Source organism: Dermacentor silvarum, chromosome 9 (genome assembly GCF_013339745.2).
Source record: "Dermacentor silvarum isolate Dsil-2018 chromosome 9, BIME_Dsil_1.4, whole genome shotgun sequence".
NCBI lineage: Eukaryota > Metazoa > Arthropoda > Arachnida > Ixodida > Ixodidae > Dermacentor > Dermacentor silvarum.
Window position 1 is genome coordinate 65,350,057 of NC_051162.1, and position 144,179 is coordinate 65,494,235.

The following is a 144,179-nucleotide window of genomic DNA, read 5'->3' on the forward strand; positions in this document are numbered from 1 at the left end:
TTTTTGGCCAGTAAAAAGCAATTTGCGATGAACCTATTGCATTGACTGACGTATTCCTGGGGATTTATCAACTTCAATGATTTATCAACTTCAATGAATCAGCTTTCAGCTAGTTGCAGCAGCAGCTCTTGAAATTGCAAAGAAGTCGTTCCAAAATCGCAGTTTTCATAACAAGGTCGCGGAATTTATTGTGGTACATATATAAACCTAATTTTCGCCAACAGCAGCCCTTCGAAGCGGTAGCCGAGTGTGTTGAGCGACCACAGATCAAGATCACTGATAACCACGGTCGTGAGTTCGCAGGTTCAAAGCCAGCTGTGTCGCGCTTCTTCTTATCACTTTGTCACTGCCTAGTTTGGCAGTTTTCCACCCGATGGCATATTACGAAGTGCAGGACATTTGGTTACGGTTCTTGTTCGGTTTCTTTCTACTGTACCACCGTCTTCCTAAAAAATAGCTGGCTGGTTTCGAGAACATGCGAACGTGCTTCCAAACATCTTTTGCACTTTAGGTATATTGTATTTTGGAGAAAAAACCCAGGTAACGTGTTTTGAAAGTACATTTCTTTCTTAAGGTGAATATTTATGAAGACATTACTAAGAAATATCTTGCCTTTTCAGCTACGTCTTGAGAAAGGCGTGTTTGTGCAACTCTTGTGCGGCTTGAAACGTACCACAAAAATAAATAGCGTCCAGTGTGTGCAATTAAAAGACACAGAAGTAGAAAAGTTGGCTGCAGCCCCAGACGTAGTATTTTTACAAAGGAATACAGTTGAAGCAATTTGACTGAGTATATTTGCATTACTTGAAAGCAGAATTTTTGCGTATACCTGACCTTCAGTGCAAATGAAGGCTATCCGAATTAATGCACAAGCTTGTTTGCTTAGTACAAACCAGTACCTAGAAACATAAACATTCTACCCTCAGTATGCAGCGCACGTGTCCTGTGATTTGAACCATTCCCATATACCTTCACAAAATTCCAGAAATACTAAAGGTCTTCATATCCTTTTACCCTTTTGCCACAACTTAAGCAGAGGAGTATTGGAAATTATGCGAAAAGACACTGGGACGTGTTAATGTAGCCTGTCGTGTAAAAATAGAGAACGACTCCAATCACAGACCACACTCTTTTTGAATTATGCCCACAAAGTTGTGCAAGAAGACACTGTTTTCGGCTACAATTACCGAAGTTGCCATATAGCATTCTGCTGTTCTGTTCTTGACTAACTCTATTCCTGAATCAGGTCACAGCACCATGATATAATTACTGGTGCAATTCTTTAGTAATTCTGTGCGAATATTCTCCTACCCTAAATTTAACATGTTTCAATAATTGAAGAAACATAGAAAGGACCGTGACGGTTTGCAGAAATGTTCCTTTATTAGAATCGTTTATGACCCATATCGGTACGGTCGTTTTGTCATGATCACGCCAGCGTGCACTGAGCATCATTAATCATTTTGTCTACTGCCTATAAATAAAATACAAAAGTGTCGTTCGTTGTGTGTGAGTAGCACAATGGCAGCTGGACCTTTCACATGGTCCTACTAAGCCAAACCTTGCCTTTTCTGCCATGGTGCCACAGGACATGTCAATTTCACACTTGATTTTTGCCCTTTCAGTTTCCTAGAAAGCATAGGGAGGTAAAAAAGACGAACAGGCGAAATTTTGAAGTAATCCTGAGATTTCAGTAAAATTTCATAGGCAATGTTATGATCCTTTATTTGTTTACAAATTTATTACACCTCATTGGTGATAATAATGACGTACTACATAGTAGTTCAGTTCTTACACTTAATACATCATGTCTGAGATGGCTGTCCTGAAAATTAACCAGGTGTAAGCATTGCATGACGTTGGCTGGAAGGCCATTCATTAAAAATGTGTGCAGAATAAAGAAAATACAGGTGTTCAATGGCACAGTCACCTTCAAAAGTTTACGCGGCCGAGATTCTGCGAATAAGTTCATTTTCAACGCAGCTACGCCAACAGCCAGTAAAAGTATGCAAAACTTTTATTTACTCTAGACCAGTATACGCTGTAAATCCGAATGCCACGATGCGTGCCTCAGGCGTAGAAATATAATATTTTTTCAGCTTGAGGCGTGTGAAAGCTTTGGACGCTGACTATACGTTCTGAAGGCCAGGCTGCTTCTTAGCTTATACGTGATGACAAGCGCCGAGCTTTTGATGATGAAATATTCGAGCGTAGAATTGTAGAACTTGTGCAAGGTCAGGTGACTTCACGACGCAAACCTAGCGATAGAAGCTCAGCATGCTTTTGGTTTATTAACACTGATGATAAATCAATAGTCAGAGTAAATTAATGTTACTTCCCGTTTCTGGACAGACTCGAGGGTAATGCATACGCTCTATATAACTGAAGGTTCCATGCTAATTCCATACAGGGCATTCATATTCGAATTTTGGCCTGTCTTACGCCTACCGAATCTTTAGCAATGAGCAGAGGTAGGCAATTGCTCCTTGGGATGTAGCCGAGGCCATGGTAGATGTGATTAGTAATGCGGTATTTGTGAGTAGGCTGACTGGGATTATTACATGAAGTACGGCAACGTACCTAGGTTAAGTCACGGTGGAAATTACAGAGCCCTTTATTGTATATATGTTGAAGTCCTGTGAGAGTGTCTATGCTAAAAAGTTATAAGTTTAATAATATCACGACTGAGTAGCCTTCTGTTAAGCTGTTGGTAAAAATACTGTGTACGAAGTTCTATTGTGGTTTAAACTGCAACGTTATCAGCGTTTCCAAAAGAAAGCGACTACAAGTCCATCTTTCTCGGGCGTTCATTTAACCTAGGTACCACTGCCTGACTCGTGACCTTTATATTTTTAAATCTGCCCCGATGACGTTTGTTACGTTGCGGAAAAAATAAATACCCTTTCTAAAGAATGAACCATCACAGCTTCCCGACAAAGCGCGGTACGTTGGCGCAAGTCGTCATGTGTGATCACGATAAGAACGACCACCCGTCGTTAAAAATGACTTGTCAGTCCCCGGTTTTTCTTTTTTTGTCAAGGACGCGACTAAACCGTAGAAGGGTAATCCCGACCTTTTCATGATGCTTGCGACTTTTTTGGTTCCGGACGAGCGCGTTCTGTGTGTTTAATTCAGGCGCCTGGCATCGAAAGGCTTAAGCCTTTAAACAGCGAAAGGTTTTCACTGTCACTTCGGTAGCTCCACGGAAAGCGCAGAAAATCAGTCCACTTTCAGCATAAGCGCTCTGACCCAAGACACATATTTGCGAGAAAGGAGCTTCTATATTACCCATAGCGAGAAATGTATCCACAAATTACACCTCATTATACCGATGTGTTTATGAGCCGTACTCTGGTGCCTGTATTCCGTATTATGACAAAAAACATAGTTTGTGCAGTGCCAGTAGCCTAAACGTAAAACAGGAAATTGAAGTCATCACAAAGACTGTCATATATCATAAATTTCAAGAAAAAAAAAAACTAAAAATGTACTTCATTATACTCGCAATGCAAACTTTGATGCATGTGATTCATTTCAATTTCCTATCTGTTCCGACCGGCCGTGGTTTCTGAGTGGCTATGGTGTTGGGTTGCTGAGCACGAGGTAGCGGGATCGAATCCCGGCCACGGCGGCCGCATTTCGATGGAGTCGAAATGTGAAAACACCCGTGTACTTAGACTTAGGTGCACGGTAAAGAACCCCAGGTGGTCCAAATTATTCCGGAGTCCATAAGTACGGCGTGCCTCATAATCAGATCGTGGTTTTGGCACGTAAAAGCCGATAATTCAATTAAATTTTTAAAACCTAGATGTTGCTAATCGTAGTGTTTATGGGGAAATAAACATGCACTCTTAGCGCGCGCAGAAATTACGCCGGTTTCTAGCGAGGGGAGCTTCGCGCCGTGACGCAGCAGACGCCTTCAAGCATTGACAGTGCAGCATGCTGCCGGTCGAAATATACGGGCGGTGGGGTGAAACTCGGATGCGGCAGGGGCTGCCGTTGCAACGCGAGGATAATTGGATGTGACGGACGTTCGCGCCGAAGATTAAAAAGATTGTTGATATTAAAGCGACAGCTGTACACTATGACGTAGCCAAACATGGTGGGTTTTATTGGTGGATCATGAATGCTATCACAGAGAAGGTTTACTGCAAAGCGTTATATGGCGGGCAGAGGCGCGGTGGGGTTTAAAGCGATAGCCCTGTGGCGGCCCATATGCGCAAAAAAATTGTACCTTAAGTATCCTTACGTGATTTGAATGCGAAAGCATTATGACTTCTCTTAGTCATTACCAATAAACACTTCTTAAGTATTACAACCTGTTTGCGATCCTTCCTTCGCTTTCTTTTCTCTGCGTTCATTAGTCACCCGACCACAACCATTCAGAACTCATCGCCAAGTAGCTACGAGTTCATATGGTGATCCAGTTTAATCCACCTAAACCAAATTTAATTCATTGTAATTTAGTTTACTTCACTTTAATTCACTTGACTTCACCTTAAGTCACCCTACTGTAACTTGTTGTAACTTTAATTCACTTCACTGTAATTCACCTTAATTCACAATAACTACCCATAATTACTACTAATTAACGTTGTCATACCATTTACTATCTTCTCTATTACTACTGATTTCATTCAAGACGCTGATGAAGTTACATTGACTTTTCATACCACTCGTTGTGGATGATGCCGGATTTTCTGCCTCATGGCTCATGTAATGCTTTCGCATTAAGGACTACTGTACACCCGCCGGGGTGGCTCAGTCAGCTAAGGCGTTGCGCTGCTGAGCACGAGATCGCGGGATCGAATCCCGGCCGCGGCGGCCGCGTTTCGATGGAGGCGAAATGCAAAAACGCCCGTGTACTTGCGTTGTAGTGCACGTTAAAGAACCCCAGGTGGTCAAAATTAATCCGGAGCCCTCCACTACGGCGTGCCTCATAATCAGAACTGGTTTTGGCACGTAAAACCCCAGAAAGAAGAAGGACTACTGTAGACGACAACGTTCCGTCTGTACGGCGCAGAGTAAACAGCTTTGCCACTTTCATTGCGATTTGTGCAGCCCCGGTGCGCAGCGCCCCGTCATGCTCAGAGTTGCTGCAGATAGTTCTTGCGCGGCGACGAGGGGGAGCGTGTATACTGCTCGAGTGCCCGCGATAGGAGTGAGACCGCTGCTCCGGCCTAAGCGGCCAGATGTGCTTCCTGACACCGTGGTGGGAACGCGCCTTTGCCGATACGCATGGCACAAGAGCTGAAGCAAGTGGTATACCGGCGTTGTTTCCGCCATGTTCTCTGCTCTGTGCCGAGTAGAACGACTGATATCACTTGTCACGGCGTGACGACGCTCGGCCAACGGCGGTGCTGGTGGCGCGAGGAAAAGAGAGGCCCTGCGTATACAGGGGCACTATCCATCACCAGTACACGGGAGCCCAAGCCCAGTGTCCACTAAAGTTTGCTTAAGAGATTTAATAGTGGAGAAGTGGTTTATGGTAAATGAAAAAACAATAATCACGATAAGTAAGCCAGATAATGTTGATTCCACTGTCAATCTGCATCAAATCGGCAAATTTAACACATGAAAACTTTTCTATAATCGCAATGGAATATTCGCATCAATTATGCTAAAACACTGCGTTGGATCTCACGTAAACCTTTCATTGTTGTTGTACTTCCTCTATAATAATGATTTAATGATAAGGGAATAGTAGTAGCAGTAGGAGTAGTTACTAGTAGCAGTAGTAGGACTGATGGGACTTCAGACCCCCCCCCCCCCCCCCCCCCCCGACATTATTTCGTGCTGGCATGCACCACCGACCAAAACAACCACCGGCGCCGGGAATAATTCTGGATTTTGTCCGCAATGTCTTTTTCACACTCCAAAACACATTTCGGCACGCATATTGCGAACTCGGGCTCGATTTCGTCGCAACGCCCTTGGCACCTGGACTCGCATAACGCAAGGAGCCCCATCCGAGCACTAACTTTCAAGGGTTTTTCGATAGCGAGCGGGCGCGTTGCGTCATCTCGCAGCGGCCGCGGAATCTACGGAGCGCATGGAATTAAATTCCGAAACTTTATGGGTAAAAAGTTCTCATAAACTTATGACGCGAAAGGTGCACTGACATTTACAAAGGCGTGCTTTAGATTTTCAATTCTGGAACTTTATGGGTTTAATGTTCTTATAAACTTGAGCTAACATGCGCGAACTTGAGCCCTCGTGTCCAAGCCGTTTCAGAAATGGAAGGCCGTGCTCGCAATCTTCCACACACACGAAAATACTAAATATGACCGTGACTGCCAGATGGCAGCTGATAAGTTTCTCCAAACATTTTCAGGAAACACGCCCAATGTGATCCATCAGCTGGACCAGGGCAGGCGAAGTAAAATAAGAGAAAACAGAAGAAAGTTAACGGCCTAATTTTGAGGCGGTTCTTTTTTGCGGACGACAAGGTCTGGCTCTCCGTGACCATAGGGACAGTGGTCCTATGGATTTAAGCAAATCCCCTCTGAAAATATTGGTATTTTCAGAGCGCTTCTTCATTTGCGAGCTGATTGTGGAGATACATATGTGAAGAACCATTTGGATGTTGCCCTAGTAATACCTCGCATTTGAGCCCAGATGTACAAAACCAAATTATAGAAATTTGTGGTGAAATTATCAAAGAAAGACTAGATGCAAAAGTAAATGGTGCAGGCCGCTTCTCCATAATTGCTGACGAAACGACGGATATTTCCGGTATCCAACAGTTTACTGTTTGTGCAAGGTACCTAAACAAGGATGCCAACGACATCGAAGGAGTACTTTTAGGTTTTAGCACCGGAATAGATGCCCTGTCTCATTGCGACTGCAGGTTCTATGTAAATGTGTAGAAACGGCTTCAGATTCTAGCCACCGTTCCAGTGACCACTTCAAGCGCAGATAGTATATTTCTAACATGGGATTAGAAAAATTACTTGCGCTCTACAATGTCCGAGGAACACATGGTTAGGCAGGCCAAGTAAAATAAGAGAAAACAGAAGAAAGTTAACGGCCTATTTTTGAGACGGTTCTTTTTTGCGGACAACAAGGTCTGGCTCGACAAGGATGCCGACGTCCACAGAGACGTTGGCATCAACGTGTCCAAAGTCATTGACCGCTTCACTAAACTTCCCCGCCGAGTGAAATTTGTCCTTTAGATAGGGAAGCGGCAAAATTCAATGCAAGTAAAAGTTCTGTTCCTTCAGGTCCATAAACGCGTAATTATGAAAACGTATGAGTGTTCATTAGTTTCTAAAGCCGCAGAAATTATCGCCGTTTATTGAAACAGGTAGCATCATGATCAAAGCTATCGTGTGAAAACCAAAATTACGAGGACATCAATAATCAATTTTTACCGACCTTGTTTATTGAAAGCCCGGCCCTCGCGGCGTTTCCCAACAAACACACTCGGATATTGGGTAGTTTAACTTCCGCATCATCTGTGGCTTTTGTTTGGTCTTTTCTTTCCTTTTTAGCTACCCGCTTTTACTTTTTTTTGAACCGAAGCAATACCCTTCCTTTATTTTGGATGCAGAAAGTTTGTCAGCGCTCAGCAGGCAGTTAAATTACACATTTTCTTACTGATTTCTGTGTTATTCCTCTATTATCTACCCATATGGTGCTGTCGCGACCGCCGCATGGCCCAAGTACATATCACGAGTTACTTTCAGACATAGCGCAAAAAAGTACACACAACACACACGAAGACACGACAGACGTGGACGAGCGCTACTACCAACCGTTTACTTCGGTCAACAAACCGTCCGATTTATAAGGTGAACCATGCACACCAGTGTCATGCGCCCGTTTCCTATTCGAGGTGATAAAAAGAAATCTAAAAAAGTTAACAGTACTATGTCCCTCAGGCAACAGAGTTCAAATAGTTCAGTTCGGCGCTGTGCAAAGGAATTGACGCTTCGCTTATACAAATATCTGAGTTCTTGTGGATGTAGAATGCTTCTAGAGCCACTCTAGCCGTGTAGTTTGTTGATTTGCCTAAGATAGTTGTCTCATAAAATCGTGCCTCGCAACCACACGTAATGATGTGGGCAACCAAATGTGCATACTTGTCCTCTTTTTCTTAATTTTTAGCGCATGCTCCCTGGGCCGGTCGTTTATGCACCGTTCGGTTTGGCCGATGTACACCTTCCCGCACAACAAGGGGACGGAGTATACCACTCCTGTCGCACACCCCACGAAGCGGCTATCGTGGCTGGTTTGGCAACCTCCTTTCCTGTCACCGCAAATTCGAGGGCAGAGCCTGGATAGCTTATTAGGAGCCGTGAAGACCACAGGAATACGATGGCTGTTCGCGACCTTCTTCAGGTTGTGCGAGACCTGATGCATATAAGGCATGGCTACGGGTCTCGCCATCCATCGCTGGGTCGCAGCCCTTTCCGCTCCAGCTCTCTTCTTTACCCTCTGCAGGATAGACTCGGCCACCGCAACAACAAGCAATTCAGGGAATCCCGCTGCTAAAAGGCGACCAATCTGATTGTGAAAGCTATGCTGCATTGAATGCGGGTATTACTTACGGAGCGCAGCATCCAGACATTGTAATGCGATGCCCCTTTTTACTGTTTTAGAGTGGGCAGACTCAAAAGGCAGGGGATACTTCTTAACCCGTGGGAGGTACTCTCAGCAAACATGGCCTATACTAATTTTAGCCTGAGATCCAGGAATTGTAACCCCTCAGTTCCAAGCAATTCATGAGTGAAACTCAAACCCTGCCCAGCTTGAATAAAAACATCTAAAACACTCCCAAGGGCAGTGAAACCGTCCTCTTTCTTTAAAAGAATTAAAAAGTCATTGACGTACCGAAGCACTTTGATTACCTTCCCCCCATTAAAAGCCAAATCAAGCGCACTGTCAATATCAGCTAAAAATATGTCGCATAGAATCAGAGCCACGCAAGACCTAATACACATTCCTCTACGTTGCAGAAAAGGCTGCTCGTTAAAAACAATAAATGTTACACTAAGATAAAATTCTAAAAGCGTTAAATTATGAACCGACAAGCAAGCGGAGTTTTGGAAATCGCATTCGCCACTCTGTTCAATGCACTTCCCAAATGTAACTAAAAGCTTATCTTGAGGTACTGAATAAAACAAGTCCTCAACGTTGACAGACAAGCCATAATCTATACTCTCGTTGGGCTTCACATATTCAGTGACTTCTTCAGATTTCCTCACGCGGAAAGGATCAACAACTGTGAGTCACTTAAGGCTCTTCAGTAAAAACTGACTAACATTCTTTTGCCAAGCCCCCCCTTCGCGCACAATGGTTCTGAAAGGGACATCTACCTGATGTGTTTTTGCAGAAAAGGAAACCTTCAGACTGTTCCCCTTACTATTTCTAATAGCACTAGCAAGATCATTCAATTCCAAGTCCTTAAAAAATTTGATGAACTTAGTCTTAACCCTCACTGCACTTTTCTAAACAGCCACAAAGTTCTTGTCCACTGCCGCTTGGGCTTTTTAATTGAACATGCCTTTCGGCATCACAACAAATCCACCTTCCTTGTCAGCTTCTAGGAGAACCAAACTGTTCTGCCAAACTGACAGTAACTATGTTAGACCAACTAGCCCAACAGGCGGTCCTTCTGGAATATATCACGATTTCTGCGATCATAGTTTGGTTCTTGCCTGGATTGTCTGTCTTTCTATGCTTAAAGCTACTACTATGTGTGACTGCGCAACATGTCTATTTGTCTTGTTTGACGCATTACATACAGTGACGTTTGCTTAAATACGTGGATTTATTGGATAGATATACATATATTTAAACATCTTGTAGCGAGGCTTTGTGCATACAAACAGTGCATTTTGTTACCAGTGACACTTTTGTGCCCTTTATCAACTTGTATCTTCGCACTTGTAGATTCATTCTATTTTCGCATTTCTAATCTACATCTTGCAGAACTCCTGCTTCTTATATGTACTCACTGCTGCGACTATATTATCGGTGTAATTACAATACACGACCGGTAACAACTGCTCAGGCGCAATCTACTGCAGCGAAGGACAACGTCATTGAGGTTTTTCCCTGGCCGTTGCATATGTACAGTCACGAGCAAATGTTTGTGGACCAAAGGTAGGGTATGATGGTATGATAAAGCTTTATTACGGTCCCTCGGAACGCGCGTCAGCACGTAGCGGGTCACTCCCACGTCGGTACAGAAAGGTCGAGCCTCTCTGCTGCCAAGTTTTTATTTTTTTTCCTTCGCAGCCTGGGCATTGCGGTTGAAATCAAGAGCGCAAGCCTACGTGCGCGTGATGGAGCAATACAACGTATTAAGCCAATTCGGGGCCGTGCAGCTGCGCTTGAATATATTAAAATTTTTTCGCTGATGCCATGGTCTCCAAACTTCTGCTCGCGACTGTGCAAAAAAGTAAACAAAGTTCTTTAATGACAAAGATTTATCAATATATTTGTGGTCAACTTGTTCTTTTCATGGCCTTTACGTTTTTCGCACCAGCTGTATGCACTGCTTTGCTGGTTTGGAACTGATATTCTATGATATTCTGATGTTCTAAAGTTCGCGTGATATTTTCTTTACTAATTAAATAGACCAAAAAAACGCGGAAGCATTGATATCAGTTATTTCTGCCACAATTTTTGGGACATACGAATATATTCTTTTATGAAAAAATACATATTTTTGTTGACAGTGGGTAGCACTCTGTAGTTTATTTGCAGCCTCTAATATACAATGACATTAGCAATGGAAATGCAGTTATTATTGATGTATTTGATCCCTCGACCAATTCTATAAGGAGGAGGCCGCGCTGCAACGTGAGCTCCCCCTCTCCGAACAAAATTTCTGGCTATGCCACTGTGCAGTGAAGCAGGTCTTCGAACATTGACCAGTTACAGATGATTTTCTGCATTTACACCCGTCGCTTACCAAGAGCTTAGAAAAGGTGTTCGGCTGAAATGTAGCAAATTTTCTTTACAAAGTTACTAATTTACTTTGTTCACAGGAACCTGCCTGAGAAAAGTGACGTCAATCCGAGCTTTTGTTGACGTGATTTTAATCATTGCGGTGTCGGCCATTTTCGTTATGGCGCGGTTTCGCCAAGGTCACTGCCAATAGCACCGAAAATATAGCCATGCACCTAAGGCTTTCGCCTTCGAAAAACAGAAATTCCGTGGCAGTGAACATAACTCGATCAGGCACCTGCACGCAAATGCGGAAATGGACTCGTAAACTGAGGCCAACCGAGATTAAGGGTGTCAATCATGCGACTGCATATCCTGAAACATGCGCCCATCGCGACCATTTAGCAAGCTTACATTATTATTTTAGAATCAGCATTCGAGAAATGAAGCGACAAAAGGGCATTTTTGCTTTTTTGATTCGATCGGACAAAAAGTTGGACGAGGAAAAGATGGACGAAAGGGGGGGGGGGGGGGGGGCGGAGGCCGCTCTTTCAAGGTTCTGCACCCGCTTTCTCGAAGCGGGGCTGAGCCTCTAAACGACTATCAATAGCAGCAAAACTGCTGATTCACAGTAGACTACCTGGCTGCTCGTCTTATACGCGCGGCCGTTATCAGATCAATGATTCCTGATTCGCGCTCGTCCATGCTCGACAGTGAAAGCTGTTAGCGTGGTCCGTTTTTTTCTTTTTCTTTTATTGTTAAAACGTGTATTCTGTTATCGTCCAGTACACTTCATGCGTCATCGCGCGAATTTCGAACCTTAAAGGTCCGTACGCCACGTGGTGTAAAAGCTGTGAACTAAAGGCGATGTCCGGAATTGCTGGGGTTGGTGACATGGTTTGATCAGAACTCGAAATCTTCAGATTTATTTCACATTGACCCTGCACTTCAGTTCAAAATCCCGTCCACATTAAATACAACCAGAGCCAACCAGAGTTTTGTGTACGCGGTACCGCGTACACAAAACATTTTCTACAAAAATTTCAAGAGCTGATAGTCCGGTATGTACTTGTGGCCACGCGGATGAGGATGTGCAGCATCTTCTGTGAGAATGTCCGCGACACAATACACACAGACAACGTTTATCACGTTATTTGGAGACATTAGACCGCAGGCCCTTAAGCCTCAGGAAGATATTAGGTCCTTGGCCAACATATTCGTTGCAAAGACGAGCGTTAATGGCCCTCCAGAGATTTCTAGAAGCGAGCAATATACTCGGAAACTATTGAAAAGAGTGTTTATCGGTGATAAACTCACTCTATGCTCAATTCGACACCTGGGTTCATGTAGTTTCCTTTGAATCGAACCCATGCTATCTTATGTGCCGTGATTTTAGTATAATTACGTGACCGGACTTTGTGTTTACTTTAGTGCAGCTATGTGACTGAACTTTGTGTTCCCTTTTTCTGAGTGGACTTTCAGTTTTAGTGTGACATTGGTGTACTTATGTGACTGGATTTTTGTGTTTAACTTAATGCGCCTTGGTGACTTAACTTTGTGTTGCTGTGTTTCTGAGTTGACTTTCAGTATTAGTGTGGTATTAGTGCACTTATGTGACTGAACTTTGTGTCATTGTGATTTGGAATTGACATTTAATTTTAATGCGTGTAGGTTCATTCTTTTTTTCATACCTCTATGTGAAAAGGAGTAGCCGGCGCCAAATAAAGGCGTCAACATCTCCTAAATACCATATAATAATAAATAAAGATGGATAAAGATTTTAATTTGGGGGCAAGATAAGCTACCAAAAATAATAACCTACCTTGCTTGTCTTTTCTTTACGCTCTAGGAAATGTTTGCATCATTTGAGGCCTATATTTTCTCTGAAGAATAATTATCTATGCTCCGTGGCTTTCTGTAACGCTGCGCACCCCGTACTTATAGGCCGCGAACAGAATCGTCTTCCAGCTATTGTGAATTCGTGTGTGATAATCATTGTGATGCCATCATGATGATTCCATCCTCGTCATCTGACTTTGTTATGCCGTCTTCGTCATCCCTACTAGGCCGATCATGTCGCCTAAGTTGTCTAACAACTTGGGCCACGAGGAATGAGCTCCTGGTCGTGATGCCGTCGTAGTCATTAGATTGTAGTCATTGCAATTACGTCATTTGACTAACGTCATGCCGTCGTCATCGCGCAATAGCCGTCATGTAGTCGTCGTGTAATTGTCATGCCGTCGTCGGGATACCGCGTGTTCAATCTATCGTTCTCATTCTAGCTACGTCATTCGACTCTCATCATGCAGCCATCGGCACGCTATCGTCGTCACAGAGCAGTCTTCATACCGCTGTCGAGACACTCGTGGTCGGTATGCCGTTGTAATCATTCCATTTACAACGTTCCAGCTGTCATCCGACCCGCGTGATGCCTTCGTTGTCATGCTGGTAGGTGCATATGTTGTTGCACCGTCTTCGCGATACCATCGTGCTCATTCCATCGCCGTCTGTCTAACGTTGCCATCCGACTCTTGTCATAATATCGTCGTCACGAAGTCGTCGTTATACCACTGTCATCATACTCAGGCTCAGGATGCTGTCTCGTTCATGCCATGATCCTCATGCGAGCTTCGTCGTTTGGCTCTCGTTATATCGGCGTCGTCATGCTATTTCTTCAGTCACAGTGACCTCAGTTGTCCAATCGCTTAGGCATCTAGATATGTGGTCATGGTTGTGATGTCATCGTAGGCATTGCATCATCTTAATTCCAGCTTGGCCATTCGTGTCTCCTCGGGCTGTCCTCGTCATGCCGTCATCGCCATACAGCCGTCATGTGTTCCTTGTCATAACATCATCGTGAGGTGGTCCATCATCGTCACCATCATCAGCCTATTTATGTCCACTTCGGACGAAGGCCGAAGGCCCCAGGAGGAAGGCCCTGTGATCTCCAATTATGCCTGTCTTACGCTAGCTGATTCCAACTTGGACCTGTAAATTTCCTAACTTCATCCCCCCCCCCCCTAGTTTTCTTCCGTCCTCGACTGCGCTTCCCTTCTCTTGGTATCCATTCCGTAACTCTAATGGTCCACCGGATATCCATCCTACGCGTTACATGGCCTGCCCAGCTCCATTTCTTCCGCTTAATGTCAACTAGAATACCGGCTATCCCCGTTTGTTCTCTGGTCCACACCGTTCTCTTCCCGTCTCTTAACGTTAGGCCTAACATTATTCGTTCTATCGCTCTTTGTGCGGTCCTTTACTTGAGGCAGTTGGCGGTTAGCGTCGTGAGGTAGTCGTGGTCACTCAATTGTCGTCACTCGAGCTACGCGATGCAATCTTCGTCACGCCGTCATCGTCCCGTCATTGTTGTAAACTCGCCGTCCTCATGTAGTCGTTATCACGCATTCATTGTCCCGCCGTTGTGGTGATGTTGTCATGGTCTTTCTGTCGTCCTCAATCTAATTTCTTCGGCCGACTCTTGTAGTGCTGGTGTCGCCAGTCCATCGCCATCACACGTTCGATGTCATCTGACGATCCTCATCAACTAAGACACGTCCACCCATTGTCGTCATGCCGTCGGTTTTACAAAGTCTGCGTTGTTTCATGATTCCATACCGTCTTCGTCTTTATATCGTAATCATGATGTCATTAATTCGTGATTACGCAACCGTTTTTACGCCATCGTCGTCATTGTGTCGTTGTCAGAGAGTGAGTCTCACGGACCCGTTGTCGTTCTATGGTCATTATTCGTCACCTGGTCGTCATCTTGTCACCTAGAGCGCTCTCAGTGCTACTCAACTTGAAAACTAAGACTTCTTCTGGACCCGATAACATACGATATGTTCTTCTTCGCCGATATTCCGAACCTCTCGTAAAGTACCTTGTCATCATACTTCATGCTTCCTTGTCGTGTTCGAGTTTGCCGATGGACTGGAGCACAGCCTGTGTGGTGGCCATTTTTAAAAAAAGGCGACCGACTACTTTTAGGAAACTACCGCCCGATCTCACGTCAAGTTGCTGTAAAGTAGGGGAGCATACTATTGCAAAAGCCCTCCATGAGTTTCTTGAATAGAACAAAATTCTAAAAACTGTCAACATGGTTTCAGAAAGGGATATTCTACAGTAACACAGCTAGTGACGATCATTCACACTTTTGTTTCCTCCAGTGAAAATAACAACCAAATTGATTGAATTTTTCAGGATTGTAGTAAAGCCTTCGATAAGGTACCTCATTCCAAACTAATATTTAAGCTAAAAAACTATGGCACACTAGAACTACTTGTTTCTTGGATCGCTGGATATTTAAGCAATCTCGAACAGTTCGTGGATGTAGGTGGGCATCACACGGCCTGTCTTCCAGTGACATCTTGGGTAACACAGGGAAGTGTATTGGGCCCTTTGTTGTTCCTCCTGTACGCGACTGACATTGTTGATGTTGTAAAGCCGAATGTTCAAATAAGACCATTTGCAGATGATTGTGTCTTGTTTAAAGAAATTACCCACACTAGTGACCGAGGTGATCTGAATGATAGCCTCAGTAAAATTTTATATTGGTGCACACAATGAGGGATGACCTTGAATGTTAAAAAAAGTATTTTTCTTCCCAATTGCCGCAAGAAAACATACATCTCTTATAGTTACTAATTATAAATATTTAGGTGTCACGCTTTGCAGCAACCTTTCCTGGAACCTTCTCGTGCAAAATATAGCTTTCTCTGCTTTCATTCAACTGGGCTTTCTCAAATACAAGCTTAAACACGCCCCATCCTCTGTTAAACTACTCGCCTATTACTACTTATTACGACCGAAGCTCGTGTACGCCTGTATTATCTGGGATCCCTACACTCAATGTAAGATAAAGAAACTTGAACGAATCAAAAGACTGGTTCGTCTACAGCATATTTTCGACATTTGATTCGCCAACTGAGCTAATGAGGTCTAATATTATTCCTACACTTCATTCGCGTCGAAGAAAATTACGGCTTAACTTTCTTTCTCAGTTACTTAATACCAAATTGGCACTCGACCCGGCATTGTATGCAAGTCCACTAGTAACGAGACCTACTCGCCAACATCGCCAAAATGCTATTTTGCCTAACCAACCTATTTAAATAGCCTCTATTTCCACGCACCATTAATGACTGGAATTACTTCCCTTTATATAAGTTCTACCACCATTGTTTACTTTTAAGCGAAGCTTTACAGGCTCACAAGTTCGGCGGCGGTGGTGGTGTAGGCGTCACGGTGGAAAGTGGGCCCATACTGACGATACTGCAGAAAGGGCACATATCAGGGACAAAAAGCTCAAAAAGCTCATTGGCACATACCAGGGACAAAAAGAAAGAGAGAAAAAGAGCGAGAAAAAGAGATACAGAGAGAGAAAGAAAGACGGAGAGAAAGAATGAAAGAGAGAGAGAAGAGAGAAGCAAAGAGACAGAGAGACAGGAAATCAGCCCTTCCCCTGTCGATAAAATGGGGGTGAGCGAAGCATGTCGTGTGTGTACTTGACCTACTACTTTCCCTTCCCTTTCCTACTACTTTCGTTCCCTTTCGTGGTACTTTTCGTTCCCCTTCTTTCGCTGAGCCGTGCTCCCTCAAGGGCTGCAGAAGATAGCGTCAACCTTTCCCCTTTCCCAACGAACCACTTAGTAGTAGTTCCCCTTCCTTCTACTAGTGTATCTCTTTCGTGCAACTTTTCCTTCCGTTGCGTTGTACATTTCCTTCCCTGGAGGTATACATTTAATAAACGTTTACGTGTGAACGCGCGCAAAACGCCGCCGCTGTCGACAACAGTTCTGCGCGTTGCTTGCGTGACCGCACACAACCGCTTTCAAAGCGGTGGCGTGAGCAAGCGTGCCAGCAGCAGCGAGCGAAGGTTCAAATCACTGCGAAGGTCAGATACACAAACGACAAGCTTCGTTTACACTCATTTTTCTCGACAAGGGAAGGGCTGGTGATTTTTTTTTCTATCAGCATTATTGCTGCATTGTTGCAGCATTTTCTTGTATTGACATTTTTTTTACATCCTGAGGCCTAATATTGTATTTTATCTACCGTGCATGGAGTTCGTGTCCGCAGTATGTATGAAATTAAAAATTTCCGTTATTATTGTTCAATTGTCATCGTACACGAGTCATCATTCTGTTGCATTCATGCCGGTGTCGTCACGCTGCTCTTATAAAGCCGTCATCATTTCAAAATCGTCATCTTGTCATGCCGTCGTCATCGTTACCCCCTTTTACTATTCTACTGGCCTCTTGCCGCCATTGTCTTCCATCATCGGTATTGCGTCCTCACACATTCGCCGTCTCACCGTCATGCCTAATTTGCTACTTTGGCAAGCGAGTGCCATAGCAAGACGAAAATAAATTCATCATCATCATCATCATCAGCCTATATTTTATGTCCACTGCAGGACGAAGGCCTCTCCCTGCGATCTCCAATTACCCCTTTCTTGCGCTAGCGTATTCCAACTTGCGCCTGCAAATTTCCTAACTTCATCATCCCATCTGGTTTTCTGCCGACCTCGACTGCGCTTCCCTTCTCTTGGTATCCATTCTGTAACCCTAATGGTCCACCGGTTATCCATCCTACGCATTACATGGCCTGCCCAGCTCCATTTCTTCCGCTTAATATCAACTAGAATATCGGCTATCCCCGTTTGTTCTCTGATCCACACCGCTCTCTTCCTGTCAACGTTAGTCCTAAGATTTTTCGTTCCATCGCTCTTTGTGCGGTCCTTAACTTGTTCTCGAGCCTCTTTGTTAACCTCCAAGTTTCTGCCCCATATGTTAGCACGGGTAGAATGCAATGATTGTACACTTTTCTTTTCAACGACAGTGGTAAGCTCCCTGTCAGGATTTGGTAAAGCCTGCCGTATGCACTCCAACCCAATTTTATTCTCCTGTAAATTTGTTTCACGTGATCAGGGTCCCTGTGAGTAATTGACCTAGATAAACGTACTCCTTTACAGACTCTAGAGGCTGACTGGCGATCCTGAATTCTTGTTCCCTTGCCAAGCTATTGAACATTATCTTTGTCTTCTGCATATTCATCTTCAACCCAATTCTTACACTTTCTCGATTAAGGTCCTCAATCATTTGTTGTAATTCGTCTCCATTGTTGCGGAATAGGACAATGTCATCTGCAAACCGAAGGTTGCTGACATATTCGCCGTTGATCCTCACTCTTAAGCCTTCCCAGTCTAAGAGCTTGAATACTTCTAAGCATGCAGTGAATAGCATTGGAGAGATTGTGTTTCCTTTCCTGACCCCTTTCTTGATAGGTAACTTTCTACTTTTCTTGTGGAGAACCAAGGTACCTGTGGAATCCTTGTAGATGTTTGCTAAGATATTCACGTATGCCTCCTGTACTCCTTGATTACGCAATGCCTCTATGACTGCTGCTATCTCTACTGAATGAAATGCATTTTCATAATCTATGAAAGCCATGTAGAGAGGTTGATTGTACTTCGCAGATTTTTCGATTACCTGATTTATGACATGGATATGATCCATCGTAGAATATCCCTTCCTGAAGCCAGCCTGTTCTCTTGGTTGGCTGAAGTCAATGGTTGCCCTGATTCTATTGGAAATTATATTGGTGAATATTTCGTACAATACTGAAAGCAAGCTAATGGGTCTATAATTCTTCAGTTCTTTAACGTCTCCCTTCTTATGGATTAGTGTAATGTTGGCATTCTTCCAGCTCTCTGGTACACATGAAGTTGTGAGGCATTGCGTATAAAGGGCCGCAAGCTTTTCAAGCATGATATCTCCTCCATCTTTGATTAAATCTACTGTTATTCATCTTCTCCAGCAGTTTTTCCCCTGGTCATGTCTTTCAAGGCCCTTCTAACTTCAGTGCTAGTTGTAGAAGGAGCCTCTGTATCCGGTTGATCACTATTTTGAATGAAAGTACCTTGGCTGTTTTGGGCACTGTACAGGTCAGTATAGAATTCTTCCGCTACTTTTACTGTCATCGAAATTGCTGATGATATTACCATGCTTATCTTTCAGTGCATACATCTTGCCTTGTCCTATGCCAAGCTTTCTTACTGATTTAATGCTGCGTCCATATTTTACGGCTTCCTCAATCTTTCCCACGTTATAATTTCGAATACCCCTTACTTTTTTCTTGTTGATTAGTTTTGACAGTTCAGCGAATTCTATCTGATCTCTTGAGTTGGACATTTTCATGTTCTGTCGTTTCTTTATTAGGTCCTTTGTTTCTTGGGAGAGCTTACTTACTGGTTGCCTTGGTGCCCTACCTCCCACTTCAATTGCTGCTTCTGAGATCAATCTAGTTACGGTTTCATTCATTACCTCTATGTTTTCTTTATCTTCCTTTTCTAAAGCTGCATATTTGTTTGCAAGCACCAGCCTGAATTGGTCTGCTTTTACCCTTACTGCCTCTAAGTTGGCCTGTTTCAACTTGACTAATTTCACTCTCTCTCTCTTCAAATTGAGAGAAATCCTAGACCTCACTAACCTATGGTCACTGCACTTAACCTTACCTAACACTTCTACATCCTGCACTATGCTTGGATCGGCAGAGAGTATGAAATCTATTTCATTCCTTGTTTCTCCATTAGGGCTTTTCCAGGTCCACTTCCTGTTGCTGCGCTTCCTGAAGAAGGTATTCATTATTCGGCGCCTATTCCTTTCCGCGAATTCTACTAACATCTCTCCTCTTGCATTCCTAGAATCGATGCCGTAGTTGTCAATTGCTTGCTCACCAACCTGCTTTTTCCCCACTTTTGCATTGAAGTCGCCCATGACTAAAGTATACTGAGTTTGCACCTTTCTCATTGCGAGTTCAACATCTTCATAAAACTGTTCTATTTCTTCATCATCGTGACTAGAGGTAGGGGCACAGGCTTGTACTACCTTCATTTTGTACCTCCCATTCAGCTTTATTACGACGACTGCTACCCTCTCATCAATGCTGTAGAATTCATCAATGTTGCCGGCTATGTTGTTATGCAACAAAAATAAATTATTAGGCTTTAAGTGCGAGAACCAAGATATTGAATGTTATCGGGTCCAGAAGAAGTGTTAGTTTTCAAGTTGAGTAGCACTGAGAGCGCTCTAGGTGACAAGATGACGACAAGATGACGAATAATGACCATAGAACGACAACGGGTATATCAGAGCCACTCTCGGACAACGACATATTACATACATTGTGCCCCATAAAAGCTTTTATAAAGGTTTTGTATAAAGCTTGTGTATATAGTGTTGCATTTTTTTACTGTTGTTAAGTTTCTATTTATTTTTTTTGTGATGTATTTTGCAAGTACTAGCTGTACTTCTAAAAAAATTACTCAATATGTATGTCATATGATTTACTTTATGTGCTTTATTTCCTTATGCTAATCCTGATAATGGCTTCACAGTTATTAGTGTGGACATTCTCCTTTTCTATTTTCTTGTGTTAGACTGCGTTTATCCTTTGTTGTTTTGTTGGTGCCTTTAAAACGGGGCCATGGACCACGTCAAGCCTTGCTGGCTTTTTGTCCATGGTCCTCAACATCTGTTGTATGTTGGAATAAATCTTGATTTGATTTGATATGATTTTAAAGCTGGCCGTAGCGGGTGACTCCGGATTAATTTTGACCACATGGGTTTCCTTACCCTTCTGCCAGTGCGGGGTTTTGGCATTTTCGCTCCCTTTCAAATGTGGCTGCTGCGGCCGGGCTTTGTTCCCGTGACTTCGTGTTTAAAGCACCACACCAAATCCACTAAACAAACATGCCGGGTGCCACCGCAATATCGAGTGATACCAAGGATAGTATATATGTTATATAGCCGACGCAGGGAAACTCTCAGAATGATCATTTCAAATATTAAACTTCATCGATATGGCGCGTCGGTACATTGCCTGAATGCTAATCACATTACCGTCTACAGTCATTACGAGATGAGTTCTTTCGTTTTTTTATCGGTGCGAAAATGTTGAGACAGGCTTTCTTTATCTATCGAAACTTTGAAGCCATGCATTGCGCAGTACGCTCTCACGGTCGAAACGCTGTCGCTCAATCGGAATTCATCCTTGTTACTATATTCAATTTTACGAAGCAATAATTTACGAAATGAATTTATTTATGGGGTTTTGCGTTTTAAAAACACTTTCTGAATATGGGGCACGCCGTAGTCGGGGACTCCGGATTAGTTGGACCACCTGGGGATCTTTAACGTGCACCTAAATCTGAGTACACGGGTGTTTTCTGCGTTTCGCTACTTTATAAAAGGCACCAAATATAAGCATTCGTAAAGTTAACGATCACACTTATCAAAATCAGCTATAAAAGCATATTAAGTTTGGTGATCGCCATCGTTCAATGGGACCTGCCACTCGTATGGATTCGTCGCAGGTGGAAACAACACGTCGCATATGCGAAAATGGGCGTTTTCCAAGATCCTAACGGAATTTTCTACCATCGCCGCTATAATTCCAGCATATCTGAAGCAAAGAACGACCACAAGCTGTGCATGCTGATGCATGCTGATGCACGGACAGCTGATGTAAACAATTGCACCACTCTGTTAAATAGGTAACGAGACGCGGAGAGCAGCAATCTAAGGTTTCCTGAAATGCATTTGCGAAAGAATTGCAGAATGGCCGCATGTGCGGAAATCGGCGACGACACATCACACGGTACCGTCATCAACAATGACAATAGGCGGGGTCTTTTCATTGGCCCATTTCTGTAAGAAAGAGCGCACTCCGGGCTTCTCACTGGCTAGATCGCGACTCCGTTTTTGTGGAGTGACTTTGTCCTCAAGAAGGCGTTATTTATTAATCACAAAATCAAATCCTTTCTTAAAGGTTTTTGAACGCATTGCTTTCGCCCATGCAAACCGAATCAAATCCAAATTTCATATCCAACGACCACGCAACGAACCCAAGAAATGCGGAGCGACCCGATGCGATGCATATGTGATTTGATTGCTTGTTCAGGATTCTTTTTTTTAGGTTGATGTTGAATGAAGACGCACTTCGTTAAGTTGCATAGCCTTTATTTTAGATCATGTAGCCGTTCATAACACGCACACACTCACAGTTTCACGGACAGCATGCCGTTTCCGATACACGGGGGGAGAGAATAAACTTTATTACAATATCGTGGAGACCAGTTGTGCCTCGAAGGTGGAGCCTTTAGTCCGGGGACCCATAGATTGCAGCCACCGCCTCGGCACGGTCGACCAGCCATTGCTGGCCAGTTGCCGTCGCGTCGGTCAGCCGCTCCTCCCAGGAGGTGAGGGTGGGGTTTGGAACGGGAGGGACGTTGGGAATGTCTTGGCAAAGCCAGACCATATGCAGTAGGGTGCGGCGGTCGCCACAGTGCGGGCATTGAGCTGGACCACGGGAGGGGTAGAGGTAGGAATAGAAAATGGGCGTCGGGAAAGTATTCGTCCGTAGTTGTCGCCAACAGACAGCCCCTGTCGGCACACGGGATCGGTCATACTGGCACGATCGCAGTCGCGCTAATTTTCGCGTACGGCAGCCCCTTGTTCTGCCGTGCGCTGCACCCGCCTTAGGTCTCCTGTATCTGCCTTTTGAATGTCGCTATTGGAAATGGAAAATAAATCTTCAGTGTATTAGAAGTTATGGCTGTAGTGATATTGTGAAGAAACATTAGTGAGAACTCGGAAGCAATATCTTTGTAACTTGTTTGAAGAGTAACTAGATTATGTAAAGCGGGCCTGTACAAATGGTTGGGGCCCAGAGACCGCGTTTTGTTAAGTTGGCTTTCCTGCAGTGCGTTTTCAGCGCTCACGGACGAATCAGCGACACATAGAAAGGTTCGCTTTAATAGAGGAAACGCAGAACCAAGTACTCTCAGAATTGGAGCTGGTATATGAATAGCTAGGTGAAAGCCTCGGTATTAAAAACGGTTCCATCAGCGTGCACCAGAAGGCAGCACAAGCAAATGAAAAAGGCCGGATCACTTTAGGAATAAAATCAATCTCTGCACACACAGGAATAAAGGCACGTGTAAACATGGCCCCAATATGGCCTTGCCTAGCGTATATTTTCACATGGCATGTGAATGTGCTCTTGTTCTTCGAAAAGGTCCAATACATGGCATAAAAAAAAAGTCAGCAGCACACTGGGTACCTTCGGCGTTATCAAAATTAAAGGATGGTAGACATCAATTTTAGAGGATTTAACTGACCACTGCACAGGCTGTGCATGCTTACGTGGTACGCTTTTTTGAAATATGGCTGACAGCAGAAGGCAAAAAGTAACACGTTTCAATTTTAAAATCTAGAAGTAAAACATAGCTCCCTGCTCCGGACTCTCTCACGGTAGCCATAATGAAAGCGCCGTTCTCGGGAATAAAATAATCAGACGTTAAAGATGCTGACGCGATGAAAATTTATTTATATATTTATTTTATTTATTTACAAAATACAGCATGCCAATGCGGGCCCAAGCAGGAGGGGTAAAATTACAACAGAGCATTCAGAATTACAATACAAACATACAAGCATTCAAAAGAAATCAAACCAATACTCTCACATCTTTGTTGTGATATTAACAGATGAAAAATTGATCATGCCTATTGAGTCAGTGCTGTTTAGCAATGATAATGGTACTGCGTTTCATTCTTCAATAGTACGGGGGAAAGGGCAAAATTTAAAAGTGTTAGTTCCTGTTTGACAGGGAGTTAAAGATTCAGAGTGGTGATGTCTGCTTACTCTTGTAGTTAATGTGCCTACATATGCAGCAGGATTTATCAAGAGTTTGGTTATTTTTGAGGAGGAAAAGAAATTTAGGCCTTAGAATTTTCCGCCGTAGTTATGTCTGTATATCTTGATTTCGCATGATAGTTGTTGGTGAGTCGCTTATGCGGTACTTAGAAAAAATAAACCTAACTGCTTTCCGCTAAATTATTTCTAGTGCACTAATACTGTGTATATTATGTGTATCCCAGACTGTGCATGCGTATTCCAATTTCGGCCGAATGAGTGATTTGTATGCATGAACTTTAGTTTCCGCGGGCGCTTGATTTAGTTTATGACGCAGAATACAGAGTTTACTAAATGAGACAGCTCATACTATAGAGATATGTGAATTCCAACTTAAGTTGTTAGTTATTGTCACACCTAAATATTTATATTCATTCACTTCAACGAGATGATGAATAGGAAGATCATAGGGAAACTTCCACCTATGTATTTCCTTAGTTATTTGCATGTATATTGTTTTTTATTCATTCAGCTGCATGTCCATTGTTTACACCATGAATAAATGCTATGAAGGTTAGTATTCAAAAGTTCCTGATCGTCTCGGCAAGCAATCTCATGAAACAAAATGCAGTCATCCGCAAATAAACGAACTTTTACTGGTTCAGTAACAACGTTAACAATATCATTAATAAAAATCAAAAACAAGAATGGTCCCAGTACGCTACCTTGTGGTACCCCGTATTGTGCTATTCACAATGACGGCACGTGTATTTGATGAGCGAAACGCGGCCGGGAAACGCAAGGGCGTCTCCCACCTGGCTTCTCGTCGACAAACATTGGCGCACGTTGAAATTGACCAGACCGCGGTTGAGATAGTTGTCAACCCTGACAGTTCACGTGAACGAACTCCTTTACGCCGGATACCCCTGAAGATGTACACCCCCTTGAAGTCTGAAAGTGGCAAGTAAAATGAACAAAAAGCCTGATTGTAATCGGCATATACGACGCCAATTGATGTTCCATCGTAAGTTTAGTGGAACGGACAGCGTATCGGCGGGTTCAGTGAAGCTCCAGTGGGACACTGAAAAGCTGCCGCAAAGTCCTTATTGTTGGAAGCAGGCAAATTGCAACGCAGGACCTCTGACGGGTAAGTCGACGTCGGGCGCCAGTAGTACGGATCCTTGCTGCAAAACTCGAAGCAGCCCGCGATGAAGAACAGCTGCTCATGCGAATAGCCGAGGATACCCTGCTGCTTCGGCAGTGAAGCGTAAGCCAGTCGGGCCTTCTCGGTACCAGCAGTGTCCGCGAATGCCTCCGATAGTGCGTTCTCACTGTGGACTGTGCTCCCAGTGAAGTTGGCCAACTGATCACGCAAGCACTGCACCCTCTCTAAGAAGTTAGCGTACGAAGGCTGCGACCACCAGGATACCGGGTCACCGGTTCTGCTCTGAGTGCTAAAGCGCGGGTCGAAGGCATGCGACAGTTCGTGACCCAAGATCTTGCCCATCGAGCCGTAGGTCACCGCAGGGGGCACGCCTGCAGGCACGAACGGAGTCGACATGATGGGGGCCAAGATGATCATGAGGTGGTTGAGGGGCAAGTACATGGCGTTCACGGAGATCGAGCTCAGCTGGATGTCTTCACGGTACACGGTTACACTTTGGTTCTCGTGGAGAAGTCGCTTGTACTTGTCGGATCGTTGCTTCTGCGTATTGATGAACCATTGGAAGAAGGACTGTGACTGGTCTGCCACTAAATAGTCGTAGAACGCGTCCAGCGCCTGGCTGCTGTTAAGGTGCGCAGGAATGGGGATGATGGAAATGAGATTACTGACGTGGCCCATGGCGCCCTGGGCGGTGGACTGGTCCATCCACTTCAGGGTGGCGAAGTTGCGTCGCGTGGCTTCTTGCAACGTGTTCCAGGTGTCCGTCGTGTCAAGCACAGCTTTCGACTGCTCCAGGCTGTCGACGAAAAAGCGGGACAGGGCGTAGCCGGCCACCTGTGAATTTAGGGCGTCATTACATCGAGTTGACACGCCTGGTGCAAATGGCTGCTATTTGAAACAGCAGCAGAACGCCTTTTATGACAATTATGATCTGTCGAGGACACACACATCTGTTTGTCACAAATAATGTACAAGAGCGAGTTTGGGACTGAGAACAGCTTTTTGTTCACAGTTCCAGTGCCTTTCAATCATCAAGGCTAAAACTTAAAGGCTCACCAACTAGCCCATGTTTAGGAAGAACAGCGCAATAAACAAGGGACGAGAAAGAAACACGATGTGAGTGCACACTACTAACTGTGATTTAATGTGAGAAACAATAACGGTTTAATACACCATAGAACTTCTTTTAAAGGGCAGCCGTCGTCTAATGTGTGCCTGCATTGCAAATGCAAGTCGTTGCTGCCTGATACTAAGGTGTTGTCGAGGCACAATGATAAGACGGCGCGGGAGATTGCCGAAGCTTTCCTTATTTACAAGTCCGGTGAGATGTGCGTTCCGAGGCTATCTATGATGATGCATAAGTTGGCGATTAAGTACTTAGCCGATATTTTTTAAGCTTTTCACATGCGTTTGGGCCCTTTTAAGTATTCCTATTCTTGACCGTCAGCGCTCATGCCGTGTTTCTCGTATCTTGTTTATTGTGCTATTCTTCGTCAGTATGAAATACCAAATTGACCTGATCGCAATACGTCTTAGCCCGCCATTCTGGTGTATGAGAGGGGTTGTCACATACTCCGAACTATACTTCATCTCACAAGCTGTCGTCAGCACTGTGGAAGCTACACGAATTCTTAGCCAATATCACGGCCGAATGCTTCTCGAGATGTGCTCATCCGCGCCGCGTCGCCTGCTCAGCGTCTGCTTGCCATCCAAACATGGTTCATGATTGGTGGATTGACGCACAAACGTTTTGACACCGTAGCCATGAGCTGCGTTTGCACACATGCGACAGCAAGGCTTCGCTTTACCTGTACGCTTTCCCTGCAGTTACCTTGCAGCCTCCTTAGCAAGTAATAAGGACGAACGCCCTCATAAATGTTCGCCTGCGACACAGCGTCTGCTCGGCCTCTATACTTGGCGCTTTCTCGCTATACCGTCATGCAGTACCATGCTAGAAGGGGGTAGTAAATTAATGATGCAGTGAACAATTAGGCTTTTATAGTGTTCCGTATCGTGAACGCATCCCCAATGCTAATGCTGTGGTGCCATCTTCTAACTAGAAATCAAACTAGTTTGACAGTTCGGTGCCGTGTCTGTAGTCCTAGCAGCGTGCAAACAAACAGCTGATCTCAATAATTACGACAAAACATACCTAATGTTTTGACGTGAGAGTTAGCGATGATGGACTTTGCCCCTTATTTCTTGCTGACATGGCGAAGAGTCAATAAAAAGCGCAAATTCGGATCGAAGCGGGTGGTCGGCGCTGTATTGGTGCTGCGATGTTTCTATAAGTGATCACGGTTAGGGTAGCTATTACGGTAACCGGCGGTAAGTGCCACAGTAATTCTTTTTATACGACGTGCATGCGCAAAAGCCATAACATGTCACTGTACCGGCTGTACTGTATCATGGAGCGAGCAAAAAAAGTGGTCGCAGTTTCACCTGAAAGGCGAAGCATCAATTGCGATAGCAAACTTGTAGAGAGCTATACGGAGTAATGATATTAGCTTTATCAGCTGTATAAACTTGGACATGCAGCAGCATCGGCAACACGCAGAACTGTTGTCGACGCCATCGGCGTTTTGCCCGCGTTCGCTCAAAATGCGTGCGGCGTTGGTGACTGTTGCCGGAGCCTGTGATATAAATAGGCACTTGGTGCCGCAGCTAAACATCGCCTCCCTTCCCTCCCCCTCCCCCACGGCTTCTCGCGCGTCGGAAGAAGGTGCGTTTGCTCTACATATATGGTGATTGTAAAGGAGAAAAGAGCCGCCTACTTCTGCAGCCCTTAAGCGAGCACGGCGCGGAACGCGCGTTTGTTCTCCGCCGTGCGTTCACTCCCCGTGAAAGACGCGCCCCTCGCACCCTTTCACTCGCACATACAGCGTTCGGCGTGCTGCGACGATTTCTTCTCCAAATGACGTCATACGGAACCTCACGGCGACGGCGACGGCTACGGCGACGCCGACGGCAGAAATCTGCTTTTGAGTGTCCATATAATTGCTATCCCAATAAAACAAAACTCTCCAGTGTAACTAGTAATCAGCCAGTTACTCTCGGAACTATATAGAGCTGCGCAAGGATATGGCCTGTGTACGCCTCGTACCTTCCGCAATGCTGACAACAGCTTGTGAGTTGGAGTATAACAATCTAGTTTGTTCCGGCAGTACGAGCAAGGGCACGTTGCTTTCTTGTATAGAAGAGCGAACGTATGCGACGCCCGTCGGCTAAGTTCAAACATTTTATTGCGATAGCAATAATATGGACACTCCAAAGCGGATTTCTGCCATCGTCGTGGCCGTCGCCGTGAGGTTTCGTATGACGTCAACAGCGATGAAATCGTCGCCGCGCTCTGGACGCTGTATGTGCGAGGGAAAGGGTGCGAGGGACGCGCGCTTTCACGGGGAGCGAACGCACGTCGGAGAGCAAACGCGCGTTCTGCGCCGTGATGATGATGATAAGTGGTTCTTGAGGGAAAGGGAAAGGTTGGCGCTATCTTCTGCAGCCCTTGAGGGAGCACGGCTCAGCGCCAGGCCGTGCTCCCTGAAGGGCTGCAGAATTAAGCGTCTCTTTCCTCCTTTCCATATAGAGAGAGCAAACGCGACCTTTTCCGTCGCGCGAAAGTCTGTGGGGGGACTGGAGGGAGGGAGGGAGGGGAGGCGACGTTTAGCTGCGGCACCAAATGCGGATTTATATAAAAACGCCTCGCGCGTTCGGTGCGAACGCGGAATAAATGCCGACGGCGTCGACAATAGTTCTGCGCGTCGCTAGTGCTGCTGCATGTACAAGTTTATACAACTGATAAAAATACTATCCTACTCCCTATAGCTCTCTACTAATTTGCTATCGCAATTGATGCTTCGCCTTTCGGGTGAAACTGCAACAATTTTTTGTTTCCGATTTTAACAGCGGAGCTGTTTGAGCTCTTGGTTAGGCCGCATAGTGCGAACAAGAAACTGCGCCTGGCAATGATGCCACCGCTCGTTGTTTAGCAACCATCTCGCGGAGCGGCGTGCGCTTCACCTCCTCTCCGTGCCCTGCACTTGTTGCCTTAACATGGGACGTTAAGGAGAGGGAAGGAGAGCATGCGTGCGGCACGCGCTATTCTCGGAAGAGAGAACGAGAAAATGAGAGCGAGAGAGGGAAAAAATTGTGGCAGCACCAACAAGGCAACGCGCAGAGATTCTGCCGACGCCATGCGCTTTTCCCCGCGTTCGCGACGAACGCGCGTGGTGTCCGTGACTGCAGCCGGCGCCTCTGGCGGCGGCTTGGCATGTTTAGACCAGCCACGCCCCGGCAAGTGCGGAGGCGCAATTGTCACCGGGGAGACAAAGCTCGGAGCCGCCGCAATGCGGAAGAACTCTCGTTGACTCTGTTTAGAGTGCATGTAGCCTTGACATGGGAGGACTAAAGAAGATCCGGACACCCGAAGATGAAGCCGCTTATCTTGAAGCGCGTCACGCGGCCAAGCCAGAATCTCTGCGTTGCTGATTCGGAATACCGTGCCTATAGCAGCACTTAGCATTTACTAGCAAAACTTAGCCAAGCCTAGCAAAACCTGGAAGAAGCTAGGGCTTAAATGCAAAACATTTCTTGGCAAACGTTCGCTACTCTGTCCTGTCCTGTCCTGCTCTGTTCTGTTCTGTTACGCGTGTCATGACACAAATGTCATGACACGCGTGCCGTGTAGGTCATGAATCAGCCACCGTAAATGACAGTGACCCAACGAAAAAAAAATAACACTCAGAAACCACTGAAAAGGATTCTGACGTAGGTACTAACTGAAGGAAACACTGAAGAATCGTTCCAGAAGTCATAGCCATGAGCATGACTCAGCAAAAATGACAATGGCACAGCAAAGAAAGATAAACACTGAAAAACCCTTGACATGGGTTCGGACGTGGTTACTAAGTGAAGGAAACACTAAAGGATAATGGATGAGTCATAGTCATAAGCAAGACTCAGCAAAAATGAGAATGGCACAGCAGAGAAAGATTAGCACTCAAAAATCACTGAACTGGGTTCGGACGAGGGTACTAAGTGAAGGAAACCAAGGATGGAGGTAGAAGGCATAGTCATCACCATGACTGAGCAAAAATGACAATGACTCAGCGAAAAAAGACTAACACTCAAAAACCAGTGGAATGGCCTGGGATGTGGGACTAAGTGAAGGAAAACGCTAAAGGTTGATGGTCAAAGTCATAGCATATGAATATGAATAAGGCTTTGACCTTAAGGTCTCGTAGGTGTAGCTAAAGGAACTCCTGAAGACTCATAACATGTATGTCATGAAATGTGTGTCATGTAGGCCATGAAATCAGCGCCTACGTCTTCGTGCTATCCTGGTCGTTTCGTAAACTTGGTAGGCTCCCCGCACACTGCTTCACATAACATCGATTCCCACAGGGCGTGAGATCTGACGGCTTCTTTTTTTTCATTACGAAACAATGCTGAGGCGAAGAACACGAGGACGTCGGAAGGGAGTAAGACGAAGGCAATTTTTGGGACAGTGCTTGAACGATATTTTTTTTCTCAGTAACTATAACAATTGTGCAGTTCCGCCTCTTCAAGGAAGCTGCCGTAAATGTGTATGTTACTTCTATAAATCACAGTGCTCAGTGAACAGACTTACAATGCGCCGCAAGTAATTTTTGTTTAACAAGTTGCAGATGCTGAAATAAAGTCCCCTGGTAATAAATTTGCACTTGCGAAGCAAGATTCGACATACGAAATATTGCTTTTCAACGATTATATCTTACTATGTTTTACCCGCGTTCACTGTATTTGGCGTGACAGTATATAGAGGGCGTTTCAGCGAACACTTTCAAAACTGCTTAAAGGTTGCCTGTGGCAGATAGTACAATACTAGTTCAAGAGCTGGTCTACTCGAAGAGGCGGACATTACTTGCACAAGAAATTCAAATGCATAATCGAATAATTAACAAAAAATCACTTATATTTTAACTAATTACCTGATGGCCCATATTGCAATTTACAAATTGTAGCCGTGGAGTTCGCAAGCCGGATCTACTCGGAGCGAATTGTCGGGATGACACCAGTTTCGAGATATTAATTCCCGAACTTTGCGAAGAAATTCATTGGCGTTCCAGTTAGTTTCTCAATAAAAGGTCGTTTTATGCATTGAAGCACAAAATTAACTGGAACGCCAATGCACTTCTCCGAAAAGTTCGGGAATTATTATCTCCAAACTGGTGTCATCCTGAGAATTATTTCCAAGTGGATCCGCCTTGCGAACTCCACGGCTACAATTTGTAAATTGCAATATGGGTCATCAGATAGTTAAAAACATAATTAGTGGATTTTTGTTCATTAGACGATGATGCATTCAATTTTATTGCAATAGCAATTATATGGACACTCCAAAGCGGATTTCTGCCGTTGGCGTCACCGTCGCCGTTGCCGTGAGGTTCCGTATGACGTCAACGGCGATGAAATCGTCGCCGCGCACCGAATGCTGTATGTGCGAGTGAAAGGGCGCGAGGGACGCGCGCTTTCACGGGGAGCGAACGCACGCCGGAGACCAAACGCGCATACTGCGCTGTGCTCCCTGAAGGGCTGCAGAATTAAGCGTCTCTTTCCTCCTTTACAATCATCATATATAGAGCAAACGCGACTTCTTCCGTAGGACGGGAGGGAGGGAGGGAGGCGACGTTTAGCTGCGGCACCAAATGAGCATTTATATAAAACATCACAGCATATCCACGAAGTGAATGATGATGAGTGGGCGAAGCACCGGGAGATCATTTGGGTAAACCACAGCTACGGACGAGAGATAAAGAGAGCGCGCGTCGGGAACGAGAGAAAGAGAGCGCGCGTCGGGAACGAACGCTAGAGAGATATACGGAGTAATGATATTAGCTTTATCAGCTGTATAAACTTGGACATGCAGCAGCACCGGCAACGCGCCGAACTGTTGTCGACGCCGTCGGCATTTTGCCCGCGTTCGCTCAAAATGCGTGCGGCGTTGGTGACTGTTGCCGGAGCCTCTGATATAAATAGGCACTTGGTGCCGCAGCTAAACGTCGCCTCCCTTCCCTCCCCCTTCCCCCCCTCCCCCACGGCCTCTCGCACATCGGAAGAAGGCGCGTTTGCTCTACATATATGGTGATTGTAAAGAAGGAAAGAGACGCCTACTTCTGCAGCCCTTAAGGAAGCACGGCGCAGAACGCGCGTTTGTTCTCCGCCGTGCGTTCACTCCCCGTGAAAGAGCGCGTCCCTCGCGCCCTTTCACTCGCACATACAGCGTTCGGCGGCGCGCGGCCACGATTTCATCTCCATTGACGTCATACGGAACCTCACGGCGACGGCGACGGCGACGCCGACGGCAGAAATCTGCTTTTGAGTGTCCATATAATTGCTATCGCAATAAAAGTAGCGACACTCTCCTCCTCCACCTTCCCTCCTCCTCGATTCTCCTCTCTTTCGCGCTCGCTCCTCGACCGTGGCGCCGCCTACACCGCTCGAGCGTAGCAGACGACCTTTCGCAGAGTGAATGCGCGCTTAGCAAGGCGGTGCGTTTGAGCGTTTGCGTTTGCTTTCTAGCTTCGAGTAACTTCGTGTACAGCATAGAATTTCTGTAAGGAGGGTTATATAAATTCAGTGACGGCAGGTTTTCGTTTATTCCTGTTTTGAAAACTTCTTTTAAGTACCTAAACGAGCGCCAACGCCGTACCATGACGACCCCGAATGTATCGCGTGCGCTACAATTAGGTACGTAACATTTGTCAAGCGCGTGTCGCAAGATATTGTTGCGAATTGGTGTAAATAATAAGTTTGTGATCGAATGTCAACATCTTGGCCTCCACCAAGCCCTCGGTAACCTAAATAATCCGCACCGTCCATACCATGTGAATTCGCGACGCGTATCAGATGACGTAAAAAGGCTGATAGAGGACACAAACAATCGCTGCCCTGAAGGTTCGATGGGGCATTACAAGCTACAAAGCTGCCTACATGCGTGCTTGCCAATCTTATAAGCACGCGCCAAGGCTCGGGGTGGGCGCTGGTCCTATTATGTTTCTAGTGCCTCATACTCGACAGAATTTTGCGCGGTCGGTCATCCAGTCGGGACTCTGCGTACATAGAAAATGAAATCACTTTTTTAGCATTCGCTCGCGAAGCGGGAAGGCGGTAACAGCGCTTCACTCAGTCTCAAACTAGAGCATAGTGAGCTTACGTTCAGTAAATTATTTTTTCAGGTTTGTGACTTGTCACGTTAGCTCGTCCGTTCACGAAGTGACGTACTTGTCACCAACACAGTTGCATTAAGGTGCATGCTTTGGGAACGGTTGCGAGCGGGTGACCGCACGTTTTCTTTGCGAGTGCTCCACCGCCGCTTCTTAAAATTCACACACTTTAAAGCTCACGCGAATTAGCATGTATGTACGTCTCAAAGACCTTTGATGCTGTCATTTGGCGACGAACGCACCCTGTAACTCAATTTTGGTAGAGTACGCACGTTTTTCATCGGTGCCTTTGTATCGCTTATCAACCGCGCTACCACCAACGACAAACACGAACGAAAGAGGCAAACAAAGCTGTTTGCTGTAAAGAGGGCTATTAAGTAACCACAATTACGATAAAGAGTTGCTTTCCTAAGATGACTTTTTACACTCGACCCTTTAATTTTATCAAAAGGACTGCGCAGAATCTTAAAAAAAAAGTTCCGGAATCAAGTTTCGGAATGACGTTCTCGCACGCAGCCTCGCGTGCCCGCGAATGCAAGCCTGTAGGCGTACAAAACGATTAAGCGCGCCGACTACACGTCCAAATACACCAAAGTACACGTACTCGCAAATTACCTCGCATAGTCGTGTGGAGAGTGTTGGTCTGAAGTTCTTCCTGCCAATTCGATGAATCCACGTCTTTCTTCTTAACCCGTCGCGCTTACCGGACGGTATCGAGAAGAGTCGCTTGCCTTTGCTAGAAGTATTTTGGCATCCAAAGGCGCAGCAAGCCATGGTTATGGAAAATGCCTTGAAGCGACGTCGCACTTGCCACAAAACTTAGTTTAACGCATTCTCAAACTTAAACAACAAGGAAGAGCAGCGGTACCAACGTGCGCTCCTCGCCAGTCGGTAGACGCTTATCAAGCAAAAATGGCGACGGAGCGTGATCGTAAACAAACGCAGCCAGCGTCCGGCGGCTCGGCGGTCCACGTGATGTCATTAGGCCAATACCAACGCGGCGTCGGCCTCGGACAGGGTGTGCGAGGAGGCGGCGGCATTCTTCAAAGCGTGACGCTACTTTTTTATATAGAGGCTTTACGCCCTTGTGCACCGCAGCGCCCCCAGCTATGGACGAGAAAGAAAGAGAGCGCGCGTCGGGAACGAGAGAAAGAGAACGCGCGTTGGAAACAAACGCCCTTGTGCACCGCAGCGCACCTCGCTACGGACGAGAGAGAAAAACGCCGGAAGCGTTCTCCGAAAGCTGGCTTCCAGAAGCGGAACCGGAAGTGGAAACGGAAGCGGAACCGGAAGTGGAACCAGAAGCGGAACCGGAAGCGGAAGTCGGCTTCCGGTTATACTATACATATACATATATATATGTATATTGCCACGCGTTAGTAACGCTAGAGAACGAGGACGAAGAAGTGTTGTTGGCTGCTGCGGCCAAAAACAGTAAACAGCCGTTCGCTCGGAACGGACTGCCTGCCTTTTCCTCTCGCGACAAACTGGTGGAGGTGCTGGGTACACATACGCCCTATGCCTGCTGGTCCTCAACCAGAAGCTACCAACGCCAGTACCTCAGAGACTGCAGAAATCCATCGAAGCAGCCGTCGCCTCCAAGGTCTTCCACCGCAGTACAGTCCCCTGGCAAACTCTGCGAGGAAGATGGCAACAACAACCGCAAGCCAAACCGAGGAGATCCCAAATGCTGCTGTACCTTGCATTGTCAACGCGCCTCGCACGCCTAACCCGTTCCACGGCGACGCCTTTGAGGACGTAGAAGACTGGTTAGACCATTTCGACCGGGTCGCCACCTTTAATGACTGGGATGATCGCCGTAAGTTGAAGAACGTATACTTTTCCCTTTTAGACGCGGCAAGGGTATGGTACGAGAACCACGAAGCTTCGTTTACCAGCTGGCAGGAGTTTTACCGCCTGCTTCGTGACGCCTTCAGTACCACCGAAAGGAAAGAAAGAGCCGAACAGGCACTATCTTCCAGGTTCCAAATGCCGAACGAAACCGTCGCCATGTTCGTGGAAGACATGACACGATTGTTCCGTCGGGCCGACCCACTAATGCCAGAAGACAAGAAGGTGCGCATGTTAATGCGAGGCGTAAAAGAACAGCTTTTCGCGGGCCTCGTGCGCAATCCTCCTACAACGGTGTCTCAGTTCGTCCGTGAGGCAACAGTCATGGAGCGCATGCTTCGGCAGCGGCTATCGCAGTATGAACGCCAGACCACCATGACTGCGGCATGCTCGCTTGTACCTGCAAGGGATGACAGGGAGTCCCTTACCGAACTAATACGGCAGGTTGTTCGAGAAGAACTCCAGAGGCATTATGGATCGGCACCTCCGAGTGCCGTGGCTCTTACGGACGTCATTCGGGAGGAAATCAGGCAGGTGGTTCATCCCTCTCCACCAACGCGAACCGAACCTCCCACGCTCTCGTACGCCGATGCTCTTCGGGTTTCTACGCCGTCGACGGCCCGTTTCCCGCATCCACCTACAGGGCCTCCTCGACGCTTCCCAAGCCCAAGCCACCGCACGACTCTCCAATCAGACTTTCGTCCTGGTCCGTGGAAGTCAACGGTATGGCGCGCTCCCGACAACAGTCCGTTGTGTTATCACTGTGGGGAGGCTGGACACTTCTATCGCGACTGCCATTACCGACGGATTGGTTTGCGGGGATACCATCCGGACGCCCGTTGCCCGCGCTATGGCGAACGCCCACAGGAAATCGAGGAGTACTTGGAAAGCAACCGTCTACCTCCTGTCCCTCAGCGAAGACAGTCGCGGTCGCCGTCACCTCGTCGGCACACATCACCAAACCGCGCTCGACCCGCCTTTGATTCCACTGGAGTCACCGGCGGAAGCCCGCGCCGGGGAAACTGAAAACGGCGACCTCCGGGGGTGAGGCCGCTGTCATGCGAACCATGAAATATCCTCCGCCGACGCCACCCGCTCGCGACGTACCGCTGACGCCTTCCTTCGAAACCGCCAAAAGAGCTTCTGCTGTTATTACTGTTTCCGTCGACTGTTATCCGGTGACTGCACTTGTCGATACGGGAGCTGATTACTCGGTTATGTGTGCCTCGCTGGCCAATCGGTTACGCAAAGTGCTGACAGCGTGGGACGGCCCACATCTGGTCACGGCTGGAGGACACCTCGTGTCACCCATTGGACGATGCACCGCCAGACTTACAATTTATACTTCGACCTTCGTAGCCTCTTTCCTTGTGCAGCCCAAGTGTTCTCGACTGGTTATATTGGGCATGGATTTTATTCAGGAATATGGGGCGATCATTAATCTGCGTGACTTGTTCGTGACTTTTTCGAAGAATGTTTCTTCGGATTCTGATGTTAAGGATGAACATCATCGCGCGGCTTTACGCGTGGTCGATGACTGCGTAACGTTACCGCCTCGAAGTAGCATCTTCGTCCTTGTTGAGTGCCCTCAAGACCACCTAGATATGGGTATCGCCGAAGGTAACCTCACCATTTTGCTGGATCGAGAAGTCGGCGTCGCACGAGGTCTCGTAGAGCTCCAAAATAGGCAAACCACGATCCTAGTTACTAACTTCAGCGGCGAATACAAGCACTTTGCGAAGCATACCACCATTGCCTACTTTGAAACAGTGGACGAGTCCAACGCATGTGCTTCGGTAACGACAATCTCGATGCAGGAAATAGCGATGTGGACTTGGACCAGTCACATCAACGTCAATCCAAAGCTGAAACAACCCCAACAGGAGAGGCTCCTCAGCCTACTATCATCATTTAACGACTGTTGTGCCACCACCTCGAAGGTCAAGCAGACCCCTCTAACCAAGCACAGAATCATCACTGAACCGACCGTCCAACCTGTTCGCCAACACGCTTACCGCGTGTCACAGAGAGAACAGGATGCTATTCGTCATCAAGTTAAGCAAATGCTGGATGATGATGTCATTCAACCATCGACAAGTCCTTGGGCATCACCTGTTGTACTAGTTAAGAAGAAAGACGGTTCACTACGATTCTGTGTAGATTATCGCAAACTGAACAAGATCACGAAAAAGGACGTTTATCCACTTCCTCGGATTGACGACTCCTTGGATCGTCTGCGGCATGCCCGTTACTTTTCTTCAACGGATCTACGTAGCGGGTACTGGCAGATTGAAGTTGACGAACGGGACCGAGAAAAAACGGCGTTTATAACACCGGACGGCCTCTATGAATTTAAGGTCCTCCCTTTTGGACTGTGTTCTGTTCCGGCCACATTTCAACGCATGATGGACACAGTTTTATCTGACCTCAAGTGGCACTCGTGTTTAGTCTACTTAGACGATGTAGTTGTTTTTTCAACCACGTTTCAGCAGCACATCGAGAGGCTTGAGGCTGTTCTTCAGGCCATCCGCACCGCCGGCCTGTCTCTGAAGCCCGAAAAATGTCACTTCGGATACGAGGAGCTTAAATTTCTGGGTCATATTGTCAGCAACACCGGTATTCGCCCTGACCCTGACAAAGCCACGGCAGTTCGTTTGTTCCCGATACCGAAGACAAAGCACGATGTACGCCGATTTCTAGGGCTTTGTGCTTATTACCGCCGTTTTGTGCCAAATTTTTCTGAGATTGACGAACCTTTGCAACGACTCATCAAGAACGACGTGACATTTATTTGGGGCCCGGCTCAATCCGACGCTTTCCACGACCTTCAACGACGTCTACAGACACCACCGATCCTTGGTCATTTTGACACAGAGGCCGACACAGAAGTGCATACTGATGCTAGCAACGTTGGTCTCGGAGCCACACTCGTACAATTTCAAGCTGGTGTTGAGCGCGTTATTGCCTATGCCAGCCGCACGTTGTCTGCTGCTGAAAAAAACTACTCAGGAACTGAAAAAGAATGTCTGGCGGTCGTGTGGGCTATCCAGAAGTTCCGGCCTTACTTGTACGGACGTGCCTTCTGAGTCGTCAGCGATCACCACTCTCTCTGTTGGCTGGCGAATCTCAAGGATCCTTCGGGACGTCTCGCAAGATGGAGCCTTCGGCTACAGGAATTTGACATGACAATTGTCTATAAGTCTGGTCAGAAACACACCGACGCCGATTGTCTCTCCCGCGCCCCCGTCGAACCCGCACCAACAGATACTGACGAGGACTGCGGTTTTCTTTCTAGTCTTCCATCTCCAAACCTAGCTCAACAGCAACGCCAGGATTCAGAGCTGCAACCCCTGATTGAATACCTTGAACGACGCCGCCAACAACCCCCGCGGCAGTTCGCGCGTCACGTGTCCTCTTTCTGCCTACGCAGCGACATCCTCTACAAGCGGAACTTTCATCCCACGGAAACCGTTTTTCTACTCGTTGTTCCCGCTTCTCTCCGCGACGACATTTTACGTGCATGCCACGACGAACCCACGTCCGGGCATCTTGGTTTCACGCGTACTCTGGCAAGGATCAAGAAGAAGTACTACTGGCGAAAACTCACAAAAAGCGTGAAGCAGTACGTCCGAACTTGTCGTGATTGCCAACGTCGCAAAGTTCCACCAATGAAACCAGCCGGTCTGCTTCAGCCTGTACGACCTCCTTGCTCACCTTTTGAACAGGTCGGGATGGATTTACTCGGCCCGTTTCCCAAGTCTTCAGCTGATAAGCGCTGGATTGTTGTCGCCACCGATTACTTGACCAGATATTGCGAAACCCAAGCCGTTCAACGAGCTACTGCTTCGGATGTGGCCAACTTCTTCGTCAAAAATATCGTCCTGCGACATGGTGCTCCAGCTGTCGTCATCACAGACCGTGGTACGGCTTTCACCACACAGTTGGTCAGAGATATTCTGCAGCTGAGTGGTACAACGGACCGTACGGCAACTGCGTATCACCCACAGACCAATGGGTTAACTGAGCGTCTCAACAAAACGATTGCAGATATGCTTTCCATGTATGTCGCCACGGATCACAAGAATTGGGACGAACTGCTCCCGTATGTGACATTTGCGTATAACACTGCGCTTCAAGAAACCACCGGGTTTCCTCCTTTTCGTCTGGTCTACGGACGCGACGTCGTCACTATGCTCGACGTGATGCTTCTACCAACTTCTCTGATACGACCGCCCCAGATACGGACGCTTTTGTTCAGCGTGCTGAAGCAGCGCGGCAGCTTGCACGGCAACGAATTCTATCTCGGCAAAGTCAAGACGCTCGCCGATACAACATACGCCACCGAGTCGTAACATACAAGCCAGGAGATCTCGTGTGGATTTGGACCCCTATACGTCTACGAGGCCGCTCAGAAAAATTATTGCGCCGTTACTTTGGGCCCTACATAGTTCTTCATCGCATAAGTCAACTACGAAGTTGTCCCAGCAGAATCATCGCACCAATCGCGTAGACCACGCTCCTCCGACATTGTTCACGTCTCCAGGATGAAGCCCTACCACTCGCGCTGATTCCAGTTCACAAACTTTGTGGTGCGGTGCCTGTGCTCACGTCCGTTGTCTTTTTCATTTCTTTTATTTTCTCCCTGTGGTATTTAACCCGTCACCCACTTTCGTGGCTTAACTTTCACTGTTCTTTCGTGCAGCGACATCGAGACGATGCCTCTTTTTTTGGAGGGAGGGGTAATGCCACGCGTTAGTAACGCTAGAGAACGAGGACGAAGAAGTGTTGTTGGCTGCTGCGGCCAAAAACAGTAAACAGCCGTTCGCTCGGAACTGACTGCCTGCCTTTTCCTCTCGCGACAATATATGCGTATACATACATACATAGCGGTATCCATGCCAACCAGAGCTGCGGACTTACGCCATCTAGTGAACACTTCAAAAAACTACAGGTGGCTACATACGGAGGAAGGACAGACCCACGCCCTAAGGAGCTTCGCCCCTAAAATGTTGCGAGGCGAGAAGGTGGGTAAAATTTACGACAATCATTTTCTGGGACAATCAACATTACAATTAGTGATCATTTGCCAATATATCTAGTTATTGATAAGTGTCATATTGAATCAAAGCCAATAAATAAATTTCGGTGCCAGAACATAACTGAAAACTCTCTCTCGCAGTTTCGAGATGAAATCTCCAAAACTAGTTGGGAAGCAGTGCTCTCGTGCTCATCAGCAAACGCAGCATATGACAATTTCATGGAGATAATTTCCCGTATTTATAAGCGATATTTTCCCTACAAAGAAATAAAGAAGTCGAAACGTTCACGGAAACCATGGGTCACAAAGAAGCTGTTAAAAATGATTAATGAGAACAAATAGCAATATCAACTATTCTTGAAAAATCGCGATCGAGGCACATTGGATTCATTTAGGAAGCATAGAAATAATTTAACCAAACTTATGAAAAAAGCAAAACGCAATTATTATTCTTGCATGTTCGAATGCGTTGCAGGGGTTAAGGAGATGTGGAGCAAGTTAAATTCAATTACCGCATTACACAAAGCTAATTTTAGTGTAGGAGAGATAACTGAAGGCGATCGAATATACAGGGGCAAAGCATTGGCTGAGAAATTTAATAATCACCTTACTTCATTGGTAGACAGCGTCAGTGACACCACTGCACTACATTACATGTCCGCACAAGTAGCTTCGTCGGTTTATCTTTCCACAACGGATGAATATGAGGTAAAGTGTGTTTTTAGAAAACTAAAGAAAAGTAAATCAGAAGATATTGACGGTTTAAAGATGGCTCCAATTTGTTTTGTTATAGATATATTAGTCGTCCCTTTAACATACATTTATAACTTCATTTTAGGCACAGGTATTTTCCCACAACGTATGAAGCATGCAAAAGTTACAGTACTGTTTAAGGGAGGAGACAAAAATGATTTGAAAAACTATAGGCCCATATCCGTTCTACCATTGTTTTCAAAGCCCATAGAAAAACTAATATTTATAAGATTATCGAACTTCTTTACAAAACACTCGGTAATTTCGCCGGCTCAGTACGGTTTTAGGTCAGGGCGGTCGACAGAGGTAGCATTGCTACGGCAAAAGGAAATTATATTAGGCAATATAGAGGACAGGAAACTTACATTAGGTATATTTGTTGACTTCTCTAAAGCCTTTGACCGGATAAATCATGATACCCTTTTACAAAAGTTAACCTATTACGGCATTCGCGGCACGGCACTGAATTTACTTACCAGTTATTTAAGCAATAGGCTACAATGTGTAAGCATAAACACGGAACAATCATCTTTGCAAAAAGTTACTCAAGGTGTACCTCAAGGTAGTATATTGGGGCCGCTACTTTTATTGCGATAGCAATTATATGGACACTCAAAAGCAGATTTCTGCCGTCGGCGTCGCCGTCGCCGTCGGCGTCGCCGTCGCCGTCGCCGTCGCCGTCGCCGTGAGGTTCCGTATGACGTCAATGGAGATGAAATCGTGGCCGCGCGCCGCCGAACGCTGTATGTGCGAGTGAAAGGGCGCGAGGGACGCGCTCTTTCACGGGGAGTGAACGCACGGCGGAGAACAAACGCGCGTTCTGCGCCGTGCTTCCTTAAGGGCTGCAGAAGTAGGCGTCTCTTTCCTCCTTTACAATCACCATATATGTAGAGCAAACGCGCCTTCTTCAGACGCGCGAGAGGCCGTGGGGGAGGGGGAAGGAAGGGACGCGACGTTTAGCTGCGGCACCAAGTGCCTATTTATATGAGAGGCTCCAGCAACAGTCACCAACGCCGCACGCATTTTGAGCTAACGCGGGCAAAACGCCTTACTTATGTCAACGACATTATCAACATAAACCAGACAATCCAATATGTCATTTATGCGGATGACACTTCCTTGTTTTTCACAGGTGTAGACGTAAATGACCTTATTTCAGCAGCAAACGCGACACTTGGTGACTTGTATGCATGGTCCACCGTAAACTCCCTACAAATCAACTGCTTAAAAACCAAGGCCGTTCTGTTACGATCGAAGGGAACAACGTACGCAGCTACTTCAAAGCTATACCTTAACAATTCTGTGATTGATTTTTCTTCGACAGCTAAAGCATTGGGGATAGTTTTTCACGAGCATATGTTATGGGATTCCCATAGTGAAATGGTAAGAAAAAAGCTAAGTCAGGCACTAGGCATGCTTAGGAGATGTCAGTCATTTCTACCGACTACTCAGATGTTAATTATCTACAACACACTTTTTATTGCGATAGCAGTTATATGGACACTCAAAAGCAGATTTCTGCCGTCGGCGTCGCCGTCGCCGTCGCCGTCGCCGTGAGGTTCCGTATGACGTCAATGGAGATGAAATCGTCGCCGCGCGCCGAACGCTGTATGTGCGAGTGAAAGGGCGCGAGGGGCGCGCGCTTTCACGGGGAGTGAACGCACGGCGGAGAACAAACGCGCGTTCTGCGCCGTGCTCCCTTCAGGGCTGCAGAAGTAGGCGTCTCTTTCCTCCTTTACAATCACCATATATGTAGAGCAAACGCGCCTTCTTCCGACGCGCGAGAGGCCCTAGGGGGGGGGGGGGAGGCGGAGGGAAGGGAGGCGACGTTTAGCTGCGGCACTAATAAGTGCCTATTTATATCAGAGGCTCCGGCAACAGTCACCAACGCCGCACGCATTTTGAGCGAACGCGGGCAAAACGCGGACGGCGTCGACAACAGTTCTGCGTGTTGCCGGTGCTGCTGCATGTCCAAGTTTATACAGCTGATAAAGCTAATATCCTTACTCCGTATAGCTGTCTACAATTTTGCTATCGCAATTGATGCTTCGCCTTTCAGGTGAAACTGCGAGATTTTTTTACTCACAGCTACGTTATGGCCTTTTGGTGTGGGGCACTGGCACCGTGCAATCTAAGCAAAAATTACTCACGCTTCAAAAAAATGCATTACGCTGTATTGCAAATGCCGAATATAACGCACATACCTCGTCTTTATTCAATAAATTTAAAGTGCTAAGATTTGATAACATGTACGAATATTGTTTATTAGTGTCTTTGAAAACTGAATTTAACAGAGCAATAAATAATCTTACATCCATAGCATGCTTAGAGCGCAGCCCCTCGTCTCGACCCACTAGACAGAGCGATTATTGGAAGGTTCCTCGATGCCGAGCAAACTATGGTCTCCAAATGCTTAAACATTCACTCCCACACATACTTAATAAATTCAATTTATCATTGGAGCGTCTGCGCCTTCTTTCGCGACAGTATATGTCCAATCTTTTTTTACTGATATAATGTCTTTCTTGCTATGTTTTCTTGGTGCAAAAAATGCGGCATAAAATGCTGCATGTTTTTTTCGATTTAAAAAAAAAACATTTTTGCCAGGAGTGCAAATTTTTCTGCATTTTATTTTCTGTATAATTATATTCCTTATTGTGCCAATTTCACTATGTATTTTTGTGCCTATTTAGTTGTTTACATGACTTTATGAATGCTGTCACTTTTCTGCCTTGTATTGCTGGGATGTGGGGCCCGTCAAGCTGCGTTTATATCGCAGCTTTTTTCCCGCATTCCACACCACACATTGCATCTTTGCTTCATGTATGAATATAAAAAAAATGTAAACATTGAAACACTGTGGTGAAATAAACTTCAACTTCAACTTCAACTTCAACGCTGCTCGGCGAGTGTCCCATTCGGATCTCGTCGAAAACCTCCGAGCCGCCCCCAGAGGCACCGGCAACAGCCACCAACGTCGCGCGCGTTCGGCGCGAACACGCGCGAAACGCCGACGGCGTCGACAACAGTTCTGCACGCTGCTGGTGCTGCTGCATGTCCAAGTTTATACAGTTGATCAAACTACTATCCTTACTCCGTATAGCTCTCTACTAATTTACAATCGCAATTGATGCTTCGCCTTTCGGGTGAAACTGCGACACGTTTTTTGTGCATGTGCGCCTTTCCGAGTAGACCAGCTTATTAATTATAATCGGGCTACCACAGGCAACTGTAAATAAACTTTGAAAGTGGTCGCTGAAACACCCTGAATATTTATGAAGACTAGGTCTTCATTGTCGAATTACCACCTCTTTTCTGTATCGGGTATGTCAGCTTCTAGCTTGTTTCGTGAGCCTTTCCTTAAGATAGTAAAGTATAAAAATGTAATGATAAACTACGAAATTTACCCGAGACCCACGCTTATGATGACTATTATGATGGCGATAATTATCCTGATAATGGTCACGAGGATCGTCCTGGCAGCTATTGGGAAGATGATGATCTAGTATTAAAACTGATGAGAAAAAGGGTAAAAGGTGATTCAACCTCTACTTTACATCTATGAAACGTTGTCGCAGACGCACGGCTCTAACAATAATTTATAAGGCGCATACACGCCATTGTGAACCCCAACTATCCAAGGACGACATAGTTCTTCGTCGACTTCAACTAGAGGTTCAGCCGCCTGCCAACATTTCTTAGACACCCAAATACCTTAGCACGCCTCGAAATAGCCTATACCTAACCACTACACAGTATTGACCAATAAGCATGTGGTCAAAAGGGATGGTCTTTGCGGCGGAGGCTAAATTAAACGTGAGTCACACTGGAGGCTTCAAGGACGATCACACAAACCTGTGCATATATAAAGCATTTTCATAATGCAGATAATAGTTTGGAGTGAATTTCATCTTGTTCGCCTTCATATGCGTGCCTCCGCAATTTTGCGTACTACGAGCACTAATCAATGGCGTAGCCCGGAGAGGCGCTCGCCACCTACGAGCCCACCCACCAAGCTTTCATCATCATCATCAGCCAATATTTTTATGTCCACTGCAGGACGAAGGCCTCTCCCTGCGATCTCCAATTACCCCTGTCGTGCGCTAGTGTATTCCAACTTGCGCCAGCAAATTTCCTAACTTCATTACCCCATCTGATTTTCTGCCGACCTCGACTGCGCTTGCTTTCTCTTGGTATTCATTCTGTAACCCTAATGGTCCACCAGTTATCCGGTTATCCATCCTACGCATTACATGGCCTGCCCCGCTCCATTTCTTCGACTTAATGTCCACTAGAATATCGGCTATGCCCGTTTGTTCTCCGATCCACACCGCTCTCTTCCTCTCTCTTAACGCTAGTCCTAAGATTTTTCGTTCCATCGTTCCATGAAGCTTTAGCTAGGACCAAACTCCAATGCCGCCTTTGTAAATGCATGTAAAACACAGAAACGCTTTTCTGCGATACCCTAATTGCGGATCTTATTGAAATTTGTTGCATTTGAGAAAAAATGATAAATTGCAGCGACTGAAGGAAGCGGAATTTCTACTTACGACCTGAAGTTTTTAATGAAATTTCAAAAGTTTGTATGTCTGAAAAAAGGTAGTAACACTAAGTTTACAAATTCGTAGCTCTGCACCTACAACAGATATCGCAGTTCTGTAAACTTCATTCAATGTGATATGTCACATTGGTTGAACCAAAGCGGACCAATGTGATATGTCAATATATATCATACATGGATTCGTTACATTGTTTACGAGGGTTTTGCAAACATTCTACGCAAAAATGAGTGGCCTACGTGAGAGCCATGTATTATTAAGTCAATTTTGTTCGCTTTACATGTACTATTGCATGCAATTTCCAGAATTGTGACATATTATTTCATTGCTGAGTAAGAGAGTTGTGAACATGATAGTTTCGTTTTCGGTATGCTTGCGGTATTGGTGAATATTTGTTAAACAATTTACGACCAAAATGAAGAACTGTCAGCCCTTCCACTGGGGTGGAGACGGAAGACCAGCGAAGCTGTCCTATGGTGGGAATTATGTATCTCCAATTATGACTATTAAGATGTCATGGTGTAATTGGTTATTTGAACTATTAAAAAATGAGCAATTTATATGATCCGGTGGTTTTCATTTATTTAGTGACCTCGGGGACCATTGTCATATGGTCGCTACGGTAAACTGCCATAGGGTGTACGGCAAAGGTTGGCACGTTCTTCATAAACACGTCACCTACGCCGCGGGCGTTCGGTGCGAACGCGGGGAAACCGCCGTCGCCGTCGACAACAGTTGTGCGCGTTGTTAGTGTGAACGCACACTAGGGAGCCTACATGACAGCGCTTGCATGTAGGCTCCCTACCCCACACAACCACTGTCAAAACGCTGGCTACGTGACAAACGGCTTAACGTCGTTGTCGACACTGTTAGGGGAGAGGCTGGCGAGAGCCCAGAGAGAGTCGGCGGCAGAGGCCGGCAGGGCTGCGCGCATGCGCCACAGTGGGAGAGCGGGCACGCACACGCACAGACTAGGCAACGCATCTGATACCCTCCTCGCCCAGCACTGCCCTTCCAAGGGGAAGTCCCGTTTGCTCTCCGCCGTGCGTTCGCTCTCCGTGAAGAAAGCACGCGTCCCTCGCCCTCGCGCGCTTTCACTCGTACATACAGCATACGGCCAATGAGAGTTTTTTTTTTTTCTATTGCCGGACGCGACGATCGAAAGGTGAACGCTTAAGAGCTTCGCTGTAAAAATTCGTAACCTACAGTCACCAGATTTTAACTTTTTTTCTTTTAAATCCAACAGACCTAATCAAATTTAGTGCAATGGTTCCGGAGAAAAACGATTTCTGCTTTCCCTTGTATTTGGATAGGAAGCCCCGAGATAAAGCTTCCTCTTAACAGTGGAGCGCGATAGCTTTCAAAGATCCTTAACTGCTGCTCACGCTTCCAGGCAATTGCAGCTTACGTAACTGTAATGTTTACCGGGAAACGCTGGCGGCAAACGCTGTGCACGACCGCGAGCTTTATGGTAGAAATGCGTCCTCGTGCGTGGGCTGATTCCGCAGGTAGTGCACAGACGCGCAAAAAGAATTCCGTCACTTTCATGTTTCTGTTTTTGTTTCGCAAATTTATCATTTCAGTCTCAGAAGATTTAACCTAAAAGGCATGCACTGTCGGTGTTTTGCTCATGACATTCGTTTGTGGGCTGTCATTCTAAAAATTATGAGGAATAACTTTATCAAGAATGTAAGTCAAGGTATGATCAACTTTAGTAATATAATGGTGTGGCAATATAACCCGCATATACGACGTGCCATATAGCAAGGTGGAAAGTTTAGCGCAAGGACAACGCCGCCGACACTGATGCCAACACCGACTGCGGAATTCTACGACATGGGGCGCTTTGGGCAGTCGCGTTAACATTTCCTGTTTGTACGCGACCAGCACTGTCTCTCCTCCCCGGAAAGGCTCCCCCTCCCCTCCCCCTGAAATACATTTCCGACTACGCCATTGACACTAGGCATTTCTGTCTATTTACCTTAAACACTACCTCCAAGAGACGTGTACCTGTGGTACCTACAACAGACATACATCGTATCATCACACCTGATTCACAGCGACGAGGCAGTACTTCGTGGCGATAATTGAAGCCTTCCAGAGCGGTCTCCCAGCCAGGCAATACAGCAGCGACGAGGATAACCCGAACTGGTTCAGCACGATCATGTTCCAGCCGCTGAACAGCACGATATCCGCGTAGCCCGACTGGCTCAGCACTTCGCCCAGTATGGTAGCCGTGTTGTTGTAGACAAGTAGCTCTTCGTTCTTGTCCAGCTGTATGTCCTGCGGCAGGTGCTTGTTGATGGCGTTCAGCAAGCCGTCGTGATCCACGTGCCCTTTGAGCGCTATATTCAGCTGTTCGATGGTGGTGTAAATGCGGCCGCTACCCGTGTCGCGAAACAAAGCATTTATGCTCGTCATCAGGTTGAGGTACACAGCGTATATCGGCTTGCCGAAGGCGGGCACAGAATCGCGCCCAACCGATGGCACCAGTGACGGCATGCAAGCAGCTACCGCTGCCGGTTTGTAAACGTCCGCCACGTTGGCCACGTCGAAGCTCAGAGACAGACCGTAGCGCCTGTCCGTCTTCAAGTACGGCTCCAAGCTCAGTTGAAGGGGCGTTGGCAGGCCGTAATCAAGCGACAGGCCCAGCAGGTACTCCATAATGTCGAAGTTATTTGAAACTTTTGAGACCGGCCACGTGACATTGAACTTGCTCAACACATCGAAGAGGACCTGGGTGGAGAAAATTAAACTGCACGATTACACCTCCCGAAGCTTTACCGTGAGCTACGAGGAACGCCTTAGTGCCGGGCTCTGAGTTATATTTAACCAAAACACCCAAACATGACAAACATGTGAAGCCAAGATAATAAAACCAAGGAAATCACCGGGAAAACTATCTTCCTTTAAGGTAAAGTGAGGGATTTTTAGGCTATATAGAAATGATAATGCACATAAAAACTACTGGCCGACGGTGGGAGTCGAAACCCGAATGTTTAAGTCTTTTTTTCAGCTATAGTTGATCTATGTGCGATATGCGCCGTAAAATCGATTTTTTTACTAACTTGACCAGCCACAACTTCCCGGAAAGAGGCCAGACATACGGCGCTAAGGAGAAAATACGTAAATGCACAAGTTTTCAGATACATCACAGATCAATTTTAAAGTACCACTGAAAACCAAATTTTAGTTTCTTGACTGTTATGCTCTAATGAGTTCGTATGTGTTTGAAATCACGTGATGAAACCTTAAATGTTCCAATGTGAGGAATGAGTAATCAGAGCCGCTATTATTATGATCAAATTTAACGTCACTCCAGAACAAGCGCCCAAAACTTTTCCTCGCAGTTTTCCCACTCTAGTGATAACGTAACACCTAATAAAGGGACGGGGGGGAGGGGGGGGGGGGAGTGCGAAAGGTAGGCATACCACGCAATAGTGAGAATCAGTAAGTAAATGAAAAAACAACACACGAATTAGAACTCAGGAAAAACCAGATACGGAGGTTAAAGCAGTGAGGAACATGAAGATGATAACAAAAGCTTAGGTAAAAATATAGTACAAGTCACGGGAATTATTCTCCTGACAATAGCATATACAAGTTCCGTGATACTGGGTGGGAAAATTTGCGATGGCATTCCACGAAAGCTATTACAATGCTCCAAGTGATGCGCTGGGTTGTTATGCAAGTTTATTTCTCGTGTTGTCTGATTATCGTTATGTTTAATGCGAATGGTGATGATTCTTTGCCCGGGCACCCGCAAATTTGGCTGAGAGCCCCGTTGTCTTAGCAGGCCGCATAACTCAAGACGAGAAGGAAACCTTTCGTGAAAAGAGAGAGTCAAGTGCGTTACTGAAGGCGGGTGGAGGTTCAGTAAGGAACGAAGATAAAAATAATGTGAGACGAAAATAGAGCATACATTTGTTAGAGCCACTTAGAGCAGTGCAAAGCCCGCAATGATTGAAGTAATGTGTGCCAATGACGCGTTGCACACATGCGAACGTAACATCGAGAGTTTCTGAAATGAAATGGCTCGTGCTCGTACTCGTGCCACTGCTCCCGCGTTCGTCGTCGTCATCTGCTTCTATAGCTGGCTGCGTAGCCGCTGATCATTCCAGTGTAGAATTTCACTTCTCTTCTTTCGTCGTAATGGAGAGGCCGCGTTTATACGGCGCTATGAGCCATTGCTTAAGGGGGTATGAGCCATTCATTGTCTTACGTGACGGACAGATTTAATTTTTTAAGCAATTCGATTTCGAAGAATCGTAAGCGGCAGTGGCGGGAGAATGCTGCTAACCACGCCGCCGAGTAAACTCTTGACATCGAACGCAAGCGACAACGGCGAACTGCGGGCATACCGTCAGTGACGTTCTCCTCCGTCGCAGCCGAACGTGTGTGTAACCTCATAATTGATAAATACTTTAATGAACCCTAGGAATTAACCCAGTGATAAAAACCGGGGCCGCACGTTTCAGCTTCGCTGGTTAACCATCTTCACGCAGTGGTAGGGCCGACGATTTTTTCATTGTGGACTAAGGGCCATTTTATAACATATATTGTTTATCTTGTCAAAAGCCACTAAAGCCAACTGTAGTTAGTCTTTAACAAGGGAAAGATTACATTTATCAAACGTTTATACACGTGTGCTTCAAACTTGGTTCCACCTTTCAAATATTAAAACAGGGCCCTACAAAATTAGATAACCGCGTTTCAGCCTTCTTGAAAGTGCCCGGCAAAAATTTCAAGTAATCGATTAAATGATCAAAAACCCTGCATCGAAAGCGAGTACTCGATTAAAGGCTAAAACGATGAACGATTAATGGTTAATCAAATAACATTATTAATCGACCATCCCTACACCATATATATATATATATATATATATATATATAGAGAGAGAGAGAGCAAACGCGACTTCTTCCATCGCGCGAAAGGCCGTGGGGGGACGGGAGGTAGGGAGGGGAAGCATTGCTGGTGCTGCGGTATGTCCAAGTTTATACAGCTGATAAAACTACTATACTTACTTCGTATGGCTCTCTACAAATTTGCTATTGCAATTGATGCTTCGCCTTTGGGGTGAAACTTTGACACGCGCGTCTTGCAGAGACGCCGGCTACGCGCTCTCAGCGTGGCTGTAAAACGACAAAGCAAGCAGCAGACTCACCCTACGGCTCCGCTCAAACGGCTTCGTATAGCGAAGGCTGTATTTCAGCGCTTAGTAAGGACGAGGACAAAGAAGGAGACGTACGGACACACATGCGCTACTCACAACAATGAAGTTTATTGCCTTGACCACGCTGAACAATATAGTGCCATGGAAGTACGTCACCGACCACATGAGCCACATTGCTCGCGGGGAGCAGGGTGACAAAAAAACAGGGCGTGCAAACAGCAATGAAAATTTACTTGTACATGCGCAAAAAAGCAAGTTCCTTGTCACTCAACGCTAGGGAAGTCTTACTAATACAAGAGTCACCATGATAGTTTATCTGCTCACTCTCGATTATTAGACGGGTTAGTTCACACTTGCTACTTCCAACTATCTGAGTTTTGTCAAAGAGAGTGGGTGTATCCCTCTCTTTGACAAAACTCAGATAGTTGGAAGTAGCAAGTGTGAACTAACCCGTCTAATAATCGAGAGTGAGCAGATAAACTATCATGGTGACTCTTGTATTAGTAAGACTTCCCTAGCGTTGAGTGACAAGGAACTTGCTTTTTTGCGCATGTACAAGTAAATTTTCATTGCTGTTTGCACGCCCTGTTTTTTTGTCACCCTGCTCCCCGCGAGCAATGTGGCTCACGTGGTCGGTGACGTACTTCCATGACACTATATTGTTCAGCGTGGTCAAGGCAATAAACTTCATTGTTGTGAGTAGCGCATGTGTGTCCGTACGTCTCCTTCTTTGTCCTCGTCCTTACTAAGCGCTGAAATACAGCCTTCATGATGAACCAACAAGCCCATCTTGCCACTCTGTTCGTATAGCGGAGCGTGGGCAGCGTTCTTTGATCCGATGCTGATGTGAGCGTTTTGCGCCAGGTGTTTCACACGCGCCTTGTCGTGGTCATCGAGTCTATCTTCATGTCGGTCTGCCTACACCGCAGCACACCTGCTTACTTACTAAGCTCACCTTACTTCGTATGACATTGCTATGTTTTGCTATCGCATTCATTGCTTCGCCCTTAGGGCGAAACTGTAGCAATTTTTTTTAGAAAGCACATAACTACAAAGAATCCCAAGCATCAAACTATCAAACTTTTTAACCATTACGGTGAACTCTGTTTCTGTACGTTTCCGTTGTTCGAGGTCTCCCTACTTTTCCGCCACCAAATCTCCAACTGCCTCTTACTAATCTCTATAGAGGACATGTTTACTTTCCCCCCGCTATCCCTGAACCCAAAGCTTCAAGGAGGTTAGAGGAGCCTACACTGGCAGCTGGATAGATTTCTTCACATTCCAATAAAACATGGTCCATCGTTTCCCTAGCTTTACCGCATCAAGCACATGCACCTTCATATTTGGTGTACCTCGCTTTATAACTACGCGTTCCAAGGCATCCTGATTTCGCTTCGAAAAGTAAGGAGCTTCTCTTTGAGTTATCATAAATTGTTTCTTTCCTGATTTCGTTTTTTTTTCTTTTTGTTTCCTTGAGGTAGTAGTCATACCAAGTTTCTTTTCCAATGCCGCCACCCATGACATTGAGTGGTTCATGGCGGTTCACGGTTCATGGCGGTTCATGGGGCTCAGCGCCATCTTTGTGACGAGGGAACACTTCTGGCTAAAGAAAAAATGATGCGACGCCATATACGTTAAAAACAGAGGTGACGTCATGTTGCTCTCAAAGGCGCGAAATTTGTTTTGGTGGCCTGCCAATAGAGCTGTATATTCAAATGCCCCGCCATTCCACTCGACTGGCGATTTGAGCTTTCAGCGCTGAGAGTACTACAGGAAAATGTCAGCCGTACAGGTGTCGAATTCGCACCACTGCACAGAACATACTTTCTTTCAGGCTAACGAAAGCTCTGGGTGCAAAGGGCTGGTCCCATCGTTGGACGCCAAGCCGCACAAAATGAGCTAAACAATTATCTGGCGGTCGTTGCTCACTAATTTTGACTGAACATGTTAAGAAACGAGGAAACTAACCACGCCGCGGAATTCAGACAAACGTCGACAAGTAAAACAGCACAACGTGTGAGGGAACAGGTGAAGTTTAGGAGCGCACCTTTCTGCACACTTCAAGCAAAATAGAGTTGTATTTTCTTTTCTCGCCATGCACATACAAAATGAATTCGGAATTTCATTTTCGTTGTATGAATCAAATGCGTCTCGCTTTATTTAAAGAAATGCTTTTTTTCTTTCCAATGTTTGTTCCCTCCTCAAATAGTCGTGCTTCAATCGATGCTCCCATAATCAGCCTTGCCGATGTCGGTGACAATTCGTTCTGAACCGCCTTTTGCCGGAAGCTTCGCGACCTATTTGGATTGACCTTGTCAATACCACGATCTGATTATGGGGCACGCTGTAGTGTGGGACTCCGTACTAATTTCGACCACCTGTGGTTCCTTAGCGGGAGTTTTTGCATTTCAACCCCTCGGGAATGCGCCCGTCGCGGCCGGACAATTAGGTACACTGAGCTAAAGCGTACAAATACTTTATTAACGCTAATTCCGCCCTTATCAGATAAGGAGGGAATGCAAGAAAGGTCCACAACTGATCCACAACAACAGCCCGTAAAGTTACCGTAGGAATTTAGGGATGACGATATCTAAGAAAACGCCCAATTTCCGAAGACATTGGCATCTTCACCAGCTAAACCTCTTCACTGCTTGTTTTTTTTTATTGCGACTACCTGTACACGCTATAAATATTGATTCCAGCTCGACGTGCCAACCACTCGGGAACATTAAGCTTTTATTTTTCAGGTTCCGCTATCCACGAAAATTTCACGCCGGAAGATGTCGGTGGCGTGAAATGAGTACTTAGAGACCTGAATTGGTTTTCGCAGCTCATTTTATCACTATTTCCTGCACTAAGCACTCACATTTTGTTCCATTTCTAAGTGTAGATGTTTACGGAAGCTACACAACGGTTATTGTGCACTCACACGTGGTCATTATAGAAGGTCTACCACAGCGATGCCAGCAACGCAGCCTGCATCGTATCCTCGATGGAGCAGTATGACTGGTAGGCTCAGCATTCAGTAACATACGTCCGATATAGCGCAAAGCAAGCAAGTACCCGCTGCTATGTTATAGCGCCCAATCCTGAGAAACTCGAGTATTGCGTTGTTGTCACGTAGTAGTGACAGTGAAGAAAACAGTGGCAAAACTGTGAATGACGAAACGGACTTTTTATTGGGCGAACTTGCGCCCACAAAAGCAAGTTGCACTCGAAGCACAACGATAGCGGTGAACACAGTCGGTGACCGTCGAAAATCTGATCAGCGGCGAAACGCGTCGGCTTTTATACATGAGTCATCGAAGGTTACAGAGTAATCCCTGGTGCCTGCGCGCCTTCCAGAAAGTACTAGACAATTTGCGTCGCTCATACAATCAGATCACATAAGCGTCAGTGACATCAGACAACGGAGAGAAGCACCGATAACGTTCGAGAAACTTCCGATACGTGCAGGTGCGTCCTGCGCCGAGCTATTTCTTAGCCGGTGAAAAGCGGTCACCGGTGAAAGATAAACAAGTAACGTTCTTCTTCTTATTTCTGGGGTTTTACGTGCCAAAACTAGTTCTGATTATGAGGCACGCCGTAGTGGAGGGCTCCGGATTAATTTTGACCACCTGGGGTTCTTTAACGTGCAAGCGCACAGGCGTTCTTGCATTTCGCCTCCATCGAAATGCGGCCGCCGCAGCCGGGATTTTATCCCGCGACCTCGTGCTCAGCAGCGCAACGCCTATAAACAAGTAACGTGTCAATATAATGCCATAGCATATAGTCAAGCGTGAGCATAAAATACCCTGGTGGCACTTTTCCAGTGCTAAACAACACCCCAGGCGCTTGCTAAGGCTGCCATTAATCTCTCGATACACCTTCGGGTCTCTAGTGTTAAAGTTGCGGAGGTTTATGCACTTAGAAAAAGTATTATTTTAGGTTTTATTTTCTTTGCACGGGTATCTCACCTGGACATCTTCACGGTGCTCCTTGAAAGCCAAGACGCAGGCCTGATATCCAGACACGACCCGCCTCACGGCTGCTGACGGATGTTCAGGTGCAGAACGATCGAGTTCGTGCAGCAGGAAGCTCGTACTCCTGGCTTCTAGGAGATGGAAGTGACTTTCAAAAGCTGGATAACGCTGGGCATAATGCGCGCACACGTGTCCATACAGGTTGTCGCACGGGTCCACGCTACGGTCTAGGCTAGCGGCCAGGTCCTCGGCGTAGTCGGAGCACTTGGTCGGGTGATCGCACCACGGGTAGGCCTGCAGGGCAAGCTTGTCGACCAGGATCCTGCTGGCGCAGTACAAAACGCCGATGAGTAGAACGACCGCAACGTTCGGAGTGCCAGACATTCCGATGAGGCCGGTAGTGCGGCGTTCTAGTAGTCGTCGTTCACCGTAGGCCGTAGCTGCAACGCAAGGCCGACGTCCACCTTTGAGATTCTTCTTCTGCTCGTGCCACCGCAAACTGCGTGATTACGTTCGTGTTGATGCTGATGATTATTATTCAATGGCAGAAACCCACTGCGGAGGATGGACCTCGAACCGGGTGGCAATATGATAATAAATGGGAAATAAGATAACTGAAGACGCGAAAGAAAACGATAATAAATGAAATAATATAGTGTGTAATTAAGTAGTCAGCATTGCATAAACAGGTAGAGTAATAGGATCTTAATATTAGTAATACCTAAAATAAAGTAAATCGTCAATGTAAAAAAATGTAAGTTAAGATTCGAATAATATTATTAGTAGTTTCATTGTGAATTTGTCTTTCCGCTATTTGAGCTTTAAATCTTTATAATATATTGAAGAAGAAATGAATAAATCACGAAAAACAGGAAACATTATTAAGATAACCTTTTGTGTCGCAGAGGTAAATAAAAGTGCTCGGTAAACGTTCATGTGGCTGCATTCTAATACCGAGGCTCCAAGTGACTGTATACAGACCCATACTGCGTAGTGATTACGATGCGAACTTTCCAAGCGTTGTTTTCGCTGACGCCGGCACGGTAGTGAAACTGAACGATGGATTCCGGCTCATCGCAGAGCTAGTATAAAGGGGACACCACCAGACAACATCTGCGCCGAGTACAAATTAAGCGGTGGCACATGGCAACGCAGCCTTGCATATGACACTGCGAATCGTCGGGTAGGACACCACTGCCGGATTCAAGTAAAATGTCGATGCATAAAGACCGTATATTTTTCTAATGAGAGCCTCTTTTAGCTTTGGTCAAAGAAAACTGCCTAAATCTAGCCGCAGTGATCTGCGCTGTTTCCGGCAGCACGGTTATCACTGGACCACTGAAAGAGGCTCGTGGTAGAGAATCAGTCATTTCATTAGGATGAATGAATGTCTCGGTGGTCTTGTACCATAATAAGTGAACTAAACTTAAGTAGAGCGGAGCTAGTGCATGAATGTGTCCACTGCTGCCTAATTTGTGGACACGTCAACTGCACTGCATACAGAAAGAAAATATGCGCCAATAATTACAGTTGTAGCATAAAGTGGCAGCTTTCGTAAAGCAAGACCTATTGTCAAGAGTTCGGCCTGAAAAATTGATGCATAGTCTGGCAGGCGAAGGGAATGAGACCAGTCGAGGGATGGTCAGTGTAGATTCCCACGCCTGCCTTCTCTTCACAGAGGGAGGCATCAGTCGCTGTTACATTTATTGTGAAATGGGCAAAATAGCCTTGCGAAAGGGCATTCAAATATATTGGGGGCAGCAAGTTGGGGTAGTAGGTAAACTGTCAGCTAACTCCATTCTGAGTGACGACCTAGACCTATGGAATAGAATGACCTTCCGAATACGAACGTTTAGAGGTACGACTTCGGCCTGCATACAACCTGCGGGTCATGCAACCATGGTCACGTGTTCTGAAAAAAATTGAATTTGGTTCACAATTAAATGCTTATTGCGTACGTCGCAGAGATGACTCATAAGTTTTTAATTTGGTTTGAAGCTTAACGATGCGGAATCTGCTGTCAAGAAAAGGTAGGCGCGCTTTCTGGTTTAACCAGACAGTTAGCAACGAATTTAGGATGACCTAAACTCAGTCGAAGAGCTTCGCTCTCTAAAACGACAAGTAGTTGTATTTTATATTTGACACTTCCAGAAAACAAATCACTAGTCACGTTCCAGAATCGGTCATACATAATTACGGGAAATCATGATTAGTGTGTCACTTCGCATACCGGAACAACAGATCCAGATCCGTTGTTCCTTTACGGATGCAGATCCGTAAAGTTGCCGCAAATCATTACAGGCATTTAAATTTGCAGTCGCAAAGGACACACTAAAAAGTACAATCCACAAAATTTGCTTCCAGGTGTCTTTAGACAATAAATTGTAGAGAAAGAATTCTATTGTGAGTTGCCAATGGTTGTCGTAAGCTCTAGCCCATTTTTCTATACAGCCACTGTTGCTTCGTTGTCTGTTGCCATCACGTGCTTGTTACTAACAAAAAATTGAGCCCCGTGGTTCCCCTGATTTTTGTCGCTCATAAAATGCAAATATCTCGACATTGGCATTCTTAGTGCCTCAAGGCAGAACAATCGTGTTCATCGGCACTCGTGTTCTACTTTTCGGCACTCGTGCCTGCTTTTGAGATAATATATGTAATGTCAGGGGTTTAAAGGATACTTCACATCTGCCATCATGACTGTTAGTTCTGCTGCCTATCACTTCCAGGACGAAGTTTGGTACACATGTGCAACTATCCAAGAAAATGGACATTGGGACAACTGCTGATATAGCTCACTTGGTAGAGCATCGCAAGCGCAAAGCAGAAAATGTGGGTTAAGCTCCAACCGGCAGCAAGTTGTCTCTTATTGCAAAGCATTATCATGATCTATTTTCGAATTTCTTCGTACACCGGCCCAGGTAGCTTCATTAATAATTAGTAATGCTCCTGATGGTGGGTATTGAACGCGGGTCCCTAGTGCAGCAGCTCAATTTTTTCCCCAGTAGGCTACAGATGCATGCATAGCTCGCCAGATTAATCTCACTGGTTCTCTCGTAGCAGCTAATGCTTTCGGATGTTATGTGACACTCGCAGAGTTTGGGATTCACCCGTTTCAGCTCAGATGCAACATATAAAGCGGGTGTTGTGTTTGCTTTGGTGACGCGTTGTGCGTGCAATTGTTTTTGGTTTCTCTATGTTGGCATATTGTGCTTTGTATTCGATATGGTGCTGGGCATTACCTCAATCACAGCCTCGATGTTGTGCCCAAAAAAAAAACATTTGTAGGCAGGCGCTCGAGTGACGTGAAGTTCACTCTACCCCATTCTTTCTTGCAGGTAGTGCATCCTGTTTAGCGCCGTGCACATGTGTGAGGCATTTCCTTGTTCTTTTTCTGCTGATGTGTCGTGTTGTACATAGGAGGAAAGCCGGTCCACCACAACATGGTTGTCAGTGCTGCTGAATACAACACAGTCTTGCTGCCTTGACACGCCAGATCATTTGACATCTGGGGGTCAGGTGGCATCTTGCTGTTCCTTGTAGTCAGGCATAGCCAAGGCTGGAGGTAGAGTCCGCACACAAAGTTCAAGGTTGAACAATAGAACCAGCACGCACAATAAACGTGTGTGGAAAATTAGCTGTATATGTGATTTATGTCAGGAATAAAGATTCACTAAAGGGGCTTGGTTCATGGCCAAGCAGAGTGAGCACGAAAACCAACAACCATCTTCTTTCACATCCTTTGTTGGCGCTTGCCTTTGTCGCTAAACAGTAATTAATTAGTAATTAGTTTGCTAAGCTAACCACAACTGACAACTCGATCGAGCATAGAAAAAACATGACTCTAGGCTCCTGTGTCTCTAATGTTTAAATCACAATTTTTAGGTATCAAACACAGCATAGCATAAATGATACATTGGACACTGCAACCCTGCAATGTGCACATTGAGTGCCTTTTCGCTTCTTCTTCAGAGGGTGCTCGAGATTTCTGGTTGGGTTGCTGTACATGTGTTAGCTCAGTGAATCTTCCTTCCAAGGCTTTCAGTTTGTTAAAGTTAAGCCGCTATAGATGTGTCCTCATCGTTCAGGTTACTTCTGGCGACACCTGAACGTTCTTGTGGCTATGATGTCATGCTTCAGGACACACCTGATGCTAAATTCTGAATTATTGTTGGCATGCTTTTTCACAAATGGTTTTAGTAAGATAATAGCACAGGCGACGCAAAATGAGCCACAGCATATGCTTCACCTTCAGCATGTTCGTGATCACCGATGGTATGTAAAACAGTGATTCAGACCAGGCGTCGCAAAGATTGATTGTTGCCTTTCTTTCTTACAGGCTGCTGTGTTTCAGCTAAATCTGCTTTTCCTGTGTCCAGTGGCTTTGTCGCTCAATTAGTGCTTGCCAATTTCTATTACACTGCAACTCACTAAAAATGTGAAATTTTAGAATATGATGCCTCCCCTCTCTTCCCTTGTCCTTCTGATCTTTCACACTGCTGCAAGCTTTTAGATTTCAATGCTTAAATGATTACTGCAAAAATTGATGCTACCATGTTATTTGATGGCTATCATGATGGCAATAATTTAGGTGAACCTGAAACTAAATAAAAAATAAAATAGGCATGTGTGAGTAGGATTGACTGTTCCTGATTACCGGCTCTATGCTAAACTTGAGGTCTTTGCCTCAAGGAAATGGGTCTTGGATTCTCATACCCTTTTTGTGATCTTGTGACTGTATCAGACCTGATATACAGTCACGGAAGTTTTATAAAAGGTGCGCCTTTCCTTTGGGGAACTGTTTTTATCACAAGTGTGCTAGATAGCGCCAGTTATCCTATGAGCAGGCACAACTGCAGATACAAACTATAGCATGTACTTTACTTTAAAATAATTTCACATCTATTTGTGAACTTCCCAGGCCACTTCACAACTGCAAGCTGAATCTGATGTAGGCAGTCTCAGGGTCATGGCCCATATTTTGGTGAACGCCAAAAATGCATCCTGTGACTGAAGTTTGAGCATTTAGGCCCACGTTTTGGAAGTGCTTTTTATGTGCACTCAGTAGGTGAGAGTTATTCATGCTTCTTGACATTATTTTAGTGATCCTAGAGGCTACACTTATTGATCTGCATATGCAAATTTTTTTATATTTCCACTAATACACTGTGGTCACCATTACAACGCACTGTTTAAAAGGTGTTGAAAATAAAAAGCTACTTATTTGCCCTAATATAATGCAGAAATAAGCATTCTGCAGTCTGAAAAGTGAAAACAAAAAAAAAGAAAAAATCACCGCCCAAGCACTCCATACAGATGGTTAACCAGCGAAGACGTGCGGCCGCGGTGTTTATGACTGAGTTAATTACGTCTTTGTGTTTCTTAATGAGGTTACATACACGTTCGGCTGCGACGGAGAGAACGTCACTGACGGTGTATCTGCCGTTGTCGCTTGCGTTCGATGTCTCATGCTTGCTTGGCGGTGTGGTTAGCAGCATTTGCCCGCCATTGCAGCTTGCGATTCTTTAAAATTGCTTGAAAATTAAATCTGTCCGTCACGTAAAACAACGAATGGCTCAAACCTCCTTAAACAATGGCTAATGCGGCCTCTCCATTACGACGGCACAAGAGAAGTGAAATTCTGGGTTGGAATTATGAGCGGCAACGGAGCCAGCTGTGGAAGAAGACAACGAACGTGGGAGCAGTGGCGTGAGCGAAACCCGAGGGGTGCCAACAAGCCAGCTGCGGAAGAGACGATGCTTAAGCCAAGGCTGATGATGATAGTTATCTGTACACAGGCGACAGACAAACGCTTTTTCGTTTCGTTTAGCCATATAAAGCTTCCTTTTGAAAACATTATGGTCGCAAGATTTACAACCACTTTAGTCGATTATAAAATCATTGAAGTGCCCGCAAACAGCCTCTACATTGTGTCTGTGAAAGACATTGCTCCATCTTCCTGTAGCATTATGCCCCTTAGTTTTGTGTGGAAGCCGCGGTTGTTGCACTGTGCTGCACCGCAATGAACGTTGGTTATGTGAAAAAGCCGCTGTTGTTGCATTACTCTTTACTGTTATGCACGTAAACCTTGTGCCAAAGCCACCACACTCCCACCGTGCTCCACCGCAGAACATTTTAGGTGTGTGGAAAAGCACTGACTAATTGCATGTGCAGGATTTGAGCATTTTTAATGGAAAGAATTCTTTTTTCATACCAAGCACTTTGTAGTGGGCAATTTTATGTCCCGGCTCATGTTGGCCTTTCCCATTTATAACAAAAATATGTCTGGCAGCGAGTCCAAACCTGTCTGCAAACATAACAACCCAACGCTCTAACCATTAGGCCGCTGTAGTGCACATACTTCACGCTCGCCAATGTTTAGCTAGGTGTATGAGGTAGTGGACCATGCATTATGGTGCACAATATGTGTCGGAGCATGTGTGCATGTACATGTTGCTCGTCAAAGTGAGAGCATGTCAGTTTCTCCCATTCTTCCTTTGTGGCAGCACTTTGAGGTATTTTGTTAGACTGCTCCATCTTTGCGATTCGCCCACATTTCCCAGTCCCTTCATTGTAGCAGCTTGTACAACATGGACACTGTGTCACATTGTACTACGTTTGCATTGAGGGTGAAGGTGATATGTGCTCGTTGAGTGAAAAATGTTGACAAGAGGTGCATGCACGGAGAAGTATGACATTTATCTTAATACTACATATAAGGATTCTATACTCCTTGTGCCACAGTGACACATGCCCAAATCAGCAGACGGACCAAGAATGGGCACATAACCATTTGTGCATACCGCATAAGCCATGTTGTCCACTCGGTAAAACAGTAACCACCACAGTGTAGGCAGGAAGAGGCAAAGAAACATTTGTATTACTCGAGAGGGAAACAGCGCAAAAAAACACGACAAGAAGACAAGAAGGGAGACACACACCAGCGCTGACTGACTGTTTTTTGCGCTGTTTCCCTCTCGAGTATGTACCAACTAGCCCAAGCCTCGACGGTCTTGCAATTTATATTACTACCATTGCAAGGAGAGTACGAAGGCGAAGGGCCTTTGTACTCTCCCCGCAATGCTTGTCACACATGCAATCACTCGCCATACACAAACACGTTGGTCAATGTTGCAATGCTCGGCAGAATCATAACAATGCTATATAGCCATTTACCTGCACAATGCTTCCCATACCATAAATCCCACAGTGTGTGGGATCTACATAATTATTTTTTTTTTCATTTTCCAGGCATTTGGTGGTAGAGGCCAGTGCGTTACACAGAAATCCCACTACACTGCAGCAACGTTCAGAATGTAGTATGAGGTACGTTAGTTGGCTATAAGTTAAAAAACAGAAATTATATTCGTAGTCAAAATATAGTAGCCAGTGTTGAAACTACACATGCATTCAAGGCTGAGCCACAGCATGAGAACACGGATGAGCAGACACACACAGTGGTCACTTGAGTTGGCATTCTGCCTATGTTTACCAACAAGCCCAGCTGTACAATGAGTAAATAATGTTATGGCGACTGCAGCACAGCAGTGGTCTAGTGGCATAGTCTCTCTCGACCTCGTATAGAGGAGGTACTAGGTTAAACACTTGGAAACTGCCATGAATCTCACAATCAACCCTTATCCCTCGTTTTGCCACAGCTGCAGAGCACTTGACCACTGCAGCAGTCAGATGTGCTGTATATTGGTGGGTGTCGGGAATCAGGAGATCCAGACAGGCTGCCACTGGAAGTCCCTTGGGTTAGGTGATACCTCAAATGCCTCCAAATATTTTACTATATAAAAAAACCTTTATAGAATGAGAAAATTCTCAAGAGCCAAGTTGTTACACACAAAAGAAAACTGTCACTAAATAGTGACCAGTTTGATTTGTTTTGCAAGTCACAGGTTGTGTGCATTTGACATTGCTGACCAACTCTTACCTACTCTCCGATACAATAACCATAGTCATTGTAGTATTTATATTAAATAAAAATATATATAAGATTGATCTGGTAAAAAGAATTGCCATTTTGGGAGGGGGTAGGATGGAGGACAATCTGCCATTCCTTTTCCTTCTCTGTGATCGAGCTGATCAACCTCACTACAATGGTAAACGTACTGCAGTTCCCTGCATTCACTTGTGTTTTCAGAGAAAACTATTGTGTGGAGCCATGTTTGTGGTAATACAACGCAATATGTATGCTGTGTCGCATGACTCTTTAGTAATATTGTTAAATTCGAGTTGTGATCAATTTTGCTACTCTTTATCTGGTTCCTCGTGAGTTCGTGGAAGTTCAGGTCGCGTGAAGATACTAGATTAAGTTTCTCTGCGAGGTTCTCTTTAAAACTCTAGCAGCTGGCATCATAATGTAACTTGAAACATTTTAACATATAAAGGTAGGACACATTAACAGCTCCTGAATTAACCTAAGTTGACCGTATTCTGTACGTAGCATGTGGTTGCATGTGTTTCAAATAAATTGCTGAATCTACTGCTTGTGTGTTTTCCTGTGCTCTCTGTTCTGATTATGTGTTTGAAAGCGCAGTGAGTGACTGCAGATAAATGCGCAAGGCCTCATTTTATCATGCCAGGAGGCATTGTGGCTTGATAAAGTGGCCTTAACCCCTTCCATGCACACACACTTTCTTGTCTATAAGCAAATAAAAGAAAAAGACCTACCTTTTCTCAGGAATTTTAAAGCCTGCCAGTATTAAAAACAGAGTGAAGCTGCACAAATGCAATTTACTGTAAGTATTATTGCTAAAACCTCTTGAGTTTGCAAAGTATGTGCATGCAGTGCTGGCTATGCCTTGGAAGAGCGCTGCAACAGCTTTCATCACACTGCTTGCTACAGCATTGCTGTAATTTTCTACCTGATAGTAAAACTACAGTTCATCTCTAGAACTTCAGTAGCACAATCAACAGCTATTTCTGCAGGTTTGATGCACTCCATGGCCAGGGACTTTTCGTCCTGTAGGCAAAACAGATGGCCGCGTCGGGCGGCATTTTAGGAACAGCACAGCATACCTTGAAAGCTCCTTGTTCACCACCAGGTTTTACTAGCGAGAGTGGAGAGGGGCACAACAACTGGACTTTGCATGGTGTGGCAAAATACCTTGAAAAGCTGCTGCTTCTGGCACCCATTTACAATGCCATGCTTGTAGACCTCAACATGGAGCAACCCCATTTTACTTTATTATTTAGATACTGTAAGCTCATGCATACGGGCTATTACAGGGTGGGATGTGCATATACAATAGAGTAAAATCAGTCATCGATAAAAATACACATCACAAGAAACAGAATACTATAATAATACAAGTTATAAAAAATAATACTTCAAATTACGTTCAAAAAAAGTCAAGCCATCAACACCACTGAAAACTTCAGGAACAAGGTTATTCCACATAGCTGTAGTGTGAACAAAAAATGAATATTTGTACACATGAACTCGTGAGTTATTCAGATAAAAAAAAAACATTCTTCCAGGTTGGAGCAGGTGAATTGAGTTAAATTTACCATTCAACTGATAACGGAACTATAGGCAGGCTATTTTTCTCCAGACATTTACCGTTTGCAGTCCTGCCCTTGTTGCCACGGCTGTTGCAGATTGCGTTCATCGATAGGAAGAGTAAATAAATCTTGCTGCCAATTTCTGAACACGTTCAAGTTTATTGATTTGGTATTGCTGATGACAATCACAAAGTACATTGGCATATTCTAAGCCTGGGCATAAGTGGTGCTTTTACAAAAATTTACTTCTGAATTATTCTACCAACTTGGTGCGGCTATCTACGATCGCCGTATAAAACTGGGGCAAACATTGCATGTCTAAAAAGTACAAAAGCTGGCATAACTGTAATGAAAGAGCTGAATTCGTCTGAAAACTGTAACATTGCAAGAATGGGCCAAGCTCATTTCAACATTGCAGAGTTTAAGTAGTCCTGACACAATCTTTTTCTTGTGCGTGTTTAGCTGCCAATCAGTTAATTACACTATGAAACTTTATATTGCTTCTGTGCACAAGAAATATATTATCCTTAATGCGAACATTTCAAAATGCCAAAGGCAGTGTGGCTCCATGATTTCGTGACATCATGGTATGGTAGATCACAAGCAAATTATACACGCTCCAGTTTGTGAGTAAGCCATGCCGTTATTGTGCTATTTAATGCCGAGCATGTCAAGGCCTCTCTGCACCACAACATTGGCCTTTCTTTCTTGGTGCACATTTGATATGTGATGGTAGGAGCCACTTGGAAGGTGAGGGTGATGCTCCATGTTTCCTGAGAAGTGCCAGTAGAAAAGTTTGTAGATCAGACTCATTTTGTGCTGAATGCAAAGAAATGTCTGAAAAGCATTGTGCTGCTGAGGTCGAGGGTTAGATCCTCGCCGTGGCAACCTCAGCAGCACAATTCTCATTCGCATGGGGGCGAAATACAAGAACGCATGTGTGGATTGGGTGCCTATAAAGTACCTCACGCAATCAAAATTAAGCCGGAGTCCGCAACCACGGCATGCCTCGTAATTGTATCGTGGTTGTGACTTGTAGAACACCAGAATTAAATTTTAGTTAAGATGTTTGAGAATGGTCAAAAGATTATTTTATTTAGTGAAACAGGTCTTGGCATTCGTTAAGAATCGCTCAAGGCACACCCAGCTTTTCAATGCCATGGTGTGATCTTAAAAGCTGGCATGTGCAACCAGATTAATATAAAAAATGAAGCACAAAGCTCCTATGTCAGTGCTCCTTTACGTGGAAGCATGAGGAACACTTCTCTTGAAAGGCGTTATCTAAATCATGTATAAATATTAATTGATGAACATCAAATGGCCCTACATCTAAGGCAGTGGTTCCCAAATAGGGGTCGGCAAAACCCGCGCTCACAAAAAATAACCAAGTTTTATTTTTTTGTGCCGCTGCAAGTCTTGAGGCATTCTGGTTGGGGACTGCAGAAATGTTTCCGCTTCTACATGAGATGGCTGTAAAGCTTTTGTTGCAGTTTTATATGATATTCATGTGAGAATGCTTTTTCCAGGCTTTCATACTTGAAAAGCAAATACAGAAATAGGTTGAATGTGGCTGCAGATATGTGACTCAGCTTAAGCGTGACTGCATCACGTATTGACAAGCTGTCCAGATTGAGTTGAAGTGGCACTTTTGTTTGACAATTCTTTGCCAAGTACAAATAAAAGGCACCTGTTTCACGCCTCACGTTGTGTTAGTTTATACCCCCCCCCCTCCCCCGTCATTACAAGTGGTCTCCGATACATCCATGACTGAGAACCATGGATCTAAGCCAATTCTAAGGTGTTAAGACAATAGGAAGCCGCAAGATTTTTGTTGTGCACTGTTCCTACAGAAACAATATAGGGCAACAACAAAACAGTTGAGCATAGTGAAGAATTCATTCAAGATCTTTGTGAATTTGGCAGGCTTATTACTGGAAGAAATTCATGCCCAAGCCTCACCAGCGTGGCATCACTGATTTCAAATAATTTTTATTTTGTCATTCTGCCAGAGTAAAAGTTCTCGAAACCTGCTAGGCTGCACGTTAATTTAAAACCAGCACTTTATTAATTTTTACATACCACACACCTTTAGCAGCGCTTGAGCTAATGCTGGTCATAATCTACTATAATTTAAACCATACGGCCATTGTCATCGCATTATTTTTATATGGTCCTACAATATATTCCCACTCTGTACAATTGAAACCTCTGCCAAGGACAACCGAAACAGTACGATTGCAAACTGCAGAATTCCCCATCTGTAGGGGTGGCTGGCTGATTGCCGTATGAGGTGCTTTGTGAGCTGGCATTAATGTCTGTAAATCTGAACTGCTCTGCAAACATCCAAAACAGACTTTGGGATACACTCTTACCACAAGAAGACAGACTATATATGACTGTTGCCTATGAAATGTGGCACAACCATGACGAGGGATTGGCCAGGATTCTCCATGAATGCAACATCAAATGGCTTCATAGCCCAACTTAATTGATAGTGTATAATACTGATATGTAACAAAAGGAAATGACAAAGTAACTAAAAAAGTGACCAGGTCTACTTACGATTGAGCCACAAAAAGAAACATGAAAACGTGTTATTAATATGAAAAAAGTGCCTGTGATCCTCGCAGTAGCAACAATATGATTATGCACCAACTAACAGTACTCACCAGACACTTCCCAAGCTGTCACACCATTATCTACAAAATGTTATGGCCAACATGAAAAAGGGGTAGCTGTCAAAATGTTTTTCCCGCTGAATAGGTTCAGTGGAAAAGGAGAAAAATTATTGTATTCCATATCCTCACATGAAACACTTAACAATATTGTTACAAGCCATTCTCGCACATTGAAGAAGGCACTATCAAGGCGGTGATGAAGACAATTGAAGAAGCACTTATGTTGTTATTTCCGTTGCAATACAATCCTACACTTGCTCATTTGAAAGTGTCAGTGTACAATTCGACACTGTAGAAAACTAAATGGCACCATGTACTGTTATGAGGAACATGGAACCGACATTCCAAGGAAATGCAAAATATATGTAATGCAGCACCGCAAGGAGGTATTCACTGTTGCTGTCAACAATATTTGGCCAGTCTGAAGGGTAACATTTAATTTAAAAAAACCTACAGGCCCACTATGCAATGCTTTTGCCAAGCTATGCGGAACTGCAATCTGTGCAAGTCCTTATTGACAAGAAAAAGACGAAAAAATATTTTGAACATGGAACGAAAAAGAAATGTTGCAACCATTCAGAAATGTATCCTTTGTACTTTCTAGTGACATACGGATAGAGACAGTCGGCGAGCACAGTTATTACATGCGACACATCTGGATCTTGACTTGAACTCATGGCAGTGCTGCAGGGCAAATACCACTCTCATACCTCTGACAGGCATCAGTTACAATACTGGGTTGGAAGGAAAACCTTTCAAGTACTCCTTCAGACGTCCAAGCATGTGACCGGTAAGTAGTTTAGCATGACTATGGGAAAATATAATCAATTTCACAAATATCACAACATCAAAAAGTGGCACACCGCTTTGATTTTCAGCTCACAACTATTTTTCCTAAAAGCCTTGGCGCGTAAATACAACCTGAGGTAACTTAAATCAAGATCACATGAAATTCGAAAATATAATGGCTAATGTAACACTGAAATTTGCTATCTCGTGAAAATGAGCGAGAACTTAATTTGAAAAGGTTTGCTCGAAAGGAATGCTTTCACGGACGTAAGGCTGCTGCCCATCGCGAGTCGTAAGCGAAAAAAAAAGGCTGACTGAAAAAAAAACAAGAAATATATTAAGCGGCACGATCAACAGACACTTCGTCGATACTTGAAGCAGATCGTTATTGGATATGAAGAAATGTGCAGTGGATAACAGCGTAACATATGGTAACTGACTGATTGAAGGTAGTAAGGCTCAGAGCGTAAATGTTTTCACTATTTACGCCGATAATGCAGCACGTATTTCCGCAATTAAATCACCCGCTATGCGCAGCAACCGCTCTCGATTGAAGCCGCCAACGCAGCGACGCGCCATTTGCTATTTCACGATCACGAAAAACAATGTATTCAATGAAGTACAGCGGCGGTTGACCTGTCGGCAAGCCGCCAATTCACATATGGCGAAAGCAAATGTCACGGAGGCCAAGGCCACGAAACTGCGCTCGCAAGAATATCGCGCACGCTTGGGCCTTTCCGACATGCACAAAAGCGCGCGCAGAGCGTGGTGCAGCCGACCAGCAGCCGACACCCGTCATTCGTAAGTAATCTACGTTCGAGAGTAGCTATTTCAAAAAGCAAAAAACAAACAATGTGACGTCACATCCGGCAAAGGAGAGTTGTTCTCCTTACTCACCTTCTCTCAGCTCACGCATGCGCAGCGTCCACAGAGCCCTCGGGGCGATGTTCAGGTAGTGAACACAAGCTCCACCGGAAAAGCTGTCCCCAGCGGGAGTCGCTGTAACTAGCGGCGCTGGCATCGCAACTGTCTTGACGAAGTAAGGTCGTCGGCTACGCAAAGAGCACGCGACACCGCTTCACTGCCGCGCCGTTCCTTTAAGCGGTGAAATACATCTATGCATTTATACATTTCATCATGTATATGTCGACATTCCTATACACCTCAGGGTTGAATGCGCAGGTGCTCGAAGCGTGACATGCACGCCATAATAATTAGGATACGGGCGTATGAGCGTACTTTGAGTTCGCCGATACTGCCACACACGAGAATGAAAGCAGACGGGTGAGGAGGGGAGAATCCGAGTGCCCACCAGCACCATATAACATGAAATGTTTTATTTCATATTGGATGCGGGGTACACTTCCTTGGGCAACATGAAAGGCCAATGCATATAGGCACTGTCTAATACTACCACCAATCATCGAGAACCTTGTTCGCAGAAATTTCTAGGCCGCGGCACTCACTGGAGTCCGCGATGATGGGACATCGACTGGAGGCAACCCGAAAGAAGCTGTGCATCATTGTCCGTCACGTGCACGTTGGTCCACTGCCGCATGGGTAAGCGAGCACAGTGACCCAGTTCCAACCCATCCATGGCTCCTCAAAGTTGCACAGTCACTTTTGTCGAACATAGAGTGCCTTGATACGAAACCCGTCTTTCAGAATGAGGCTACCGTCACCACCGGCGCAATATTGGTTCCCACCTCTGCCACGCCGTCTTCGAGTGCGTACGAAAGACGTCGCGATTTTATCAAAATCGTCCACGTTTTCTCGCAAAATTAAGTAAGAAGCAGCAATTTGGTACAAGAAAGTGTTAGCTTCAACAGTTATTTAGCAAGGCAGTTCTAAAAATCAAATTTAGCATTTATGAGAAAGTATTATCAGGAGTTATACGTAAATAGGTATGAGTGAGGAAATCGTTTTTCTCGGCAATGACTTCAATTGGGAGGTAGTTTCTTATATGTAAAGTTACAATACGAAACCGACCGTATTCAATACATACACACCCACACAGACTATCGCACACACACATGCGCATAAATACGAGGACACAAAGATGCGCACACATGCAGAAACGCCTATAGACGCGAATGTATCTTTACGGCTGGTATGTATTGCATTAATCGAGACTATGGTAAAGCTTGCGTTGGCAGAACAGCTCCACACGCGGTAATTATCATATTCTCTCGCGTCATGGCTAGAAGCACATCTGGGGGTGAAGTTGCATCCGCGACGACCCACAGTTTGTGCGCGCCGACGCCGTCGCACATTCCGACATTTTTTTATAGCGAGCCTGCGTTGCCCTCACGAGCCCGTCCATGTACCAACGGCAAGATTTGGGGATTCTAACGTTTGTGATTCCGCAGGTCCTTCGACCATGAACGTACATACGCGCGAATGCGTCGATGCGAACGACGACCACACAGCGGCTTTGAAGCAAGGTACTACGTAATGGACGCAGCATTAAATCAGTAAGAAGAAAGCTTGGCATAGGACAAGGCAAGATGTATACACTGAAAGATAAGCATGGAAATATCATCACCAATTTCGATGACATAGTAAAAGCAGCGGAAGAATTCTATAGTACAGTTTCCAGAACAGCCAAGCTACTTTCATTCGAAATAGTGATGAACCGGATACAGAGGCTCCTTCTATAACTAGCGATGAAGTTACAAGGGCCTTGAAAGACATGACCCGGGGAAAAGCTGCCGGAGAAGATGGAATAACAGTAGATTTATTCAAAGATGGAGGAGATATCATGCTTGAAAAGCTTGCTGCCTTTATACGCAATGCCTCAAGATTTCAAGTGTACCTGATAACTGGAAGAACGCCAACATTATACTCATCCATTAGACGTTAAAGAATTTAAGAATTACAGACCCATTAGCTCGCTTTCAGTATTGTATAAAATCTTCACCAAGCTAATTTCCAATAGAATCAGGGCAACACTTGACTTCAGCCAACCAAGAGAACAGCTAGGCTGACTTCAGGAAGGGATATTCTACGATGGCTCGTATCCATGTCATCAATAAGGTAATTGCGAAATCTGCGGAGTACAATCAACCTCTCTATATGGCTTTCACAGATAATGAAAAAGCATTTGATTCAGTAGAGATACCTGCAGAGATAGAGGCATTGCGTAATCAAGGAGAACAGGAGGCATACGTGAATATCTTAGCAAACATCTACAAGGATTCCACAGCTACCTTGATTCTCCACAAGAAAAGTTGAAAGTTACCTATCAAGAAAGGAGTCAGACAAGGAGACACAATCTCTCCAATGCTACTCACTGCATGCTTAGAAGTATTCAAGCTCTTACACTGGGAAGACTTAGGAGTGAGAATCAACGGCGAATATCTCAGCAACCTTCGGTTTTCAGATGACATTGTCCTATTCATCAACAATGTAGACGAATTACAGCAAATGATTGAGGACCTTAATCGAGAAAGTGTAAGAATTGGGTTGAACATGAATATGCAGAAGGAAAAGATAATGTTCAATAGCCTGGCAAGGAAACAAGAATTCAGGATTGCCAGTCAGCCTCTAGAGTCTGTAAAGGAGTACGTTTACCTAGGTCAATTACTCACAGGGGACCCTGATCACAAGAAAGAAATTTACAGAAGAATAAAATTGGGTTGGAGTGCATACGGCAGGCATTGCGAAATCCTGACTGGGAGCTTACCACTGTCGCTGAAAATTGTACAATCATTGCATTATACCGGTGCTAACGTATGGGGCAGAAACTTGGAGGTTAACAAAGAAGCTCAAGAACAAGTTAAGGACCGCACAAAGAGCGATGGTACGAAAAATCTTAGGACTAACGTTAAGACACAGGAAGAGAGTGGTGTGGACCGGAGAACAAACGGGGATAGCCGATGTTCTAGTTGACATTAAACGCAAGAAATGGAGCTGGGCAGGCCATGTAATGCGTAGGATGGATAACCGGTGGACCATTAGGGTTGCAGAATGGATACCAAAAGAAGGGAAGCGCAGTCGAGGTCGGCAGAAAACCAGATGGGATGATGAAGTTAGGAAATTTGCAGGCGCAAGTTGGAATACGCCAGCGCAAGACAGGGTAATTGGAGATCGCAGGGAGAGGCCTTCGTCCTGCAGTGGATATAAAATATAGGCTGATGACGATGATGATGATAATCATCATCGTCATCAGCCTATATCCTCAGTCCCGGTCGCTCTAGGTTCTTTTTGTGCATCAGCATTACAACCATGACCACGTACCAACTCACCCAACGCTCGGGATTCGCGGTTAAGCCGCGGTTGTGACATTCTGGTAAGTGCGAACATTTAAATTATAGACAAGATGGCCATGCGGCGTCATTCTGACTTAAAACTATTTCACACGTCACTGATGTCAATTCCAATCCATGTACAATGAGTAGAACTGGTGCACCCTTGCTCTACCATATGTGGCATTTTAATTCTTGTGGTATTGTTTCTGATAACGACGTAACATGTTGATATCGAGCGGGACTCAAATTTCAGCTTATTTAGTAAGGGATTGTCGAATTCCGAGGATAAAAGCACGCCATGTCAAGGACTCGCCTCTACCGGAAGGGCGTTTATGAAATTATTCGCTTATGTTATTTAATGCGTGTTAAACGTGGAGTGCTGATCTTTTCTTTTATTGCGACAGCAATTATAAGGACACTACAGGCGAATTTCCGCCGTCGATTTCGCCGTCACCGTGATGTTCGGTATAAAGTCGAAGTGCGATAAGATCGCCGGCCGTGAACCGTATGCTGTAGCCACCAGGGAAACCGTGTGAGGGGGAGCCTTGAAGGATGGTGGCTTCGTGCGGCGGCGTCTTCTCAATCGCGTAAGGGAGGAAGGAGGAAATGTGCCCACTTTTCGCGCGCGCAAGGGGGGTACTTGGTAATGTGCGCGTGCTAGGAGCGGGGGGCGGGGTGGAGTGGGGCAAGGTATAGCGCGTCCCCACTTCAACTCCATACACGGTAGCACGTGGGACGGTTTAGCACTGCCGCGCGCCTACTAAGTTCGAAGGAATGTGTGGTGGGTTAGAAGGTTGGCCATTCCGAAATGTCTCCCGGCTTCGTGCGCGCTGAGTTCTAGTGTGCCGAATTCGTGCTTAAGTGAGAAGCAGAAAAGGGGAATTCGCTCGCTGATGTAGCCGATCTTCATCACGGCAGCGTTCTGTCAGCGAGTGTCCGTGGTTATCGTGGGAGATGTATTCAAGCTTGCCAGTGCGTGCATGACACCATGCTTGTTAATTTAGTTAGTAAGCGAATCTTTGAAACTTTACATCAGTTTATACAGATGATTAAACTGCTAATCTTAATGCCTATAGCTGTCTAATAATTTGCTACCGCAATGAAAACTTCACCTTTGGTGTTAGACTGGGACTGCATTCAAAAGGTGTTGGAACAATCATTATATAGTTTTCTAATAAATTTACTCGCGGAGACTCCACACTGCCTTTGCTCTAATACAGTGGGAATTATTGTACTACGCCGCTTTGTCTGTAGAGTCTCACTCATTTATGTGACTTTATTATGGGCACACAGAAAATGGCCCGACATCCGAGCATTACGGTAGCCGAGGAATGCCTCAACGTGGAGTGCTTAGCCCGACGCTTTTCAATCTAACCCTCATTGGATTAGTTGACATCCTGCCTAGCACCATACAACTTTCCACCTATGCGGACGACATCTGATTTGGGCATCACGTGTAACACGACTTCAGCTTCGCGCTCGGCATCAGAAGGCAGCCACAATCGCATCTTGCTACCTTCGTCAACAAGGACTTGAAATTTCATGTGGAAAGTGCGCAATGGTGGCATTCACCTGGAAGCCAATCTCTGCTTACGGCATATCAATTAACGGACAACGTATACCATACAGCAGAAGTCACAGGTTCTTGGGAGTCGTAATTCCCAGAGACCTGTCTTCGACTCCGCACGTGAATTACGTGAAAAAGTGGCCGACTGCTATCTGTCACCTGTTCAGGTTCCTTGCAGGAAAAAGTTGGGCAGTATCCATACACGGTATGTTACAGCTGTACAGGGTGTTGTTCGTTGGATTCCTGCGGTACAGCCTGCCTGCAATATCCAACACCTGCAAGACTAACCTGCGTACGATTCTGAGCATTCAAGCCCAAGCCCTTAAGATATGTCTTGGCTTACCACGAAGTGCGTCAACGGCTGAAAGCATTGCCATTGCCCAGGATTACCCAATCACGACACTCATTACCGTCGAGACAATGCTCATGCATCTCAGACACCATGCTAGGACCCCTTCCCACCACCTGGCGATTCTCAGTGCTGAAACGCCCTGCTCGCCATTTAGCGCTACTGTCATGCACATCGTGCATCGTTTACTTCAGGGTACGCACATGCGGCCAAGCCAGTGCTTCCTCCGTGGTGTTTGAGCCGACCACAAGTACATATAACGATTCCAGGACTACAGAATAAGTCAGATCTACCGGCCCTTGCTCTAAAACAACTGAGCTTACTCCTCTTGCATGAAAAGTACAGCAACCACGTGCACATCTATACCGATGGATCGACTACGTGGTCCAGTTCTGGTGATGCGGTAGTTATACCAACTCGAGGAATAACACTGCGGTTCAAGACATCGCATGTCACGACCTCAACGGCGGCAGAACTAACGGCTCTGCGTCGTGCACTGGAATTAATTGATTCTGAAAGACCTAGAAAATGGGCTATGTTCTCTGACTGAAAACCTGCATTACAGTGCACGCAGTCAGTTCTCCGACGCGGATGTCATGAACAGCTGACATACGAAACCGTGAAACTTCACCATTACGTTCAACAAAAAGACCATGAGGTTGTCTTTCAATGGGTACCTGGTCATTGTGGAATCAGTGGCAATGATTCCGCAGATAACGTTACTCGCACATCCCACCAAGAGAAGCACAGCGTTCCAATTCCGCTTTCGAGGACAGACGCCGCAAGGCAGCTTCGATACCGTCGATACTAAACTTAAGACTTACATGACTGCATCGATTAAACCCCTCGCTGCAACTCCGACCTCCATTCGGACTTCCTCGACGTGAATCTTCGCTTCTCTGTCGCCTTTGGTTAGGAGTTGCCTTCACAAAGGCATACTCTAAATTAATTGGAGTGACCAACAGTGCAGCATGTGAGGTCTGCGGCACTGATGAAACTATCGACCACCTGCTGTGCCACTGTCCATGATATGGCTCAGAAAGACAAGAACTTGTTAACGCGCTAAAAGAACTGGACTATCAGACACTTTCTGTGCAGGTGCTGCTGGAAAACCGCCCCCATCGCTCGTCGGCCCATAAAGCGGTGAAGGCACTTTTGTGCTTCTTGAGGTCGACAGGCTTGTGTGAACGTCTGTAACATGAGTGCAATAACACACGCGTCAGTGCACATTTCCGTGCACACCGCACATTTCCCTTCTTTCCATCCCTCCTCTCTCTCCCTGTCATCTTTGTGTTCCCCTTTTCCATACCCCCGGTATTGGGTAGCCAACCGGACGTTATTCTGGTTAACCTCCCTACCTTCGGCCTTTGTTTCCCTTCCTTATTACGTTGTCGTTCTAAAGTTCTGAAATTTTTGCGCGCCGAAAGCACAATACTATGATGAGGCCCTCCATGTTGAGGCCCTCCATGTTGAGGCCCTCCATGTTGAGGCCCTCCATGTTGAGGCCCTCCATGTTGAGGCCCTCCATGTTGAGGCCCTCCATGTTGAGGCCCTCCATGTTGAGGCCCTCTATGTTGAGGCCCTCTATGTAAGGGAATTGTGACCACCTGAGGGTCATTTTGTGTGCACATGAGGAGGAGGAAACAACTTTATTAAGAAAATTTTCAGGGCGTTGTAGGTGGCCGCTTGTCTGCGGCGACCTCTTCCACCCAGGCAACGATTCCTTTTTGTAGCTTTTCTTCAGGAGACCGTATTAGGGTCTCCCATGTCGTTTCAGAGGTAGCTGGCAGAAGCTCTCTGGGTGGCGGAAGACCCTCGCATTCCCAGAGGATGTGTGTTTGGTTTGCTATGGCATTTTTGTCGCAGTTTTGGCATATTGGGTCAACCTACCAATCTGTGAAGATAGCTAAGCGATGAGGGGTGATAAGGCTGTTAGTTTGAATTCGGCGGAGGATAGTGGCCTGCGCTCTCGTAAGGTTGCTGTGTGGTATTGGGTATATATTCTCCTGTTCTCTTTGTATAGGTTGGTAAGTTCGTTGTGGGAAGTCCCTACCTCTCCCATCGAGGGGTCCGGTTCCAAGGAGAGGGCGACCCGGTTTGTTAACCCTCGGGCCACTTTATGCGCTTCCTCGTTGCCGGGATTTCCCGAGTGAGCGGGGACCCAGACAAGATTGATTTTTGTTCTGTCTTCCTGATTGAAGTTTTTCAAGATCTTGGCTGTATTTAGTCCCACACTGCCCCTCATAAAGCTGAGAATAGCGCTCTTAGAGTCGCTAAGGACAGTATGGGTAGTTGGGTTCATGATGGCCAACGCTATGGCCACTTCTTCGGCTTCTGATTGATGCGGCTCTAGTTGAGGCCAAATTTACGATTATAGATTCTCCGTCCACGGCACTCAGGGTGTATGTGTTGTGTCGCTGGTTGGCGGCATCAACAAAGACCGCGGTTTGGTCTTGCTCGTGCTTTTTGAAGAGTTTGTCTGCCCTGGCTTTTCTCCTGCCGTCGTGCCTGCCCGCCAGGGCGTTTTGGGGTATTGGCTTGATTAATATGCAATGTCCGATTGCGGGAGGTAGTGGTGCCCTGCCTCTCGTGGTGTATATGGGTTTAATGTTCAGTCTACTCAGGATGTGTAGTCCCGTCATCGTGTCTGATAGCCGTATTATTTGTGCTCTTTTGTGTGCTTCGATCAGCTCCTCTAGGGTGTTGTGCATTCCAAGTTGGAGGAGCTTCTCGGTGCTGGTATAAACAGGCAAACCTAGTGCCCATTTGTACTCGTGTCGAATTATAACTTCTATTTTAGCTTTGTCTGATTTTCTGAGATGATAATAGGGGAATGAGTAGACTATGCGGCTGATTAGGAATGACTGAATCAACCTACACAAGCCCATCTCCTTCATTCCTCTGTCTGTCTTGGTCACTCGCCTGAGCAGTCCACAAATTTGTTTGGCGGTGTTCTGCAGTTTTTTGATCGAGGGCCGCGGTATTCTGCATGTTGTGTTGAATAAGCACGCCCAGCACTAATGGTCAGAACCGGAGGAACCGGGCCGCTTTCCAAGACAATTTTGATCGGTGCCTGTTGTTGGGTGTCAGTGTCTGGCGTCTTTTTGTCTTTATTTATAACGATTATGAGTTCGGATTTCGTGGGAGAGCATGTTAGCCCGTTGTGTCTGACATACTATTGCAGAACATTTGCTGCCTCCTGTAACGAATCATTTCTCGCACCCTCATCTCTCATACCGCGCCCACCGAAATTCGGCTACTAAGACCGCGATTGAACCAAGTGTTCAAGCTGAGCGAGACACCGTCATAGCACTGCCACTTTATATTTCTAAATTTCCTGGCAATAATAGTTTTACAAACGCACCATGACACTATGTCTGGCCCTCACACACACATACACATCTTTAAATTGCAGTGCCTAAAACACAATATTTTCGGGAAAATGAATAAACTCAACGCAATACATTTTAAGGACGTCCAGAAACGACTCAGTGAAATAGTGATAAAGCCGCACAATGTCAAAAGGACAAAGGTTTGGCAAATACCCCTGGTGTGGTACACGTGATTCGCATGCGGACATTACGGCCACACTTTTAGTTCTTGCAGGCGCCTATGCATGCAGGATTGTTTTCGAGTAATTATTGTAGGAAAGTGTGCTTCAAAAAACGCAGTTTCAACATTCTTGGCAAGAGTAGTAGGAGTGGCCAGTCCCAGGATCAATCTTGATGCGCAGTACCTTGGCATCTTCAATGGTTATCCTGCAGTTCTTGCAGGTGTAAGACTTGTGTAACGGTCCTTTGCAGTGAGCAGCGTCGATTTCACTAAGCGGAGGAAGAACAAAAATCATGAGACATTTACATTTCAAAATTATTTGACAGTTTCTGTGCAAGTTCAGAGATAGTATATAACAGTCACTGCCCTATTTGTTTCAAAGCCGAGAGAAAAAATTTGTAAAGTGCGGGGGGAGGAAGTTGCGAAGCGCTATAGAGAAAAATGATTTTAGTTGAATAAATACATTAATCTAAAGTAATAAAAAACGCAGCCCAAGGGTGATAAGATGTACAGTAAATCACAAAATACGGAGAAAGCGACGTCGCTTTAAGTACCAGCTTTTTGACGTCGTAAAAAGTATTTTGCACAGTTACAGATGCACGATGGTATATTTTGCAAACCCGAACGCAAAATTTTGTACGCTTTGTTTACTTTTACTTACCCGCATAGGCCAAAATACAAAAAAAAATGTCTTCTAAAATTCGTGATGCCCCAATGACAATCGGTCGCATGGGAAACAGCGCAAAATAAAAAAAAATGACGTGCTCTTCCATATAACAACCTATTACAGTGAAATCAGCTAAAAGAGAATTTGTCAACGCTAGTTTATACACCTGAATTCGTCGAAAAGGTTACTCCGTTCTACCTTCAGGAGGCGCTAAATTGCAACGAGTAACGACACTATTGCTTCAGTCAAGAGAAAATTGTTTGAGTGAAGACGAACTTTTTGGACTAGTTGCGTCATTATCCGTAGTAAAACATCGCCAAAGAACACAAGGGACCAGAAAAACAAGATCTGCACGTACACAGGGCGCGCTAACAACTGTACGTTTATTCACTGAATGCTCAGAATATGAACTGGCTAAATAGGAATACACAGAAGATGGGAAAATATAACAGACATGAAAGAGCATCTCATGATCAAGCCTACTACGCGCGAGAAACGGTTCCTGTAAGGAATCTGACGTGTTTCTCTGAGAGCATCTCTAGGGAACGAGAATAGACGATGTCGAGTGCTGTGGCTATAGATATTAGTGCCGCCAGGCACACAAAGCAAGCCTAAATAAATTTCTGGTAATGTCACTTTGCCTCGTTGAAACGTTTAGGAAATATTACCTAAACAATGTGTGCCTGCCTTGTTCATAAATCTTGCGCATTTAAAACGACGGCAAGTGGAGTCTTGTTTGAGTGTTAAGACTGTGTCCTCATTGAGTGATCATTAACTAAAAGGCAAATGTTCCTTTTTTGCCTTAATGCACATTGACTAATTTCATCCAGGGGAATATATGCATCCTTGCATAACACTACTACCAGGTATTTGTCGGCCTTTAATTTGGTAAGAAGCAGTTTGTGCTAGCTAGTACGCACGGGAAGCACTAAATCCATAATTAACACGTTCCCGCTTGTTTAAGAGAGCACCGTCTCTCTCTATCATCATCTGCTTTTTGAGCTTTCCGGTATTATGAAAATTGAAGATGCGCGTCTCTGTTACATGCTCGGTTCAAATGTTGAATTAGCGCAGTGATGATGATAAATTACCTTTTCGACATGCGGAGCGATGCCTAACATTGAGAAATGAGAAGATCGCTTGGCTTTTCCGATTAAATATCACGCAGTTAAGAACAAACGTTTGCTGAGAATTCAAGACACATGCCATTCTTGTGTCGTTTAAAGCTGCGGCAGAACTCATCTCACCATGGCCGTCACTGGTAATGCAGTTCGCATTCGAACAAAGCGGCGACACACCGTATTTCTGGGGTTACGTTTGTTACCATCTGTAGCGGTGAGTCTGAAACTTCCGTTGCTTGGGCTCTATGCGAAACGCTCCGCTAATGTCCCACTTGGCTAAGACGCTCGCTTGTCAAGGTCGCCCACGAGCATGGTAGCAAGAAGACGACTGGTTGAAGCCGACGCAATGACAACAATGGAATGACGTCAACGAAACGATAAAGGCGGCATGTCGATGACTTCGCGACGAAAATAAGCCTACGGTAGCTAAACGATGATGACAGTGCAACAAGGAGAGCCTAAAAAAATTACGGGGTTTTACGTGCCAAAACCACGATCTGATTATGAGGCACGCTGTAGTGGGGGACTCCGGAAATTTGGACCACCTGGGGTTCTTTAACCTGCACCTAAAGCTAACTACACGGGTGTTTTCGCATTTCGCCCCCGTCGAAATGCGGCCGTCGTGGCCGGGATTCGATGCCGCGACCTTGTGCTCAGCAGCCCAACACCATAGCCACTGAGCAAACACGGCGGGTAACAAGGACAGCCTAAAGATGACGAAGTGAAGACAATAGAATGAAGACGAGTGTGCGACGAAGATGCCACAGCGACGACGGATGCATGATAGCGACTGCGTGACGGCGACGCCATGATGACGACATGACCACAGTTGCATAATCCCGTTTGAAAAACGATCGCATAATACGATAGAACTGCGGAGTAAGATTGACGTCTATGGAACGACGAAGACGCTATGACATTACTGAAGTAATCACGATCGTAAAACAGCCTGGCGGTTAAGGCCTGACCACAACGGTGCAATGACGATGGCGTTGCGAATACGCACGTCGGGTGTCGGATGACGAAATTAAAATGACAACGATGGAATGGCCGCGACGGCGTCACAACGACGGTATGAGAAGCAATGCGTGATAACGATTGTATGGTGACGACGCATTGACCACGGGGGCATAAAATGGCATGGCTAAAATAGGGTGACGACGTGTGTATGGCGACAGTGGAGGGACGACTACTGTATTACAAAGCATGTATGAGGATCATGGCGTGGATGACGAAACTGATCACGTTGAAATGACCACGACGGCCTCCTGACGACGTCAGACAACCATTGCATGAAGACTATGACGATAATGGCTTGAAGATTGTCAGATGACAAAGCACGATTGAAGACGATGCAAAGACCACGACGGTTTCACGAGCATGAGCACATACCTAGTGGCCCAAGATATTAGACAACTTGTGACGCTGAGTCGGCGTTCAATGCGTGACAACAGCATGACGAGAATCAGTTCACAAAGCTGAAATGATGACAACGGAATGACCACATCACCACATAACTAATGGCACATGGTGGTAGACTACTTTCGCCACTGGGAGAGGGTAATATGATAGATAGATATAGATAGATAGATATATCGCGAAATGACAAAGAATGCTAATCGCAATAATAATTCTGGGAGAACCGATCTCATAATTACAGTCGACGGTAATACGAAGGACATTCAAACGATGTAGCCACACACCGCATTACGGAAGTGGGTTGATTTATAGTAGGTAGTAATCTTCCTTAGACTTCCATTGCTATTGACCCTTTTCGCGGAGCACTTTGTTCTAGAGAAACGAGCCGGCACTTTCGGTGGCTCGCCGAAACGTAGCCTCAGCGACAGCGCACGAATACGAAACCATTACCGCTTCTACCATGTCTCTCTGCAATCAACTGTCGGAAATGCAACAGAGTTTTCGCTAACGCACCGTGCTCCAATCACGCTGTATTGAATCATGTAGATTGAAGTCGTGTGCATTAGTTGGCTGAAAAAAGAGTGACTGGCATAATAAGGAATTGAATAAATCTTTGTGGCCAAGATCGCGGACCGCTCAGGCAACTGTCCGTATGTGTCACCGCCACTTTGAGATGTACAGCTTTCCTCGAGGATACAGACATTTGCCCAACCGCCAGCGCTGTATAGCTAACCTTCAAAGAAAGGGTTCCAGCCCCGGAACGTCCACAAGAGTGAGTACCGCTCGTTTAACAACGACAAAGTGAGTAACGCCGCGTCCTGTCATAGTAAGTTTTGCACTTCAGTATCTACACACACACCTACCCGAACTGCCACGGAAACTTTCGCCCACTCTATCGCCAACGTGTGAGGAATAAGTGAATGGGCGTACACATGAATATATGCGCAATATATATGCACAATAAATAACGGATTACATGGATAGCGCGCGAATAGTCGAAGCTGGACGTGTCGTGACGGTCCACAAAAGTAAACGAATTACTAGCGATAATGCATGTTTGCTACAACGTATTACAATGTACAAGACAGCTACGTTTAAAGCCTTGTGCGCTGCAAGAACAAATCTGTCGGAACTGAGTACACACGCGAGCGATTATGCAGAAAATAATCACACAGTGGCCGAACCGATAAACTTTACTGAGTCAGAAACGGGACAAGCCGCTGCTTCAGAATATTTGCCAGATAAAGAACGAAGGGCAAAACACACTATTCCTGATTGAATTCATGAAAGAAAAGTTTGGCAGGCTTGGAATACATATTTAGCCTCGCTTTTAGAACAAACACCATATACGCTGCTATCGCTCTTTGGACATAGCTTAATCAGCTCCGAAAGAGCATATGCATGTTATCTGAAGCTCTGACCAAAGCGTCGTGTCATCCACCCAGTCACCGTCTACAATATCTCCCGAAACAGAGGTTTGCTAAGCCACACCGGCGTCATACCTGTCCATTGTAACACGTAGGCAGTTTAGGCAAACAATGGAAACGTCACCACGTGATGAAACATGGCAGCGCGCCCCATGGAATCTCCGCGAAAACGGTCAATATGCGATGTACACTGTCTCCGGTAGCAGCCCACATTCCTATGGCACTGGCTTGCAATGGTCACATATGAGCATGATGGCCTGATGACGTATAGTTATGATTACGCCGCAGTGACGACGATGAAATGACGTATGACGACGATGGCATGACCACAGTGGGATGGCGATTTTTAAATGACCATGATATAACGACGACGGTTTGACGATGACGGCATGAGGACATTGCGATGCCAAATTGTATGAAGTCAGACTAACCAAGGTGGTGGGACGACAACTGGAAGGAGCTGGAGTGACGACGATAGCATGACCACGACGGCATAATGACGATGATGACGAATGCATGACGACGACGAGTGAATGGGATGACGACGAGTGAATGGCAACAATGGCATAACAATCTTTGTATCACGCAGGCTGTATAATGATGTTGGCGTGACGACCAGTATGTATCGACGACGGCATGACGAAACTTGAGTGACTACGTTGGGCTATTAAGACTGCATCAGGACGACGGCATGACAAAAAGTGCGTAACGACTAGTGTACGGCGACGATACAACAATGATGATGATGGCATGGGATCAGCAGCATGATCACGGTTGAATAACGACACGATGGCTATGATGAAATTACAAAATGGTATGACGTGGACGAAACGACAAATGGTGTATGACTACGGCACAACGATACTTGAACGTCATTTCTGAAACGATGACAATGGTTAGACAACATAGTGACGACGACGACATCGCAATGTGAAGACGGATACTGCATATGACAAAGATGGCGTTACAACAATGGCATCACGAGAGCTGGATGAAAAAGAGGGAATGGCGATGGCGTAACGATCACGACGGTGTCACGATTACGAGCCCCTACCTATGGCCCAAACTATTATGCAACCAATACCACTCGGTGGGCGTACAAGGCGTGATGATGACCGCATGAGAAGAGGCAGATGACGAAGTTGCAAGGACGACGATAGAACGAGCACGGCCGCATCATGAACACAAGCGAATACGCAGCGTACCAAGCTGGTAGACAGCTTCGGCCATTGGGTCGGCGTAAGAGGATAGGATAAGATGTGAAGGGATAGGATGGAATCGGATGGATGGATTGATGAACACGCAGGCTCGTTCAAAACGTATAATAGGCAAAGACAAAAAACAATTTTTTCAGGAGCTGGCACACTGGGTTGTGAAAGGCACCGCATTGAAACACTGCAAATAAAAAAAAAACACCGCATATCCATGGGGTGAATGATGATGAGTGGGCGAAGCTCCGGAGGGAAACATCGGTAAACCGTGAATCTTCCGTGTAATTCGCCCAGTCTCGCCGCACTAAATCGAACCATTGACTTCCACCAATGACACGCGCCATATGTGACGTCATTCCTATTTTATAACAGCGCCCTTCATTATAATTGCACCATCTCCCGCTTAAGGGGACGCTAGCACAAACGCGTTAGAAACGTGCAGTACTCTCTAGTAAGGGGGAGAGGCCACAGCGTGTTACGCAGCCGTTTACACATGCCGGAACGTGCACCCCGTTTGCCGACGCCATCACATGACTGCTGAGAGAGTATAACTCCCGTATTCATAAACGCTCCTCGACTTGAACTTGACTTGCCACCGCCTTCAACGCGTTTCGAACGCGCTGCCCAAGGCGGTGGCAAGTCAAGTTCAAGTCGAGGAGCGTTTGTGAATACGGGGGTAAGGCGGAGAGGCCACAGCGTCTTACACCAGCTTCTTACACGGGCCGTAACGCGCCAGCACAAACGCGTTAGAAACGCGCAGTCTTTCGTTAATGTTGGGTATTTATTGTCATCGTGGTGCGTGTGTCCATGTGCGCTTCGTGGCGTAGTGGTTAGCGCCGCGCCTTCGGAAGCGAAGGGGTCCCTGGTTCGATTCCGCGCTACGGACACAACTTTCGGAATTTTTTTTAGGGGCGAAGCTCCTTAGGGTGTGGGTCTGTCCCTCCTCTGTAATAGTAGTAGTCGTCGTAGTAGTAGGTAGCCACGTCTACTTTTATCAAAAAAAATTCCGAAAACAAAACCAGCAACCACGCGACAAAACCTGTCACGTGCATACTTCTTTAGAGATTATTTAAAGTTCACGTAATTCTTACCCAATAACTCTTGGGCTACTGATTCCCCGGATACCGCATAGTTCTTTTTCCTTGAGAGCGTCCATGGCGGCCTCGAAGAAGGTGGGAATCCTTTCAGCTCCGAGATCTGCGAATTCTGCGGTAACAGTTAAAAAAAAAAGTCACAGGCCTGCACGGCACACGCAGCACAGTCACAGCGTAAGCTGGTGGAGCGGCGCAAGAGGAGGAGGAAATAACTTTTTTGAGTCCTGAGGAACCCCTCCCCACCCACTCTTAGTTTACTGGTCGGCAGGGGTCGCGGGCCGCACCCACGTTGGGACGGGAAGCCCGTGAGACGCTGCCCTTTCGTGATCCCTCTGGACGGCCCGGAGCTGGATCTGGTGGTCGTCGCTTCGCGGGGCGTCCTCCCAGTCTTCTTTACTGAACACGGTGGCGCTTAACGCGGAGCATTGCCAGAGCATGTGCGCTAGCGAGCAGTACGATTCGCCACAATCCGGACATTGCGGCTCTACCTCAGTAGCCTCTCGAGGGGAACGACCCTGTCTGAAGCATTCTGAATACCGATGACTGTGGTCTATTGAGTTTAGCGTGGGGGAGCGGGTAGGCCCTCCTCGACAGCTGATAGTGCGTTGTTATTTTGTTGAAGGTGAGCAGCGGGTATCGGTGCTCACCTCCCTCCCCACCACTTCGCTCGCCACGATCACCGCGGTGCGTGAGTCCTCGCGCGCGGTCGTGCGTCAGCTAGTTGGCGTTGGGAAAGTCGGGGTGCACGTCGGCCCCATTTCGGCACCACGCACACCAGGGTCTTCTCGTCAAAACGAGGCGAAGAGACTTTTTCGCGAACGATCTGAACTGTCCGCCCAGCATCGACAGGGAGCTGCGGCTTGTAATTCTCTCTGCAAAGCAGTCTGCTGAGCCCGATGATGCCTGGTTGTAGCCGCGCGATAGCGGTTACGGTCTCCAACATCAGTGGCGGAGGCGGCGGCAGCGGCGGCGGACACCATCGCGAACCGAAACGGCTATTGGAACAAGCCCATAACAGCTTACGCTGTACAATGCAATACTAATGCAACGAGGCCACTCTGCATCACCGATTCGTGTTTGTTCAATTACAGGCAGCGGTACCTTCAAATTATTCGACATGGCTATACACCAGAACACCGTGAATTCAAAGCACGCCGCCATATTGGTGAGCGCCGGTCGCGCCATCAATCTTATGTGCCGCGAAGTAGCAGGCCTGGGCTGCCACACCGGGACATGCGACTCAACGCAAAAGCGAAGCTTCGGCTTTTCAGCAGAGCGGAAGGCGTGTTTCGCGTTTTTTTCTAATCTGTCATTTTCGCTGTCTCGATTCAATCAAACTTCAAGACGCCGACAAACACACTTTGGCAGCCCAGTACAAAATGGCGCTGGTCGACCAGGCAGCCCGAGTGCGAGTGTATGCGTTCCGTTAGTCTGGGTGCGAGACTATCGTGCTCCGGTGTATATCACAAGCACGTACGCACGCACACGATTATATATGTCTACCGCAAGGAAGTTGTTTTCCCCATGGATGTCTAATTAACCCTTCGTTGCACCAGCACACGCTATCCAACGTCTGAAAATTTCCAACTTTTAACACAGCACTTAAGTTCCGGCCATACTTGACCGCGCTTCCTTTTCCTTGGCACCCATTCTGAAAATCTATTGACTACCGGTTATCTCCTGTACGCATTACATAACCCAGCCCAATACATTTATTCCTCTTATTTTCCGGTAAGATATCCGTGACCCCTATTTGCTCATAATCCACAACGCTCTCGATTTCTTCTAACCTTGAGCATCATTTCTTTCTGTTCGACCCTTACTTCGTTTCAGGCTTCAACTTCCTTCCCTATACGTTAGTATTAGTACAATGCACTGATTTAAATTTGTAAAAAAGCACATAGCTTTCTTGGGCTATTGTGTCGACTTTTTTTTGTGGTCGGCGACGTTTCGGTGTGGATAGATTCAGTAAGAGAGACCGGTTTGAGGGAGCGTTTGCGCGCTCTGGACAGCCATCCTCTCATCCAGCAGTCAGTCGCAATCTACAGGGAATTAATGGGGCAGGCGACGAGGTCGGCTATCTTGAGCATTCCGGATTCAAAGATTAGGCATAGCAAAAAAAAAAAATAACTGACAAGACGCACAGAACAGGCGCGTGTTTTTTTTCTCTCTCTCTCTTTTTTGTCGCGCCCACTCCCGCTTTTTTTTTCTTCTTTGTTGTGGTAGTACGTGCTATTCTTGCGAGGATATTTTAGGTGGGGCAGTCGGTTGGAGAGATAAAAGTAAGTGGTTACCACGCTCTGGACAGCCTTTTTGCAGTGCCACCTATACTACCACACTGCGCCAACCACTCCCTCTCCTACCTCAACCGGCTGTTTTCATAACAGCGCATAATCGTCGCTTGCAACCAAGAAATCCAGTAATAATCCCCGGAGCACTCGAGACAGCCTCCCTTTTCTCCCGCTGCTCTTTCCCTTCTTTCTGGGGTTTTACGTGCCAAAACCAGTTCTGATTATGAGGCACGCCGTAGTGGAGGGCTCCGGATTAATTTTGACCACCTGGGGTTCTTTAACGTGCACTGCAACGCCAGCACACGGGCGTTTTTTGCATTTCGCCTCCATCGAAATGCGGCCGCCACGGCCGGGATCACTGCTCTTTCCCACACCTCTGCCTGTAGCAGCAGCAGAAGGTAATCGCCTTCCGCGCCGGCGCTCTTGCCGCTGGAGAAGGCACACATTACAAATTAGCTTATACAGCAAAAATACTGCCATTTAGCTTGCACTGGTGCCCCGTCATTTTCTCTATGCAACTACGCAGTAAAACAACAAACTATTTCCCCCTGTGTCTACACGTAAATAAATAAAAAAACGACAAATGCTGAATAATCCCTACTGCAACAAACGTTAGCCTTCAAGAGCACCATTCCTTTAATAACGCGAACAAACTTCTAAAGATTCGCCGTCGCCTTGGTGTTCACTGCACCCCTGCTATCACCAGCCTTCTACTGCTGTATATAAAAGAAATAAAAAGCAACGAAAGGCATAACGGAAATATTTTCTCCTATGCTTTCCTTTGTTTATTTGTTGGCTCTTGACCACCTGATGCTTTTGTTTCATTGGCTGTTGGCCGTCGCGGTCATCTGTTTCTCTTCTTATTGTGTATAATACAAGTCGTGTTCGTTTGCAATTTGCTTCAAACAGCGCTTTAAACCCCTCCCCTCCTACCACCCCCCGAGAACCCTTCGCAAAACGCCTTCTGGCCCCAGAAGAGTTCGAAGCACGAAGGCCTTCAGTGTGGGACGAAACATGGTCTCGAACGCGTATGCTTGTGTTCAGGTATTTGGTAACATTGACAATCTTCTTCAGTCGGTTGCGCAATTATTTTCTTTTAGGAGATTATAGTGTGCTCCTGCTGATATTTTAAAAGTCACTGCCGTTTGCACTACGACGCCTTTTTATTATTCTGCATATTTCCTACCTATGATTCGGGTGGCCTTTCATTATTGGTTTTATGAACGTGCTTTAGCATTGATTCCCGAGGACGACTGACAATTGCGAATATTCGTTAACTAACCAAGTTATTGAACTTTGGCATAGCCTTCTCCGTATAAACCTCGTACGTTCTTTCACAGTTTCCTGGCTGAGGTCCTCAAGGTTAAATACCGGGGTAGTTGGTGTTCCGTGTTACTGTGAATTATAGCGCACAAAGTAACAAGGACAGGAAACGCGAGAACAAGGTCCTCAAGAGCGATCTCTACTGTTCCTCAGCATGACCATAGTAACTGTAAAGAGTAAGCCTCCGTGGTGTTCCCCGCTGCTTCACACTCCTAATTGTACCCAGCGTAACAGCTTCACTACTTTTAAGCATGCAGTGAATAGCATTGGGAGTAATGCGTGTGTTTTCTTGACGCCACCTAAGTCAGTATTATTTAATTTGTCTTGTGATATTTTGAAGCAGCTACGCAATTTTTACTGATATCTGCTTAGATATTCATGTAAGCTTCCAGTACTTCTTGACAACGCGATCTTTCCACATTGCAGGAACCTCGACTGAATCACATGCAGCTTAGAAATCTGTGAAAGCAGTTAGAAGGGCGGGATATATGTAGGTGATTATTTTATTTACAGGAATTCTTTTTCTGGGGTTTCACGTGCCGAACCAGTTATGATTATGAGACACGCGGTGGTGGAGGGATCCGGTTTAATTTTGACCACCTGGGGTTCTTTAACCTGCACTACAACGTAAGCGCACGGGCGTTTTTGCATTTCGCCTCCATCAAAATGCGGCCGCCGCGCTATTTACAGGAATGACCTCATAAATGCTATAAGTTGTTGAATATATCGTCTTTAAGGTAGACATCAAGGAACGCGTAGGTTATGCTGCCCCTCTGCATTTCGTACACCTAGAGCAATTCATTTGATTTAAAATTTGAATAATGTGAAGAGCATGGCGATTTTGACAGCAGCATGACATCCGTCACGAGAATCTCTGGAAAGAGGGGATAAAGGAGTGGCCCGCGTTCAATGCACCGATTCCAAAGAAATGGCGTAATTTGGCGCCAGAAAAGGAGTCAACAACTTGCGGATACTAACCACTGAGCGTAAGTCATCTCGTAGACGAAGCCGCGCAAAGCCGCTAATGAAAGAGATCGCATAGGTAGAGCAGAGAAAAAGCGATAACTTATGGGTGGTAGTCGCCGCACATTCACTAAGTTTGTCATGTGATAAATCAGCTTACTCACACGCTGCGCTCTGTGACCCGAAAGCCGTAACGTTCGATTTCGTCGTGCGCTCGCTTCTCGTTTCGCGGTTGCATCACACTCCATATACCCAAGGTTACCTGATTCGGCTACATTGCACTGCAGACGACAAGACAAAAAAAAAAGCGATCCAAAAGATACTCATGTGCGCTCCTTGTCATCTAGCATACCTTATCAAGCTTGCGCTTTAAGGACTCTGGCTGTCGCGGCTAGGTCACGCCAACGTGTCGCTACCACGTATTAGACAATTTTAGTTACACGTACGTAGGGACTTCACGTACCCAAACGTGAAAAGTCTACGTACCTTACGTGTACGCAATGTGAAACGCCTTTAGCTACACGTACGCGACGCGCGCCAGGAGGACCCACGTAGCTCCGTCTATCGGGAAATATGAACACTCCGGTAGCCAATTCAATCCAAGATGAGTATTTCAGCCATGCCGGGGATGTGCATTGATGCGTGCCGATCATAGTCTCCGCAATGCGTGGAAGTGTGTTGTACAAGCGTTACCTGCTGTCCTCGCTGTCTTGGAATGAAATAGATGGCCAGTCGTGTCTCCGTGTTTCGATGCAAGCCGTCTGCGCGCGCTCGGCACGCTATCGCTTGTTCGTCATCTAGAGAAATCCCCGCGTGAAGTTGTCTACGTGCCCAAGAAATGCACGCAAAAAATCGAATCGAGACCAGCGCGCGGCCACTACGTTATGCACATGCGCACTGCTTACACGTAGAAGCTCTACGTACACAACGCCTCTACTACGTGAAGCTAAAACTGTATTGTGCAACATCTTCTGAAAATCATTCAGCGAAACGTCGAACCTTGGCTATCACTTTGAATGGTTCGCCCATAGAGCGACACAACATATTTTACAGCGTAAGCTGCTATGGGCTCATTCCAATAGCCGTTTCTGGTCGCGATGATGCCGCCGCCGCCCCGTAACCGTTATCACCGGAAATGCGAAAAAAGAGTACCCGCTCTCCACCGGAATAGAGCCCAGGCCCGCTGCGGGGGAGTAGGATACTTTACCACTGAGCCACGCTAGCACTTACTATCAGACTCAGAAAAAGGCCCTATAAATGCGCCCTAGGCAGGCGCGCAGGCGCAGACGACCCGAGCCTCTGCCAGTATGGTGGCGCCATCTAGTTAACGTGCCTGCAACCGCCGCGTGCGACGAGATGCCAATAGACAGTTTTAGTTTAGCGTTAGCGTAATAGCGGGGTTACGGGAAATAGCGTTACCGTTCCGCAAACGAACTTTGCAGAAAGAGACAGCCAAAGTGGTAGCGGTGGGCGACTGGAGGGGCGAAGCACTATTATCAGCCACAATACGCACTGACAACTGCACGGAAGCCGAAGAATGTGCCATAGCCCTCGCCATCAGCGCTCAACCCCCAGATAAGATCATACATATTCTTACAGATTCGCAGCAAGCATGTCGAAACTACGCACAAGGACGGATTTCACCGATCGCTCATAAAATTCTACACAAGAAGCAAAACATTCCACTAGTTCACCTAGTCTGGACACCTGGGCATGCGTCTCTCCCTGGCAATGAGCGCGTTCATGCGGCAGCCCGAGGCCTAACCCTCCAGGCACCGGTGGAAGACCAGTCCAACCCAGACAAGGTGGAAACGATACCGCTTACATACACGCATATACTACAACACCACAGACTATCCCGTAGAATATTCCCCCCACCACACGTGAAGCTAAACCGTGCAGATGCAGCCGCTTGGCGTCAGCTCCAAACTAATACGTTCGCAGAAAGAGAGTTTTAGTATAGCGTGATAGCGTAGTTTACGTGCGGGACGCTATTCCATTACGCTTTGAATTTCGCATACACAGGGCACCTAATTCTATGTGTGTGCGCATCGGGAAAGTGCGATAGGCAGCGCAATGGAAGCCAGGAGCGCGTTGTATTTTTACTTCACATGTCCGTCGATCTGCAACGTAACAGACAAGCAGTACAAGCTGTCTACCATAGCCTCCGAAATCCTCCTATCTCAGAGGCCATATGCCGTCGTCGCGCCTATCTCCCGACTTTAGCGACAGATGGCGCTCGCATCTCAGAAAAAGTTTCTCTCGTTAGGCTTAGGCGCGTTCGAAACGAGAAGCGATCTCGAAAATTCCTCAAGATTAGCCATAACACTCTCTCGGCGAAGCGGCATGAGACTAAGCAAAAGCCGTTTACGCAGTCATTTGCTACGAACGAAGTGAATTCTACAAAAACAACGCCAAATTCAGTTCGAAGCGGGCGACCGGGACCGCCGCCATGTTTTACGTACACTACGTACACCACGCTAACACGGTAACGTTAACTCTGAGAAATAGCGTGCGCACGGTAAACGGTATGGGTCGGTTAGCGTTCTGCGCATGCGCACTTCGATCCCGCTATTCCGGTACGCCCGCTATTCCGGTAACCACGCTAAACTAAAACTGTCTAATAAGACGAAGCGCGCAATCAACGCTATCCGGATGTTAGATGTGCGCCACGTATTCTGGGTACTTCTACGGTACACGTTATGGCGTCTCCTCACAATGTACGAAGCGCTGCTGAAGAAGTGAATCATAGAGGTACGTGCGCGGCTACAACCAGGCATCATCAGGCAGTAGCGCACCCAGGATCTCTGCCAGGGGGGGGGGGGGTTGACAGTTTGCCAATACCATCTAAACAGCACTAATTTCGATTTCTTCACGGGAAATTGTCAAAAAAATCGCTTTTTACGAGTGTGCAGACGATTGCGCGCCTTACATCTTAGTTGCAATACTCAAATGCGTAAGGAAAGAAAAGGGGTTAAACAAAAGGGGGGGGGGCTAAGTGGGCCTCAGGGGGGGGGGGTTACAACCCCCGAATCCCCCCCCCCCCGTCGGTGCGCCACTGTCATCAGGCTCAGCGGACGGCTGTGCAGAGAGCATTACAAGCCGCAGCTCGCCGTCGACACCGGCCGGACAGTTCAAATCGTTCTCGTCAAAATCGGGGCGAAGACACTGTGCCGCGAAGAGCTTGTTGCGCGTGGTGCCGGCACGCTACTAATGCTTAGAAATAAAATCAGTTCACTAGAACACAGGCGTAAAGTTAGTCGTCTCCAGTTTTTACATAACATCATAAATGGAAAAATCGGGCTTCAATTGCCTCCCTATGTAACGCCTCTTAATGTTCGAACAACAAGACAGACACAACTTTTCCCTTACGCCAATATTTGCTAAAACAAAATCTCACATGAATAGTTTTTATCCGCGTACTATAAACGAATGGAATTCCCTCCCTGTTGATGTACTACAATCAGCGAACTTCAGAAATGAGTTAGAAAACTATTTGTCACATAAATTATTACAACCATAAGCAGTATTTGTACCTATTTTCTCGTTTATTTATGTGAAATTTCGTGTAATTAGTTATGTCTAGTGCCCGATTGTTGTTGGCACAGCTTTTTTTTCATCCACGTATAAATTCAAATGTGCGGTCCTTTTTCTTGTAGTTACATATTACATTTTGATTTTATAACGTGGCCATGGGCTGCATCCTTTTCATGCACTGTTTAAATTTTCCTATTTTTGTCATTTCTTGTCAACTGTATTGCCCCTCCTGCATGGGCCAGTATGTTGGCCTGCAGTATGAATAAATAAATAAAATAAAAATAAATAAATTAGAGCTACTCTTGCGCCGTTCAACCAGCTTACGCTGTGAATGTGCTGCGTGTGCCGCGCGGGCCTGTGACTTTTTTTACAGCTAACAGCTTTCTTCGTTGCCTCTTTCACTCATTTTCATAGCTGGTAGGGGTCAGGACTTGAGACTCCTTACAAAGGCGCCGATTCAAATCGCGCGGGCTTTCGAGCAATTTAACTGCGGCGCTCGTTCATTGTTGAACGCCAACAACTAAACACAGCTGATTTAGATGTACGTGCTGCATGGCCTCGGAAGGTTGAAATGCCTTGGTGGAGTGTCCTGAAAGGGAAGACCTCCACTTTTTCGGGTACCATGTCCAGCAGCGGGAGTACCGGCGCTCGTGTCGCCGCTGGATACACTACACACATGAGGAATCAGTTTAAATACAAAACCGCGTGTGCTACTACCTGATTCTTTTGTAGCACTTCGCAGGAAGAAACTGAAAAATTCAGAGCATAAAAACAACTGGAGTCCAGAGAACCAGCTTCCAGGCTGGCTTGTTCTGTTCTTTCTGAAATTTTCTCTCTCTCTCTCTCTCTGCGGAGTGCTGGAAATGCATCAGTTATCAGAAATCAAACTAGCCCAGCTTTCTGCCGCAGGCATGCTACCAGTGCAGTTTTGCTGGTTATCCTGTCTTGGCGCTACGATAAGGCGCAGTGAAATAATAAACGCTACCTAGATTTTCTCACTGCGGCAAACACGCGATTTCAAGAGCAGCATTTATTTTATAGACAGTTGCCATGTGACGTCACGGAAGCACCTCTCACCGCCCTGACCTAGACCAAGACCACCTAGATAGCACAAGGCCTGTTCACTTCAATCCATGACGCCATAGAATCTACTGGGGATGCTCCCGAGTAAGCTCGGGAGCTTTTATCGATGGCGATAAAAGCTCGAGGCTGGACACCAGAGCCATCTTGGGGCTAGACCTAACTCAGGCTTTCGATAACGTCACGCATGAGGCCATACTGACCCAACTGGCACAACTCCAGGTTGGACACCGAACATATAACTACGTCAAGGATTTCCTGACAGGTCGCACTGCCACCATCACCATCGGAGGGCTGCAGTCACCAATTATTCACCTTGGCAGCAAAGGTACGCCGCAAGGATCGGTTCTGTCCCCGTTTCTGTTTAACGTGGCCTTGCTCGGATTACCGCCTGCATTAGCTAGCATCCCCAACCTCAAGCATAGCCTCTACGCGGACGACATCACCCTGTGGATCACCGGGGGCAGCGACGGGGACATCCAAGACACGCTGCAGCAAGCCGTCAACGAGGTTGTTGCATACGTAGAACCACGCGGCCTTGGTTGCTCCCCACAGAAATCGGAGCTCCTTCTATACAGGCCTACGTGGGGAGGTTGACGCCGAGACCCTCATCCCCCCGAGATACAACTCCACGTGCATCAGCAACTCATACCTACAGTGCCTAGCATCCGTATCCTTGGCTTACGCATCCAACAAAACGGCAGAAACACGGAGATGCTCAAGCAATTAGATAGTCATGTACACCAAACAACTCGCCTCATAGCACGCATCGCAAATCGACATCACGGCATGAAAGAAAACAACCTCATTCGTCTGGTAACCACCTACGCCCTTAGCAGGATCACCTACGTCGCCCCGTACCTTCACCTCAATGCGATTGACAAGCTCAAACTCAACACCATGATTAAGGGGGCCTATAAGCAAGCCCTACAGCTTCCAATTTCCACATCTAACGAGAAACTGGATGCCCTCGGCCTTCACAATACAATAGACGAGCTTATTGAAGCTCAGAATATAAACCAATATGAACGACTCGCCAACTCCACCACGGGCAGACACATTCTGCGCACCCTAGGCATAACCTACACCACCCAATTCGGACCAAAAGTACCCGTCCCTCCAAACATTCGCGCTCAGTTAGTTATATTGCCCATACCTCGTAATATGCACCCAGAACACAATCAGGAGCGACGTGCAGACAGAGCTAAATATCTACAAAAGCGCTACGACCACGCCGCCGATGTAGCCTACGTGGACACCGCGGAATACCCCCACCAGAACGCCATGGCGTTCGCCGTAGTCGCGGGCTCGCAGTACCGCCTCGCCGCGGCCGTATCAATACTCACCACTCAACCCGAAGAAGGAGAGGAAACGGCCATCGCCTTGGCTTATGCCTCTACCAATGCACACTACATCATCAGCGATTCAAAAACGGCCATTCGCAACTACACAAGAGGACTCATAGCACCCCAAGCACAGAAAATACTCTCCGACACTCCCGCCTTAAGGCAACGCCGCGTACAGATCATCTGGGCCCCTGGTCATTCGGGTCTGGCTGGAAACGAAGCCGCCCACGATGCCGCCCGAGCTCTCGCACACCAGGCGCATCATCCGTCTCCTGCATCTTCCAGTCCTGATGAGCCCTTAGTTCTGCACCGCGGACACGCGCGCGACCGCATGGTCACATTCAGAGAAATCCTCCTCCACTACTGCAGAGAGCAATTACGCTACCCACCAGCACACAAAACACTGAATAAATCTCAATCCACCACTTGGCGACTACTTCAGACGCGAACTTTCCCAAACCCCGTGCTATACCACCGAATTTACCCCGATGCATACTCCCCACTCTGCAAAGCCTGCGAGGCCCGCGCTGACCTCGATCACATCATCTGGGCATGCCCGAAAGCTACACCCACCAACACTCACCGCACTAACACTACACACATCATAACTACGGCCGAGCAGTGGGAGACTTTGCTGCTCAGCTTGGACCCAGAAGAGCAGCTCTGGGCCGTTCGGATGGCCGAAGACGCCACCAGAAAACAAGGGCTGGCCGCCATCTGAGGAAGGGGAGGCCTGGGGGTTAGTCTCCCAACCCCCGCCGCCCCCAGACCCCATCATGGACAAAATAAAGTTTTATCTCTCTCTCTCTCCCGAGTAAGCAACAGTGATTTTGACGTCACCACTTTCGTCACGCTAGCGTTTGCAAAGGAAATTTCGGGACAGGTAGTATGACGTGATGGATCGGAGTGAACAGGCCTTGTGCTATCTAGGTGGTGGTGTCTAAACATGGCATCTACGATGACGTCATCACACAGAATTATCACCTGCACACTGTATTGCTTTTTGACGGTGACTGTTTTTCACCGGTTTATCACTGTTATCGCTTTGACGTACGACGCAAGACGCGCCTTTCATGTTTCTTGCTTATGCCGCTTCTCGCCCTGCTAGTACCCAAAGATGGCGTCCGCGATCACGTATGTGCAAACTATGTATAAAGCGGACGGTTATCTAGAGTCGTTGGGCTATGCCGCCGTATTGAAATTCAATCTCTGGTTTTTACACAGGTTTGTGATAAAAACAGTCAAAATATTAATTTGCATGCGCAGCCAGCGACACCGTCAGTGCTACTCAAGCGAAAAACAATTTATGTGCTGGACATGCTATTTTTCTTTACAAGACAGATTTTGTAACTTGAAAGCCTGTCTGGAGCATTGCTTGACAAGCATGCGAATCACATTTTCTGTACAGATCCAAGCTGTTGGAGTGGCTTGAACAGGACGACATCCTTTCGCCTCTGGTTCAAACTTCCGTTTGGAAGCCCTATCTACAAGCAGCTAATCAAAGGCTTTACCACGTGCAATCCCGTTCATCGCGCATCATGAGCAAGTCGAGCTCTAAGTATGGAAAATTATAACAATGTCACTTACGAGAATCGATGGCTGCATCGTAAATACTTGGCCGGCAGTGTGGACTCGAGCTCGGAGGGAGTAGTTCTTCTGGTCCAGGGACGTTGACAATGTCACGAGTGTTTACGTCGTCCATGTAGCGCAAGGCAGCAGAGTGAGCTGAACTTAAATCAAGATGAAATCCATGAAAGAGCTTCTGGGGGTCGTCGGGCAGCAATACTTTCAGAGCTGCCGTGACACGATGCAGGAACGTTTGCCGTGAAGCGTGGATCGCCACGAAGGGCAATTCTGGCCATGTGCTCGCACATACAACATCGTGGTCGGGTGCACCTGGAACAGGGCCCGTAGTCAAAACCACGAAGTAGCTGGCAGTTTCGTTCATCACTTTGAGGAGAGCCTTATCCGAGCCGGGAAACGCCATCGCATCGGATAAGGTCTGATCAAGTGCGTAGTAGTCGGCGCTTTCAGCTGCAGAGGCCCTCAGATAGAAAAGCGACCACGGGGAAAGAACGTGCTTCGGTATAAGGCAAGAGTAGATGTAGGCAACAGTGTTGAGGCGGACGCTTCTGTCCGATACATTCGTCAGGGCGCATCTGATCTTGCCGATGGCCTGGTCCCGCGTCAGGCGTGTCATGGGCTTAAAACAGGACAGACGTGTGTTGCCTAGGTTGCGTAAGTCGTCTACCGGAAGTCGCTTCAAAAGCTGGCACAATACGTATAAGTCCCTCTCTGTCATGTTGGAAGCTGAAACCAGGCCGCGAACACTTGCGAAATGGTGGCAACTAAAGACCTTACTCCAGTACGGTTGCAATCCCTATGACCGTGAACACGGAAGTGCCACTCAATACAGGTGGAACACTCTGGCGAGCTGCTTGCGCGCTTTCATAGTTTGTAGCGTTAGTGGAAGCACTATCTAATCGCCTTCGCGCACATTCTGCCTACGTCACTGTGACCCGGTATATGCTAATGATGAAACATACGCGTGCGTATTTACTTGCAGTTTGTTTCTTGACTGTAGCCGACGACGCACAATGGCCATCAGGAAGTGTTACGACTGAACAAAGTGCGCTTGTCGCTCACCAGAGTGCTCCACTTACATAGGGAGCCTACATACAAGCACTGATTAACAGCGCTTGCATGTAGGCTCCCTACACGTACACCCATCAACCCATCAACACTCCCTCTGGTGTTGACAGTCACAAAAATTGCAATTGTACAATGGATGTTATCGATGATGCATGCGTTGAAACATTTTGAATTTACTGGAGACACGCAACAAGCAAAACTGCATGACGCAGCCAAAAACATTACGCTGAAGTTATAGTTGGTTTACAAAGAGCAGATGCAGTGGCAGCATCAATCATGGATTGTACACATCGGGACATTCTGCGTCTTGATTGGCGTGGAACAGTTTGCCACCAAAATGTCGCGCCATTCACTTTGCTCGCCCTTCCATTCTCAGAAGCTACTACATGCTATCAAAATACTGGGACAAGGAGGAAGAGCCAACGATGTCTTAATTTCAGCGCCACTATGCAGAGTATACACTAATTGCGCGAGTATTTCCGGTCCACTTTATTATTCCAAATGCGTTCAGGTTCCTCACTTTTAGAGCGAATAGCTTTGACTCTTTGGTCTTTCTTTTTTTTTTTTTTGCGGTTCGCCCGGGGGGGGGGGGGGGGATTGGTAGTTGGATCGGTGGGCGAACTCGTTCTCTTCCTTGTCGCGGGCCCTTCCTCCTTGTCGCAGTATTGTCGCAGCATGGAAAGGTTTGCCCATTCCCTCTTTCTCTCTATCAGGATTGTTGGTGTGTGTGTGGGTTCGATTTTTCAGGATATTATTTTACATTAACAACCATCCTGAATGGTTCCTGCCCAATTTTGGAAGACATTGTCGTCATAGCTCACTCCAGACGGGGTTGGCGTATCTGGGATCTGGTTCTCTTGTAACGACTACCAGAAGAAAACAAAACAGTTGGTTTGGTGACTTGTAGACGTTGTATGAACGCAAAAATTTTGTGAAATGATACCGCTCCATTTCGATCACACGCAGGATTATTTATCACCGAAGGATATCAACAAAATGAGTATAATTAGGCTTAAACGGCGTGGGTTGTGTCTGTGTAGCTTTTACCTTTTTGTCATGCTGCCGTCAAATGACATCTAACCTTACTGCACTGCCCTGCACCAAAGGGCATACTGTGCCCTAGTTTAGAGTGGAGGGTGGCTGGGTCCAAGATCCAGGGAATGCCGAGGGCCGCTGGCCGAGCGAGTGCGTTGCAATTACCTTGGGCGTGTGTGTAATAGGCCCTATGCCTCGCGGTAGTGTCAAAGAGCCGCAGTAAAACCGAGACGAGGGGCGCATTCCAGAGTGTCAAACATTCGAAAAATAAACTGTCTACTAAGCATCGACGATAAGCAAAACAAAGTACACGTAATGCGCGCGATATATGCTACAAAGTAGAGAAGAAATGACTAAATAGTGAACTATAAATAAAACAGAAATACACCAAATGGAGATGCATAATCAATATTTATTCATCGAGTCATTTGAACCACCATGTACGTCGACCTTCTTTTTCTTTAGCTTCGGCCCTTGATTGATCCTTTTTTTTTATCACACAATTTCGTTCTTTACATTATACGCGTATTTCTGCTTGGTGTTGCGCTTGTCGCAGATAATCGGATAATTCGTCACAGTTTTTGTTAACATCGCTCCTGTTGCCACATTTGGCTGGGCGTTTTTAGACGACTGCAAAAAGCCGATCTCGGACGGCGTCGGCGCCGTTTGCAGAGTGTCACGGTGGTCGGTTGACTTGTCGACTCACGTTATGATTGGAACCCCGGGGGATTATGGTGGCAGAAATCGGTATGGAACCGATTGGTTCGGAGAGGGCCTTTAGTGGCCATCCAATAGGATTGCGCGCTGTTCTAGATGCCCAATGTCTCAGTGCGAATGAGCCTTCAAAGTAGCGGCGTCTGCTCCTTTCGCAGCCCTATATATGCAGGTTTTCCCGCTTCAGGATATCAGACTCGACTGCTCAAACAAGCTTCATTTGCTTGCGAGATCATAAAACTCCTTGACGGCCGCACGTCGGAGGGCGGCGGAACGATCAAACTATTGCAGCGCCCTTGCACAAAGACAAGCACAAGCCAAGTAACTATGCTATTTTTATGAAACATATTGCGCTTTCCTCGTTTCCCTTTGTCGCTGACATATTATGGAAATAAGCGTGCCAGCGGCAGCCTGACGTGCGTTTTTGTTTCGCGTTCTGAGCGGCAACATCAACGGCACTTTTCTTGGAGTTATGCACCTTGATATCGAAAACGGCCAATGAGATAACAGCAAATAGCATGAGCAACGACGCGCATTATTCGCTTTATCGCCAACTCTTTGCGTTCCACCCAATTTTGGGACGGCAAAGGTCGACATTGTCATGCGTACTGCTGCTGGATAGAATGCGACAATTTCGCTATCAGCCCGCACAAACGCCGAAATAAACATTGTAGCTCAAGGGCCACATTAAATTTGTTAGAAAAAATTTCTCCACGCCTAAAAAGCCGCTATAGTGGAAGCCACAAAAATTCACCGACGATTACGATAATTGCTAATGCGAAATTTGAGTGGAGCTCTATATATGTTTTCATATCGCGATGTATATTTGCTGGCGTGGACAAGCTCTCCTGTGCGGAACGTTCCAAACGGAGCGAACTTTGGCGAGTCTGCATCGCTAATCGGAATATCGCGAGAGGAAGCGCATGCCTGAAGCGTGGGCGCGATTCACAGCAGTCGCTGCAGACAGACTTGCGCTCATGCAGTGCTTTGTTTCCATATATGGTATCGTTGGACGCAGTCACCGCATGCCATCAGTGAACAGATGACGGCACGGTAATCTGGTGCCATATCGTAGTAGTCGTCGTCGCAAATACCGTCTTGCGCGGCACTACGCTTTTCTTCCCACACTTTCACCATTCTCTCCTCCACTTTCCGCCTCATGGTTCCACTGCACCCGTCTCATATGCCTTACTCCTCGCGCTCTCTTTGCTCTCGCCGTCTTTCATCCCCCGCTGCGCTCCGCCGTTTGCTCTTGCATCCTTCGCTTTGCTCGTTCGGTCGCTTACGCCGAGGAACAACTGCGAGGCACGCCGACGCTGAACGCAGGAACCGGCGCCTAAAGGCAAGTAAGTACACACTAGCGGAAAAACTAGGGAGCCTACATGCAAGCGCGGTAGGAAAAACGCGCGTAGTGTGCCAACGGCGGCAAAACGCAACTGCGGCAGGGCGGCAACACCAACCGGCGGCGCGCTGCTGCGGCAGTCAAGTGACAACATTGACTCCTCCCCCCTTCTCGAACTATCCGTCAGCTCCGTCCGGGAGGCGACTATGAAATTGCTAGTAGGTACAGCGAAGACTTCCGCTTAACACGTGTTGTCATGGCAATCGTGGAGCTCCTAGGTGCCTAGAGACATAATCGCTTAGGGACTTTTGAGGCACTGGTCTCCGCTGAGCGTGGCTCTCTTATCTCCAGGACCGGGCGCAGCGACCTTGCCGAGCGCAGCTCCTACGTGCGTCGTTAGCGAATCGTTTAGGGCGCGTTGAATGTCGGGCTCACGCCGGCCGCGGTTTATTATTGTAGCGTTTGTTCTAGTGGCGGAAATCTTTGCAGTAGTGGTGGTGTCGCATGACGGCTTTTGATCTCGGTGAGCTGTGGTGGTGTAATCAAGCGGATACTGCTCGCGTTTGTACCCCGGTGCCGGGCGCCGACGCGAAGCGGTGGTCGTCGGGGTGTTCTGCTCCACTCAGGTACTGCTCCATTCACGTAGAGTGCTCCCTTCCCGATAGTGAGATTATATTTGGATCATCAAAACAGTGATGCGTTTATTTAGGAATATTATCGTTTCTCTCTCGAACCCGCTTGTCCTCGCGCCTGCGACTGCGAGAATATGACTGTATCAATATAAAGACAGACTTCTCAGCCAAATAGCCTCAAAAGTAGTGCTTTCGTCCCGCCATCTATAACAGTGTATCCACTAATAAATGTACTACGCAATGAAAATGCCAATACACTCCGATCTTAAATATAGGTCTAAAGCTGCCCAATGTTTAACAATGTTGGTTCTGGCTCCACCTAACCCCGTTACTACATAACCCACTATCACACGCCTTGCAAATGAACGTGGCCTACGAAAGTGTCTTGCACTGCAGTGCACGGCTGTTGTCACTTAACACGCCTTTCTGGTACCTTATAAAATGAATGTTATAGCTGAACTTCTTTTTAGGCTGACAAGGTTTTCAAAGCCTCTGAACGCGCATAATCCAAGTCCCCGTAATAGCCATGCAGACACTTTTCGGCATCGACAAGAACCGCTGTGACGGCAGCCCTGAAGATTTCTTTATGAACCATCGCTCCCGCAGCATGGGCGGTCAGAAATGGGAGCCCATGCCACATGCAAAAGCACACTATCCTGTGTTCCATTGTCAGGAACCCATATTCTGTCGTGAGAACGTTCAAACACACAGAACTACCGTTGTGAGCATACCCGCATGTGTCCACGATGTCATCAGGGTGTAGGTTGCTCGACAGCTCGGCAAAAACAGTGAAAGAATTGATCATCCTCACGGGGTCGTTCACGCGATAGAGTATCCAAGCATGCAAAACGCCGAGAGTTGCGAGCCAAGAGTACATCATGGCCACGCGCTTCAGATGCTCCCGTGGGCAGTGGACGGCTCCCAGGCAGCTTCGGATGGCGTTGACGGCGTCGGCCTGACTTCGCTTTTTTACTGGTGGAAGCCACGCCAGCCCCACATCGTCCAGAGAAACAAGTGCATCCATTCGAACCTTGCGCAAGAAACAGCACAGCATTTCTATATCTTTATCTGACATCGCAGAAGCTTCAAGTTTCTTCGAGGACTGTCTTAGATTTGAGCGTCGGTCGGTAGTTGCCGAGCTATTAGCAGCCGACACCTAGCAGGATTCTTGCTTGCGACACGTATAGGGGCTGGCTGCGTCTTGTCCTGCGTGAGCGAAGCAGAGGAAACGGTATTGCGGCTGGTGAATACGTATTCGATGTTCAGCAGTAAAGTTGGCACTTCCCGGAATACTCTCTCAGGATAATGCTTGAAGATGGCACAGCACCTTGTTGCCGGCTACATTTACGTGCTTCGGAGATTGGCCTTTTTACCTTGGGAAAGGCACGTTGAAAAGCGGTTATGCCTAGACTATCTGGGGCTTTCTACCAAATCTGACTGATGGAAACGGAGTCCCGTATAAAGCTGAAGATTACATGAAAACGCAATTCAGTACCTTCAGTTAGAGCATGTGCGGACACCGTCCAAAAAAGGGGCTATCTAAAAGTGACGACACACGTCTGCATCTCAGTGCGGCTATAGTGAAGATAATGTTGGAACTGATTAGGGATTGTCAAGCTAGAACGTGAAAGTAAACGCGAACAGTTGCACGTGATCGCCCATGTGGTGCACTCGCTTCCCATAAGGGCGCAAAAACAGTGCGAAGTAAACGGGTGGGCTCATCTATGCTACGCGCGGTTGCGCTAGGCTAGCCAAAAAGTGCAGCCTCTACAGTTTAATGACACAACACTGGGGGCCAGCCTGACTGACCACCTTTGTCGACGTACGAACATTACCTATCTCACGTTGGAGCCGCTAGAGCATAATGTACAGAGTGTGAGATTAGCCGGCCGCTGGCAGCAGCGACGGCAAGCATTGCAAATCCCACACTGCAGCTACTAAAAAAGTGCTCGTTTGCCACATAAATATGCAAATTTGACGCAGCAAAAGCTGATCAACTGACTGCAAAACTTTTCCGCAGTATTGGAATCGCGTTCTTGTAGTGCGAAAGCGTTATACCGAGTGTGTTGTCGAGCATTTTCAAAAACAATTAAAGGTTGATTGTGGCAGATAGCACAATTCTTGTTCATGAGCTGGTCTAGTCGAAGAGGCTGATATTACTTGCACAAGAAATTAGAATGCCTAATCAAGTAATTAACAAATATCACTAATTAAATTTTTAACTGATTAAATTATGGACCATACTGTAATTTACAAATTATAGCCGTGAAGTTCGCCAAGTGATGCACATGGGACTAATTATCAGGATGACACCAGTTTCCAGATAATATTTCCAGAACACTGCGGTGTTCTTTCTTAATTAGTTACTTTCTTAACAAAACGTAGTTTTATGCATTGAAGCACAAAAGTAACTTAAGCGCCAATGCATGAACACTTCGTCAGACAACCTTGTGGTTTCTGGTTTCTGCTTAAGTCCCTAGGTATTTTTTGCTTTCTTTAAGTAGCGACAAGCTTTGAAGCACCGCCGACGAATCTCATTGGGCGACACTCATTCAGGCAGCCATGTTCGTCCTAACACTGTTCCCCGCAATCACTTGCACGCTGCTGCGAGCGGCGTTGATAGCAGCGGTCGTTGATGGTCGCATGCTGTCTAGGAAGATAATAGCGGCCGATGGCGTAGATGTCGCTACTGAAGAAAGAGCAGGAAATATAGGGACTTTAGTTTCTGCGTATTCGGCGAAAGTGCTTGATGCCACGTGCCGTTTGAAGGCGTCGTATCCACGCCACACGACTCGTATCTTGAAGTCACATGCTTCATCGATTCACTCACGCTGCAAGACATACATAAACAACACCCGCATACTTTTGACGTGGTCCCCTGTCTATTACGTTCGCTAGAATGCTCCCTTATTGTCTGCGTACTGGCACATGCGTAGTTCTGTCATTTTCATTTTGTCTCAAACGTATGAAATAACCATTGACTTCTTGGTGCATTACGTACACTACTACGTTACCGGGTGGGGTAGTTTATCTTGCACCAAAGCCAGCAAGCATAACAGCTGCAAGTTTTTAGACGTCCATATGCGCTCATAGGCTGTGAAGGCTTAGGGAGTGATGACCAAGGGGGAATATCTCAGCAACCTTCGGTTTGCAGACGACATTGTCCTGTTCAGCAACACTGGGGAAGAATTACAACAAACGATTGATGACCTTAACCGTGAAAGTGTAAGAGTGGGGTTGAAGATTAATATGCCGAAGATAAAGATAATGCTCAAGAGCGTGGCAAGAGAACAAGAATTCAGGATCGCAGGTCAGCCTCTGGAGTCTGTACAGGAGTACATTTATCTAGGTAAATTACTCACAGGGGACCGTGATCATGAGAAGGAAATTTACAGAAGAATAAAATTGGGTTGGAGTGCATACGGTAGCCATTGCGAAATGCTGCTGGTAGCTTATCACTGTCGTCGAAAAGAAAAGTGTACAATCATTGCATTCTAGCGGTGCTAACATATGGGGCAGAAACTTGGAGAGTTAAAAAGAAGCACGAGAGCAAATTAAGGACCGCAAGAAATAGCGATGGAACGAAAAATGTTAGGCGTAATGTTAAGAGACTGGAAGAGAGCGGTGTGGATCCTAGAGCAAACGGGCATAGCGAATATTATTGTTTCAGCATGAGAAACGGATATTCTAGACTAGACTTCAGCATGAGTAACGCCTGCATGCGACCTTGATGCATGAGTTATGAGTTCTAGGCACGAGTACTTTGACTGAAGCTTTAGGAAGTGAATTTACTGTCTATCTTGCTGGGGTGTTCTTCGTTGCTTCTACTTGTTACACTCTTTTAGCTGCCATACATAGTCAAGGTGCTAACAGATTGGCTGGAGGCATTAGAACATTTCAAGAAGTTTTCAATTAGAAGGGAGGTTCCTCAAACGCAGTGAAAAGAATTTTCTCACTGCTGGACGATTATGGAAAAGTGTGGCATATACGTCGTATCTTTAAGGTTATAGAACAAGGATTTTCACGGTTAGACTGTGCTTGCAGAAAGTACATGAAACTTGAGTACTACCTTTGCAAATGGAGTTACCACTCATTGGATTCGAAATAGCGACTTTATACAGGACAAGTGCTGAAGGTTTCTGTGGTCAGGAGGCGTATTACTAAAAGTTAAAGAAGATAAAACATTTTATTGCGATAGCAAATATGTGGACACTACAAGCGGATTTCTGCCGTCGCTGTCGCCGTGAGATTCCGTAATAAGTCCATGGGCGATAAAATCGTCGCCGAGCGCCGTATGATGTATGTGCGAGTGAAAGCGCGCGAGGGACGCGCGCTTTCACGGAGAGCGAACGCACGCCGGAGAGCAAACGCGACGTCTTCCGTCGCGCGAAAGACCGTGGCGGGCTCGGAGGGAAAGATTGAGGGAGAGGGGCGACGCTGTGCTGCGTCACCAACTGCGTATCTTGCGACCGGGCGCAAGGGGTACGGGAGACTCAATCTCGCACGCGAAAGGAGGACTGCGGGAAGCGAGCGCGGGAGGGAGGGGGTGCGGCTTCCACTCTGCCAGCAACTGCGTACTTGTACTTTTTGTGGCTGCGGGCAGTCGCATGCACCGTATCTTGCAAGCGATATGCACACGGCACTTACCTTTGCACGCGCTGCGCTTTCGCTGCTCAGTTTCCATTGAAGCAACAGATCGCAAAGAACCTTTGCGTGTGCGCGCTGACACCATGCTTGTTAATTCAATTAGTAAGCGAATGGGTCCAAGTTTATACAGCCGATAAAACTACTATCCTTACTCCGTATAGCTCTCTAGTAATTTGCAATTGATGCTTCGCCTTCCGGGCGTAACTGAGACTTTTTTAAGCACTCGTTGTAGAAGACTTATACACCACATCCCCGTTGTCAAAACGCAGTTGTACGAGGCTTTTGGAGATATTCATTAAGCATTCTCTTTCAGTGCCCAAATATGTGCGCGATAGAATTTTCAGTATGTTCATTGTTTTAGTCACTTGACCTTGATCTATTTTATGTGGGTGATGAACCTTACTTTTCAATCGTGTATGATTCCTAAGAACTTATGTTCTTTGTTTACAGGAATGTGCCCTTGCAGTTAAACAGTGGGATCAGGGAGCAGCCCTCCGTCCCAAAAGCGCGCGCCGGGTATCACCCAAGCCAGCAAAGGCGCACATTGGCCCCGTGGCAGCTTCGACAGGATACCGAAGCTTACGTTAGTGAGAGACAGGACAGAGAGGGCGCGCACCGAAACACCCTCTCAGACCCCGACAAACGGCGAGCACAGAGAGAGAGGGAGGGCGACAGCCCGAGCGTGCGACAGCGGATGAGTCACTACCCTCCTCGAAGACGCTTCGGTGGCCGCGGCCGAAAGCACGAGAAAGGTCTAGAAGATTCCCAGGCTTTAACATGCAATAGGAGCACGACTCCGTCAGAAAGTACGAAAAACGTCGGCGAAGGCGATAAAAGCGCCGAGCTAGAATCAATAGGGGGATCAGACTGCGCCAGTGAAGAAATGTGACGTGTATATCTACCAGCTGGAGAAGAAGGGGACAACCCGGCAAGCTAGCCGACGAGTTCCTCGAGCGTCTGCATTTCCGGAAAGAGTTCCGTCTTCGAGTTTTGACTCAAGCTACGCCGAGGTCGTCCGGTTCAAGACCAACACGGGTGAATACGAGTGGACACGTTGTTATCCTATTCATTCTTTACTGTACGTGTTAAACTCTTAGTGCTTGTCGTTAATTATTTTGCAGAGTTTTGTTAACACCCATCTGAATTGCATTGTGATGTGCCTAGCCTAATGTGCATGTGTGTATGCAATTGCCTTGTTTTAGGAATATTTTTGTTGTGTTTTGACAACTCTGGGCTCTGACACGGTCTTTGGACCACAAGCTGCGTTCGCTGGCGCAGCAGAAGGCCTCTTAATAATTTTCCGGGCTTTCGTGGTTTTTTTTTTTCGAAAGATAGTAAGTCGGATTTGGAATTAGGCCCGGCGTTAGCCCCTCGTTCACGGGGTATGTGACACCCTCTCTTTCTTGATAAAAGTACACCGGAGCTTTTATGTACAGTGAGCTCGAACCCAGTTATGTCTACTCATTTGGATGCTTTCTTCAGCATAAGGGGAAGTTGCCTCTCTCAGACTGCAAGGTTACAGGATTTAAAACATATTTCTAGGTCGTCTACGTAGACAGAATTTAAAATGGCTGGAGGAAGTGATGAACGAAGTGTGTTCATCTTCACAATAAACAGTTCACAGCTTAGCATGCAAGCCTCCATGGGTATACCGATTTGGTGCGTCGTAATCTTACCCGTAAGGTTCGTTCGGATAGGTAACTCTCTGCGATAATGACCACGTTGAGCCGGATACGCATGCGTGACAGGTGTCGACAATTTTAATAAGGCCATGTGTTGTCGTAGGCCTGGTCCCATGCTGAAAGTACAGATAAATAGAATTGTTATTAGACAAAAGCATCACAAATGTTAGCCTCAACAAACACGAGATGGTTGGTTGTTGACGAGCACTCTCTAAAACCGCACTCACGCGGATGAAGCATATTATTCGATTTAAGGAAATGCAGAAGAGGACTGTTTATCAGTTTTTCAACACACTTGCACAAAAAACTTGAAAGCGCTTTTAAGGCATAACTTGTCACTAAAGCGGGAGTGTTGCCTTGTTTCAAAAGCAAGATGACAATAGCGTCTTTTCATGAACACGGAAGATGCCCAGCTGCCAAGGTAATACTAAAGGGTACCAGTAGTGTGGTTGCGTACCTATGTGAAGGCGTTAATTCATGTCGTACATGACTCTGTCGAGAGCCGAAGGAGAGCCCTGACATGCGTTCAAAGAAGCTATCAACTCCGCAACGCTGAAAGACCGGTTAAAGGATCATTTGGGCTACATTCACGGAGAAGTGGCTTCTGCTCCTCCTTCCTTGTATTTCAGAATACCTCGAAAAAGTGGACACAGCTAGAAACGCACTCAAAGTGCTCAACGCGCTAGTCTTTCGTAATCAGCGACGCCGGCGTTGCATCCATATCCTCCCAGGAGGAGGTACGCCCGTCGATCCTTGCTGGCTGCCTGTTCGTCTTTCAGGCCTCAACTGGGGAATAGAGGTCTTGTGGCACAGTGGCCCAGGAGTCCCAGGCCTGTTTTATTGACTGGGTGGAGTATTTTTACCTACTGCCACCGTGGCCCAGGCGCCACAGCCACGTGCTCGCTGAGCATGGGCCGGACTAGGGGTGGAATTCGATGCTGCGCTGTGTTCCGACGTGCCTCTTCCGCGTAGGTTGCGCTGTTACAGACTGTGCATCTTTTTCTCCTGCTTGGGTAAAATATATTCTTTGACTTTCAAGGTAACTTTCTGTTTTCCTTTTTCTATGTTTCACATGACCGGCAGGTATGCAGGGTGGTCGCCATCGCACTTCACATCGTGGGATGCCTTAAGAAAAGTTATTGGAAGAGTGGTCTTGGGCTCCACAATTCTCGCACATCAGTTGACCTCGCAAGCTTACTTGCGACAACAGCAGCAAACTTACGGTGCGATGACAAGGAAGGAATGACGCTGATGGGATGACCAAGGCAATGTGACAACGGTGACATCACTACGACCAGATCACGTTTGTGAAGGGATCACGGTGGTAAAACGTGTGAGGATAACGTCATGATGACAGCAGCATGACTACGACCGTGTGATTGGCGACGGCGTGACGACAACGGCATGACACGAGTCGAAAGACGAAGCTGCAGTGTTGAAGACGGAAGGGCTGCGACAGCCTCTCCACAACAGTATGACAACTAATGCGTCACGACTGTTTGACAAACAAGGCGTGATAATGACGGAGTAAAGTTCAGGTTCTTCTTGGTTCCACTCCTCTACTTGGGCGTCCGAGACGCACCGCCCGATACGATGTACGCAAGTGAGGAGTTCTGCCGCTACGAATAGCGGCGACGGGTTCGCTGAGTTGAAATAGACACCGATGACGATTGAGAAAAAAAAACACTTCTATTCACAACTATTTACAATAATTTACAAATACAAATACAAAGCACATACAAGACGGAACTGGTACACATAGGGCGACCCTATGTCGACATAGTCGATGGTGCATAGCACCGAAGTTTTTCCAGAACGCTTGGACGGGGCAACGGGGCCACGTTTTCTACCCTTCGGTGCCCCGCCCCAGGCATTTACCACCCAATCGCCACCGAGTGGCTATGAGTGGCCCGCCGATGCACCAATCACGAATCCTGTGCTAGGATCGTCTTGTTCGCCGGCGCTTCCAGTATTGCGCTTCTTCCAAGCGCCCTTTCCTCTACCACCTTTTACGGTATCTTTCTCCCTATCCCTCAAAACAACATACAAATAAAAACAACGTTCCGAGAAAAGGGGGGGAGGGGGGTGACAGATGCATATCATGCGTGCTCCCTGGCAAAGCCACAGCGCCCAGCACAATGGGTTCAATAAAATCCTAATAAGCAGGCAGTACGTGCAAGCCGAAGTGATTGACCCCTTCCCCGCTCGCACTTCTTAGAAAAACCGATAGGGTAGTATCTGCGGGCATAGGTCAATGAAACCTGTCAACCGACACTTTGGGCTCACGTACCCCTATTCAGTAAATGCTTGCTCAGAGAAGCTTTTCAGGGTGGTCAATTGGCAACGGTCTCCGAAACGGGTTGTCAAAGGCGGTTACCATGCAAAATGTGCACGTGGTGAATGCGTACTGCGTTCACGCTATCTGTGCCCATTACCCGCCCGGCACGCGCACATCAGCAGCCAGCGACAGTCACGGACATCGAAGCTTTTGCTGTCAGGTCGCCTGCACGCGATGTACGTGACGAATCGCCGATATTCCCTCTTCTTTAGGTCGCTTTGTGTACTCTTGGGGGCTAATGCGTCGTCACGCACCCTCTACATTTGCTCAGTGCCAGCCGGCTCTACTCGCCTCACCACGTGTCAGGTATAATTGGCATGTCATGAGCTGCGCCTCTGCCTAACCTCGGCGCCGACGCCGCGACGGACGCCTACCATTGGCACTTAATCCTCCCATTGTATTTCTCTGGTCAAGCGACGATCATTGACAAAATGCGCTAGCTGTCTCTTCCCTTTCTTCGCAGCAGTTTCACTTGGCGAGACCAGGTTCAACAAAAACACCCATCTTAAGCCCTCCGAGCAGCAATTAAACTAGCTAGCGCTTCTAGCAGCAGGCTTACAGACGGCATGATACGAGGCGGATAACCAAGCCTGATTGATGATGATGCGGCGACCACGACGGCATCACGACCACGAGCACGTGGTGGCGCAAACTATTAGACAACTTGGGCTCTTGAGTCGGAGTAGAAGGCATTATAACGAAGCCTAGACGAAAGTCAGACACCTAGGCTGGATGACGACGATAGAATGATCACGACGGCCACATGACCACGAGCACCTAAGAACCAAGTGGTCGACAACTTGGGCCACTGGCCGCGGTAAGCTGCTAGATAGATCGATAGACAGACAGAACTAATCAAAGTGCCCCAAGTAGGCCAAAAATACTAATCACAATAAAAAAATACCTTGCGGAGAAACGCATATCTTACCGGAAGCCTGGGAAACTCCAAATACGACCTCTCTGGCTCTATGTTGCGAAGGTGGATTCATTGCTGAAAACAACTTGTCTCCAATGTTCGACCGCCAGCTTTCGTTCTGAGAGAACTCAGGCGCCTCCAGGCGAAGAGCTGCTGTCAGACGGAGCTTTGTTGCGGGATAATACCTCCTCGGCTGTGCTGAATGAAGACGTTTTCGAATGGCCAAGATTGTACCCTAGTTATTAGAGCCGGTGTGTCATGGTACTTAAAAGCAGCAGGTACAATAAACACGTCCTCTGTATGGGCAGTTTTGGCCTTAAGTAATGTGACGCATTCTCAATTATATTTTCATGATAAACGTTGGAGAGGATACGGTTGACAGTTTTCGGTGAACATCCTATTTTTGCAGGGATCAACCGCTGAGAAAATTATTTGCTCAAACAAATGATATTCCGCCGCTCCGCAACGGCCAAATTCTGTATGTTGCTGTTTTTATAGCCATTAAGGAACACGCCGCCAAATAACAATAAATCGAAGCTTCTTTTGCCACTTCCATTGACTTTGCTCGTGCTGCTGCTACACTATACCTGCAGCTGCTTTCCACCTGGTGTCTCGCCGAAAAGCTCTTGCAAGAATGCGCGGGTCATACTGAATTCATGCCGTGATCACGCCGTAGTCGTCGGACCACCGTCATCCATACAATGTTCTGGCTACAATTTTTGGAGGGTTGACCAGTGCCCAACACAGTGGAATGAAAAAAAACGCACGTAGGGCGAATTTGGGCGGCCTGCAGTGTCAACTGAGGCGCGCAAGCTTGGACCTGAGACGCAACACCAACGATGACGCCTTTGTCATTCCGTCATCGTCATTTCATCGACTTGATGCCACTGTCATCACTTGATATCTGTCACGTCATCGTCACGCTTCCGTCGTCTTCACTCTGTCGCTGTCACTAGTTGTCATATTGCAATCATCACTCCGCCATCTTTTAGCCGCCGCCGTCCTACCGCCATCTTCATTCCAGAACGAAGGTGGTATGATGTGGGGAATGACGGCACTGTAAGGACGTCTTGATGCCAATAGAATGGCCATGATGCGTAATTTTAATGGCATAACGACGTGGGTGGGACGATGGAATGCCATCGATGTCATGCGATTGTAATTGACGAAGGCATGACGACGGAACGCCGTCGACGTTATGCCATTGCCTTCATTTTCATCGCCGTACTATTTACATGAAGGCGTCATTACAGTTCCGTCATTCCTCACGTCGTACCATCTTCGTTATATCATCTCCATCATTTAAGCATTGGCAACACGTGATCGTCACGCCGTCGTCTTCCGGCTGTTTTCTCATACCATCATCATCACTCCAGCTTCCTTATAAACTGGTCCCAACGCGCTTGTCGTCTAATTGTCCTTGCTATTCGGTTGTAGTCATGAAATTGTCATCATTGCAACGTAATCACGCAGTTCTAGTAACTCCGTCATGGTGGTTTCTTATTCTGACTTGTCACTTGTAGTGTCCTCATGTTGTCACCATGTATGCAATGACGGAACACATTAAGAAATCTTCTCCACACTATGTATCTTTCTCACATTTTGTTACCTATCGGAATCTGTTTGCGCGAACCTGATCGCGAAGTTCTCTTTGATGTCAATATTCTTCTTTTATTGCGGCTAGCAATTATATGGACACTTGAACCGGATTTCTGCCGTCGGCATCGCCGTCGCCGTGAGGTTCCGTGTAGATTCCAAGGGCGATAAAATCATTGCCACGCGCCGTAAGCGCGAGCGAAAGCGCGCGGGGTACGCGCGCTATCACGGAGGGCGAACTCCCCCGCGCGCTATCACGGAGAGCGAACGCACGGCGGAGAGCAAACGCGACCGTCGCGCGAAAGGCCGTGGGAGTATGGGAGGGAGGGAGGCGGGACGACGTTGTGCTCCGGCACCAAAGGCGTATCTTGCCACTCAATCTCCCACGCGAAAGCAAGAAAGCGGGAAGGAGGGGGGCAGCTTCTCCTCTGCACTTTGCCCAGCGCTGGCGGTCGCCCGCACCGTTTCTTATCTTCACACGGCTCTGACCTGTGTATGCGCTGTTCATTCGCCGCTCAGTTTGCGTTGAAGCGATTGACCGCGCGAACAATTCGCCCGCTGCGGCGGCTGCGCTTGCTGCCAGCGTTTTGACAGTCGTTGTCTGCGGTCATTCAGTGGGATCTATTCATGTTTGCTTGTGCTCGCTGACGCCACGATTGTTAATTCAGTTAGTAAGCGAATGTGTACAAGTTTATGCACCCGATAAATCCACTATCCCTACTCCGAATAGCTGTCTACTAATTTGGTATCGCAATCGATGCTTCGCCTTTCGGGCGAAACTGTGACATTTTTAAATCTATCTTTCACATAGTATGTGCATGCCTTTTCAACATTACAATACCCAACCTTTGTTTTATGCTACAATATTATTTTGTTGAATTTTTTAGTATTTTATTAATCCGTTGTGTACACGTATTAGTACTACCTGACGACTGCCCAGTCTCGCATACAAGCAATGTTGCTTATTCGGGCTGGATATGCAACTGACATTGAATGGATGGATGGATGGATGGATGCAAAACTTTAATGAAAGTCCTGAGGTGTGCGACTCAGCGCGGAGCGGGCCGCTCCCACGTTGGGACAGTCAGGCCATGCCCGACCGCCCCATCGTGGGCCCTCTGGACAGCCCACAGTTGCTCCCCGGCATCGGGGCTCTTGATATCGGAGAGTGGGTGTAATAAATATTATTAAGCGAAGCTTTGTAGGCTCACAAGTTTCGGCGGTGGTGCTGGTGGTGTCACGCTGAAAGGTGGGCCGATCCTGGTGACAGTGAAGAAAGGTCCAAGCTCAATGGCACATACCAAGGACAAGAAAGAAAGGAAGAGAGAGAGAGAGAGAAAGAAACGGAGAAATAAAGAGAGAGAAAGGAAGGAGAGAAAGGAAGGAGAGAAAGAAAGAGAGAAGCTAGAAAGGAAGAGAGAGAGAAGGTGGAAGAGAGAAAGAAAGCGAGAGAAAAAGAGAGACAGAAAGAAAAATGTCACAGTTTCGCCCTAAGGGCGAAGCAATGAATGCGATAGCAACACAGCAATGTCATACGAAGTAAGGTGAGCGGCTTTGGTAGCAACAACACGCAGAACTGTTGTCGACGCCATCGGCGTTTTGCCCGCGTTAGCTAAAAATGCGTGCGGCGTTGGTGACTGTTGCCGGAGCCTCTGATATAAATAGGCAATTGGTGCCGCAGCTAGACGTCGCCTCCCTTCCCCCCCCCCTCCCCCACGGCCTCTCGCGCGTCTGAAGAAGGCGCGTTTGCTCTACATATATGGTGATTGTAAAGGAGAAAAGAGACGCCTACTTCAGCAGGCCTTAAGCGAGCACGGCGCAGAACGCGCGTTTGTTCTCCGCCGTGCGTTCACTCCCCGTGAAAGACGCGCCCCTCGCGCCCTTTCACTCGCACATACAGCGTTCGGCGCGCGGCGACGATTTCATCTCCAAATGACGTCATACGGAACCTCACGGCGACGGCGACGGCAGAAATCTGCTTTTGAGTGTCCATATAATTGCTATCGCAATAAAATAACCAGCACTTCGCCTGTCGAGAAAATGGGGTTCAGCGAAGGTTGTGTGTGTACTTGACCTACCACTTTCCCTTCTGTAGGGGCGCGCCCTAAGCGCGCTTCCGATTGCAGCGCCAACACAGCGTTGCGCAAGACGCGCGAAATAAACACAGATTGCATCTATGCGTTCGTTGTGTGCTGACGTGCGTCCCGCCACTCGTGTACAGGCGGCGTTCTATAGGCGTCGTATATCGCGACCACTATACCTTCCATTTCCTACTACTTTTAATTCCCTTTCGTGGTACTTTTCATTACCTTTCCTTCTACTTATGTTTCCCTTTCGTGCAACTTTTCCCTCCGTTGCGTTGTACGTTTCTTTCGCTTGATGTATACATTTAATAAACGTTTATGTTTTATTACGGTGACATGTCGTGCACTTTACGCTACCCTGATGAAGGTCAGATACACACACGACAAGCTTCAATTACCCCCATTTTCTCGACAGGGAAAGGGCCGGTGATTTTTTATTATTATACCACCAATAAGTTCGGTATCGCCATCATATTGTCATCTTGCCGTGGTCATCATTCAAGCTCCATCATCCTTTCATTATACCGTCGTCTTCGGCAGTCGTCCTCAAATCATCGTGAAATGACGCTGTCATCGTCACAGTGTTTCATCACTCAAATCTTGTCAACCCTTGGTGGTCATCACGTTGCCGTCGCAATTCTGTTACCATCACTGCATCACCGTCATGGCCGTTGTGTCGTCGTAATTCTGTAGTAGTGATTGCAATCACCTCATGTCACTGTTGTCATGCCGTCGTGGCCATTCCATTGCCATGGTTGCATTGTTGCGTTGCATTCAGCTTCATGCCTTTGTGGTCGTGCCATCGACATCATTCCTTCGTCGTCATACGTGACGTGTGCATGACCGACTGCAAGAAGGTTCTTGAGCGAGGTGGCCCCCCGTGAATATGTGTCCAACCGGCTCACGTGATATCTTCTTGCAAACGATCGCTAAACGGGAACAGCGTCCTTCAAAAATACCATTGAATTTATCGCTAAAACCGATTCTTACGACAGGTGAGATCGGCAGATTTCGTGTGCATCAAATTTCGGTGACGATTCTGATCGCAAATTTTCCTGATCTTAACCAAGCAATGGGCGAAGTTCAACCTTGCAGCAGATTCAAACCCCACTAAAGGCGCTTGACACTTTCACGGTTGGGCCAAACGTAGGTCAAGCTGCCAAGCAAAAAAAAAAAATGTTAGCACCGCTACCTCCAGAAGTCTGCGATAGCATACTTGCTATGTACTGCTCCGATAGTTGCGCACGCCACGGGTGACCTTACACTGTGCGATTTCATTGGTTACAAACGTGCAATTTCGTGCACACTATGACGCGCTCGCGCACATTCACCACACCTTGGCTTTTTAGTTAAATACATTCCCAGTGGGTGAAGAGTTCCTTGAACAAATGCCTGACCGTTTGTGGGGTTGAACGTCTTTGATCCACCGGAGCAGACTGATGTCATAACCATTAGGCCGCGATCACACGCGCGCGTCTTTCTTGACAAAGTCGCTTAGTAAATAATTTTTACTTTTTACTTTAGTTTTTCGCCTTCTTCCCACATGACCCTATCTCCTTTGTATTGTTATCGCTCGTGCTTTTCTCCTGCCCAAGTGATATTCCGGGTGCATGTTACGCGGAACAGGGGCCACCACTTTCAGACGCTTCGTTAGACACCACTGCCTTCAGGATTGGTCCGAATTTTTCTTACTGGACCATCTTTGGGATTGGCCCATATTCTTAGTGAGACGGATACCTACAAGGTGGTGGCAGTCAGTCTATAATGGTAATAATATAAAAACAAAGGATTTCCAAACGCTACTTCTGCTGCTTGGTGTATGTGTGTGTCTGTGCTTCCACTAGCGGATTGAGCATTGTTATTTTGCAGCAAACAAACGACAGCCTGCCCGGTGTTTCCTGTTCATCGATTTCTGCTACTAGTGCCATGCTACCGTCATAGTTAAAACAAGTACAAGCAGTACAAAGGAAGAGGCAGCAATTTGCTGCGCCGTAGTTCCAGGAGTGGTGTCTGTATCGCATAACAGCGGAAGGAAATAAGAAGCCAAGACAATCTCTCACCCACTGCGCAGAAATCGCTCTGCATGAGGACGCTAAAACAATTTTGTCACGCGCTAGCGCAATAATCTACAGATTGCTGGCAATCGTCCTACAAGAACGTGTCTGTGTTCCTAGCATACTTTGATGTCAATGATTTGAGTTTTTCCCCATATTTGAAGAGAATGCCGAGCAGAGGTGTTACTTGCCACAGTAAACAAGGGTGTTTGTCTTGCTCTGCAGCACCCCAGTTGACATCGGCAATCTTGAGGGAAATCGTGTACCTTACAGATCCGCAACGAAACACACATATTACTTCTAAGATTTATTTGAGCAATTAGGTGCACGGAATTTTTGAGAGCTCATGAAATAGGCTCTCCGGAAGCAGGTCTAGAAATCAGCCACAAAAAATCTCAGCGTGCGCGCGTCGGCGCGAGTAAAATTTCGTCTCGTTACGTTACAGTACGTTACGTACATTTCCGTATTGTTGTAGTGCGGCAACGAAATCTCAATTGCATACTGATTAATCAAAGTCCCGCTGACACACATAGGTGCATTTTGACAGCAGGGGCCGCTGCTGCCGGCAAACAAAAATCGTCTAGTTGTCCGCAAAATCTGAACGAACTTTCAACGCTATTGTGGAAAGCTGGCAGTTGTCTCGAAACAACAAAGTATCGCTTGGTTACCATTGCGTTGACAATGCGGCTTTTCTAGGGACAATAACCATGCGTCTCCTGCTGCTCTTCGAACCGTCGATGCTTCAAAACTCTTGCAGCCATCACCGCTGGGGCGCAGCTTATGCCCACCCTGGTCATACAACCTGCGGGTCACTGCTCTGAAAAGCTGAGAATACGAACTGCAACCTCTACAACATTACAGAGTCACCCGTAATAAGACACGAAAGATCATATCACGAGGTTGTGACGGGCGAAACCTGAACATGCGTGCTTAGAGATGCCATAATGGAGAGTGCCTACTATTTTTGGCAACCTGCGGTTTTCTAACGAATAATCTAAGCATATCTGGGTTCATGCATTAGGCATCGATAGGTATGCAGAAACTACGAACGGCTGCGCACCAACAGGCAGCCATGAGTACACAACCAAACCTGCAGCGGGTTTTCTTGCAGATAAAACTGTAGTAATCAGAGCGGAAATGTGATCGAGGCGCGAAAGTACAGCTATTGCCGCATTCCTTTAGTGATAACTGAAGCATTCGACAAGTACTCAAGATTCTGCTAATAAAAGTTTATTTAACCTACAAAGAACACACTTTTATTCGTCATCAGAAAGCTGTTGTCCTACTAAAGTCATGTCAGCCGCATCCCACAAGCATCAAAAAAGAAATTGCAAACAGGTTATTGATTATCCCCCCTTCGCCACTTATACAATACCTATCTGCTAAAATCGTTCTACAATATGACTATATTTACGTCTATATTCACCAGACTGCCTTGCCTGCTCTAGGCTAACAAGTTTCCTAACAAGTAGCCCACAAAAAACTTGACCGACATTTTTTTACGGGCACATTCCATAGCCTCGTTTCTGCGCGACCACCTAAAGCATTCATAAAGAATCGTATCGATTGAACGTTCAGCGTGCACTGCAATTTGTCCTTCACTAAGCCACGGCTGAAAACGCGGATCTGAGATTGTTGTAAGTACCACGGATGCTGTTCCTTGGGTCTCCCAGCACCAATGAAAGGATCACCCAGATCTTCGCTTGGCGGAGTAAATCTCCGGGAGCGTGGACGGCCAGAAAGGGTAACCCATGCTTGATGCAAAAGCACATTAGCGTGTGCTCGAGTGGCCCAGACAGCGCGTCTGTCGTCATAACAATGAAGTACACCGCGCCTTCGGCGTCGATAATCCTGCCTACAGAGCCGGAAACACGATGCCGCATCGCTGTAGCCAACATATTCATAATATTTGTAGGCCGGACGTCTTCCAAATTTGCGCCCAGGCGGTGAAGGGCCCACGGGCCGAATATACCCCGTGGTGCGAGCCAGGCGTACAGCGTGACCACGTGATTGAGTCGCTCCGTCTCGTCCTGGGTGGCTTCCAGGGCGCCGCGGATCGTGTCGACGGCCGCCAACAGACTCAGACCGTTCACCCGTGGGAGCCACGGAAACTGGGCGTTGTCCAAGGCGTGCAGTTCTTCAAATGGGAGGTTGTAGAAGGCGCGGCACAGCGTTTCTATATCCTTGGCTGTCATCAGCGAAGCTTGTCGGTAGCTGGAAGGTCTGGCTTGGCGTAGAAATGTCCCGCGCACTTTCTTAATGCCGCTTCAACGTGTGAAATCTGCGCACTTCTCACTTTGGCAGCAGCAGTGAAAAGCAGTTTTCCTACAAGTTATCACGCGTTCTGCCTTCCAAGTGCCGAGAGACGGCACTAACGGCCGCTAGTTTTGCAGGACAGCGGCGAAACTGGTCGGGGTATGTCCAGGCTGGTCGCCGCTTTTATGCTGCACGCAAGGATGCATCTTTTGAGCACGATTACTGAGCACAATTGAAGGAGTCTTACGCTTAGCGCACAGTTTTGATGCTTAGTCTTGTAGATATAAAAAAAATTGCGCAGGAAGTGACAAGAATATAAGAAACACTGAAGCGTGGACACTTCTTTGAAGCAGCAGCTGTGTAGCTACGGCAAAAAATCGCTATCATACTGACACGTATACATGTTTATCTTTCACCGGTGGCCGATTTCCACCGGCCAACAAATGTTAAACGTTATCGGTCGGCGCAGGGCGCGCCTGTATTGGAAGTTTCTAAAACGTTATCGATGCTTCTTTCCACCAGATGTCACGTAGTAGTGACGCTGAAGAAAACAGTCGTAAAACTGTGTTTGACGAAACTGTATATTTATTGGGCGAACCTGGGCCCACAAAAGCAACCTACTCTCGAAGCACAACGATAGCGGCGAACACAGTCGGCGATCGTCGAAAATCTGATCAGCGGCGAAACGCGTCGGCTTTTACACATGAGTCATCGAATGTTCCAGACTATGTTCCCTGGTGCCCGCGTGTCTTCCAGAAAGTTCTAGACAATTCGCTTCGGTCACACAATCAGATAACATAAGCGTCGCTGAAAACAGGCAACGGAAAGAAGCATCGATAGCGTTCTAGAAACTTTCGATACAGGCGCGCCCTGCGCCGAGCGATAACGTTTAACATTTGTTAGCCGGTGGAAATTGGCCACCGGTGAAAGATAAACATGTATACGTGTCAATACCCCGTATGTATACGTGTCAAACATGTATACGTGTCAACCATTGCCCAATATAGGCAGTGGTTTTGCTAGATGTCCGTCCTTACGGCGAAATAGGTTTAAAACCGATAAGAAATCAGCATGCTCTGAAGCGCCAGTAAAGGCCCCAAGTCATAAATGATACACGAAATATTTTATTTATTTTATATAACTTGCCTCCAGATCGATTGCATGATCGCGCAGTGAAGAGCAGCTGGAGAACTCTGCTCGGCACTCAGATGCAATAAGCCACACATCTCTGCAAAAAGAACCACGAAGGAAGCTCGAAGAACAGGAAATGCCAGATACGATCCTTGTCTCATTGGGCTCAGAGGATTATAAAAAAGTGGGGACAATTACTAGAATCTGAAATATTCTAACGCCGTAAAACCATAAAAAGTTCCTAGTAAAATGATGCCACGTGGTAGCGTCGTGCTAATGACACCCGGGGTGCAAAGTCCCCAGATATTGCGCACATCGGGGTGACTGCTCCAATGACGGCGCAACGCTCCGGTATACGTAGGCTACCTTAGAGGAATCTACGTAAGGACAAGAGCATCTCTTTCCGCGCTTAAGATATAGACGCGCACGCCGAATGCCTTCGTTATCTCAACGCAGGAATTTCTCGAAACCTTTCAAAGAATTAACAAATAGGTGTTGGGTTCAGAATGCGCCAGGATAAGCGTCACTATAGTCGGATACAACTTTAGAAGACAGCGGCATTTGCGCCTCAAAGGCGGATGGACACGAGCCGGCACCAATAGGCGCACACTTCAGGTGACGTCATGAGCCGGACGGCCGGTGTCCCCGCCACGACCTACTGAACTACAGACCTGCAGAGATCTCCCTGCTCCAGCACGCCTGGTCTAGTTCACCCCTTTTGCCGCTAGGGATAGAACGTGCGAGCAGAGTGGCGCTAGTTATAACCTGTTCGCCGTCGTCTGCTTTGGCGATCTGTTCCAGCGCTCGTGCCGCTATTTCGGCAGCCACAGATCGTTTACATTGTTTGTAAATGCATAAATTTACGAAAATAAAAAAGAAAACAAAATTTGCAAATGATTGCTTCTCATTTCAATCACGAGATACAGTAGGAAGAGCGGTGCAAGAAAGAAAAACGAGTACAGCCGGCAGACGATAACATTTCTTCCCGTTGCCTTCGCAGAAGGGGGAAAAATCTGATTACCAGAAGATTATTAGGATAAAATATAGTACAATGGAGTAATAATGAAATACAATAATAAAGAACTTGATATATTGATATGAACAAGGAAATTTAAAAGAATCACGCAGACGATATGTATACGCAGACCACACACAAACTGCGTGAATCTGCAGACGCTGCAGAATGCATGTAACTTCAGCCTTGGCTACATGCAGCTTGCTTGAGTTAATTACAGGTGGGATAACGTAAACGATCACATGCCATCATGTAAAGCAGAACAAAGCAAGGACTCTACCATCAGTTTTCACAGTTTCATAAAAGCTTTGCGATGCATATTTGACGGGCCGAACAAACACGTAAACAATCACTCGATCAGTTAGTTTTTTTTTTTTCTTGTGTGGAGCAGCGCGAAATTTCCGCACAATGGTAAACCGAGAAAGAATTCGTGTACTATTTTACGTGTTATTACATAGCACTACAATGAGTACAGTTAAACAATTTTGACATACTAGCTCTTGTCTTCGTAAGAAATTGTCACATATGCTAGCAGCCCGCTACAGAAGAGCAGGCGCACACATTCGAACGCCGCCCAGCCACCCGCCGAGTAGCAGACGAACAGGTTATAAAAGCGCCACCTATGACCACCGGTTTAACGAAAGTGGGCGCAAGCTGCTCCCATAGAAGCCGGACATCTGTGCAGGTCTGTAGTTCCAGTAGGTCGTGGTCCCCGCCGACGGAGAACATGCCTAATACCCGTGTCACACGGGCACGTTTGGAAGGCCTTCCAGTCGACGGCCTTCGAAACGCCACAACTCTATCGACTCAAAGAAGTTGTCGCGCTGCTACACGGCACATTTGAAAGGCCGTTGAGTGGTTCAGGCGTTTCTCGCAAAATTGTGTGGCGCTGCGGATCTTTATTTTCGTTTTCATGTCACCAAAGGTTAAACAACATTAAAACCACTTAAAAGCACTATAATTTCTTTTATGTTTGTTTATACGGCGAAATGGCGGTGATAGGACGGCAGCCGGCAGCACATGAAGTAGAGGGAGAGTGTACATGGAGGAAGGAATGAACACAAGCACGTCGCTGTTGTCGAGAGTACGTGCAGTTCGCACATATCAAGTAGCAAAAATACTTTATTGAATAATTAATAACACTCACAAAATTTTTAGAGCATTTTCGTTTGATTTGTTCTTTCTAACCATGAGTACGAGCACACTGTGAACGAGAGGGCATGTTCGCGCTGTTTACGCTTCCGTAGCTCAAAGGCCATCGAGATTTCGATAGAGTTGTAGAGTGCTCCGTTGACTCGATAGACTATTGACTCGACGGCCTTCGAAACCGCTCGTGTAGCAGCTCGAACTTGACCTTTGAGTCAACTGACCATCGGTTGGAAGGCCTTCGAAACGCCCGTGTGACACGGGTATTACATGGCCGCCCTCGCTTCGAACTGGGCTGAGTCGCGTCAGCTCTGTGCGTCTCCCTTCGTCAGAGTGAATTCGAATTGTTTGTGGTGGTCGGTCATGCCGGAAATATTATTGTGAGCTTACGATGCACAATTTGTGCCGCGTGCGTTTGTTCTGAGCCGTGAGCCGGCGAAGAAAGATTGCAGCGAACATCGGTGGCGCTGCGCTGCGCTTCGTGTGGAAACAAGATCCCGCGGCGGCATACCGCTGCAAACAAACATCGTACGTGTTTGTTCCGTGGTGTTTTGTTTTGCTCCTAAGTGAAGTTACGACGAGGAGAGTTCGCCAAAGTCTGGTACCTACTGTGAGCGGCGGGTGTGTTTGTGTACTGTGCCCCTGCGTTTCTCGTCGGACGTGGTGAAGTGATGGAGCAAAACCATTATCAGGATAAATGAGAAAAGCGTGCGCGGATGAAACCAACCTGCGAGTTTCTCAACAGAAAAGATTTGTGAAAGCAACCTCCAACGCAAAGATTCGTTGCTGCCAGCTCAGCGTGCAAACGACCGATCGTTGGCAGCAGTGTGATAAGATAGCCGAGCGTCTAACGGCGTCGTTCGAGTGTTGTGTAGCACTGTCGATTGATTGCTTTCCACCAATGCTAACAATCAGGGACTAACACGCGCTGCTTGAGCGAATGTCATTGGGTTGTTAACGGTCAGGCGTTTGGAAGCAGTGTTTGTTTCCTTAATGTCAGCCTGAATGCTAATTTAAAATTATGACTGATACACTGGTGCCGTTGCAAGGGAGCTTGGCATGAATTCGCGTCGCTGTGTGGCTTAGAACTCTTCGCTCACTACACGCGCCAGCTGTAGAAAGCCTGCTGTGACACAATCGCGCATAAGCTGTGCTGTCAGCGCTCGACTTGCTTTCCCACAACACAGCTTTGCGCTTTGTCGTGATATGTCGCTACTAAAAAATTCCTATGACAGTGAAGGCAACAGAGCCAATGTGTACATTAAAAAAAAGTACGACAAAGTAGGCACAGCTGCTTGTGAACTGACTCCTAATAGTTCTACTCGCGTCTGCGTTAAATGTGTGTGCGTGTTTTCTTGTGTGTTTGTGTATATTTGTTATTTTGCCCTTTTTTGTATTTTATATCTTAGTTTTCGCGCTCGCGTTTGTGTTCATGTGTGTGAATATGTGAGTGCTTCCGTGCGTGTATGTATTTGTTCATATTTCTATTCTTTTATTTTTGCATTTGTTCTTGTAAGCATGTTGCAGCCACGACTTTCGACAATTCCATTAACTCGTCTCATTCAAAGCACCAAGTCCTGTGAATAGCAGGGCTAGCCTCTTCGATGTCATTAAAGCCATTCTCTCTTGTCTACCTTGCCTCCTCAGTCTGCCACCTTGCTTTGTTTTCTCCTACTATTCTGACCTTGCTTCTTGTGCTGTTACTGCAACGTGATTAATCAACTTGCACCAAAGAAAGTTCTATCAGCTGTGACAACAGAAACATTGACAGATACAAAATGTTAAATGCATCACGTGGCTTGCACAGTTAGTTCGTCTCTTTCCCCTGTTAATATGTTTATGCATCAGTGCATACGGTAGCTTACCAGAAGTCCACATGAAAAGGTGCCATATTGTGAAACAGCACCTTGCTATGTTGTTGCATTTAGTCTTAATAAACAGATGGTTTTGCTGCCCGTCACATGTAGTGGTAAACATATATAACATTGTGCAGTGGGGTATCATTTCCTGTCATGACGCTTTCATCATTACAAATGCAGTTTTCTAGTGAATGGAGTCCAGCAAAGCAGTGCTGTGAGAGCTTTTGCAACTTTCACCATTTATTACTTCCCCAATATCACTGTCTGAATCTGTCCGTCACTTTGCCTACGGCTTGTAATGAACAAAGTGACTCACTAAAACACGTTCAACTTTACTGAGTATTTTTCCGGTACGTAAATATGACAAAAAAAAATGCTAGCAAAGTTAATCACGTTAATAATTGTGCTTGCATTCGCATTACTTGCTTGAGTCAGATTAATAAATTGAAAATTGGCTATGACAACACTTCAATTTTCAGTGCAGACAGCTAACGTAACCATAAAGCGCGCTCTGACTTTTGCTATTTCACTATGGGGCACGTCAAACTCGACAGTGTCTGCCTGAATGAGCATTTTTGGGTCTCTCTTAGCTAAGGATGTTTTATATTTGTTCTCTTAATCGCATTACTTGTGTGAGCCAGATAACAAAATAAACAATGCAACCACATGAATGTGCTTTGGCATTCAAGCTGCTGACAGGGGCTGTCAGTTTGGTGTTGTCTGCTGCTATTTCACCACCACTCGCTATGAGATGACTGCGATTTCCAGTGCAGACTGCTAACGTAACCATAAAGCGTGCTCTGACTGCTGCTATTTCACTATGGGGCACGTCAAACTCGACGGTGGCTGCCTGAATGAGCATTTTGGGCCTCTCTAAGCTAATGATGTTTTATATTTGTTCTCTTAATCGCATTACTTGTGTCAGCCAGATAACAAAATAAACAATGCAACCACATGAATGTGCTTTGGCATTCAAGCTGCTGACAGTGCCTGTCAGTTTGGTGTTGTCTGCTGCTATTTCACCACCACTCGCTATGAGATGACTGCGATTTCCAGTGCAGACTGCTAACGTAACCATAAAGCGTGCTCTGACTGCTGCTATTTCACTATGGGGCACGTCAAACTCGACGGTGGCTGCCTGAATGAGCATTTTGGGCCTCTCTAAGCTAATGATGTTTTATATTTGTTCACTTAATCGCATTACTTGTGTGAGCCAGACAACAAAATAAACAATGCAACCACATGAATGTGCTTTGGCATTCAAGCTGCTGACAGTGGCTGTCAGTTTGGTGTTGTCTGCTGCTATTTCACCACCACGCGCTATGAGATGACTGCGATTTCCAGCGCAGACTGCTAACGTAACCATAAAGCGTGCTCTGACTGCTGCTATTTCACTATGGGGCGCGTCAAACTCGACGGTGGCTGCCTGAATGAGCATTTTGGGCCTCTCTAAGCTAATGATGTTTTATATTTGTTCTCTTAATCGCATTACTTGTGTCAGCCAGATAACAAAATAAACAATGCAACCACATGAATGGGCTTTGGCATTCAAGCTGCTGACAGTGGCTGTCAGTTTGGTGTTGTCTGCTGCTATTTCACCACCACTCGCTATGAGATAACTGCGATTTCCAGTGCAGACTGCTAACGTAACCATAAAGCGTGCGCTGGCTGCTGCTATTTCACTATGGGGCACGTCAAACTCGACGGTGGCTGCCTGAATGAGCATTTTGGGCCTCTCTAAGCTAATGATGTTTTATATTTGTTCTCTTAATCGCATTACTTGTGTGAGCCAGATAACAAAATAAACAATGCAACCACATGAATGTGCTTTGGCATTCATGCTGCTGACAGTGGCTGTCAGTTTGGTGTTGTCTGCTGCCATTTCACCACCACTCGCTATGAGATGACTGCGATTTCCAGTGCAGACTGCTAACGTAACCATAAAGCGTGCTCTGACTTCTGCTATTTCACTATGGGGCACGTCAAACTCGACGGTGGCTGCCTGAATGAGCATTTTGGGCCTCTCTAAGCTAATGATGTCTTATATTTGTTCTCATAATCGCTTTACTTGTGTGATCCAGATAACAAAATAAACAATGCAACCACATGAATGGCTGCCCGAATGAGCATTTTGAGCCCGCCAACGATAATCAGGATTAACAATAGTGTTTCAATTCAGATATGCCAGCATTTAAATGTGTTTCTATGCCACTTCTTAAATCGAGCACAATGTGTGCAGGACGTTGCTTATCAGAATTGAGCTTCTGTTATAAGGAATATGCCATAAATGGAACTGGTTATTTATTTGAGAGGTCACGGAATGGATGGTTGGCTGTTGCGAACCCACTGGCAAAATTTTGGTAGCCCTAATAAGGGCTGTTTGTTCTTTTGTTAATAAGAAGCGTTTATGCTTCGTCGAGTGGCTCAATGCCAGACAGCTCGCAGTCGGAGTCGCTGTCTTCAGGGTCATCTTCACCCGAGCTGGATGATGATGGGTTGAATGTGCTCACTCCCAGACGTGTCAAGTCGGAACTTTGCCTCCAAGCCCATCACATGCTGAATGCTCTTCGTCCAGTCTTCCGCCGTTACCTGCTTGATTTTCTCCCTCAAGATGACGTCGACCGTGGACAGCTTGAAGTCTCTGTTGTCCGCAGCGATGCCATTTTTGACCTTGGCCCACACAAGCTCAATGGGATTAAATTCGCAGTGGTACGGCGGGAGCCTGAGTACAATGCAACCGGCCTTTACAGCTGTGTTGTCTACGATGTAGCTCAGAAAGCGTGACTTTACAGATGCCACCAGCTCAAGCAGCTGCTTCTTTATCATCCTTTCACCGTAGGTGATGTTCTTGCTTGTGAGCCACTCCTGTATCTTTTCCTTCTTCCAGGCTGTCGTCGGGAATTTCTCTTCTCGCCGGCTATGGTAAGGTGCATTGTCTAAAACAATGACGCTACCCGCTGGCAACTTCTGCAGAACGTCATTGAACCAGCCCTCAAAGCGATTGCCGTCCATTTCCTCGTGGCAGTCGCCTGTCTTTTGGCCTCGGAATATATCCAAGCCGCCGTCAACCAAACCATCCTCGCTGCCGATGTGCGTCACGATCAGGCGCTGACGTTTCCCAGAAGGTTGTTTTAGACCCGTCGTCAGCCCATTTGTTAGAGCGAACAGGTGTCCGCGCTTCTGCACCACGGTGTCTGTCCACACGACCGAGTGTGTCCCGCCGTCACCCATGTCTCGTCCAGGTAGAAGATCTTTCGGCCTTCCGCCCGGTAGCGCTCCACGTCACGGAGGTAGCGATTCCGCCAATCGGTGATGTCATCCCGGTCGATAAGCAGCGAGTTGCGGCTTCTCTTTTCGTGCTTGAAGCCGATCTCGTCAAGCAGGCGACGCACAGTACATCGCCTTAGTGATGGTAGTTCCATACGCTCCGAGAACTCGGTAGTTACCTTCTCGACCGTCGGTATCTCGTTGCGGCGAAAGAAATCGTGCACACATGATCTCAGCGCGCACAACGTGAAGCTGTCAAACTTCGCGCTGCGTCTCCTCTTCTCCGCATTGCGTGGGCGCTTTCGCGAGGGCGTCGTCAGTTTGCCACCCGAAAAATGCGAAGCTTTAACTTCCTGCCTCACCCTGAACACAGTCCTTTCGCTTACACCAAGCATGTCGGCGACAAACTTGCTCGTGTCCTCCACGCTGCGTTCAGGCTGCCTGTTACGCCAAAACGTGTAGCAGTGGAAGATCATGTTGCGTGAATCGCTGTTCAGGATGTGGCCGCTCTTCTTCTTGCCGAGGCTCTTTGGTGGTGTGGTCATCGAGGCGACACAAGGCTCGTTCGGCAACAAAGGATCGCGTTCCAATGTCACCTCGCTGGGCTCCATGGCGGAAAACTGGCACGGAATGCCGCGCGCGATCGTTCGCGAACTCACGACATTGCAGGTTCGCAACCGCGAAAAAAAAAGAAAAAGAAATATTAATTAAAAATAAGCCCAACACATTAAAAAAATAAGGTTGCGCAAACACACAAAAAGTATATATGAATCTTATGCTATTAAGCCAGCGACTGCTACGCCCGGTGCCGTCGAACTTGCTCTGTAGCAGACGACGCACAGCGTTGTAGAAGGCACGGAGTTATTTTTCTCTCGCGATCCGGCATGTGCGGTAGCATTTCCATCATGATAGTTTTACCAAACCACTCGTCAATATACACAAATCTTATTTATACCGACAAATACGTGTTTTAGAAGCAGTCACAATTTTTTGAGTGGGACTATTTCTTTAGTCGCGGAGGGATTGGCTGCTGCGCTTCGGTCAACTGGGCGGGGCCTCCTCCTGTCTTCTAAAGTTGTACCCGACTATAGTAAGAAATATTCGAGGTGATATCGCTTAGGCAAGTGGAATTCAATGCTTCAGAATGACGCACTAACGTTACTCTTTCCTCTACCAATGCGTGCGTGCATGGCAGCAGAATTTGATGCCACGTCCGGGCTCTAGAATACTGCTCTCCTAATAAGCTTTACCTTAATGTAAACGCTGTCCATTTACTGTTTACATTGTTGGTATTTCGGTGCACTCTAATTATGAAGGTTCTCGTTTTATTGCGATAGCAGCTCCACGCGCACTTCTACCGTCACCGTGAGGTCCCGTATAAAGTCCACGGGCGTTAAAATCGGCACCGCGCGCCGTATGCGGTATGTGCGAGTGAAGGCGTGCGAGGGTGAGCCGGCGATCGCGGCTCAATCGTGCACACGCAAAGGAGGCAAACAGCAAGGAAGCATACCGTCTTCTAGCCGCGCGCAACGCTCCGAAGGGAGGGCAGGGAGAGGGGGGGGGGGGCGCCTTTTACTCCGGACGGCCACAGCGACCGCGCGCGCCCGCTGTGCCGCAAGGCTCCGGGGGAGGGTAGGAAGGTGTGTGGGGGGTGGGGGGGGGGGGGAGCGCGTTCGAGGCCACGCGCACCCGCCCAGGCGGCTGTATGTGGAAAACGATCTGCGGCGAGGCAAAGTCCGCTCTGCGCTGTGTTTTCGCGGCTTAGTGCGCGTTGAAGCGAGGGACGGCATGCAGATCAATTCGCTCCCTGCTGCCGCCGCGCTTACTCACGCCTGCGTTTTGACAGCGAGTTTCCGCGGTCATCGAGTGAGATGCGTTCATGTTTGCTCGTGCGCGCGTGACACCATGCTTGTTATTTAGTTAGTATGCCTGTGCTTACAAGTTTATTCAGCTGATAAAGCTAATATCCTTACTTCCTATTGCTCATCCAATAATGTGCTTTGGCAATCGATGCTTCGCGTTTAGGGTGAAATTGCAACTCGTTTTGCTCCCTCAAATGTTTTACTCATGATTGCTGGCATTATTTCACTGGAAACCTTCAGAACAGACTTTTAAAAAATAAGTATGACTGGAGTGAGAACATGAACGTTGAGGGTCGGGGGATGGCTTAACTTTTTACGGTAAAGACGCAGCAGCTAATTGTTGTGAACTGAAGTCAAAATTGGTGATATTGTTCATTTAAACAGAAGGTCACTAAGATTGTTCGAACATGAACTGACAGTAGGTGGAGGCATGCAGTAGTGTGTGTGAAGCAATATTTTAGTGATTTACAGTGTGTATATGATTGCATAAATACGTCCAAAATGGTGCTGCAATACTGGACCTTTACACTAAAAAAAATGTCGCAGTTTCACCCGAAAGGCGAAGCATCGAATGCGATAACACATTAGTAGACAGCTATATGAGCTTTGGATAGTAGTTTTATCAGCCGCATAAACCTGTAAGCATTCGCTTACTAACTAAATTAACAAGCACGGTGTAACGCGTGCACAGGTAAACATGAACCCATCTCGCTCGATGACCGCGTAAGCTCGCTGTCAAACCACTGGGGCCGTATTCTGAAACAATCCGCTTTGGAGATACTATCGCCCTCGCCATGCCTCCGCCAACGGCGCGCGTTGAATGGATGTTTTAGCGAAACCGGAAAATAATAAATAGCGTCACCTTTCAGTTCCCGTCTACGTCAGTTTGACGTAACGGTGTGGTTGGGTGCTCCCGTGAATAGAAGAACACGTCTGCGTCGTACTGAGGCCGCTACACTCGAAAACAACACACTCGAGCCACTATGCACTCGCCCGGTGCGTTCTCTCGAATAAACGTCAAAAGCGGAGCGCATACGAAGCTACCCGCACTAGTTGGACTTTATTATTGCGATAGCAATTATATGGACACTCAAAAGCAGATTTATGCCGTCGGCGTCGCCGTCGCCGTCGCTGTCGCCGTCGCCGTCGCCGTGAGGTTCCGTATGACGTCATTTGGAGATGAAATCGTCGCCGCGCGCCGAACGCTGTATGTGCGAGTGAAAGGGCGCGAGGGGCGCGTCTTTCACGGGGAGTGAACGCGCGGCGGAGAACAAACGCGCGTTCTGCGCCGTGCTCGCTTAAGGGCTGCAGAAGTAGGCGTCTCTTTTCTCCTTTACAATCACCATATATGTAGAGCAAACGCGCCTTCTTCAGACGCGCGAGAGGCCGTGGGGGAGGGGGAGGGAAGGGAGGCGACGTTTAGCTGCGGCACCAAGTGCCTATTTATATCAGAGGCTCCAGCAACAGTCACCAACGCCGCACGCATTTTGAGCTAACGCGGGCAAAACGCCGATGGCGTCGACAACAGTTCTGCGTGTTGTTGCTACCAAAGCCGCTCACCTTACTTCGTATGACATTGCTGTGTTGCTATCGCATTCATTGCTTCGCCTTAGGCGAACTTATCCATCTCCGATAGCTTTAAAGCTGAGGCCCGTGCGGGCACTCACTTTTTCCACGTCGCAGATCTCTTTCAACATACGGCGCCCGCGCGGCCGCGCCGTCAGCCGTCGCCGCAGGGGTAGAAACCTCCACCCCTTGCCTCGCCCTTGCCTCGCGCGCGACAGAAGAAGCGTGCTTTCGCCCTGCCTTTCTCCCTCGCACACGTGAGATTGAGCCGCGATCGTTGGCTGCCCTCACAAGCTTTCATTCGCACATGCAGCGTACGGCGCGCGGAGGCGATGTTACCGTGTTTGGACTTTATACAGAACCTCACAGCGACGTCCATAACCCCGACCACGGCGACGGCAGAAATGCGCTTGGAGTGTCCATATAATTCCTATCCTAATAAAAATAAGATTGTTCGTAGATTTCAGTGTTTAAAACCCCCGGCCTCCCTAGCGACTCATGCATACTAAGAGCTATTCTTTTTTTTTTATTGCGATAGCAATTATATGGACACTCCAAAGCAGATTTCTGCCGTCGGCGTCGCCGTCGCCGTCGCCGTGAGGTTCCGTATGACGTCAATGGAGATGAAATCGTCGCCGCGCGCCGCCGAACGCTGTATGTGCGAGTGAAAGGGCGCGAGGGACGCGCGCTTTCACGGGGAGTGAACGCACGGCGGAGAACAAACGCGCGTTCTGTGCCGTGCTTCCTTAAGGGCTGCAGTGGTAGGCGTCTCTTTCCTCCTTTACAATCACCATATATGTAGAGCAAACGCGCCTTCTTCTGACGCACGAAAGGCCGTGGGGGGGGGGGAGGGGCAGGGGGGGGAGGCGACGTTTAGCTGCGGCACCAAGTGCCTATTTATATCAGAGGCTCCGGCAACAGTCACCAACGCCGCACGCATTTTGTGCGAACGCGGGCAAAACGCCGACGGCGTCGACAACAGTGCTGTATGTTGCCGGTGCTGCTGCATGTCCAAGTTTGTACAGCGGATAAAACTACTATCCTTACTCCGTATAGCTCTCTACTAAGTTGCTATCGCAATTGATGCTTCGCCTTTCGGGTGAAACTGCGACAACTTTTTTATTGCGATAGCAATTATATGGACACTCAAAAGCATATTTCTGCCGTCGGCGTCGCCGTCGCCGTCGCCGTGAGGTTCCGTATGACGTCAATGGAGATGAAATCGTCGCCGCGCGCCGCCGAACGCTGTATGTGCGAGTGAAAGGGCGCGAGGGACGCGCGCTTTCACGGGGAGTGAACGCACGGCGGAGAACAAACGCGCGTTCTGCGCTGTGCTCCCTTAAGGGCTGCAGAAGTAGGCGTCTCTTTCCTCCTCTACAATCACCATATATGTAGAGTAAACGTACCTTCTTCCGACGCGCGAAAGGCTGTGGGGGAGGGGGGGGGGAGGGCAGGGAAGGGAGGCGACGTTTAGCTGCGGCACCAAGTGCCTATTTATATCAGAGGCTCCGGCAACAGTCACCAACGCCGCACGCATTTTGAGCGAACGCGGGCAAAACGCCGGCGGCGTCGACAACAGTTCTGCGTGTTGCCGGTGCTGCTGCATGTCCAAGTTTATACAGCTGATAAAGCTGCTATCATTACTCCATATAGCTCTCTTCAAATTTGCTATCGCAATTGATGCTTCGCCTTTCAGGTGAAACTGCGACAACTTTTTTACTTCAAGGGCGTTTAACAACTTTTGACATTTTGAAAACAGATTGAAATACAATGTGCACAATGCACAAAGTATACCATGACAATCTACTTTCGTCCGCCGTTGTTGCTTAGTGGTTCTGCCGTTGAGCTACTAAGCACTAGGTCGCGGGTTGAAATGCCCGTGTCCCGTGCATTGGCGGGGCGTTAAGGATTCCCTGGTGATCAAAATGAATCTGGAGTCCCCCATTACGGCGTCCCTCATAATCAGATCGCGGTTTTGGCACGTGAAACCACAGAATTCTATATACAATGCACGTATGCTTACGTGGGATTAGTTGCCGGGGGAAAGCCACATATTAAAAATAAACAACTGTGTTCTCAACTGCAGGTATTTTGGCTCCATTCCTCAAATGACCTGTTGCTGACAGGCTCATGCGGTGACGCCATCGGGTTACCTGGAGTCGATTCGTCCATCTACGAGTGACAACAGTTTACATCCATCTGCATTCAGTCTCACGCGCACGGTTCCTCATCCTGTCGCTCGTAAGCTATGCGCGATCAACGGACATTAGCTCGTGCAGTGTGTGTTGCAGTGCTTTAACTGTGAGCCGTGGCAGCTGCGTCGTAGAGTCGAAAAGCGCGGAGCTGTGGTAACGGAAAGTAGATAGCGTTCTCCAATGAACAAACCGCTTCAGTGTGACGTTTTGGGCCACGTGCTGTACAGGTTCATCCTAAATGAGCACGCAGCAATAGGACGATTACGCTCGTTAGCAAGGCAGCGAAAGCAAGCAAGAAACCCTTCCGTTATCTCTTGGATAAGAGTTGTTTTGAGGCCTTTGAAGAGCTACGTCCAACTGAGACACCGATCAAGGTACAATTAGGAATTATGCCAGTGAAAAGCAAGTATTGTCATGGTGATGAAAAGAACTATGGTGATGAACAGCTTGTGGTGTCTATTCTCTGAAGCACCTAATCTGGCACGAATAGTACGTAGCCGCTTTCAAAACGTACGAGATATATCGGCATTCTTTCATTCAGGTTACGTTATGGGAGCGGGGGCAGTATTTAATTGACAACGACACAAATGACACCGCCGGCCAATCAATGGCTTCACGTTTGCATTGCGCTATTGGGCCACCCGAACGGACGTAAGGAAAAACAAAATATACCGCGTATTTTATTACTTTTACTTCAGTTTTACTTGTCAAGATCACAATATAATTGTGAGGCACGCCGTAGTGGAGGGCTCCTGCAATATTTTTGAATATCTGGAGTTCTGTAACGTTCCCACAGTGCATGGACATTTTTTTTCACTTCACCCTCATCAAAATGTGGCCACCGCGGCTGGGATTTCATCGCTCTTATACGGGATTCGCAGTGCCACGCCAATGACACTATGCTACCACCGAGGGTTATATGTGCAGTTCCGAGCCGTTGCGGACAGAGGTCGGAACGCTGTCTTTAATGGCTGACATACTTGTGTATTTATCCACGACTTTGATTTTGCACATTTCTGATGTAAAAGCCAAGAAAACTTTCGTGTCGTCGGCTTAAGTAAAAAACGCCAGACTAACATTGAATGCAAACAGCATATCTCCTTTGAAATCAGGCATACAGCATACAGCTCAGCACTCGTTTTCAAAAGAAAAAAACCACAAAACAAGCATGAAAACCACATGATGCATGATAAGGCGCGTGCGAACAATCGGAATACCCTCCGACGCGTTCCCGTAAAGATTACGTTTGCAGCTGCTTCGAAAGGGGTTGACGTCATTCAAAACCCTCGTGTGAAGTGCAATCCGTATAATGTATGATAATGACGTCTGCGAATAATGCGAAGCACGTTCCTTCTCCCGCCTGTATTTCTCGGCAAAGATAACGTTGCGTAAGCTACTCCGAGTGAAAAAGTACCCAGTAGCATAGAAATCACGTAGAGTGACGTCACCACAGTCTAGCGACTCATTCAGTTCATTCCAGGCTACCATGGGTAGACCACGAAAAGTAAAGACAACAGAAGAACAACGTGAATTTAATGTCGTTGTGAAGTAATAAAGGGTGTGGCTAAGTACATTTCACTTGTCTCGTGTTTAACTCTTTGTGGAGCCACGTGTGTGAATTCAAGTGACGTCACAATGAGTAATCGTGAGTGTCCTTTACAGCTTCGCTGTCCAACCACCTTCACAGCGTGGATTGGAGCCACGTTTTTTTTTTGTTATTTTGCATGTTTATATTTTGCGTCAGGCAAACTTCAAAGCAGGAAATTCATGGCGACAAGCAGTCCGGCGCGACCGACAATAGCGAGCCGCGACAGTGGGACAGGCTTTTGCGGTAACTATACGCCATGTGCCGTGAGCTGCTACACATTTCTGATTATTCTGGCCGATGAGAGGATGCCGGATTGTCCGGTTCTCAGTGATATGCGGTTGCGTTGTCGTCCTAGGACGCTTGTTGGTCAAGAGCCGTTCCTTGCATCCTTACATAGCCGGTGGCTATCGCGGCTTCTTGTGTCATCGCTCAGAATCACAAGAACGGGGCAGTTGCACAATTCACACGTGAATTATGCCGAGTGGCGAAGTCCTGTCCACCTGGAAGCGCATGATCAAAAGGAACTATGTCGTTTTAGCTCATTACGATTGGAGGAAGCAAGTCTCGAAATAGCGCTGCTTCCGTGCCGATGACGGTCCTGAGGGGGCTGTATATAAGCGTATTTACATTGTACACTTGCATGAGAATGGAAGTGCCATGCGACGCAACCGCGCAACTAGGTCACGGTAACCGTGAACCTCCCTCGGTGGATTTTCTTGAGCATAACTGGAAAGCAGCAGTGCGAGTGCAAAAGTCACCTAAAGCGTGCAACTACAGCTTTTACCGCATTCTGCCAGCATGAAGCAAGCGTTGTAAGACAAATTAGGGATTATGAATTAAAAATTTATTTACTAAAACAAAGCACACATTGCGATACTCATGCGAAAGTGGTATGCTTCTGTAAGGTCCTGCAAGCCACGGAGAACGTGGCCATCACGCACTGTCATCAACTGCAAATAGACAAGAAATATTCCTTTGCGGCTTATACAAAGTATCTGCAGTGCTAAACCCATACCAAGAAAATTAGATGAATTAAACATAAAACCGTCTATTATACACTGTTTTGGATTCTCGTTCCGGATAAGCAAGCACTATAACAGGCAGACACGATAGAATTCAAATTAAAGTGCATATTATGAGAACATGGCCAAACTGTAGGAATTTAAATGGTCGTGCATGTCAGCGACCACTTCACGCAGAGCCGACGAAGCTTATCCCTCAACCGTTCAATGTGGGCGGCGATTTCTCCTTTGAAAAAGCGCTAAGCGGGCAGATCTCAGGTCGTCGAAAGTACCACATTTCAACATCTCTGGGTCCCCGAGTACCACGCGAAGAGCTCCGGAGAGGTTCACTCGTTGAAGAAGGCCTCCCGAGGCGTGGACCGCCAGAAACGGCAACTGATGCCATATGCAAAAGCATACCAGCTTGTGCTCGATCGGCTCGCCCGGCTCTTCCATCGTCATAACGCAGAAGTACATAGCGCTTCCGGTGTCCAAGAACCCGCCCCCTCGTCCGCAACCAGGAGACTCCATCGCTTGCGCCAACTTCACCATCACGGCCGAGGCTTCAAGCTCCTCCAAGTTTCTGTGGAGGCGGTAAAGGGTCCATTTGTCGAATATGCCACGTGGTACGAGCCAGCAGTACAGCGAAGCGACAGCCTGGAGCCTCTGATGGTGGTCCTCGATGCATTTCAGGGCGCCGCGGATTTGCTCGACGGCCTTTAGCAAGGTCAGTCCTCTGACCTGTGGTAGCCACGGAAACAGGGCGTTGTCCAAGGAGTGAATTTCTTCAAAACGAAGGCAGTAGAAGGCGCTGCACAACGTTTCTATATCCTGGTCCGTCATCAGTGAACATTGGGTGGGCGTAGGGGATTGAGACACAGTTTCTTCTTGCCGGCGAGAAGACCTGTTCACTGTACTTGGACACTGTACTTGCCGGCTGTGTCCTATTCACTGTGGAAGCAGCAGTGGAAAATGGTTTTCTGGCAAGATAGCACGTGTTCAGCGTTTAGTTATCACAAAACGGCGATGCTACTAACGGCCACGATTTTCGCGGGACGGTATCACAAATTGTCGGGGAAGTGCCCTGCTTGTAGCCGCGGTTCCGTTCTGTGTAAGGAGGCGTCTTTTTTGAACGATCACCGGTCAGATTTAAAATCGATTACGGATGACATGCTATGACCAGAAATGAGATAAATAACTGCGGAAGAAAGAAAAATATTATTACAAAGAGGCCTAGAATACGCTGCACTACCATCAAAAACCCGCTGTGTGGTAAAATTTCAAATTTCACTGTCTATTATTCAACCTTTCCGCAACTGTTAAAACAGTTTTCAAAGAGATTAGGAATCTGCGAGCTTATAAAACAAGCTAGAAGACATGCGTCATGAATGATTCTTCAAATGTTTTACAAGCTTAAACACACACGTGCCCACACATTCTTGTACTGAAGCTTGGGTGCTGTCTTTTATTTAGCGATTTATCGGAAGGTGACATTTTTTTTTTCGGTGTATAGTCATGCTACGAAAGCACGTCATACTGCAGCGGCAAAGCGTTGTCCCTCGCGCCGGAGGTGTTTTCGTCGTGGGTGTCCTGAATACGACGTGCCAATTTACGCAAAACAAAAATTACACGCGAAAATTGCTGATATGAACACACAAACGAAAACTTATGTGCAGCCCAGGTATTGTGGGAATCGTTGAAAACTGAAGTTTTATGAGCCAGCAGGGTAAAACGTGTCGCACTACAACGCAAAACGGGCGGCAGATTTTAGTGGCCAACGTGTCCCCAAGCCACCACTGTGAACCATGAAGAGCAAGTGCAAATTTTATTGAGCAGTAACCCTATATACCAGCACAACATACCAGGCAAATTTGCTTCCTTCCTGAGTTTCGATATTGAATCTATTCTTCTAAATGTATTCTGCTAACACTGAATGACAGGAAGCAAGAGCCATTTCTTGGTTTACAGCAGGAACAAAAGATAGGGAAGCAGAAATTCGGCACGCGTCTCATGTTTTCTTTTGAAAGCGCGGTCAAAGGACCTAGACGAATGCAACCTCTCCGCCTGCAGCGTTATCATATCCATGCGCCAAGCAAATAAAATCTACACTCATATGCTTGACATATGAGGACAGCTAGCTGTCAGTGCAAGTTCGAAGTGAGGCCATTCGTAACTTCGAGTGAAGCCCATTTCCGATTTTCTACCTGGTGTTTCCTAACGATTGCTTAAAAAGCTCCCGCAAAACATTTTTTTCCCTTGACTATGCATTTTCTCAAAGTGTTTTGCACATTTAGACAGAGAAATAAAAAAAAGCTAGCGTAGTTTTCACTGGAGGCGCAATGCTAAAAAGACAGCGGAGCTGATGGGCACCTAGTCCTCCTGGCTTTTGGGCTAGGCTGAACACTAACAAGTCATCCCCAGAATTTTTCAAAATTTATTTATTATTCATCGATTATCTGTTTATTCGCTATCTATTGGGTATTGTTACGCAATCCGAAGGTCCGAGGGGCCACGAAGGTTCCATGGATGGTGCCGTGCCAGGTGCCGAGAGGAGATATCCAGGGAGATTAGAAAACTAGTTTATATACAAATGTACATATTGTATTTTACAAGAAGGGCTCCATGATATTGGAGCCGTCTACGTGCTGACATCTTTGCATGTAGTAGCGTTTACATCTCCGAGCGTTCTACATGGTCGAGCCTCGTACATGGTCAAGCGTCGTCTATATCGTCATGCGTCTCTCACAACACTCAAGTCCCCTGTTTTATCCCTTCCGTTTCCCTCTTTCACACGACGAGGCAATGCACTTTTTCTTCTTAGCCAATGGCCATCTCCGTAGCGGTTCGCCAAACCCCGCCCGTGAGCGTCGCCCCCGTACACAGAGACATCCGGGAATGCTAGATGCTGGCCCCTTGCAAGAGTCGCCTCTCCGTAGCGGTCGGTTCGCGGAAGCCACCATTTCGAGGGAGGGTGGCTGTTGTCTTGAAAGGGCTCCAGGTTGGCGCATCACCGTCGGCGCCGGGCCTCGTCGTAGTTCGGGTGGCGCGGGTAATTTTACGGAAACACACCAAAGGGCGACGTTGCCGTTTAGCAACGCATGAGGCACCCTGGAGACTAACTGCTCATTTATTAGTCGTGCGGTCGGTTCGCGGAAGCCACCATTTCGAGGGAGGGTGGCTGTTGTCTTGAAAGGGCTCCAGGTTGGCGCATCACCGTCGGCGCCGGGCCTCGTCGTAGTTCGGGTGGCGCGGGTAATTTTACGGAAACACACCAAAGGGCGACGTTGCCGTTTAGCAACGCATGAGGCAGCCTGGAGACTAACTGCTCATTTATTAGTCCCAGGTGACTCTTCCCGGCCGCGAGAACCCACAAGCGTGAAAAGCACTTGATAGCTTCCCCGTATGTCGATGAGGCCTCCTTTGTCACGAAGGGCCGCCAGACACAACAGTATGGCAAGGTATTGGCCACGTATTTGGGCTAGGCTAAGCACTACCAAGTCATCCCCAGCATTTCCTGACATTGTTTATTATTGATCGATTATCGATTAGCTATTTATTTGCTATGGATTGGCCATCGCAAGGTATTGGCTACGTATTTCGGCTTTGTTGAGCACTACTCATTCATACCCCGCATTTTTCTGGAATTTATGGATTATTCATCGACTATCGATTAGCTATTGATTGCCTATTGATGGGCAATCGACAACTGATCAAGCTTAATATTCCCAACCATGCTTAGCTAGAATTAGCTAGGCTCAGCTTCGCTAGTTCACAAGGGTATGTGCCTATGCAATCGGAACCGTTCTGCACTACTAGCAGGATTGGACCACATTTTTTGTGGACGACTAACGGAATAACGGCCAGCTTAAACAGCTCCGCTGTTTATAGACAATTTTTCACATGTAATATGTTCCACCCATAGAGGGTTATAGCTTGTCGAATAACAATACACCACTTGATGAACCTGTAGGAACGCGCCACAGTCATTTCTCATCTCGCCGGAGTTTTATTTATCGCCTGGGGCATATAACATAATTCTAGTCATTTAGCTGGATCATTCAGAGGCGGACATTCCTTGCACCAGAAATCGAAACATATATTCAAATAAATCAAATGTAACTCATGAACATAATTAATTACTTTACGGCACATATTGCAGTTTGCAATTGCACCCTGTGAGCTTGCGAGGCGTATTCACTTGGAATGAATTTCCAGAATGACACAAGTATGGAAATATGTGCCGTCAAACTCGCCGTAAAAATGCACCGTTGTTCCCCGTACTCTTTTAACAAAAGGCTATTGTATGCATTGAAGCCCAGAAGTAAATGGAACGTCCCATACTTTATGTACTTCGTCCCATACTTTATGAAATACCTCAAAACCGGTGTTACCCTAGAGATTCATTTTAAGTGATTACGTCGTGCAACCTCACCAGCCACAATTCGGAAACTGCGATATGTGCTGTAAAATAATCAATTAGAAACTTAGTGATTTTTCGTTAATTAGTTGAAGATGTGTCTTGATTTCTCGTGCTAGTAATGTCCGCCTCTTCGAATATTTCCGCTGAAGGGCAAGAATTCTGATCTGTGCCCCAGAAGCGATTCTTAAAAAAAACCATCACGGGAATATTTAAAATGATCAACACGTCGATTGCAGCGATGTTCGATCTCATTAATTACTTTGTAGCTGCAGGCTGCCCGAAGAACAAACAACAGGCCTAATCTTTCGATGCAGCTTAGGAGCCCCGTCCAGTTCTTGTACAAAACGAATTTGTGCGGTCTTCCTGTAATTATTCTTTGGTCACTAAATGAACTTGTTTGAACCGTTATTTTTATGCTCCCAAGTTGGACCTCAACTGAATGCTTTTTGGTGAAACGAAACAAAGACCGGAACGAAAAGGTTTCGGTTCGACACTCTGCCCACAGTGCGGTGAATGGCACACAAATTTTGGCGACGAACATGTGCCAAAATTAACTTCGTGTCTTGTAATGTTACAAGTTGGTTGCACAGTTGATGGAATTTTCTTGCTCGGTATACCTGCAAATTTCACAGTAGTAGTTAAATACACATCCCTGCAAAGACAATCTGATGAGCGGCTCCATGTAGCGAAATTTTAAGCATGCGGTGTGCAACGCGCATCTATGAAATCATGTATAATTGCACTCCACTGAAATCCTCTCTGATTTCATATATGCATGCCTATATGATTTCAGTGGCCCACCTTTTTAAAAAGGCCGGCCATTCTGCACGAAGATAACGAAGCGCGGATTGATCACAGTCGACTGGAATAGCCACAAGTACCTTTTTTGTTGATGCCATATTCCAACAATTTATTATTTGTAATTGGTGATTTTTTTTATTTACTGCTTCGAGTTTCGTGCTGTCAATGAACAATTTGTAGAAATTGAAAGAAACTTAAAACTGGTATGTTTTCAACTAGGTAACTTTTGCCCGTTAATAGTTATTGCCGTCTGATAAAGAAAGCCCGCGAAACGTGACAAATATCACTTGACTAACCGTCCGCCCACATAAAAAAATTCAGAGTCCTTCCACTATGTGAAGATGGAAGACCAATGAAGCTATTGGTCTTGTTTAGTTACACACACACACACACACACACATATATATATATATATATATATATATAGGAAAGTCAGAAGCACAACTTCGCGGTTATCTTAGGTTTAATATTTTCCCAACAGTTTCGGTCGGTGGACCGACCTTTTTCAAGGGATATATATATTCAAGGGAAATATATATATATATATATATATATATATATATATATATATATATATTTATATATATATATATTTGGTGGTTATGCTAAATGGTTGAAAAGACACAACACATGACTTCGTTGTTTACTTTTGTATTTTTTTAAGTTACAAATTTTCACTTGGTCACCATATTGATCATTGCCTTATGGTCGCTATGGTAAACTGCAATTGGTTGCACATCGATTCTAGACACATTCTTGGCTAAATGTGAGACCAATGCACGATCTGTTGTGTGTTGTTGGCATATCTGCTTCATCGCAACACTTCAAGCCGAAACGTTCCAAGATGAACGATGAGATCCACCTTTTGTCGGGACTGCCATGCCAAGTTAAAGTCGCCCACGATGACGACGGATGTATTGTTGTCGAGAGGCACCCAACCGAACACGTCAGTCAGAAAGACTTGGAACTCTCTATTTGAGGTGGCTGGAGGGATGTGTACCGTAGCAACTATACTGTGTCATCTTTCTAGCCTAACGGCCCACACGTCTGCACAATCCAAGCCGGTGGCATCACTTACGACTGACATATCGTACGGGGTGGCTTTCGCATCCATTCGCGCTGTTGAGCGCGCCGACTCTCCTTGAAGGCGCGCTCTTCCTCTTCGGAGCGAGCAACGCGAGTCTTACACAGGCGTAGTCCAAGGGGCAACTGATGACGTCGCTGGGAAATGGCTATGTCAAGAGAGAATGAGACACAACTATTGGTTGGTAGACTATTGCATTTTATCACTGACGTTCCGACACGTATCGTCATATACTAGCGTTTGGGCAACAAGGTTCGTCACTCCGGCTCATTGTTTTTGTCTATGTGGGTCCCACGTGGGACAACGGTAGTTCATGGGTGCGTTAAAGATCCCCGAGCCCACAGCGGTACGTGCCATTGAGCTTCAACCCTTTCTGCACAATGACCTGGATCGGCCCCCTTTTTTCTAATTGTTGTTCCACGCGTCCCTTTGTCCGCGGACGGGATCCGCCAGATTCTAGCCATATACAGCTTCGCTGTAAAAAGGACGCAAGTCACGGGCGCATGCTCCTGCCAACTCCAATACGCCGGGAAGCTTGCACCGAATTAATCGTGCCAGGGGCTCTGTCGCTCTGGTAGGAAGAGCCTAGCAGACGAAACTTCCGTTTTGAGTGAACTTGGTGCGCATGCGCTACTCTTGCTGATCTCGTCGCTTCCCGCCGTTAGAAGGCGCTGACCGGTTGGCCAGTCGACGCTCGCGTGGTACTGTTAAAGAATCGGTCGACTGTACTTTGCGGCGTCCCTATCGTCTTCATACGCTTTTGACAGCATCTTGATTGGAAAAGTTCGTCTTTTCCTGCGATCATATGCATGCAACTTCCTTGGAAACACAGCGACTCAGATTTCATTATATAGCTGCAACGGTATCCTGTTCTTGCCTTTGTCGTCTTTTCGATATCCGGGGCTCTTGAGGGTGTCTCTTGCCGGCTTGGTCAGCTCGCGTCTCTCGAGATGACTTGTTCTGTGAGCTTCCAACCCAGCTATTTCCAGATGTTGTCGATACCTAGCATCACTAGCTTCTCCGTGGATGCCGTCTAAGGGAAGCCAAACGCTGTCTTGTGTGCCTTTCGAATCAGGGTGTCTATAACCTGTCTCGTTCGCTGTCCAGGAGCCCCAGGTAAGGGGTGTCGTACATCATCCTACTGGTAACTAGGATCTGCACTGTTTATTCACATATTTATTAAGGCCTTATATGAGTTAGCATCCGATGGTACCAAAATCCACGCGATCAAGTGAAGACGCTACGTTCCCGGCGCTGGACCTGCTGCGGCTCACCCTGCGAAATAACACGGTGAAGTGGATGAAGGTGCAATAAAGTACAATAAGGTGGTATCAAATGTAATAAGGAAGATTAAGGTGGAATAAGATTGGTGCAAATTAGAGCAAGGCGAAATAAGGTGAATTAAGGTGGGTTATACAGAATTAGGGTGGATTAAAGTGGAATAAGGTTGGTGCAAATTAGTGCTAGGGTGCTTAAATTCCTCATGCTTTCGCCTTGAAATCACATAATACTTGAGTGACTGTCAACATTTTATTTGTTTATTTGTTTACTTATTTATTCTTTTATTTATTTTACATACGCTCAAGAGCCTAGGTATGGTTGAACGGAGCGGTGTACATGCGTTCAACAGTACCAAGATTCCTTATCAATATAAATAATGCAAGCGAAATTTGCGCTGAACATATTTCCTAGAACAATGAGGTTGGGAAAAAAACAGAGAAGAAAAAAGAAGAAATAAATATTTCAGTTTAGTCGCGAGTGCTGAGAAGAATATTTGCAGTCATGTGGTATTATTAGTCCACAGTCTTTGACTAGCATGATATCAGCAAGAAGGCAGTTCCTATAGTTGGTTTTACGTAGAATGAGCAGAAAAACCTATTAGTGCAAAAAAACGAGGCATCTTGCTTTACGACGGTGATCAACTCGAAAGGACTGATAAGTCGGTATCATCTCGCTTGAGTATCGTGCGCAGTCAACTAATTTCACCATGTGTAGCGTGTTTTGTATGTGTGGCCAGTATGTAGCGGCAACAGTTCGAAAGCGAAAAGTTCAGAGTAATGATTATGAAACTTGTTGATGTTTTAAAATCACAAAACATCGACCATGCGACGGTCGGTCATAATGAGGTGTGCACGTGTCCCTTAAGAGAGCGCGCGACAAGTAAAAGAGTACGCCCCCTGAAGAGAAATCGCTCGCTATCCTTTGAGCTCATAGCTGTTTATGGCTGTTTCACATGACAATCTTTTCAGTCAGCGACACAGCGACTTCCGTCGCTCCGCGACCGCCGCGACTGTCGCAGCTCCTCTCGACTGGGTTGCGCCAAGCAGGTCGCGCGGTCGCGGACTCCTAGCAATCGACGCGATTTCGCGCGGGCCAACAGCAAACGCCGTCGAAGTAGGGGCTTTTTAACAGCGAAGCTGTTTAATTAAGCCACCCGTAATTTGTGGTGCGTAGCCGTGGTAGCCATGGCAACCCGGAAAAGTCGAAAACTCGCCAGCTCCCTGCCTTCCCGACACCTGCCACTTCTCTGCGCGGCGCTTTGAGCCAGGAGGGGAAAAAAAAGGCGAAAGCTTGCACTAGGCCGCGCAAAGCTCAAGGCACAGCGAATCCGCCTGACTGATATCGAGCGGCCAGCCTCCAACGCGTTTGGCGTCGGTAAGCAGCAGCGTTCTTGGCACTGTGCCAACCTTGGTTACCCTGCCTGCGTTTGTGGCATGCCACGAGCGCTGTCGCTCGTAGGCGCCCTCGCGTCCAGCGTTAGTCACGCGAAATGTCGCGAAAGGGAAGGTACGTCCGGAAATGACCGCTCGAAAGTAC

At 46.7% G+C, this 144,179-nt stretch overlaps 1 protein-coding gene across 1 annotated transcript; it reads right to left on the reverse strand.

Moving 5' to 3' along the window:
- Positions 1 to 24,627: 24,627 nt before the first annotated feature.
- On the reverse strand, positions 24,628 to 75,066 carry LOC119463638 (neprilysin-1). The gene is made up of 4 exons (XM_049655297.1): positions 74,879 to 75,066; positions 54,300 to 54,627; positions 47,217 to 47,903; positions 24,628 to 25,596 (listed from the first exon to the last, which is right to left on the reverse strand). Exons 1-4 carry the CDS (start codon positions 75,064 to 75,066, stop codon positions 24,628 to 24,630), a joined length of 2,172 nt encoding a protein of 723 aa, XP_049511254.1.
- Positions 75,067 to 144,179: the final 69,113 nt, after the last annotated feature.

What these genes read in the sequence shown, in the direction of transcription:
- LOC119463638 (XM_049655297.1), bottom strand. Translation starts at nt 75,066, where the DNA reads ATGACCCTCAGGTGGTCACAATTCCCTTACATAGAGGGCCTCAACATA. An exon ending in GAGGGCCTCATCATAGTATT is followed by an intron (nt 54,628 to 74,878) that starts GTGCTTTCGGCG and finishes CTGCGCCAGCAG; the next exon opens with GATCCTGGTCGACAAGCTTG. An exon ending in GCCTCGTCGCTGTGAATCAG is followed by an intron (nt 25,597 to 47,216) that starts GTGTGATGATAC and finishes CTAAATTCACAG; the next exon opens with GTGGCCGGCTACGCCCTGTC.